Here is a 144179-nt window from a genome sequence, read left to right as displayed (position 1 = left end):
CAGCAAGAGATAAGGGGACAGTCACCTACAAAGGAGTTCCCATCAGACTGTCAGCAGATTTCTCAAAAGAGACCTTACAGGCAAGAAGGGGCTGGAAAGAAGTATTCCAAGTCATGAAAGGCAAGGACCTACATCCAAGATTGCTCTATCCAGCAAAGCTTTCATTAAGAATGGAAGGACAGATAAAGTGCTTCTCAGATAAGGTCAAATTCAAGGAGTTCATCATCATCAAGGCCTTATTATATGAAATGTTAAAGGGACTTATCTAAGAAAAAGAAGATAAAAAAAAGATGAACAGTGAAAGGACACCAAACTCCCAGTTATTAACGATCACACCTAAAATAAAAGCAAACTAAGAGGACAGCTAGATCAGGAGAAGAACCATAGAAATGGAGATCACATGGAGGGTTAGCAACAGGGGAGTGGGAGGAGGAGAAGGGGGGAGAAGGTACAGAGAATAAGTAGCATAGAAGGTAGGTAGAAAATAGGGGGGAGGGCAAGAATAGTATGGGAAATATAAAATCTACAGAACCTGTGACACATGGACATAAAGGAAAGTGGGGGGGGGAATGGTGAGGGAGGGGGTTTGCAGGGTGGAAGGGAATGAAGGGGGGAAATGGGACAACTGTAATGGCATAATCAATAAAATATATTAAAAAGAAAAGAAAAAAAGAAACCCAGAGTCAGACCCCATAGTCATACTCCGAACCACTGTACTTTCCTCAATAGTAAAGAGAATGCAGTGTAACTAGTTGGGGAGATGGTTTTACTTACATTTATGTATGTAGGTATGTGTATGTGTGTTGGGTCATAATGCAAGGTATATTTCACTAAAATTTGAAAGCCACTACTCGAAGGGGTTTGAATAGAGTAATAAGACCAATTTTCATTTTAGAAGGAGCAAAGAATCTTGTCAAGATTCCAGGCCTGGAAGTCAAGAAGGATAAACTCTCTTTAATGAACAAGTTCAAAAGCCTCATTCTTTGGTGGGTGTGATGATAGGATTTCTGTTAGGTAGATGGTGCTCGACAGGAGTATCACCTAATGGTGTGGAGGTCCAGGGGGTAATTATATGGGGCACTGTGATACCGTGCAGCGTACAGCATGCATGGCTGTTCTTGCTGGTCTTAGGACAGGATTAGAGATGTTCATTGTGGAAGAATATAGGCAGAGGAGGAAGCGCCTCTACCAGACACCCTTCCCAAGAATGTGCTTCAAAAATATTTTCTTTTCTACAGATCCTTAAAGATAACATATTGGTACTCCAGGTATAAAGTCTATAATGAACTGGCATCTAAGGGAGCTACACTGGCAGAGCCAGGTGTTAGAATGTAGGCTCCTCTAGAAGTTTGGCTCCCTCACCAGAATGTGACTCCATGAGGACACGAACTTCACATGTGACACTCCTGACCCCCAGAACTAGAATATATACCCAGCAGGTGCTTCATGACTACTAGTCATGAAGGAATATTGAAGGAAACCTAGTGAGAATATGAATGAAGGTTGGTGAAACCATGGTTATTTTAAAGTCCTTGTTCCCCCATCGGCCCCCGCTACCCACTACAGCACCCGCCCTCTCCACACTGGCCTCTGGCTGCACATCTCTTCCCATGTCCTTTCCACCTCTGACACCACAATCCCATGTCCTTCTCTCCTATTCAATACATGACCAGAAAAAAATGAATGCTGGTGGCAAGGTGTGTGGCCTCTGCTGAATCCTATTCCTTCTGACAATGAACTGAACACTATTAACAGCTCCAAGTCAGCTGCAGAGGTGCATGTGACATTTGTGGATGCCCTGAGCCCAGCTCCACGGAAAGGGATTACAGCAGTGTGCACAAATCCTTGTCTGCCAAGAGCACAGTGCTGTCTCAGAGTGACTGACAGACTTAAACATGGTCTAGACTGATGTGAAGTCCAAGAGGGATTTATAACTCAATATAAAAAAAATGGAAATTTTGTTCTCATTCAAACCATTCCTATGCCCCCGTTATTATTTTTTCTAGGTGTCAGTATTAATTCAGCCTTTTGCATTAGGAAGTTAACTCAATCCCAGGCAGCTCCCTGCCTAGCGAGGCTCTGAGTGACCAAATCTCATTGCTTCTTGGTATGATCTCTGATAGGAGCTTGTGGCTCACAAATGTGTCATAATGAACCCGCTGTCACCTGAGTTCTGTTCTGAGTGAGATTTTTCCTGCCCATTTAAGGTGACCAACTCTCCTGGTTTGCATGGAACTTGCCCAGTTTTAGCACTGACAGTGCAGTGTCCAAGGAAACCTCTTGGCCCCGGGCACAAAGGGACAGCGGGTCATAGAGCACATCACGCTCGAATAGGACCAGAAGCTTGTGCCTGCTTGTCAGCCCAACCAAATTGGCTCATGCCAACTGTTCCAAGGGCCTCCCAAAATTAGGAATGTTTGTTGTCTTTGATAAATCATGTTTTTTTAAAATTTCAATGAAATGGAAATGCAAGACACCCAGAAACAGAGAGTAGACACAATGGGTTTCCTTTTCTCCCTAAATGGGTGATAAGCAAAAACTCCAGACTGCCCACATTTGACTTCTAATATAATCATTTTACTACAAGCTATTAAACCTCTCTGTGCCTCAGTTTCTCATCTATAGAATGGCAATAATGAATGTATCTGTCTTGTGGGGTCTTTGTAATGATTAGAAGAGAGAATATGTAATAGTCTTTCAACTGTAACTAGCCAGAGTAGGTGCTCAGAAAATGTAATTATTATGTCACATCTCCCTCTGCAGAAATGGGGTTCTTCCATTTTCCGGAGCTAGCCTTGCTTCCTTGGTGAAGGGTGTGGGGCTGTGGGGTAGAGGGACTCCCACAGCTACAGGAGAGCATGACTAGGGACAGTCCCAGTGGGAAGATGTCACCTCTCCCCCACCCCTTTTCAAGAAGGTGTTATATTCACCCTCTCATGTTGAATATAACACAAACACAGAAAATAGCATAAAACAGGTGTACAGCTTCACAAATTACTAATTAGTAAACACTCTTCTAATCAGTACCTTTGTGGGAAGGTAGAATCTTGCCATCCATCTGAGGAGCCCTCCACTGCCCTGTCCAAACTCTACCCCCAGCCCCTTCCTTTGTTAAGAGTACCCTAATATGTACTGTGTCGAGAAATGATCCTTTTCTTCTTCCTCCTTTTTTTCCCCTCAGGGTGAAACAAAGAAACAAAAAAAATGGCATGTGTGCTATCCAAAAGAGAAGGGCCTGGGTTCCCTCTTATTAATTGGGGGTGTGGGGGAGGATATAAAAGAACAAAGAAGCCATGGTTTCTAAAAGAGAGGGTTTAAGTAGGAATTTGAAAATTCTACCTTCCTTTTTCTGACTATGCATCACATCTCCTGGAAGGGGCATCTGGATCTCAGTGTATGTTGCTTAAAGAAAATAGACAACTGCCACAGTTCATTAAAATCCCATCTGCTTCCTGTAAAATGGAAAAGTCATTCCTGGCCGAGTCAGGGGGTCTAGGCTCGCATGGAGGAAAAGATCACTTACACGTTCTCCCCTTGAAAGTCTGCAGCTTGCACAGGGCAGAGCCACCCCTTGTTTTCTAGCAGGCAGTGCTTGTTACATTAAACTATGCTTCTCCTCAGACAGGTGTTAGAGTAAAGCATTCCTAATACTATTGTGAATGGTGTTGACAAGAATACGGGACCCAGATGTGTGGTTCTGGTATCAGTCACCGGATTTAGAATGGGAGAGGCTGCGTGGATGTGGAGGAGGTTACTAGGACTTAGGACTTGAGTCAGACACGGAGGGAACATGCTTCCCAGGGGAATGGGGTGTGGAAGGGAAACAGGGCTTAATGGGGGAAATTATTCATTGATGGGACAGGCAGTTAGAAATTAAGACCAGGAAGCACACTTTGAAATATGGCTTGGAGATCTGTTAGGACTAGTTTTGTCTTCACAGAATGGAAAACCCCAATAAACATGGTTTAAATACAATAAAGAATAATTTACTTATACAGTCCATAGAGAGTATGTTGGTTCCATGATCGGTAGGAACCTATATCTTCCTGTGTTGTCATCCTTCGTAAGTGATATCCACCCTCAAGGACCTCAAGGTCCAAGATGGCTGCAGAAACTCCAGCCATCACCTCTAAGTTTTAGCCAGGAGGAAGCAGGAAATGTCAACAAGGTTTGTCTTGCAGCAGAGTAGCCTTTTGAGTAGTGTGCCCAAAAGCCACACCCAGCAACTTCTGCTTACATTTTATTGATTGTGACAGGCTGAAAGGGAGGCTTCAGAAATATGGTCTTGACTTTCTAGAATAAAAGATTATTCCGGATACATAGATACAGAGAATCACTGGGAGGGTGAATCGACCAGCAATCTTTTCTAAATAGGATGAAGCAGTAAATCCTCATGGTTTAGCATGAAACCTCTGTACTACTTGGGTTAACATCTGAAATCAGGGCTCCAGCACCTTACTAGCTGTATAATCAACAAGATACCTAACATTTCTAAGACAATTTTCTCACCTGTAAAATGAAAAAAAGTAATCAAATCTCTCCCAAAGGTTTTCTTTTGTGAGTGTGAGTCAGATTAAAAAACATTATTCTAAATGGTTCAGGGTAGTGCTTGGCACACGGAAAGCACTCCAAAGTGGCAGCTAGTAGTATGACTATGATTTAAGAGGCTATAAAAGCAACATTTTGACATACGTTTACATAAGATAAACCCCACCGAAATAAACGTGTCATCCAAAGAACATGATTGAGGTGTCTGCAAGCCCTTGTTGATAGCTCCTTTTAAGTGCGATCCCCACAGGGCTAAATGATTTGCAGTGCCTGAATTCCCACGTGAAGGAGTTAGGCTACTTAAGAATACATAGGTTCCCGTGCATACTTAAGGGTATGTAGGTTTTCCCTGATCCCATTGCTGCTGGCCTGGTAGAGATGGAAGGGCAGATGCCGTAATGACCATACTCAAAAGGGCCAGACTGCTTTGGGGAGGTCTGCAGCTGGACCGTCTTGTTCTGTCCTTGCTCCGGGAGTAAGCCCCTTCCTGTGCTGCTCTTTTCTGGGCTTCAGACCAGCCTTCTTAGATCTTCAGCTCCCTTCTTCCCCTCCCTAGAAAGCTCTTATTTCTACCTGTTGGTGGCTCTGATCTCTCGTTGGGCCATAGGACACTATTCCATTATCAAATATGAGTGAGAAATATTATGTACTCTAGCCTCCCTTTGGGAAGTCACAATGCACATAACTAAATGCACATGACATAAAGGCTCTAAGAAGGCCTGCAGAGAAATGTTAACACCATTTAGTTCAACATTTCCCACTTGACTAAAAACCCTTAGCTTACAGGTAAGCTTTGGGAGCCTGTGTCCTGTATTTGTTACATTTACTATAATTTCCGATCAAATATACTTTTTTTCAAATGTCCAGTTTTCTTATTCCTAGGAGACCTACTACATTTTTCAGGTTTTATTTATTTATTTTTAGAGAGAGGGGAAAGGAGAGATAAAGGGAGAGAAACATCTACGTATGTGAGAAACATCCATCAGTTGCTTCTTGTACGTGCCTGGCTTGGGGACTTAACCTGCATCTCAGGCATGTACCCTGACGGAATCAAACCAGTGACTTTTTGCTTCGCAGGATGATGCCCAAACAAATGAGCCACACTGGTCAGGGCCCTAAGGGACCTCCTAATAAGTCTCTCTTTTCAACCAACGATATATATCTGGTATGAAGCCCACTTACAGATCTGAGATGATCACCACTTTTTTTCTGAAACCAATAAATGATGCATCCCTTTCTGATGCCACTTATAAACTCTCCCTACCTCTTTATAGTCTCTGAAATGAGAAATGAGATCATGTGTGTGAAAAGTGCTTTATAAGCCATTAAATGCTATATAGATGTTAGTTGTTACTATTAGGAAGACCCACTCCAGTGCTCTGATCCCCTTCTCCCAGGGAAGTGGCATTTTCAGAATTACAGCTTCATAATATAAAAACAACTGAAAACTACACATATAGTAATAGCCATTTCTACAAGAGAGTTCTTTTTGTTAGTGAGTACAAAGCTGATGGTAGAGTATGCAACCAGTTCTTCCCAGAATGGAAAAAGGAAGTATAGGCATCACCCCTTTGAATCTTCAGGTTACTCTCAGACACACAAGAAACCATCCCACCAACACATCCAGTCCCCCAGAGCTGCCTCTTGCCTCTCTGGCCCCAAATTTCCCAGGTCAGATTCTCTAGTTACCCATAGACTGCAATGGCAAGAAATCTGAAATCATCAGATTTCACAGGGAATGCCTTCTTGGGATCCATTTTAAAAAGGACCAGGAAATTCCAGGCAAGTGCTTGATTCGCATAAGCCCCCAAACAATGGACCCTTCCTTGTTTGTTTTTCGAGAGGTTCTCTGGGGCTCCTCCTTTCCTCAATACCGCAGCGGTTTCCAGAGGCGCGCCCAGCCAGAGAGCACAGCCAGGGTTGGCAGTGGCTCAAGGGCAAGGTTTATGCTCATTTTGCTGACTTCTTTCCCAACTCTACTCCAGAGTAAACAGAAAAGAAATCCAGGCCTCAAAAACCTAAGTAAATCAGCCACAACTAAAAATATTTGGCTAAGCCAGACACAAAAGGACAAAAATTATATGATTCCACTACCTAGAACAGGCAAGTTCACAGAGACAGAAAGTAGGAGAGGTCACCATGGGCTGGGGGAAGGGAGGAACAGAGAGTTACTATTTAATAGGTATGGAGTTTTTTTTTTGTTAAGAATTACAAAAAAAAAAGGTGCTAGAAATGGACGGTGGTGAGGTTGCCCAGCTTTGTGAATAAACTTAATGCTAGCACTGAACCTACACTTAAAAATGGATAACATGGCAAATTGTGTTATGTATGTTTTACCACAATAAAACTAAACAAGCAGCAATGACACCAATAAAAATATTTGATATAAAGTTCCCCTAACATGGCACCCATCCCTGGGGACACATGCCCATGCTGTGTGCTGTGTGCTACAGATGTGACCCCAGGAGGCAGGATAAGATGGACTAGGTCTTCAGTCCTGGCCATTGCACCCCACGCAGAAAAGCCCAGCCAGACAGCAGCTCAGAGTATCTATTTCATGGCCCCGGGAGAACCCCTGTAGTTTTGGGACATAAGCAGGAAGTCTCACCTTATCTTTTCAAAGCATCTTTCTTAAGTCTTAAGACAGCCTGAAAAGTTCTTTTCCTCTGACAGGGACAGAGGCTAGGACATGTTGAAAAGACTTCCTGGTGGAGCAGGCCTCCCTCAGGCTGAGGGCTCTGTGACAGAGGGTTTGGGATCACAGAGAGACAATTTTGAGGAGGCAGAAACAGAATGGAGTCTACTTAGCACAGACAGGTTTTTTGAAGCCTTTTGTTTGACAAGAAAGAGAAAAAGAATGAGAGGACAGGTTGGTGGGGGGAACTGAGGCTGCATTTAAGACAGTAGTCTCTAGGTGGCACACACAGCATAATAAATAAGAGATGAGGCGATTTCATTTGCAAATTGATCTTCAAGGCTCATTCAAAAGCAGGGAGCTTTTATAAATAAGCTTCCCCACCAACTTCAGCTGAAATACAACCCCCAGATCCAAACCCTCTGGATCCAATTTAAAGATGGCAGAGCTTTGACCATCTTGATGACAATTTGGGGAAGACATCTCACTATCTGAGGATCACGGAGCTGTGAGGAGAGAGAGGTAACATGTGCCCATGGAAATGTTCAGCTCTGAGAAGAACATTATTACTCCTGAGAAAGTGTCAGCGGTGGCATTTGGTTTCCTGAATATAATAGTAGAAGGGATGATTCTTTCAGCCATCAAACTGAAAGTCTTGCTCAGCTCCAAGAGTGGTGGTTTTTTTCCCCCTCCACTTTTCAAATGTGTATCATCCCAGCAAGTTTCCAAATGAGCAGAAGACCAGGATAGAGGCCATGAACTTGGAAGGCAGGGCCAGGAGTCAGGAAGATGAGGAGGAGGCCATTTTTATTTACACAAACAATTAACAGGCACACATGCAAACCCAGGCAGGGACAGACTTGATAATGACCTGGATAATGAAGCAAAACATTGCTGCAGAGAATATAGCAAGCAGCACTTCATTCTCGGTGCCCAGGGATAATTCCATTTTTCTTCATTATATCACACAGCTGTGAAGGGTCAGTAATTTCACCTTCACTGAAGAGTGCTATTCATGAGTGCAAACTGCAATTGCTTAGTCAATCAGTCATATGCAGTTATGGAGGGGCCTCCAAAGGCCCCACACCTGACTCAAGGCTATGGCAAAATATGGAAAGAGCAGAAACTTCTGTATCAGCCTTCAGGAAGCTATAGCCTAGGGCTGCATTATCCATCTATTACAAAATAGCCACTAGCCATATATGGCCATTTAAATTGAAGGTACAGAAAATAAGTAGCATAGACAGTAGATAGAAAATAGATGGGGGGGCAAGAATAGCATGGGAAATATAGAATCTAAAGGAATTGAGACACATGGTCATAAACTAAAGAGGGGGTAATGGTGAGGATGGGGGGTAGGGTGGAGGGGAATGAAGGGGGGAACAGAACAACTGTAACAGCATAATCAATAAAAAAATTTAAAAAATTCCATGTATGATTGCAAACACATGCATCTTCATGACTGAAAATGCTGGCATAAAACACTATTAAATAAAACTTATTTTAGCTTAGAAAAAAAATTCATCCTCTCTAAGTCATGCTGGCCACACTTCAGTTGCTCAATAGTCCCATGTGGCCAGTAACCACCATACTGGACAGCACAGAAAACACTTCTGTCATTGCAGAGGGTTCTACTGGACAGTACGGTGGCATTTTAGACACCCCCGGGAACAAAGGTAGGAGTTAACTAGGAGCCAATTAATGGGAGGAAATAAAGGCTTAGACAGGCTGTGTCTCTCAGCCAGTAAATGGTCTTGTGATTACTCCAGAGGATAGAAGTGTCTGGATGGTGGCCCTTTTAAAAATTTTATTTTTAATTTTTAACTTTGCAATTACAGTTTATATTCAGTATTTTTCTGTATTAGTTTTGGATGTACAGCATAGTGGTTAGACAACCATGTACTTATACAGAGTGGTCTCCCTGATATTTCAAGTACTCACCTGGTCCCATACATACTTATCAGAATGTAATTAACTATATTCCATAATTTACATCTCTGTCACTATTTTGTAACTACTAGTTTGTACTTCTTAATCCCTTCATTATTTACAAGGCTACCCACTCCTTGTCAACCATCGGTCTGTTCTCTGTATCTGTGAGCCTGTCTCTGTTTTGTTTGTTCCTGCACACGTTCTTGGATCTGTCCTTCTGGAGGATGGTCTTAACACTCATACACTACATGCTTGTGTTTGGGGAGTGCGGCTGGTGTGGTGGTTTAGTTATTTGAATAGCATTTCAACTAATTTAGAAGCATGTTCTCTAACCTGTAACCCCAGATATGTGAATGATTCATTTCTGGTTTCCCTTCATCTGTGGTATTTTCCCTTACCTGTCACTGTGAGAGACTCTAAAATTTTACTGTGCCAGGGCTAAGGGCTCTCACACATCTCATTTAACCATCACAATCTCCTTGGAATTGGTGTTTTTATTGGAACTGCTGCCTACCGAAGCATCATCATTCCACCCTCTCCTCCAGACCCTTGGCATTCTCAGTAGGCAGATGCCACTCCTGCCTCTGGCTCCAGCTCCAGTTCCAGCAGTGGGCCTGTTTGATCCAAGGGGGCCTGTTTGCCTGTTTGCCATCAATAGGTTGGGGAGTCCAGCTCTTGGCCACTCAGAGTATGTATTACATTCTCATTGCTAATGCAATTAGTTTAGAAATGGCATGTGACTTCTTTGGGACAATAGGAAACAAGAGGACTTCTGGAAAAGCAATAAGCTTTCCCTTAAGAGATAGCTCCTGGAGAGAGTCTCTCTTTCTCCTGACCTTATATGTGCATATAAGGCCTGGAACTGCTGCAGCCATTTCTCCTCTGCTCAGCATGTAACAGAGTGGATAACCCAGGTACAGAGAAAGTGATCAGCCCAGATTGAGCTGTTTTTGATCCTCAGTGATATTAGCCACTTGATCCCTGGATTGTTTGAGCATTAGGAGTTAGACTTCCCATGACCTCAACTAATAATCCCAATCTGCATATAATGAAACTCGGGCTAAGATAACTTTAATAACCTGCCCGGTCACTTAGCTAGTAAAAGGCAGAGCCAGGGCACAAATATAGATGGATGCTCTTGACTCCAGAAAACGTACTTTCCTGTTTTCATCATGCTGTTTCTTCCCTACATGAACTATGTGCATATTTCAAAGGATCTGGGGGAGAAACTGACAAGAACCAGGAAATGACATCTTTAGGGCCATAAGAATAATATTTTACCTTGGATATTACCTAAGCATGCTCTGGTGGCCTGGTGTCTGTAGGCCCTTGCAAACCACATGCAGACTTTTAAACTCACCAGCAGCTAAACTCGGTGGTCCTTTTTATTTACTGTTCTTTCCAAGCATCCATAGAAAACTCTTTTGGGATCTTGGCTTTTTTTTTTAAAAAGAGTGAGTAGGAAACTCCCAGACAGAGCTGTTGGAGCCCATGCCTTTTAGCAGCTGAATTAAATTAAGTATCTTGGCTCCTCCTGAGGGCTCAGCAAACTGAGCTCCAAGGGAGCCAGGACTCACTTGACCCTTTGCTTTCATTTATGAGTGTATGGGGCACTTGCTGGTGAACCAGCAGGCGACTCAGCATCCTTCAATGTTGGGAAGCTGTGGTCATTTCCAAAGAGACATTTCAATTTTTCTGGATTCATTCAATACTTGGATTGGGGCTGGGGTGGGGGTGGTAATGGCGGTGAGGGGATGGTGGTGGGAGGTTTGCTCTGTTTTCCTCCTCTCTATCTCCTCATCATTCCTATGGTGTCTCTCGGCTTCCTCCTTCAATGGTGCACTTGACCTTACCATTTCATGAAGGTCATCCTCCTGGTAAAGATGAGATTAAACATATCAGAAATGGATCAACTGAGAGATGCCCCAGCAGAAAGGCATCATTTTCCCCAGCTCCGCTCAGCAGTGGCTCTGGAGAGGTCTGGAGGAGGCAGAGACGCACACTCACACACACGCATCGAAACATACCAGCCTAGCATCCGCACACTCCTGCTGTTGCACTAAACAGGGGCACTAACTCCAACAATGCTGCCATCAAGGACTTGCAGCTTTGCTCTGGCAGAAGGGGCAGTTCACATCCAGAGCCATCAACCTAGAAATATGGCTTCTTTTGATGATTAGTCCTAATGGTTGGGTTTTTAGACATCTAAAGTTGCAAGGAGCTTTCCTCTCTTATCCCCACTCTCCTCTGTGTTTGCTGTCTTGGAAACAGTTTCTGATTATTGAAGAACCACATGGGTTTGATTTTTCTCCAAATGGAAGACCAGGGGTTACCAACCATGATAGGTTACCAGGATGGCCCTGGTCAGGATGAACTGTCCCTAATCACCCGAGGTGTGGTGCATTCCTGGTGACCTCCACTTCCCCTGTTGGCACCTCCTTGCGCTCCAGCCCCACACACCTGCCCCTTCCTTATTCTCAGCCAAGGTCCTTACTTACAGCCCAAACTCAGCCCTCCAGTTTTTTGGCTGAGCTGGGGACAAACCTTATTCCAAAGACATGCAAAGAAGGAACAGTTTGGGCCTGAGGGGAGCAGAATATGTGACTCCAAAATATGCCACTTTGGTATGTGGACTATTTTGAGCTGAAGAGAATCAAGGCCCAAAAGACTCAGGAAGGGCTTTTTACCTGTCCCTTAATTGTTTTAAAATTTAGATAGAGGGTCTGGTCCAGGGGGAAGAAAAAAACTATCACTAGAGACAACTCCAAGGGGTATGGGCCAGATATGGTAAACTGGGGAGAGCTCAGAAGGGAACTTGTTCAGAGTCCTCTCTGTGTCTCATTGTCTCCGTATGCCATGACAGACATTTCCTTACCAAACAGTGGCTTTTCCCATCTTTCTGTGAATTGTCTTCCTCCTCTTTGAAGCCTCAGATCCTCAACCCCTTCTCCTTAGCTCAGGATGGCATATAAGCATCAATTACCTGTCTTTGAACCTCTCATGTCTATATGAGACTCTAGTAAATATGAAATTAAAGTTATTTTTTTCTTATTACTCTGTCTTATGTAAATTTAATTAATAGGCCTGCCAAAAGAACCTAAAAGGGGAGAGGAAAATCTTTCCTCCCCTACAATCTCCAGCAATGTAGAGATCTTCTATGTAGCTCCAGGGAAGTCAGGAATGAGTGAGGCCCAGGCTTTGGATGTGTCCAGGTTGAACTGAAGCACCGGACAGGATAAGAGCAGTGATGGGCAGGGTAGAAGAAGTGAGGAACAGGGTGTAAGCACCGGCTCCCGATCAGACAGACCTGGGTTTAAAACCTGGCTCAGCCAACTTACTATGGTACATATGTGACTTGGGCAAGTTACTGGATTTCTCAGAGCCTTAGTTTTCTCATCCTCACAAAGCTGATCTGAAAGAATGCAGGTTCCACAGAGACATAAAGTAGATTAGGGGTTGGAGAAATGAGGAATGATTGCTAAAGGGCACCGGGTTTCTTTTTAGGGTAATAGAAATATTCCAGAGTTAGATTGTGATGATAGTTGAAAAACCTTGTGAATATAGTAAAAACCATTGGATTACATAATTCAAAAAGGTGAATATTAAGGTATGTGAATAACCTCACAAAAGGTGGAATAAAAGGAATACATATAAAACAGTACAGTGTCCAGTATGAAAATTTACTGTCAATAAATGGTAGTGAAAGATGTTACTATTATTCCATTTATGGTGGTAACTGACAGGACCCACTCTTAAGTCCTATGGCTGGGAAGAAGAATGAACAGCAGGTATTTCCCTAGGGAGTCCATTTAATTTGAAGACTTATGGGGGAAGGTTATTATTTAACTTGTAAGTAATTAAAACATTATTTTTATGTTAAATAAATATGGAGAACACATAATGTGCATGAAGTAGGAAGACCTATGACTTTAATAGCTTCCCATCTTGAGAAGGACCCTGGGGTACATATTTACACTCATCTGCCGTTAGGGTTACTTCTTTGAACAAGTTTGGGTGGAGCCTACAAAGGGGGTTTTGCATTAATTGCTGAGAATCTGAGGCTCCAGGGAAATATGACCCTGAGCATTGTGACATCCATCCCCAACAGTCTCAGCGAGATTTCTCAGACCACGCGCTCAGAAGGCTGGTCTGCAGACAGCCTTGGCCACCCCTAATGCTACTGCTGCCTTCTTCCTCATCTCAGACTCTGAAGGCCTGAATGGAGAGGACTTGCATGCAGAGACTGACACACCCAAGCTTTGGGCAACAGCAACTCAGAGATCCAGGAGTTAGGTGTTTGGGAGAACACAGTCTGTCTCAAACACTAGGTATTCTCTATACCCAACCACCACAGGAGAAAAGTTAGCAGAGTATAAGATGGGGTCTGCCAGTCACAGAGACCCAAGGCTTGCATGCCTTCCTGTGATTGTTGGACCAATACTATTGGACTGATGTGGTTTTCATTTGCTCTTCACGAATACCCAAAGTACCTGCCCTGCCCCCAGCAGAGATTCCACTCTGCAAATATACCTGCAGTGGCCTCGCTCTCTCTCTCACTATAAAGCAGCTCTGATGTATATGAAGGAGAGAATATGAAAGAAGAATTGTGCTAGACCTAAAATAATGAGATTCTAACTAAAATTGATGTGTTAAGTAATGATAAATAAAAGGCAGGTTATGAGTTTGGTTCTAAACCACGTTATCATGCACCCTTTCTACTTAAGAATTTTTAAAACATTTTATTTATTTATTTTTAAAGAGAGGAGAAGAGAAGGAGAAAGAAAGGAGGAGAAACACCGATGTGAGAGACGCACTGACTGGTTGCCTGCAGCACACCACCAACTGGGGGCGGGGCCCACAACCCAGGCATGTGCCCTGAGTGGGGATCAAACCAGCCACCCTTTGGTTTGCAGGCCGGTGCTCAATCCACTGAGCCACAGCAGCCAGGTCTCTACTTAAGAATTTATTGATCTTCTGGGATTGCAATTGAGCCATGTCTCCCTCCCAGATAGAATTACTGAGTCTACTATGATTTGGGGGTGATTTGGGTGGTGTCCCACAGGTTCCCTCAGGCACTGAAGAATCATTTGAGATGCTGTCTGGCTTTGTGTTTCTGTCTGTCAGCTGGAAATTCATCACACCAGCATTCACTGGAAAATGGAATTTAGAACGAGAAGGCCTCACTGGACTTGATCCTGGGGATGTAGCCACTGCAGTTCTAAAGCCCCGGGAAACCTGAAGTTCTTATGACCGCGGCAGAGTTACAGAAGATGGCTGCAGGAATGCGTCACAGCCTGATCCCTGTGCGTGTGAAGAAAAAATGCTCTGCTGGCTGCCCGTAGACCCTCACCGTAGAAGTTGTACTGAGACTAGGGACCTCTCTGTCAAGCCTTAATTTGAAATGGAGCTTTAGAAATGTTGCCTTCTATTTTTTGTTTACCTCCTCTTCCTCAGCGAATGCCAGTTCAGGTGTGTTTGCCTCTGAGGGCCAGTCCCCATGCAGATTAGCGGTTTAAACTGCAGGGTAAAATGGACTACTTCATCTACCCCAGGACACAGCTCTTCCTGGGACTTCTGTCACCTAGTTCTGGATTCCTTGCTTAGTTGATCCAGTCCAATTATTTCCATCTCAGGTCCTTCTTGCCCTGCTTCCTAAGAAGTTCCTGTTCCCCCCCTCCACTCTGCGGCATGCTGCAGGCCAGGCTGCCTTCTTAACAATGCCCCATGGCCGCCGGAGGGAGCGGTTGTGAACCCACCTGTGCAGCCTCTGCCCCCACTCTCCACAGCACACTCTTTTAACTCTGCCTTTCTACTCTCTCTGCTCCCAGCCATCCTCTGCTCCACCCATATGCCTTTGCTCTTTTGTTCCAGCAGAACCATTCAGAGTCTCCTGCTCACCCACTCGGTGTGGCAGAAGCAGTGACTCCTAACGATGCACTCAGCTTATTTTTCTCCTGAAGGTCTGCAGGGGAGGATCTCAGGGGCAGACACCCAGGAAGACAGGCTAGATGGCTGATGAATTACACACAGAGACAATGTCAGCTAGAGTCCTATGAGGCAAGCTCTGTTTGATTCTCCTCTGTGGCTCCAAAGCCTGGTACAGACCCCTGCAGGTGGACAGCTGACTGAGGAGACAGAAGAGAGGGAGCTGTGAGTCCTTAGGACCATAGCAGTCTCCGCAGATAGGGCCCTAAATTGGTGGACCAGGGTGTGCTGCTTGGAGTTTGGTTGTTTTCTCTCCCCTGATATGGGAACTTGTGCCTGGGGAAAGCAGAAGCTGGAGTTCCCCAGCCCTTTGGGTGTCAGCACTCCTTCTGCTTCAACAGCTTCACCCTGTCTAGAACACTCTGATGAAGTCTTTTTGTCACCCAATTGCTTATCTATGGTATTAGTCACAAAAACCTTGACCCTAAGTGCCTAGACCACGCCAACACAGCGATTCTGTTAGGAGATGATGCCTTTATCACCACCTCCCTCTGGATCTGATGGGTCCCTGAATGCTGACCGGACAGAGTTACAGACCCACCTAGTGCCCCAGCCTGTCCTCTATGGAGAGTTCTGGAGGCAGAGTGGCCAGGTTCGCATGCTTGCTCCTCTATTCACTTGCCATGTGCTCTCAGACAAGTTACTCCAACTCTCCATGCCTCAGTTCTCTATCAAGTGGGATTTTAGTGCCTACCTGATAAAGCCATAATGGGGATTAACAAACTGGTAACATGATATGTTTAGAACAGGAGTTAGAAAGTGCCAGCTGTTATTACGCACAGTAGAAGCAGCACTACGGCTGCACGTGTCCCAGCACAGCTGCAGACAGCGCCTACCACGAATGACCTCCTAGAGCAGACATGGTCACCTCTTGCTTGGAGCCAGCTAGGCCAAGGGTGCAGTATGATCCTTACCATGAATAAACACATAGCTTGCTTCCTGTTGAACTGTGGCCACCTGTTCCCAAAGACATCTCCCCTGTCTCTGTCCTCATCAGGACTGAGAATGGCTTCCCTTTAGGACAGTTGAGTCCCTCTGGCTTTGGGGTGGCTGCTGCTGGCCAACCTTCCTCTGAGGTCCTGGCTGAGGGTCTGGATGCTTGGCTCCCTGACCACGAGGTGCACTTGAAGGACTCCAGGGGTTGCCTTTATTCCCTGGGTGGCAAAAACTTGGCTCTCCAAGAGACAAATTATGAGAAGATTCCCATCTAGTGATTCCTGATGCCTAGTGATGTTTTTCCAGTGAAGGAAAAATAAAGAAGGTGGGAGAAGCGCTGATCACGTGCCACATTCAGCTCTGCAGCATGTGACACCTGCGGTCCACTGTCTGGTGAAACTGTCTTCCTTGTCAATTGAGGTCCCCTCTCAAGTTTCCTCCTATCTTTCCTTTATGTCTATGAAATTCAAGGCCCTGGGGGTAAGGAAACATGTAACAATCCTATCCTATCACTGAACTCACACCTCCACAGGTGGAGGCCAATCTCCCTCCCTGATTCTGAGGCACTTTTCTTCTGAAAGGCCATGAAATTTGTGGGAATAATGGGGACTGGGGCCAGATGGTCATTTATTATTTTTTAAAGAGTTTCTTTACATTTTAGAGAGAGGGGAAGGGATGGAGAAAGGCATCGGTGCAAGAGAGAAACATCAATCAGCTGCCTCTTACAAGCACCCCAACTGGAGACCAAACCCACAAACTAGGCATGTGCCTTGATCAGAATCAAACTTTTCTGGGCAACACTCAAGCCACTGAGCCACACTGGTCAGGGTCAGATGGTAATTTAGTAGAGTTGACCTTTTAACAACTAGGGGTGCTGACTGCCCATGTAGTCTAAAATCTACAAATAACTTAAGTTGGCCCTCTGCGTATACAGATTCCAAACTGCCAGTCAACCCTTGAACAACATGGGTTTAAATGGTAGGTCAATTGAACTAAGCGAGTCAATTGAAAAAAATCTGGGTATAAGTGGACCTGTATAGCTAACAGGTTCTGTCCAAAAGCAGGCAAAACCCAGCATTTTCTGTCCCACTTCTACTTTTCTGAGAACTCTATGAGGAAGTCAACAATTGGATCTAGAGGAAAACTGTGTTCCCATTTTTACTGGCTGGATTTGGACTCCATGCTGCGTAGCTTCCCAGCCCCCCTTCTGCAGGGCCATATGCTGAGATGGGTGCCGCCACCCACGCGGGGGTCTTTGAGTGTCTAGGTTAAGGTGTGCCCTAGTCTGAATGGCAGAGCAGGCTGTAGCTGGGAAGGAACCCACTGGCCTGCCTGGCAGGCAAAGCTGGAGCCACATTAGGTCACATTACCAGGCCCAGGAGAGGTCCCTGGTGGGCTGTTGAACATGTTGCCATGGATGAGTGGAGACAGCTCTGTGGGTCCCAGCCCTAGGAGCCCCAGGGCTTGGCAGAGAAGCCTGCAGCCTGCAATACACAGCTCACTGGATGCTGTTTAACAGCCTCGGGCATATGTGAGAACAGAAGGCTGAAGTGTTTCCCTGCAGGCTCCTTCCTGAGAACAGCCACCCAGGCAATCAGTAGGCTGCTGCTGGGAAGGCTCAAGGCCCAGGAGTTTGGTGGGCTCAGGATCCGCACAGAATGAGCCCACCTCCGATAATGAAGTTCTTACTGGGCAGCCCAGCAAAACCGCCTCCAGGGGTTCCATGGGAGAGGAGCCTGCGAAGGCTGAGGTCCACACGTCTGTGACTCTTTAAAATACGGACTTTCATAATCTTATACACTATTGGTGAATGGGTGGGGACAAAGAGGCAGTGAGGATTACACATCTGTGAGGTGCCTTGGTACTTCACCAGACAAATCAGAGGCCTGTGCTGCTAATCCCAGACTCAGCCAGTTATGTCAGCTGACAAGGGTGGACACTCGTTGGCTTCTAAGCCTGGAGAACATCTGTTGCCATTGTTTTGACTCGTCTCCTCTAGACTTGCTGCAGAAATGGTTTGTAATAGTTATTTGCAAAAGCAGGCAAAGTGCTTTGAAGAAAAGTGTGGTATATACAGGTGAATTTAAGCACCAAGTTGCTCTACTTTGAGGCTAATCTGACCCCACCCAGCTCCATCTGGTATCAGCCAGCTACTGCCTTCCCCAGGGAATGGACTTTGAGGCAGCTGGAGGGAGAGTACCCAACATGGCACTGAGGTCAGAAGACCTGAAGTTGAGCCCTTATCTGACTGTACAACCTTGGCTAAGTCACTCAACATTTTTTTCCCTCAGCCTATTTTGTCATCTGTGGAATGTGGGTCACCATGTTTTGCCCCCTTGGTCTTTCCTCCCCTGGGTTGGTCCTGTTCTCAGATCTGTCTGGCAGCTTTGGCACCAGTGTCAGACTATTACAACACCTAGGGCAGCAGGGAAAATCATGCACTCACGCTCAGCATCCAGGTGGGGTCCTGAGTTTCACTCTGTCTAGGCCAGAACAAACCAGTGTGACCAGGCCACTGGATGAATGATTGCCTCGTTCACTTTCTTGTCACTCACCCGGTATTTATTGAGTGCCTAATATGTGCTAGGCTTTACTGTTTATTCTGGGACGTTGCAGAGACAAGGGCTTACTTACTAGTAGATGAGACAGAAAACAAACCAGTATGTACCTTGTATAAAATGATACAAGATAAAAAAATGATAAAAACTATTAAAAAAAGAAAGCATATTAAGAGGGTAGAGAGTGACGTGGGTTAGTGTGAAGTGGTGGTTAGGGAAGTGCTCTCTTAGAGGATAACATCTGAGTGGAGACCAGAATAAAATGAAAACATAGGTTGGATAAAGATATAGATGAACATTCTGGGCAGAGGGAGCAAATGCAAAGCCTCTGAGGCAGGCTTCTTAAACAAGAGCCACAAAGGCCAGAGTGGCCAGAGCAGCACGGACAGGGCAGAGCCAGGTGGTGTTGAACTCTGCAGGCCAAGCGAGGGATAAATAATTTTATTCAGATAGTGATGGAGAGTCTGGAGACTTTTCAAAAGGGAAGAGATACAATATGAGTTGTTTGAAAAAGATCTTCACATATGACTGGAAAATACACACAGGAAAAGGGGCTCAACATCACTAATCACCATGGAAATGCCCATCAAAACCAGAGTGAGATATCACCTCACACCTGTCAGAATGGCTATTATTAAAAAGATGGGAAATTAACATTGGTGACGACATAGAGAAAAGGGAATCTTCCTATACTGTTAGTGGAAGTGAAACTTGGTACAGCTGCTATGAAAAACAGTATGAGGCTCCTCAAAAAATTAAAAATTTAACTACCATATGATTCAACAATCCCACTCCTGAGTATTTATCTGAAGGAAATTAATTCACTATATATTTTGTAAGACTAGAGAAAGGGGAAGGGAGAGAGAAAGAGAGGAAGAGAAATATTGATTGGTTGCCTCTCACACACCCTCATGTGGAGACCTGGCCTGCAACCCAGGCATGCGTCCTGACTGGTGATTGAAACCATGACCTTTTGGTCTGTGGGATGATGCCCAACCCACTGAGCTACACCAGTCAGAGCATGAAATCGCTGTCTTGAAAGGATACATGCTCAATGCATGTGTGCATTCTTAAATGCACAATATTCACAATATTGTATTATTTACAATAGCCAATATAGGGAAACAAACCAAGAAGTGTCCATCAACAGATGAATGAAAATGTGGTATATGCATTCAATGGAATATTACTTGGCCATGAGAAAGAAGGACATCCTGTCATTTGTGACAAGAGAGCTTGTCCTTTAAGGCATTATTATAAGTGAGATAAGACAGAGAAAGACAAATATTGGTGTATTACTCATTTGTGGAATCTAAAAAACTGAACTTGTAAGAAGAGAGAACAGAATGACAGTTACCAGGGCTTGGGGGGAACGGACTGCCGAGGTATTGTTTAGGGTATAAATTTACCACAGATAGTGAGTTTTGGACATCTAACACACAAAATAGTGGTTACATTGTATTATAAATCTCGAAGTTGCTAAGGCACTAGCTATGAACTGTTCTCAATGCCAAAATAAATGACAAATAGGTGACACGATAAAAGTGTTAGTTAATGCTACTGTAACAACATTGCAATATATAAATGTATCAAGCCAAAATGCTGTCCACCTTACATTTACACAGTGGTATATGTCAATTTAAAGAGAAATACATATAAAACAGGTAAAAACAACAAAAAGATCTCTTTGCTGCTGTGTGGAGAGGGCTGGGGGAAGCAGGAACAGACCACAGTGGCCAAGATAAGGGGTGGTGGCAGAGCTGGTGAGAAGGGGCTGGACTCAGGATATATTTTAGCTATAGGTTCCATATCTGGAAGCAGAACCTCGTGATCAAAGGAAATGGAAATTGGAGGCTTTTGTCAGAAGTGGTAGTGAGGGCCCTGAGTGGCTCAGTTGGTTGGAGCATTGGGTGGGCGGGTGGGCACCAAAAGGGTGCAAGTTTGATCCCGTCAGGGCGCGTACAGGAGGCAACTGATCTATGTGTTTCTCTCTCTCTCTCTCTCCCACTCTCTCTAGAATCAATAAACGTATCCTCGGATGAGGATTAAAGAAAAAAAAAAACTGGTGGTGACAGACTGTGGTGGACAAAAAGCAGGAACTTCCCGCCACTTTTACCACTTGTGGTTTCACACAGCTTTTTATTTTGGACTTTTATTTTTACCATCAGTTGCTTTTGAGAGGTTAGGGACTGTGTTTCCAATCTCGTTTCTTTTCTCTAGAATTACTGTGAGGGAGTTTGGAGATAACACAGTCCAACCCAAATCTCTTTACAGATGAGAATCCTGAGGCTTCAAAAAATTCTCGGGTCCTGCACAGTCCCCCCTCATTAGGGCAGAATAGGCCGCAGCTCTGCTCATTGTAGTGCTGGCTTCCTTCACTGAACAGGGGCTCCATATAAGTTGCTGTCAAGGTATTGTGGGGGTGACGGGTGTGGGTTTAACCCTCCTGCAGCCTCCATCAGCACCTTCCAAATAACCAGTGTGCTGAATAAACACCCCACTGCCACCTCTAAGGTCCCTATACAGAAATCCTGGAGCTGCCATTATGCTCTGTCACCAGCTTTTGGTCAGCAACTCTGATGAGAGACAAGTGTCCAGGCCATAAAAGGCAGGCACACAGATGGGAAACACCAGGGTAGTGCCTTATTTTTATTTTAATTTTAGAGGAAACTTCGATTGAAGTGCAGGCTTTCTGTTCCTGCTGGGAGAGCTGCCAGGGGACAGTTCATTGCTCCTGAGCCAGAGGGACACACATTAGCCTTTGAGGCGGAGCTGGAGTTGTGTAGTCTATAAAGCAAGATGCACTTGGCATCTCTGCAGGATGGACAGCAGGGAGAGAAGGCCTGAAATCCTCTCCCAGACACTCAGAGTGCGCTGGCCCGCCTCCCTGTGGGAGAGGGAGGCGGGGCAACTAGCTTTTGTACTCGGGGCCCGGCATGGTGCCTGGCACTCAGGAGGAATGGATATATACTGGCTGAGCTGGCAGCCATGCCCCCAAGACACGCACACTTACTGGGCAATAGCATGTGTCCTCTGGGTGTCTCCTGGATGGCTGGGAGTGCCAGACATCTCGAGAGCAGAGATGGATTAAGCAATCTGTGGCTCCTGCCAACAGCTCTGCAGTGGAGGGCTCCCTCTTTCTCTTTCTCTGTGTGGTTTTAACTTCCTTTCAAAAAAAAATAATCCAGCTCTTCTTCAATCAGTAACTACTATGGTAAGGAGAAGCCGTCACAGAGCTAATGGGCCTGGTTAGTAGGTTTAAGCATGAGAATGGCCAGGCTGTCCTCTCTGCAGAGGGCAGGGAAGCCTTCCTCACCAGCTGGCTGCTGGCTGTGTGTGTGTGTGGCGCTGAGGGGGCAGGCAGGGAGCATGAATAATCGGTATGAGATCCATGCAAGCACAGGGAGACATGATAGAAGCTCTTCCAAGATGATACAGGCAAGAAGAGCAGTATCTCTAGTGTGAAACAGAGAAGTGGAGAGAGCAGCCTGTGGATTCAGAGAGAGGGAGGCCCGACTGACCTCCCTGGACCAAAGACATTCTTCCTGCAGGCAGGCTGATGTCAGACAGCAAAACAAAACAAACGTTGCACTGGAGCGGGGTGCTCACGGTGGAGGCGGCAGGGGAGGCTGCGGTGGTTTGATTGGAGGGAAACATGGGTGAGGGGAGCCTGCTGTCCTGACTCTCTAGTTCTGACTTTAGCAAAGAAGGGATGGTGTCCCACACACACATACCAATTTCCTGCTCTGATCTTAAACAGGGGCGTGGGACTGGCCCTGTAAGCTGGTGCGGGTAATGGGCTTCAGAATAATGCTCTTCATGGCTGCTGGCAATGGGGAAAGTGTTCTTGCCATAAAGGGGGGACAGGGCACGGGTAAGTCACAAAGAGAGCACAGGAGGCCTTACCAATGTACCCTCCAGAGGTGGCCGGCTGGAGGGCATACAGTCCTGTTCTGACCTTTCAACTTTGTCATCCTGCCACAATAGTCCAGTCCCTCCAAGGTGCTCAGCCACCTGCCTAGTGCCCTTGCCCAGCCAGAAACGACCTGGTTCCTGGGCCTCGCCCCCAACACTATGTACAGCCTCCACAGCTACCAAGGACGTCCCCCCGCACTTCTTGTGTCTGCTCCTATGCTCCCCCTTTAATTTTTTCCTCTCTTCTTCTCTAGGTGGCAAACATGGCCAGGGGAAGAGCTGGCTCACATCTCTTCTCCCTGCCTGACCCCTGCGCCCAGGGAAACTCTGTTTGAAGCAGCACACCTCCTGCTCTGCGAGGCCCACGGTTCTGAAAGAGGCTGCCCACCTTTCTTTATATACAAACTGTCCACACACGCAGGGAACAGGCGGATTTTCCTAACCATGCTGTACTCAGCATTCTCTTTTACTCAAAATTTCAGCCAATTTTTGCCCACTTTAAAAACAAATCATCTCTAATATCTCTGCTTGCATCACCACGAAACCTAATAGGCAGCATATTGAAGTCTTACTCTAAGAGATGTTAAGCTTTCCAAAGGTTTTTTGGAGAGCAGACTGAGATGTGTGGAGGTAATGGGACCCCAGATCCAAGCACAAAAGGCATCTCTCCTGAAGGAAATCACTTGGTATCACTTGCATTCCATGAATGCAACATAGAAATGCCAATTGTGTTTCTCTGGTAACTGCTCACATCAGAGGTACCTCTGTGGCCATTCCCTCACAGATCAATTTAATTACAGGCATGAATACCCACTGAAGGGTAAACTGGAAGCCTTGGGTTTCAATAAAGTCCAAGCTGCTTTGAAATCCAAATACAGCTAACCCTCAATTATTCACGCTAAGGAGAGGAAGCATGGATAATCCTGAATATCATATGATTAAAAATCATTTATTTTGACTTTGGGAGGTAGCATATGCTACTTGCAACAGAGCGGCAAAATTTCCTCTCTAGTTGTGTTTTGCTCAGATTAACATTGCAGTGAACTTGCATTTTCCCTCGTGCACAAGCAGATAGCAGAAGGGGTAAGACAGAGGAGTCTGCAGAAGCGAGCTGAGTGGCAGGGGAAGCCACATGAAAGGAAGGAGGGATGTGGGCTGAAGTACTGATAGAAAATCAAAGGCTCTGGCCTGCTCTCTTCTAACTTTAAAAGAGAATAGAATAAATGTAGGAGAAGGAGAAAGAGAAGAAGAAAAAGAAAGATTTTAAAAACTCTGAGTGGAGAAAACAGATACAAACACTCCTGAAGCATCACCTTACTCCCATCACCCTTTCCAAGCATATGATTCTATGACATGAACACCTCCTTAGAATACCTGATCTATTTATTCTGTTTATGAAAGTGACTAGTGCTCTCTGCCTTTTTACCTTTGCTTATTCTGTACCATCTGCCCCCAAATACCCTTATCCTCTCCTGTTCTATTCCAATTCCATCCACCTTTCAAGACCCAGCACATTTCCTACCTTTTCATAAAGCCTTTTCCAATCATAACCACAAGAAGCAACATTCTTCTCTTCACTCACCTTCTGAATGCCCAGAGCAGAGTATTCTCTCTCTTCATCTAGTGGAAGTGTAAGCTCTGTGAGGACAGAGAAAGATGTTGTGGCAGACCACCTGATGTTCCCTTTAACACCTGGCATGGTGTTTTTGGTATGTGGTAGGTGCTCCCTACCTGGAAACTGATGGACTAAATCCTGTGTTAAGGTGCGAAGACCCTAAACCCTTGAGTGGTACTGGGCTCTCTCTCCTGGAGGACTAGGTGAAAGAGTTTCCCAGGACTGGCTCCCAGAGATGCTGCTTCAATAGGTTGGGTGAATTCAGTGTCAGTCATTTTCTACAAGTGATTCTGACCACTGAGAAGTCAGCTGTAAACACATATCACCAACTCTCACACTGAAAAACTTCCATCCTATATTCCATTTACAAAACTGAAGCCAAATGGTTAAAAAATAGAGACACTGAGAAATTCAGGGATTATTACTGTTATCTCTCCTACTTCCTAATGCAGACTTCAACATTTTTTAAGCAGAAAAACAAATGGAAAGAGAAGAGAGATAAAATAGGACACAGGTTAATAGCAGATACCAAAATTTATCTTGGGACAAAACTGTGGCTCTTTGCACTTTTTAGCATCTTTGACATTGGGGTGCAGCTGATAATTGATGGTACATTACAACCGGCATTAGGGTGCAGCAGTGACTATATCCTTCCTCTCTACTCAGCCATTACGTCAATGAATTATGTGGATCGCTGAAGCTTCATATGTTGATCTTCGTTGCCATTTATGTGACTTCAAAAAGAGATTACACACTAATTTGGCATTGAAATGAAAAATTGTGTATGTAGCAGAGCATGACAATAGCACCAGGGCATACATTTGATGCCAGCGAGACGAGCACTTCCTTATATAACATTTTCTTACAAAAAAAAAAGCAACCAATCTAACCAACTCCTTTATCACTTTATGACTCAAACTGTGGCACGAGAACCAGTGGTGTTGGCCTCACCTGGGGGCATGTGAGAGCTGCAGAATCTAGGCTCTAGCCCAGATCTATTTTGTATCTGCTTTTTAGCAAGACCCGCCAGTAACTTGTGTGAACATGAAAGTGTGAGAAGCATAGCTTTATGGGAAGGGAAAATATCCATAAGCAGATAAAGTTGAGTTATGTTTAGTTACTGAGACATACACAAAAGGATCGTCTATTATATGCTATGGAAAAAAAACCCGAAAAGATGGCAGTGACTTAGAAGAAAGTATGAGAAATCATAAGAGTGTATCACCGATTCACCTGAAATCCCAGAGGACATTACTGTGGTGCACTAACATGGGCATCACTGACTGAAAGTGATTCGGAAGAGTTAAACTGAACATGAACAAGTTTTGTGGATCGCCTTGATCTATTTATTTCACTGTCTTTTTTTCAGTATGTGTAAGAGTGACACAGGGTAACCATAGATGTTTGAATTAATCTAAAAGGGCTCTTTTCAATAAGGAAAATATATGAGGAAAGAAAGCACTGTCCTAGTTTAATTAGGAACATTCTTTTCCCTTAATGATACATAAAATGACAGTATATGTTACAACCAAAGACATCACAGATTTAGTGGAATATAAAAGTCCCACGCACTTCACCACGATTGGTTTTTATGTTACAGTTTATAGTTCAATAACCATTGTTTCACTCTGATGATCCTTAAGTCAAGATATTTGAAGTAAAAAACTAAGTTTTGAGTGTTTTGATTCTGTATTTTAAGTTTTACTCTTTTTAAGTCCAACAACTCCATGCCATTAATCTCCTACTATAAAAAAAGTTTGCTCTATCCACCATGTTTTTGAAAGTTAAGAAGGAGGAAAATATCAGGCAAGAGATGGAAATGAGGTGGAGAAACATTGATCCAAACCGATTCTAACAGCTATTGTATTCCCTTTTCCTATTTCAAACAATGGCAATCCAAAAAACATATAAAAAAACCCCTATTAGCTGTTCTTACAGTATTGCTGTATTTAACCCCGAGAAACCCGTCAAATAGGTATTATCCTCTTTTCCACAAATGAGGAGGTGAGGTTGGAGAAATAAAATAACTCACCCAAGAAGAGCAGGGTGGTCAGTGGTGGGACCGGAATTCGAAGGAGGCGTCCACACAGCCCTCCTGAGCCAGCATCGTGTGCACTGGAACCTGCAGCCCTGTTTTAAAATCATTCTTCAGTGTTAATGAATAATCCATATCCTGTTGTTCATGGATTTGAGGGCCTTCAGCGGAGTTGGTGTCCTGACACTGCCCTCTGTTTAACAAGACCCTAGGGTGCCAGAGCCCCTCGGCTTTGAACATGGTGCCGGCTGCCATGTTTCTTGACTGCACTGAGTCCTCCATGACTACAGGTTTTCTTCCCATGTAAAATGCTTCCACTCTTGCTGTTTCTTGGAGCTCCCTTTTTAAAAGAAGATTAAGTTCAGTTCATTTCACTCAGCTATCATTTAAGAGCCTACTATGTGACTGACCTTATGCCTAACCCAGGGACGCCGTCTCACTGCTAACCTCTGACCCTGCCTCACGGCCTCACCACAACAGCCTTCTTCCTGGATTCTCACTCCTTTCTAAATAACTCAAAATGCTATTCTGAAAGGGATCCCTCTTGCTTTCTTTTAGTGGTTTTCCATCTTTGCTGACATTAAAATCACCTGTAGAGCTTTAAAAACCCTCCAGTCTCAGGCCATGCTTCCCACCAACAAAATCAGAATCTCTAGAGGCGGGATCCAGATCAGTACTTTTTAAGCCTTGCCAGTCATCCCAATAGTTAACCAAGTTCGTAAGGCAGTGAATCACGTTACTCATCTCCTTCAGCTGTCCATTAGCTCTGTTATTACCCTTTCCCATTAAACTCTTCACGTTCAGTTAAAAGCCCTTTAGTAATCTTTCCTCACTCACTAACCACTTCTGAAAAATAGCTTTGTTTTTATTACAAAAATAACATATTCATTGTGCAATCTTTAGCTTTGAAAATACAAAGATAAGAAAATATAAATCACTAGTAATTTCACTACAAAGCAACAACTACTGCTAATGTGCTCATGTACACAGAGCCAGTGTCTTTTCCTGCTATAAAGCCTGTGCATGTGTGTGCTTTTGTAGCCTGCTCTGCTTATCTGAGCATCTTTTCACTGGCCTTTCGCCTCTCTGTCCTGACCTCCATCACTCTAATAAATCAATCTTTCTTGGGGCTTTCTGCAGTGAATTCTGAAGCTTCCTTTTGTCCTAATGGGTGATTCAGTTCAGAAGCACTTAACGTGTTCCCTTTGGAGTCACTGTCTTTCCAAATGGCTCTACCATCTGGCTTGCCAACTGCTCAAGCCAGACGTACCCGAGGTCATCCTAGATTTCTTGGACAACTCACACTTCATTTCTCACTAATTATTAAACACACCCATTGTGCCTTTGAATAGTTTTTGAATCTGTACACACCCCTCCATCCCTGCTTCTTTCCATTGAGCCCACTGCCGTCTTTGCCATGGCCTCCTAACTGGTCTTTTTATCCCATTGCTTCTCTCTGGTCCACTCCCACACTGTCTGGGTGACTTTACAAAGTCATTCTCATTGCCTTTAAAATAAAGTCCATGCTCCTTACTAAGGCTTTCAAAAGCCTTAGTGACCCAGTACCTATTTAAGTCAGGCCTCCTCCCCACTCCTCCTACAGCCCAACACACACCTGGTCAACAGTGCTTTCAGGAACACTGAACTCCTTCCCTGTTCATTCAGCTTAAAACATGGCTTTCCTTTCTTCTTCTGGTGGATGCCTACTCATCTTGCACATCTCAGGTGGTTCCTCACTTCCCTGTAGAAGTCTCCTCCAACCCCCCACATCTGGATTAGATGCCCTCTTTGTTCTCCCATAATATCCTGTATCCACCCTATCGAAGCACATATCTCACTGATTTGCAACCATCTCTTGGCTTGTCCGTATGCCCTTTCAGACTGATATGATGTTTGCTCATCATTTGTCTGTAGCATCTAGCAACAAATACTTGGAACATTTACTGGATGAACAATGAATGACTTAATCCCTTCACCACCTTTCAGCACAGGAGAAGGTCTTTTCTGGACTGTGACCTCAGTTACTACTTAGAGCATTAGCAGGGGCTCAGGGGCTCAGCTCCATGCTACAAGGGGGCCCCATGAAAGGGGATGGCTTTCTCCTGTCCTATAGACCAGTCTGCCGATCTTCCCTGCTTCACAGACTTCTCTACTTCTTTCTGCCTCCTCTTCCTGGCTTCCTCCTGCTCTGCAACCTTCAAATCAAATTAGCCCAGTTTTGCATGAGCTTAGTTTTGTTTTTCACAGTGGCAGCTACTCATCTCTTCATTAGTAAGAAACACCATTATAACCCAAAGCTTTGTAGCTTTTCAAGTCGAATCACGTAAATGAATATCTGGTGTTAGCTTGCTGTGGCTACCAACATCTCCAATACTTAAGTGGTGGGAGAAAAAAGGAGTTGGCAAAAGTAGAGATAAGAATGTATGGTTTCCAGTCTTCTTAAGAAGTTTGGGTTCCTTCTTCAAGATGTTGTGAAGCTGAATTAAATCTGAATTTAACGACTCTGAATTAGCAACATGACACCACCTGCGGTTAGATGAGGTTTTGTAGAGTCTTAGGAATTTGTAATCTGGGGGTCTTTTTAAAGTAAAAGATAAAATTTTAGGTTGAGGGCACTGTAAATCAGCCATCATTAGGTAAATCTGTTCTCCTTTTATCTTAATTTTTATAATTAGAGAAACAGAGGCCCAGAGTAATAAGTCCATTTGTGATTTGGCTTGAGGACTAACAGCTGACCTAACCATTCCTTCTGGAGGACCTGCTGCTCATTATGGAGTTACATAAATCCTCAGTTCCACATTTCATTTATACAGGCCAAGACAGAAGGGTAAAAACATAGGTAAAAAAAGTTTTTAATGAATTCAGGCTCTGGAAGAGCTATGAGCTTCTTGGTCTGGTGGGAAGAGCTGTACGCTGGGAGTTGGGAGGGGCAGTTCTGTGGGAGCTTGTTCATAACTATTAAGCACCTACAAAACTGACCTATTTATGCCAATTTTGAAACAAATTAATCTTGAGTCAGTTGACATGCTTCTATTCCACATTAGTAGGAAAAAAGCAGGTTCTAAACCTGAGGTTGAGCAATGTAGACAGCTATCCAGTTTTGTAAGAACAGGAAGCAAGAGCCACCATTCCACTTAAGTGGTGGAAGGCCCCTTCTCAGGCCCCACCTTCCAGCCTCGAAGCTGTCGGAGGTCTTGTGCCTGGTTTCCCTCTGTGTGCCCCACTTCTTTACAGACACCTGGATCAGTCTGTGCCTGTGTGTGACCACTGTTGCTTCCTGACCCTCTCCTGTCATCTGCAAACAGGAATGATAATGTTACTGGGGTCACACAATTTAAAAATTCATTCCCAGCTGTGTGCCTTGAAGGACATCCTTGCTCCAGGTCTAGAGCTAATTTATAGAGCTAAGAGCTGTGCTTCATACTTTTGAAGGCCCTTTGAAGCTCCACAGTCTGCAGATGCTAAGTAAAGTTATAATAAAAAAAAAGGACATTCACTTATGTGTCATGCGTGGGTTTATTTATTTATTTATTTATTTATTTATTTATTTAGCTACTCCTGTCATAGAGCCAGTCCACATGGGTCACACTGCTATGCCTGCAGCACTTTCTACGTTAAAGGAGGATTTCAATGAAAAGAAAGGCTGTTGCTGCCATGAGGGCTGGGCATGAGCCCTGGTGCCAGCATGCACTGGCTGTTTATACTTGGGCAAGGCCTGTGATAAAAAAAAAAACAAAACTGTGCTTGGCAGTGAACCAACGAGGCACTGGCTAAGTACAGTGGGAACGGACTTGTCACACTGTGCTCTCTGAAGGGCTGGAGGGAGAGGCCAGTTATGTGGACTCAGGGCAGGAACTAGAGATGCCAGGTAGGAACAGGTAGGTCTGGCACTGAGGGTAAGGGGTTAGTTTGGGAAAAACTCACTGAGACCTTGGGGAAGAACCATAGAGCATTTTCATATGCTCTTCTGGGATGGGATAGACAGGATTTGGTGCACAATGGTACTCAATAAAGGGCAGATTCCCTCCTGACTGGGTGTCAGGTGTGCCTAGACTGCGGCTCATGGGAGTCAGCGCCATCCTATTGCTCACCCACAGCTAGGCCCTGGGTGCCTAGGGCAGCTCAGTCATGTACACAGTGGTTTTCCTTGGGGAACCCTGGGCTACATCGCCTCCAGACTCAATGTTAGACTATTGTTAGGTCAGTTGTATTTGCTAAAATAACTTGTTATTGCCTTAAAACAACTTGTACAATCATGGGCCTCTCCTGCAACTGGATTCACAGCTCTGAAAGGGGTTCTTGTGCAGACAACCTCCCCCTGGAAAGTCCCCAAAGCAGGAGGCAATGGGGTCACCTCCTGCTTTTCCCAGTCTGAGTGCCAGCCCTGTGGTTGTAGGGCTGCCACTGGGGGTGAGGCTGGGCCTGCTGAAGTCCCTGAGTAAGCTGAACACCTCAGTCCTTGAAGCCCATCAAGACCACGTAGGCAGTAGTGGTGAACAAACGGGCATTTATCAGGCTTTTCTGCTCTGCTTTGCTGAGGGTTAAGAATGGATTTGCTGGGGAGGCAGAAGGGCAGAGCTGGAAGAGTCCAGTTGCTGCAAACCCAGATGCTCTTCTCTTTAGAAAGGCCTGTCCTAAACAGGTCAGCTCTGGGACTGCATGCTTGCTTCCGGCCCTCCTGCCGGCCAGGGGAGGAAGGAGCCACGCTGGGGCAGGCCCTGCTCTCTGTACGTGGGCAGGGCTGGGAATCTTAATATTGGTTATCTGGGCATTTATGTGCCAAGCACCACACTCAACACTATTTATTTTAATAACAGTGGAACCCATGGGTAGATACTTCCTGTAGCAGTACTCCCAGTTCAGAGAAAAGAAAGCAGGTGCAGAGAGGTTGTGTCCAAGACCACATGGCCAGTAGGTACAGAGCCAGGATATGAAGCCAGGTCTGTCCAACTTGAATTGGAGCCCTTTGCCTCAAGAGAACTCAGAAGATGGATGTGCTATGTAATTACAAGCAAATCACTTCGCTTTCCTGAACTACAGGTGCCTCATCTGTAAAACCGGGGCTAATATACCCCTCTCCTAGGGCCGAGGTGAGGATTAGATGAGCTTACGTATGGAGAGAACCTGGCTCTGTGCTTGGCACACAAGAGCTAAACTTGGTTCTTTGTTGTTCCTTCAGATCTGGGTTGCTCCAGGGTGGGCATGAGAAGGGTTGTGGTCACTGCCTGCTTCCCTGCAGCCCCAGAGTATGTGATGCTGGGAGTGCCTGGGTACCTGCTAGGGCAGCCATGGAGGATCTATGAGTCTGGATAATGACCTTAGCCTCTGGCTGAATCCCAGCCACCCTTCCTTGACAAGGGATCCATCTTGAACTGCCCCTCCCCCAGGGTTGGGCCAGCGCCTCAACACCAGGAAGCTAGACAGTGGTGGTGCCCTCACTCGTCCAAGATGCCAGTCATTCCCCTGGACCTGCTTTCCATTTGACCAAAATCTCAGTTCTTGACCCTCTTTCTTCCCCCCCTCATCATACCCTCATTCCCTAGAATTTTGACAAATAGTGTAATAGGCTGAGAAATGGCCTATGATTAAGCCACACCTTAATCCCTGGAAATTGTAAATGTTATTTTGTAAGGCAGAAAAGGACTTTATAGATGTAATTAAGTTAAGGATCTGAAGATGAAAAGATTATCTGAGTGGGCCCTAAATATATAATCACAGGAATCCTTACTTACAGGAGAGAGGTGGAGGGAGATTTCAAAGAGAAGAGGAGAAGGAAATATGAAGATGGAAGTCAGGAGTCAGGTGATGTGATTGCAAGCCAAGCCTGCTGGCAGGCACCAGAAGCTGGAAGAATCGAGGAACAGATTCTGCCGAGAGCTCTGGGAAGAGTGTGGCCCTGCCCACACATTGATTGCAACGCAGCGATACTGAGTTTCAACTTCTGGCCTCTGAATTTGTGAGGGAATAAATATCTGCATTTTTTTAGCTTCTTGACATTCTGTTAAAATATACATAGTATAACATTTACTATTTTAACTACGGTTAAGTGTACAATTCTGTGGCACTTAAGTACATTCACATTGTTGTGCAACCGTCATCACTCTCCACCTCCAGACTGTTTCATACCCCAAACTGAAACTCTGTAGCAATCAAACACTAACTTCCACTGCCCACTTCCCACTGCCCCCTGGCAAACAACCTTCTACTTTCTCAAATGTATTACTCTTAAGTGCTTCATGGAAGTGAAATCATGTAATATTTATTTTGTGTGTGTGTTTGGTTTATGTCACTTAGTATAATGTATTCAAAGTTCATCCATGTCATAGCATGCATGAGCATTTCCTTCCTTTTTAAGGTGGAATCGTCCTCCATTTTATGTATATATTATACTTTGTTTATCCATTCATCCATCCACAGACAGTTGGATTGTTCCCACCTTTTGACTATTGTGATTACTGTTGCAAATTTCTGTTGTTTTAAGCCACCAACTTAGTGGTGACTTGTGACAGCAGCTATAGGAAAATAAGCAGATGGTTATTTGATCCAGGGATGTCCAATTTCCTCTCCATAGGTCAAACAGAAAAGCAGAATTTGTTTGTTTGTTTGTTTTAAAGATTTATTTATTTTTCAAATGAGGGGAAGGGAGGGAATAAAACATCTATGTATGAGAGAAACATTGATCAGTTGCCTCTCGCACACACCCCGACTGCAGAGCAGCCTGAAACCCAGCATGTGCCCTTACTGGGAATTGAACTTGTGACCTTTTGCTTTGTTGGATGACACGCAACTGAGTCATGCCAGTCAAGGTGAAAAGCAATGTTTTTCAAGGTGTGATTCTGTCTCAGAATCATCTGAGGGAGAGGTGGAGGTGGGGCATTTTTTAAACACACAGGTTTAACTCAGATCTCTAGTATCAGACTCAGGATAGGACCAGGGAAACTGTATTTTTAACCTGTGCACCAAAAGATTTTTACACACACTAAAATTTGAGAACTTCTAACTTAATAACTTCTTCTAAATAAAATGTTGATTATATGTGTCTTCTGGATCTAATCCCTTCACCTGAAGAAATGACTTTTTTGGTGGGGGTTTCAGACATGGAGGTGAGGCACAGCTCTCTGAGCTTTTAAATCATATGGCAGACAGAATGGACAGATGACAGAAAGCACCTGCTATTTTAGGAGTTGAGTGCAATTTTTCCTTGTTGGTCTAGGAGGAAGAATTGTTGTTAAGTGGGATAGCTGCAGTTTTGGTCAGGAAACAACTATAGGGGCATCTATAAGGATGAGAAAGGAGACCTCTGGGCCTGAGCTGGATGGGTAAGGATGCAACAAAAGAAAACTAAATAGCTCTGGGAAATAAGACATGTTGAAGTTGGGTGGGCACCCAGGAGAGAAGAGATGAGTGGCTAGAAGCTCAGACCATCACGGAGATGGCTCAGTGGTCCAGAAGGATGTATGAGAAGAGCCTGGGACATGGTACTATGGCACAGGCTGGAGCACAGAGATGACAGCCAGAGAGAAAGCCCTGAGGAACAGTGAATTAGGAACCAAATTAGGAACAGTGATGTCTGTCTGACAGTGAATGTACTTTCTGCCTTGTGCTGTAGTTACCCTCTTTGGCCACAAAACCTTCAGTAAAATCTGTTACATGAGGCTGTGATAGAAAACTTTGCAGGAAAGAAGGAAATGAGGTTTTGAGCTGTGCCAGGACATCTTAAGAAAGGAGAGAGGTGAGCACTGCTGGAACTGAGGTGACAGTGAGGAAGCAGCTGGTCACAGGAACTGGCCAGAAGAAAGTGAGCCCCTGCCTCTGCAAATGCGTAGGTGCAATGGGGAACGCCAGCCTCCCTGCATGCAGTAGGTGGAATGGGAACTTCGCCAATCCATTGTATCTGGTATTGGTGAAAGTTTCCCTGAAGAAGTTTTGTGAGTCTTTTTGTATAGGTAACATGTTTTATTAAATTACTGAAAGGCTAATAAAAGATGTTTGAGAGGTACATATTAATTTTAAAAAAACACCAACTTCTCTTTTTGATATTTTTCCTTCTTCCTCCTAAGCCAAATGTTCAAGTATGTAAAATTTAAATAATTGTTTTTAAGTCTAATCAATTTTAGAACAGAGAGACTTACAGGTTTATAGACTCCCTGGGTCGTCAGTGATTGCTGATTAATGATGCTGGATTCTGTAATTATACTGCTGTCAAGAGGCTGAGTGTCCTCAGTAAATCCAGGCTCCTTTGCCTTCCCAAGACACCAAGAGAGGAGTATCTTGATTTATCCCCCAATTGGCACATGTTCTCTTTACTGTACCTTAGAGAACGCTGGACTACTTAATGGTATGAGAGGTCATTTTCATCTTGCTCCTATTGAGCAACCTAGAATTTGTGTCCTTACCCATGGCTGTGAGGGCATAAATTGAACTTTTCTTCTTATTGCCTTTCTGATTCATTTTTTCCTCCCTAACTACCTCTTCCATTCAGAAATCTGGGTGTGGTATACTGCAAAAGTGGTGATAACTTCCCATGTCTCTCTGAATCCATGCCCTTTAAAATGAGACATCTCCTTATTAAGAGATGGAACAATGGAGTCTATTTTGCTGTCCTTTGAATCTGAGCAGGCCTCAGGGCTTGCTTTGGCCAATAGAATGTGGCAGAAGTGACAATCTGCCAATTTCAAGTTTGGTCCTCAAGAGGCCTTTCATCTTCCTTTCTGAGAACCCTGACTGCTAGCTGCCATGTGAGCAGACCACGTTCAGCTGCTGATTGGTGATGGACCGCATGGCCCCTGGGGCCTACTCGGGGGCCACTGGGTCCATCATCCTGCCCCATACTCCCCGGTGCTCAGGTCAGAGCCTACATGACCTACAGCCCATACCAGAACCACCCAGCTGAGCCTGGCTTAAACAGCCTAACTACAGAATCATAAGCTAAACAATGATTGTTTTAAGTTTGGTTTGCTATGCAGCATCACTGTGGCAATAAATAACTGATATGCTGGGTATCTACTATGTACTACCATTGTTCTGAAGTCTGGGGATACAGAGAATAAGTGATTTAGAGAAGAATAAGACATAGTTCTTACCTATGAGGAGCTCACTGCCTAGAGGGGCAGATAGGCTGACAAACATGATTGCAATAGGAAGTGGCAAGAGGAATATTTTTAAAGCATCAGCTGTATGGCAGGTATGATGATAGAAGTTGTATCTACATTATCACCTCATTTAGTCTTGCTGCAAGCCTATGAGGCTGATACTATTAGCCTATATCAGAGATGAAGGATAGTGAGACTCACAGAAATTAAGTCATGCCCTGCCTGACACCAAAGCCCACGCTTTTTCTTCCAGCTCTTATGCTCCTTCACAGTATGGATGAGTCTTGAATTACAGGAAGGGGCAACTGACACTAAGGGGTAGGAGGGAAAGCCTCAATGGGGCCCAGCTGATGAAGCAGACTGGGAGCCTGGGGTCGCAGGTCACCAAATCAGCCAGGGATGAGCTGTTGGTGTGATGAGGTGGAGAAGCAGACAGCATGCACTCAGGCCAGGGATGTGCTGGGAAGCTTGGAAAGGTCTTTAGTTCATTTTGCAGGGAGTTTCAAGAAAGCAGGACATAACCCAGGGGAGGCAGGGATGCATGGGGATGGGGGCATTTTGTTAGCTCTCTGTATTGAGAAGCATGTCTGCATTTTTTTGCTGCAGAGTAGTCAGCTCCAGACAATGCCTGATTGGAAAGCTCTGCATGGAATGAACTTTTTAGAAAACCCACATTATTAATAAGAAATTCAGTTTTTCCCTACGTTGCTTTTCCTGCAATGTTATTTTCAGATGCCTATTTTTAAATGGATTGTCCAGTTTCCTTCTGAGGATTCCTTCAGCTAAAGGGATTGTACACGGTAACATCACACAGTGTGCAATGCACCAGTTCTGGGTGACTCCTTAACTTCTCTTTGCTCTACCCAGCATTTCCTTCCCTCTACAAAATGTACAACAGAGGGGCATGGGACAGATGCAAAGGGGGTCCAATATTTGCCGGGGCTGACTCCTTGCAGGTAGCACTCAGGTCTGCTATATTTGTGTTCTATTATTGTAAGTGGACGTCCACAGTAAAACTGCTAGCGTGTATTAGACACTATATATCAGGCATTGCTGTGTATATGTTAATTCATAGTAACACATACTATTATTGTCCTAGTTTTACAGATGAAGAAAAAGAAGCAGGAGAGGACTGCTATGTTCAAGCCCTGGAACTGGGAAGGAAGAAAGAATGGATTTGAAGCAGGCAATGTGGTTCTGGAGCCCATGGTCTTAGGCAATCTGCTCCACCTGTGAAAAAATGAAATCCCAGGGGCAAGGACCTCGGGAAAGTGGGGCAGGGGAGGTGGACAGGGTCTTGTCCTTTTTACTTTATACACTTTTGTAATTTGTTACAGCAAATATATAGTAACAAAAATGCAAATCGGGAGAAAAGTAAAAATACCCCAAAATACTTAAAAAAAAATCATGGACTATTAAAGCTAAACGTGACTTTGAAGATGATCTAGCCCAAGGAGGAGGTTGTACTGAAGGGGTAGCAACTGCCCCAGGCCACACAGTCAGGTGGTGGTGACAGAATCTGGAGGCCCACCCTCGTGCCTGTCCTTGCTCCTTCCTCTCCACCTGCAGGACTGTACTTACACCAGGGCCCAGGTTGTGGGGTTCAAAGCAGGTTTGCTGTGTTCTTTCACCTGAGTTTTTATATCCCTCTCTCCCTCTCACCACTGGGGTGTGGCCTCAAGAGCCTGGGGCCCTCATGGTGGCCCCAGGCTGACCATAGTGGCTTTTTTAGTCCACTTTTGGGCCTAGCATTTGAACATGCTCTGTTTTTCTGACTTCCCTTTCAGTTAAATCTGCTTCATGGCCATGTCTGATTCCTTGAGCCTATCTGGTTAAGCTGGAAAAACTAATCTGGTCTGAAGAATAAACAATAGACACTATTTCTCCCCTAACAGATTATAGCTGGATTTTAACAGCAGCCGTCAATGACTTAGGTAGGCAAGCAAAGGAAGCCTGTAGCCATCGCAGCAGCTGGGTCTGATCAGTGGGGGAACAATTTAAGAATTTAATGCATTAGTTACTGTGCTTAGTAGCAAGAATTGCTAAGTAGGAAGGAAGAACTAATTGTAGGCAACAGTAAACTCCATTCTCTGGAAGGCCGGTCAGACAAGTGATGTGAACCACAAAATCCCTGTTTGTCCTCTCATCTCTTCCCCTACTAAAGAACTGTCCTCCTTTGTGACCATTAGCAGAGAAAAGGGGGGGGCTGTGACATTATCACCAAGGAAGATAAACACCTAGGGCTTCAAAGAGAGCTCTTTTCTGGGACACATATTTAGTTTTCACAGCATCATCCAGTGTCTCACTTTATTCAGTGATTTTGTCCTCATGCTGAACCTTCTTCAAAATAAGAGCGTGCTCATTTCCTTCTCCTGATTCCCTGAAGGCAATGTGGCAGACAAGTCGCTATTGTATTAGTTTCGGAGCAGGAGGCATGCCACTTGGATGTTATGTTTACGGGGAACATTTCTTCACAGTTAAAATGCTTTCTGAAGTCCTGGCCATTTCCTCTCTCCAGTCACACAGTGGGCTGTGGTGGCCAAAGAGGAAGTGAGGGTCAGGGAGCAATTTTGATCCTCATCCTCTATTATTCTAACTTCCCCTCCCTTCCCCAGAGGTTCAGTTCTGGAAAACAGCACTTGTTTTCCATGGAACAATGATTTCTGGAAAGCAGGAAGACAATTCTAGCAGCGCACTGTGTGGGGCAGGGGTAAGGTTCTAGAAGCCCCATGGATGTGCTTCTGCAAGGGAGGCCCAGCTAGGATTCAGGGCCCCAGAGGGCAGAACCCCAGAGGGCAGGCCCAGGAAGTCAGATGACATCTGTGTCTGGCAGAACAGGGCTGTGGTCAGGACTTGCAGAGACTCAGGAATTATGAAGGGTTTGTAGTCTAAAGGCTCACATCTAGATCTGTCTGACTCTTGTAGGAACATACTTTCATTTGTTTGGACCTATTTGTCAACTGCAAAATGGGGAGAGTAATACTTTCCCTTCTTACCATGTAGAGGTAGTGTATAGATAAAAATGAAAAAAGCAAAAGGAAGTAAAAGCACAGAGATTCCTAGAGTGGGGAAAATGCAACGGATTACTATGTCTCCTCCAGCTACTATGTATGTTCCATCAAGACAGACGGTCCACCCTTCCCGAGACCTGGGAGGACAATTCACACAGATGCCAGTCCCCTCCCTTTCAAAGCCTGTGTCCTGAGATGACTCCTCTGGATTATGGGTATGGCTCAATATTTCCAAAGTGGACACTATCACAGGATGTTATTAGATGTTCTGGGATAACACGTCTCAGTAATTTGGGAGTCACTGGATTAAAAGTTAATCACATTCTTTACTGCAGATCTTCTCAGAGCCTTTAATAAACTAATTGCATTGCCAATCCCAAAGTGGGGTGGGGGGAAGGGACATAAAATGCACCCTTTCTCAGAAGTTTTTGATCACAGAGAAATTCATTTTCATGGCACACTGTTCATGTGTCTTAGAACAGTGTGGTAAATGCTGATGTTCATTCTTATGCCTTTGGCTATACAAAATATCTATAGTCTTTATTGATTTTTAGCTGAAAAAGATTATGCTATTCTTGATATTAGCTTCATTTTTGAAAAATCCACTGCTAAAAACAATTCTCTCAGACTCCTACTTCTGGGAAGATGGAGTAGACATTCTTTTCTCTATTCTTTCTTCTAACAACAACTGAAAACCATGGACATTATTTTAAAAGCAAACATAAGAAGAACTTGAAAGGCTAAAAAAAGAAGGCAAACTGGCTAGAGAACTTGGACCTGAGGAATAACACAGTATCTTGGTTTTCTTTTTTGCCTCATGTATCCAAGATTCAGAAATGAAGAAGCTGGAAACAGCAACCAGCACAGACAAAATAAAAATCTCTCACAAAAGCCTGTTTCCTTCAGCCAAAGGACCAGGAAAGGGGCTAACCAGATAGAAATCTTTCAGACAGTAATATCTCCACTCCCACCACACATTACAGAAAAAATGGTGACCCCTACATTCACCTCCACTAGCAAAGGCCAAGTAAGGAGTCTAGACTTCCATCCACACCAGGCTATACTGAGGAGCCCCAACACTGCCACCAAAGTGGTATCAGAGAAGGTCTTTATCCCTGTTTGTGGATAAAGATGCACCACCATGGTGTTAATGGAAACCACACAGGGAGCTTGGACTTCCACCCCCATCCAAGAATAATGATTCATTTTCTCTGCACCGGGTCTCTGCACAGTGTCCTCTGCACACTGTCCCTGGCTGGAGCAGTGCCATGGAAGACCTGATGAAGACTCAGGGCTTTCCCCATTGCCCAGAAGTAATCAGGCCACCCACATGGAGATGTCAGTGAAGATCCTGTTGGGAACCAGAACTCCCACCCAGAATAACCAGGAGCCCCCTTAGCCCTGGGTGTTAATGGAGGATGAATGGGGAACCTAGAATTCTACCTTCACCTAGTAAAAGTGAGGCAGCATGTCCCCTCTTCCCCTGCTTCTGCAGTGTCAAAGAAAGCCAGCTAAAACAGAAAACAATATTAAAATGGTCAAGCTTCAACTGGAGATCACTCATCATACTCCAAAACAAGGAGATCTAGAACTGACTGCAACTAGAAAATTGGTAAATGCTGTTACTGAAGTAAAAGAGATTTTGGAATTATCTGATGATTATTTTGAAGCAACAAAAACAGACATCCGTCAGAGCTGAGGAAGTCTGGAGGGTGAAAAAGGTGAAGGGATTAAGAAAGCGAAGCAAAACAAGACAAAACACACAGACGTAGTCAACAGTGTGGTGATTCCCAGGAGGAAAGGAGAGAGGGGAGAGGCAGAAGAGAGTTAAAAGGGAATAAATAGTGGTAGAAAGAAACTTGATTTTGGGTGGTGAACACAGTACAATATACAGATGATGGATGTATTATAGAATCATACACTTAAAACCTATATAATTTTATTAACCAATGTCACCCCTGAAAATTCAATAAAAATTAAAAAATGCTTCAATGAGCCATTAACATCCTTGAAATAAATGCAAAACAAAAATAAAAAATATCAGCAATATAACAGACAATATAAAAACATAAAATTTTAGAACTGAAAAACACAATAATCAAAATTAAAAAAAATAAAACAAACTCTCAATTGATGGGCTCAAGAGCAGAACACAGATAACAGAAAAGATTCAGTGAGCTGGAAGATAGAATAATAGAGATTACTCAATCTAAACAACAGAGAGAGAATATATGGAAACAAATAAACAGAGCTACAGGTACCTGTAGGACTAATATTTGTATCATTGGAGTCCCAGAAAGAGAGAGAAAGGCAAAAAGAATAAAAAAGTATTTGAAGAAATAACCACTGAAAACTTCTCCAATTTAGCAAGAGATATAAAACTACAAATTCTAGAAACTGAGTGTAATGCAAATAGAAAAACCCAAATAAATCTATATCAAGACATATAATAATTAAATATTTAAATACTAAAGACAAATTAAAAACCTTGAAATAAACCAGAGAAAAACAATACCATATCTATAGGTAAAAACAAATTTGAATGAGTGTACTTCTCATGAGAAACCATGGAGGCCAGAAGTTATCAGCATAATTATTTTAAATAGTGGAAAGCAAGGAATGGTTAGCATCCTACTGCCTATTGTAAAACTATTCTGCACAAATAAGGAGTAAATCAAGACATTCTGAGATGTAGGAAAGCTAAGGAAATTTGTGCAAGCAGACCTACCCTCAAAGAATGGCTAAAGAAAACTCTCTAAACAGAAAGGAAATTTTAAAGAGGGACTTTGGAATATCAGGAAGAAAGAAAGAACATGGAAAGTAAAAATATTAATAACTACAATAGGCCTTATATCTCATCTTGAATTTTCTAAATTATTTTTGATGTTTGAAGTAAAAAATTACAATATGATGTAATGTGTTTCTAAACATATGTAGAGGAAATACTCAAGGAAGCAATATTATAAACAGAGGAGAATAAAGAGTTATAAAAGGAACTGAGGTTTCTATATTCATTCAAACTGGTAAAATAACAATACCATTAGACTATAAAAAATTATGTATATGTAATATTATACTCATATCAACTAAAAAGTTCTGTAAAAAGATGTACTAAAAATTATAGATATACCCCAAAGTAAAAATTATTCATAAATCCAAATGTTCAAGTAATCCACTGGAAGCCAGAAAAAAGAAAAATTAATAAGAGAATACAAACACAAACAAAAATAAAATGGCAGACTTAAGCCTTAATGTATTGTTAGTTAAAAATTTCTTAAATGTAAATGTTTTAAAAACATTAATTAGAAGGAAGAGATTGGCAGAGTGGATAAAAAACATGCTGTTATAAGAAACTCACTTCAAATATAATGATAAAGGCAGGTAAAAAGTAAAAGAATAGAACCACTTCACATCCATTAGTATAGCTATTATTAAAATAAATAAAATAAGACTTCTGGTCAAGAAGGCAGCCTAGGTAAACACAACACCTCAAAGCACAACCACATCAAAATTACAATGAAAATACAGAACAACCATCACTCAGAACTGTTAGAAACTGAATTGAATGGAAGTCTGACAACTACAGAATTCACATCCATTTAGACTGTTAAGAGGGGTGAGATGTGGAATGGGCTGGTTCTACATCCACTGATGGCGATAAAAATTTGGGAGGGATATCTCAGGAGTGTATAGTCCCCTGCCCCACACCAGGCCCCCCAGCCCACGGTACCAATGCCAGTGCCAGGAAGATAAGTCCCTGTAACTTCTGGCTGCAAAACCCAGCAGGTATTGAGTCGGTGGAAGAAACTGACAGAATTCCAAGCAGTTCCTCTTACAGCACCCACACACCGATATACTCAGAGTCACTCCCTCTGAGCTCCAGCACTGGGGTAGCAGTGGCATACAGGGAGAAACTGAAGTGTATAGCATCCAGGCGAGAGCTGGGGGACAGCTTTTTCTCACACAGAAACAAGGGCAGAGGCCATTGTCCCTTTTCTGAACTCTCCCCCGACAAAGCCACAGAGCTGGTGGGCTGGTGCCATATCTGAGATTACATCAACCTAGGTAACACTGTCCCACCATGGGAATCCCCAGAGAGTCTGTCCCACCCAACTTAAGGGGCCACCCAAGCTGCTTTTCACATGGCTGTCTTGGCTCATACTTCACAAATTCCTAAATCCTATCAAACAAGCTACAGCCAGCCTCAGTTAGCCCCCACCCCTAAACTTCTTGCTAAGTGGCTCTAGGCTGAGCACTAGCAGCAGCCAGCCTAGATTCACAGCTTGGCTTTCCCTGGCAATCTCCAAGTCGTACACAAGTAGCAAATATCTCAGATTGTTTTATAGCTCAGGCAGGGTGGCCCCAGGCAGAACACAGGTGACCTTGTGCGCTGACCTTGGCCTGTACCTCCAGGGAAACCCCAGAAACCTGTGCACCCAGTGGACAGCTACAGACCACATCAGAGCACCACCATCCTGCTTCCACATAGCTGATCCTCCACAGAGGACAGAGGTTGGTGGTCAGTAGTCATAACCAGTCCTTGCAGCTGACTGGCCTCCGTAAATCTCTCCCATTGACCTGCCAACAGTAATCAGTGCTCAACTACAAGAGGAGAGTATACTCAGCCCATACATAGGGCACACCTTGAGTCCTAAACTTGGGTGACAGGGAAGTCTGTGCCCTGGACCCTACAGGACACCTCCTACATTAGGCCATGCTATCAAGACATCGAGTCAAAGCAGCTCTACTTAATACATAGAAACAAACATTGGGAGGCTGCCAAAATGAGGGGAGGGGACAATGAAACATGGCCCAAATGAAAGAACGATCAAAACTCCAGAAAAACAACTAAACAAAATGGAGGTAAACAATCTATCAGATGCAGAGTTTGAGACACTGTTTATAAGGGCACTCAAGGAACTTAGTGAGGACCTCAAAAGCATAAAAAAGAGCCAGTCAAAAATTGAGGATACACTAATTGAAATAAAGAACAATTTATAGGGAAACAATAGTACAGTAGATAAAGCCAAAAATCAAATCAGTGATTTGGAACATAAGGAAGGAAAAAAACAATGAATCAGAACAACAACAACAAAAAAAGAATTAAAAAAAAGAGGACAGTATAAGCAGCCTCTGGGAAAACTTAAAGAGGTCTAACATCACATGATAGGGGTACCAGAAAGAAGAGAAAGAACAAGAAATTGGAAACGTATTTGAAAGAAAGAATGTATTTGTATAATGAAAGAAAACTTCCCTAACTTGGTGAAGAAAATAGACATGCAAGTCCAGGAAGCACAGAGAATCCCAAATAAGATGGATGTAAAGAGGCCTACTCTAAGATACAACATAATTAAAATGCCAAAGGTTAAAAATAGGGATCTTAAATGCAGCAAGAGAAAAGCAGTAAGTTACCTACAGGGGAGTTCCCATAAGACTGGCAGCTGATGTCTCAAAAGAAACTTTGCAGGCTAGGAGGGACTGGCAAGAAATATTCAAAATCATGAAGAGCAGAATCTACAGCCGAGATTACTCTACCCAGCAAAGGTATCATTTAGAACTGAAGGGCTGATAAAGAACTTCCCAGACAAGCAAAAAACTAAAGGAGTTCATCATCACCAAACAATTATATGAAATTTTAAAAGGACTTATTTATGAAAAAGAAAAAGATCAAAATTATGAACAATAAAATGACAATAAATACATATCTATCAACAATTGAATCTAAAAAACAAACTTAGCAAACAAGGAAAACAGAGACAGAATCATGGATATGGAGGGCATTTTGATGGTTGCCAGATGGGAGGGAGGTATGGGGGAATGGGTGTAGAGCTGAGGAGATTAAGAAGTACAAACAGGTAGTTACAGAATAGCCATGGGGATGTAAAGTACAGTATAGGGGATGGAGCAGCCAAATAACCTATTCACACGGTCCATGGCATGAACAATGATGTGGGGATTGCCTGAGGGAATAGGGGGATCTGGATAGAGGAGGACAAGGGGGGGGCGGAAATTGGGACAACTGTAATAACACAATCCATAAAATATAATTTAAAATAAAATAAAACAAATAGAAAATAACAAATGTTGGTAATGATGTGGAGAAATTAAAACTGGTGCATTGCCGATAGGAATGTAAAATGGTATAGCCACTATGGAAGACAGGATGGTGGTTCCTTGAAAAATTTAACAGAGTTAATTACTATATAATCCAGCAATTCCACTTCTAGGTATATACTAAAAGAAACAAAAGCGGATACTTGAATAGATATTTGTACATAAGTGTTTATAGCAGCATTTATTCACAATAGCCAAAAGGTGAAATCAGTCCAAGTATCTATTGATGAATGAGTAAAAAATGTAGCCTATACATACAATTGAATAGTATTCAGTCTTAAAAAGGAAGGAAATTCTGATATATGCTGAGACTTGGATGAACCTTAAAGACATTGTGCTGAGTGAAATAAGCCAGTCACAAAAAAGACATACTGTATGACTCCACTTAAATGAGGTACCTAGAGTACTCGAATTCATAGAGGCAGAAAGTAGAATGGTGGTTTCCAGGGGCTGGCAGGAAGAGGGCAATAGCAAGTTTGGTTTAATGGGAATGAAGGTTCAGCTGGGATCGTGACTAAGTTCTGGCTATGAAGAGTGGTGATAGTCACACAACAATGTGAATGCGCCTAGTGCCACTGAACTATACACTTAAAAATGGTTAAAATGGTGAAAAAAGTAAAAGGATAGAAAAGGATGCATCATAAAAATATTAGTCAAACGTAAGCAGGAGCCTTGGCCCATGTGGCTGAGTTGGTTGGAGCATTGTCGCACACACCAAAAGGTTGCAGGTTTGATTCCCGGTCAGGGAACATACCTAGGTTGTGGGTTTGATCCCCATCAGGGTGCGTTTGGGAGACAACCAATTGATGTTTCTCTGTCACATTGATGTTTTTCTCTCCCTTCCTCTCTCTCTAAAATCAATAAATTTATTTTTAAAAAAGAAAAGCAAGAGTGGCTAAATTAATGTTAAAGTACATGTCAGAGCAAAGAAAATTACCAGACACAGAGCAGGACATTATATCATGATAAAAGGATAAATTCACCAAGAAAACCAACATAGTAATATTCAATGTTTATCCACCAAACAACTGAGCTGCAAACTATATGAAGCAAAAAACAAGTGGAATAGAAAGGAGAAACAGACAAATCCACAATTACATTTGATATAAACAACATCTCTGCTCTATCTGAGTCTGGTTCTGATATTTTGTCTCTTCAAACTGTGGGGGGGTTGCCTTTTAGTTTGCTTGGTAATTTTTTGTTGAGTGCCAGACATCATGTACTGGGTAAAAGGAACAAAGGTAAACAGGTCTTAAGTGTTATAGTGTTAAGGTATAAAGGGCACTGGGGTATGCTATAAGCCTGCGATTAGGTCTTAGTCTTTTACTGATCCTATGCCCCTTGGCTGTGACCTTTACAGGTGCTTCTGTTTTTCTCCCACCTTAGGTTGAGGGAGTTGGGGTTGGGTGGGTATTTACCTTTCCCTAGGCTGTTTAGGATCAGGTTTAAAACCCCAGCAGGTAAGGCTCTGGTAAAAATAGTTTCTCTGCAGGGCAGGCCTTGTTAAGAACAGAATGCTCTGGCCTATTTTAAATGACTATCTTTCCCCTCTTCCTGCAGGAAGTACAAGGGGATCTGCCAGAACCTGATAGGGCTCTGGGGGTTGAACTCACAGTAGTGTGAGGTCCCCTACCCTCAAGAGTGGAGTGCCCTGGAGTTTTTAACTCAGAGGTGAGATTAATGAATTATCAAGCCTCTACCAATTTGCCAATTACAGTTTAGGTTTTCCGACATCAGTACTCGTTCCCACAGAGGTTTCTGCTCTGCTAGAAGCAGTTCATGCTTTTACCTCAATTCTCTGGCCAATCTGAGGAGGGTTGTTTTTCAGTTTGTTCAGCTTTTTCTTGATGTTAGGATGCAGTGGTGATTTCCAAACTCCTTACATGCTGGACCAGAAACTGCAAATCTAAAGGGTTGTTTAATTTAAATTAATATAAAGTTTCTTTAATTTTCAATTTTACAGGTCACAGGTAAACAAGCTACTTTCCTTTTCCTTTCAGGCAAACTGATTTCAGGGGACATGAGGAGAAAACACCAAGAAAACAGGACTCTGTCCCTTGCAAGTTTTCACTGTCAAGAAGAATGTTTTCTATGAGCTTAAAAGAAAACATCCACACAAGGGAGCCAAATAAACATTAGTTGTGCCATCTTGAGGCAAAACATGCCCAGGAATATTTTGATTCAATTAATCCTAACTGAGATGCTGTTTCAACAGTGCCCTGATTCAGTTTTTTTTAAGAACATAAGCTTCCAGAAAATTAAGTTGCCTCTAGAGTGTGTAGCTACCACTGCAGATATGCTGTGCTCCGAAGCAAGACGATGTAGAGGTTAGGAGCAAGGGCTTCAGATAAGCCCAGACACACAGAATTCCTTTTCAAAGGCTCAGTATTATCCCATTGTAAGTATATGCCACATTTTGTTTATTCACTTATCCATCAGTGGACATTTGGGTTGTTTCCACCTCTTGGCTCTTATGAATAGTGCTGCTATGAACATTAATGTGCAAAGTCCAATTTGAGATCTGACTTTCAATCCTCTTAGATATATATTCAAAAGTGGGCTGCTGGGTCATTTGGTAATTCTATCTTTAATTTTTTTTGAGAAATCTTCATACTGTTTTCCATTGAAGCTACACTATTATCCTACAAATAATGCACAAGAGTTCCAATTTCTCCAAACCCTTATCGATGTTTGTTATTTTCTGTTTTTTTTTTGTTTTTTGATAGTAGCCTTCCTAGTGATTTTGATATGCATTTCTCTAGTGATTAGAGATGTTGAGCATTTTTTATATGTTTGCATTTGTATATCACCTTTGGAGAAATAACTATTCAAGTCCTTTGCCCATTTTCTAATTGGGTTATTAGATTTTTTGTTGTTATTGTCTTTTTAAGTTCTGATGTGTTGTTTCCACAGTAGTCAGTAACTAGCAGTGTATTCACAATAGTTGCACATGGTAATGGAGGAGCTTTTGCAGCATTAATTCATGTTACTTTAAATATATATATATGTATATATATATATAATGGTCTAGAGGTAACATGCATAAAGCATAATAGTGCTTACTATGGTAACTAGGTGGACACACATGCTGGAATTGTAAAACATTTCCTTTTTATCAAAATAACTAAGAAGATTGAATCAAAATCAAAAGTTAAATTAATGTCAATTTTATTAAAAATTTTAGATTTAAAATTTTATATTCATGAATTAGAATTTATATTTGCCTTTTATCATTTGAACATTTAAATAAAAATAATATTTTTGAAACAAACATTTTATGTTTTTGATTTTTACATGTGCTTTAGGTTACATTTTGATAAAAATATATTCCTGCACTCTGAATATACTGCACTTTAAATACAATTACATTTCATTAAAAAATTTTAATATCAGTGGAACACAAATTATTTCAAACTATTGACTATAACTGCATTTGATTTTGTTACAATGAAGACAAGAAAGTATTATATGAAATAAGTATAATGAGAAATTATATTTATATTTATTACTTATCCAAATCATTTAACCCCCAGATTTGTGTAATAATAATTAAACTGAGTAAGATTTGACACTTTGAAAACTTTTTGTCATATGAAAATCATACCTTAAGGCATGTTTTAAATTGTTTGATTTTATAAAGAAATACTTGTCAAGATAAATATATGAAACATTATAGGACTTCCAGACAAGATGAAAGCATAGGTAGGCACACTGTGCCTCCTTGCACAACTAAAAGAAGGACAACAATTTAAAAACAAAAAACAACCAGAAAACTGAACTGTATGGAAGTCTGACAACCAAGGAGTTAATGAAAACACATTCATCCAGACCGGTAAGAGGAGTGGAGACCAGCAGCTGGGCAGAGAGGATTTGTGGCAAGGTGGCGGCTGGCGGACCCAGCAAAGCAGTGGTTGTAGAGTGGGATGCGCAAGGCTGCAGCTGGCCAGTAAGGCAGCAGCTAGTGGACCTGGCTAGGCGGTGGATTTTGGACTGGGTGGTTCCACATCGGAGCACACATAAATCGGGAGAAACAACTGGGGAGCCGGACAGACTGCACAACCCAGTGCCCCAGTGCTGGGAAATAAAGCCTCAAAGCTCTGATTGAAAACACCTGTAGGGGTTGAGGTGCCAGGAGAAACTCCCAGATTCACAGGAGAGTTCCTTGGAGAGACCCACAGGGTCCTAGAATGCACACAAGCCCACCCACCCAGGAACCAGCACCAGAAGGGGCCAATTTGCTTGTGGGAAGCAGGGGAAGTGACTGAAATCTGGCGGAGAGCGGAGCAAGCGCCATCATTCCCTCTCTGACTCCATCCCCACACACATACAGGGTCACAACCCAGTCACGGGGGTTGCCCCGCCCTGTCCAACACCTAACTCTCTGCCCTTCACTACGTAAGAGGTGCAACCTGACCAAAAAAAATGGCTCAAATGGAAGAACAGATCAAAGCCCCAGAGTCAATACATCTAAGTGACCAAGAGATAGCCAACCTATGAGATGCACAGTTCAAAGCACTGGTGATCAGGATGCTCACAGAATTGGCTGATTTTAGTCACAAATTAGATGAAAAAATGAAGGCTACACTAAGTGAAATGAAGGAAAATGCACAGGGAACCAACAGTGACGGGAAGAAAACTGGGAAATCAATGGAGTGGACCAAAAGGAAGAAAGAAACATCCAAACAGAAAAGAATGAAGAAACAAGAATTCAAAAAAATGAGGAGAGGCTCAGGAACCTCCAGGACATCTTTAAACGTTCCAACATCCTAATTATAGGGGTACCAGAAGGGAAAGAGGAACAGCAACAAGTGGAAAACTTAATTTGAACAAATAATAAAGGAGAACTTCCCCAATCTGGCAAAGAAAATAGACTTCCAGAAAGTCCAGGAAGCTCAGAGAGTCCCAAAGAAGGTGGACCCAAGGAGGAACACACCAAGGCACATCATAATTACATTAGCCAAGATTAAAATGAAGGAGAGAATCCTAGAAGCAGCAAGAGATAGGGGGACAGTCACCTACAAAGGAGTTCCCATCAGACTGTCAGCTGATTTCTCAAAAGAGACCTTCAGGCAAGAGGGTCTGGAAAGAAGTATTCCAAATCATGAAGGGCAAGGACCTACATCCAAGATTGCTCTATCCAGCAAAGCTTTCATTTAGAATGGAAGGACAGATAAAGCACTTCTCCGATAAGGTCAAATTCAAGAAGTTCATCATCACCAAGGCCTTATCATAGGAAATGTTAAAGGGACTTATCTAAGAAAAAGAAGATAAAAAATATGAACAGTAAAATGACAGAAAACTCAGAATTATTAACAACCACACCTAAAACAAAAACAAACTAAGCAAACAACTAGAAGAGGAATAGAACCACAGAAATGGAGATCACATGGAAGGTTATCAACAGGAGAGTGGGAGAGAGGGGGAAAAGGTACGGAGCATAAGTAGCATAGATGGTAGGTAGAAAATAGACAGGGGGAGGGCAAGAATAGTATAGGAAATGTAGAAGCCAAAGAACTTATGTGTATGACCCATGGACATGACCTAAAGGCGGGGAATGTGGGTGGGAGAGGGTGTGCAGGGGTAGGGGAGTGAAGGGGGAAAATGGGACAACTGTAATGGCATAATCAACGAAATATATTTAAAAAATATATGAAACACCTGGCTGGTGTAGCTCAGAGGATTGAGCGTGGGCTGCAAACCAAAGGGTTGCAGGTTCAATTCCCAGTCAGGGCACATGCCTGGGTTGTGGGTCAGGTTTCCAGTGGGGGCCATGTGAGAGGCAACCACACACTGATGTTCTTCTCTCTCCCTCCCTTCCCTTCTCTAAAAATAAATAAAGAAAATCTTTTTAAAAAGTATTTGGAAAAAAGAATTTTAAAAATATGCAACATTATATAAGAGTTTATTAGGATATTTATATATTTTTACATATCTATGTATCTAGATGGTATTCCGTCTTCCATTTATATTCTCCATGCTCTGAAAATGTTTAAAGTGGGCCTGCACTTTTGTGTCCCTAATCGTGTTAGAAGGTGAGCTACAGTGCAAAATAATGGCTAGCATTTATGGAATGTTAATTGTAGGCCAGACATTGTGCTATGTGCTTACACACACAATTTCAGCAAACCCCACAATAACCCATTTTATATATGACTAAACTAAAACTCACATGGGCCATGTGCTTTGCCCAGGTCACCCTGCTAGTTAGTTAGTGTGTGAACGGGGACTATGTCCTATCCACCCAACTCCAAAACCAGAACTTTTCTGGAGTCTCATAAATACAGGTTCTTACAGAAGGAAAAAGGGTGTAACTACTGCTATGGTATGATGCAGGATCCTCAGGGTTTCATTTTCTCTCATTTCTGCCTAAGATAGAAAAGTTGTTAGCTGTACTTGATTGTTCACCTGGAGATGCCACAGAACAAGGACCCACCCAGGTCCTACTCATCTAGACCCATCTCTCACTAGGTTTTAGGGGGTTGGCCCAAGGCAAGGGCTCCTGTGGTAGGGAGCACTTCATTTTTATGCTCAGATCTACCAAAGCTGGTGTCTTTCTTTACTTCTATTTCCTTTGTGTCTGGGTTTCAAATCTCCCCAGGGCCAAGATGAAACACTGTTTCATTCTCTAGGAATGTGTGAACACGAATAAAAGATAGCTTTTCTTGGCTCATTCACATCATAGGCCCACTCAAACCCGGCAGGAGAACAGGGCATGGATTATAGATAAAGCTTAAATCCATTTTTGCAGGAATTAAGCAGCTTACAAATGAAGGCAATATCTGTGTTTGGACAATGGCTACCTTGGGGCCCTTATGGCCTTAATGAAACTCTATACATCAAAGCTCTTCAAAAATCTCTGAGACAAAACATGCAAACCAACCCCCTATCCACTGGGCTACAGAAACCACAGTGAGAGGTGGTGGGTGGAGAAGAGAAACAAGCATCTGCTAGCCTGGGCAATACTGGTTGATGGATGCAGGTGACCTCTAGGTAGTCCTACCCCAGAAAACTAGGGTTCCCTGACAGGCAGATCTCCCTGGTCATGGATGTGTTAATCCCAGGACCAGGGAGACGCATCATCCCTCCACCCCTCTAGGTGTACACAGCGTAAGAAGGAACTGGGCTGATTATCTGAAGCAGTATTTCTCAATGTGTGGCATCGGATCCTGGGGTCCTAGTAAATAACACCTTTAGTGTGTCCACAAAGTAAAATCTATTATCATCACAATACTAATATGGAACTTTTTATTTTCACAGTTATGAAGACTACATGACATATGATATTGAAACATTATGAAGACTAGATAACATGTGATATTGAAACATTACATGTAGAGGCAGATATAAAAATCCTGTTGTCTTTTATTAAGCCAGACATTAAAGAGATTTGTAGAAATGTAAAACAATGCTATTGTTTCTATTGATTTTTTTCCAGAAAATGATAGCTATTTTTGGTAAAATGTGTGATATATGTTAGCATGTAAAATTTATTTTTTAATGAATTATTATTTTAAAATTTCTGAGTTTAATTTTAATTTCATAAATATCAATAGCTATAATGCACATAAACAAAAGTTCCCTGAGGTTCTCAATATTTTTTAAGAATATAAAGGGGTCCTGAGACCAAAAGGTTTGGGAACTACTTGAAGACCCTGAGGATGCAGAACACCCCAATATCGTTTAGTGTTAGTGCCTCTAGGCCACATTATATGCTTGCCCCTACCTCTTCAGAATAAATAAATGAATCCAGGTTCTACTTAGGCTTTCTTGAATTTAAGGAGAATTTACAGTCTAAGAAGATATATTTTAATTACAAAGTATAGACTGAAAGAAAAAGAATCTTCATCTATGAGTGAAGAAAAAGAGCTTTTTTTTCTACTTTGCACAAAGCCAGTTCCTCTGAATACCTGCTTCTGAAGGAGGTGCCCCTCCAACCCCCAGCCCTCAAAGTGTTTCCGGGTCACATAAACTTGAGAAATACTGGACTTCTGAATTCGGTGTTTACTGTAGGTCTCACAGCCTTCAACACGAGCATTAAAGGTATCACGAACTTCTGAGACACACGCCACTGCGTTTTCCACACTTACCTGACCATGAAACTCTTCCGGGGACGACCCGTAGAGCCAGTCTCCCAAGGAACACGGGGAACTGCTTTACTCAGCGAGAAGAGGACTCGGTCTCCTGAGTGCTGAGAGTCGCTTAGCAGCCTGAAACCCGCCGGCCTGCACCAGTGAGGACAGTTAGGGCTGGCAGCACGCTTACTCCGAGGCTGGCAGCTGTGGGTTTGGTTGGGGTGGTGTCGGCGAGGGAGCATTCCGCCCAACCTGAGGTGAATGGTGTGGCAGTAGGTAGGGATAGAGAGGTGATCTGGAAGCCCAGGGCAGCAGGCCTTCCAGAGCTGGCGGAGGACCAAATCCTGCGGACAGGAGAGCAGAGCCCCCCAGAGCGGGCACAGTGAGACAGCGAGAGCTGGGCAGCCCAGGACACGCAGGTCCTACCTGCCTTACCCTTCAAGTCAGAGGACAGGACGTTGGAATGAATTTCTGCCTTGGCCCGTAAGGAAAGCGACGTCCGTGCTCACTCCCCAGAGCACCACGGCCACTGAGAGGAGCTCTTGCCCCTCCTGCCCTGCCTGCCCCGGCAGAAGGACCAGGTGCTCATCTGAGAGGTGAGAGCCTGTTGTCCTTTTGGGGAGGTGGCTCTCGAGGCTGACACAGCCAATATCACTGGGGTGAGTTTCTTAACCTCCCTCTCCCGGGCTTCCTCATCTGCAGAATGGAGTGATGCACCTTCCTCACAACTTCCCAGTGAAATAATCCGCGCGAAGGGCTCCGCTCTGTGCCTGAGGTGCAGCATGCATGACCTGGCGTCATCATTGCTGTGCCACTTTGACCCAGGGGTGGCAGGACGGCTCGCCGTCGGTGTTTCGTTCCAGGACGTGAGAGCGCTCGCCCCAGTGGGACGCCCTGCGTCCACGCTCCCTCTGGTCTCCTTTTGGACTTGTGACGGGAATGCACAGTTAGCTTTGAACAGCCCTAGGGCCCTGAGTGTCCAAAATCGCACGCGGGGAGGGGAGCGGGGGGAGCGGGAAATCCAGCGTCAACTTTGGGCCCAGCGGCCTTCTCCAGAGAGCTGACCGGAAGCTTCGTCCCTGGAGCCACTGCGCTTGCCCAGGGCCGGAGGGCGGGACATCCGCTGCCCGGCGCTGTCGCCTCAGGCGCTGAACACAAGCGCTCTTGTCCATGCCCAGGGAGGGGGCCTGCTTTACATCTTGAGATTCAGTCTGGTCTCTGTGTACTAAGGAGGCAGTCCACAGGTCTCCATGTGCCTGGCATACCCCTCTTCTCTCTGAGGTGAGAATCGTGGAGGAATACGCGCGGGGACTGCATGTATTGAAATGCCCTTATCAGCGTTCACAATTGGGAAGGCGGACCTATGGATTGAAACAGCAAAAATAGGCTTCTATGGCCACCTGGACGAACTGAACTCACCTGCGCTTCAGGGCCCCTGAGCGCAGAGCCGGCCCGAGGAGAGGTCGGATGCCCCTGCTTTCACCCCGGCAGATGACCTCCTACCTTCCTAGTCCCCTGAGATGGTCCCTCCTCTGCGCTCCAAAGGGCAGTGAGTGTAGAACGCCGAGAAAGATAAAAGGTTTCTTTCAACATCTTCCCAAATGTCCATAGTTCCCTTTTTTTTTTTAAAGATTTTATTTATTTATGTTTAGAGGGGAAGGGAAGGAGAGAGGGAGAGAAACATCAATGTGTGGCTGCCTCTCATGTGTCCCCTGCTGGGACCTGGCCTGCAACCCAGGCATGCGCCCTGACCGGGAATCGAACCGTGGATGTTTGGTTCAGAGGCCTGTGCTCAATCCACTGAGCTACACCAGCCAGGGCCATAGTTCCCTTTTTATAGACATGCAAGGTTGTGAGTGAGCCATTATTTGGGGATGGTCTTTCCTCACAAAAACTAGGGCAGGGTGTCAGGCCCTTCTCTCCTTTGAGGCTTGCAGCCCCTTTCCAGGATGAACTGCCCCGCCCACTGCTCCTCCTCTTGCCTAGGCCTCAAATGTTCCCTTCTGGCTGCACTGGTGGCAGTGGCCTGGCCCTAGATGGGAAGGTGCTCTCTTGGGTTCACTTGATTCTGTAAGGTCTGTCAGGACTCATCATAGTTTTCAAACAGGCCACTTCAGAGCCTTCCTTCCTTCCTTGCTTCGTTCGTTCCTTCCTCTCTATCTCCCTCCTGTCCTTTCCTTACCTGAAGATATATTTATTGATTTTTAGAGAGAGAGAGAGAGAAAAAGACATTGATCAGTTGCCTCCCATATGTACCCCCACTGGGGGGTCCCCACTGGGGACTGAACCAACAACCTTGGTACGTGCCTTGACCAGGAATTGAACCTGCAACCTTTTGGAGTATCGGACAGCGTTCCAACCAATTGAACCACTCAGCCAGGGCTAGAGTTTTCTTTTTTAAGAAATCAACTTTGATTTGAACCATTAGGGTATTTTTCCTATATCTTTGCTAAGGCAAACATTAAAACTAGTTTGCATTCTTGAAGCCTAATTGGGCGGGGAAGCTAGTAGGAAGCTACAGAGAGATTCCTGGCTGGGAGAGAGGTTGTCACATGGGCTTACCTTGGCATAAACATAGATTATGTGGAAGCTGGAGGCGACTGCTGTGCTCCTCCAGGAGCACTCCTGGTCTAGGTCTCCTAGTGCTAATGGGGGCTCTGGAATCCAACAGATCCTGGTTACAATCTCTGATTGCTGTGACCTTGGGCTACTCGCTCCCATTTCTGAGGACAATTTTCTCTTCTCTTATATATTGAGTTAGGACTGTTGTGAAAATGAAGTGAATAATATGGGTAGAGCACTTTGCACAGTCCTTGACACCTACTATCCTAGTAAACACTCAGCAAAGGATTAGTATGAGGAGGTTTGTCTTCTCCAAAAACCAGACAGAGAAACTCACTGTTGTTTCCTTCCTGCCCCTCCCCCTTGACCTCCTTTCAGTACTTGGGTTGAACCAGTTTTCTCCTAAGCCCCCTGCTGTTCTCATTTATTTTGAGGTGTCTTTGCTTAGAATTAACCTGAAGTAAATTAAATGGAGGCTAAGTCCTTTTCACTCTAGGAGGCTTTCCTTGACAGCTGAACCCAGATCTGATGGCTGCTACCTGCTCCAACAAGCTCAGAGGGACTCCATGTTCCTACAGTGAAGGCAGCTTCATCAGCTTCCAGGATTACCCACAATGCCTAATACTGTAGGGGGATGCTCCTCACATGCACAGTGAACTGAATTATCTCTTGCTTGGATAGCTGAGGGACACTGCTGCTACCGTAACTCCATCAGGTTTGGTGGTCAGGAGCAACTCTTGGTCACAAAATGGCCAGCATTACTTTTCCTTTATTTTTAGTTGTAGAAACTTTGCTAAAATAATCTTACATGGGAATGTCATATAGAAAGCTATTCGAGGTGGGCTATTCTTGGTGCAGTGGAGTAAAGGGCCCAGAGTCTCTCCCCTTGACTCTTGAGGAGAATTAGGGGACTGCCGTATCTCTGCCCCTTGGAGATTAGAAGGCCACCAAGGGAGCAGGGGTTCTGACTACAGAATACTAATGGTAATTGGCTATCCATGGTTAACCTGTGAGCTATGAGATGGAGTAGTACATCAGACCTGACCTGCTGGGGAGTCTAGCTCCTGGGACTACCTGAGCTTGAGAAATTTCATTCAGCTTTGGGAGGGATGGGTACTGTGGCTTCTAACCAAGTATGGGATTAATACAATACAACCCCCTGGCTTGGAGGCTACATTAATAGAAACCCAAGTAATGGAAATGTAGGGTCACCTCATAGCATCATCTGTAGCCTGGGCAGAGACAGATAATGCCTTCTCCTCATTTGCCTTGTTAACAGAACCTCTATAGCAGAGGTGTCAATGAGCACAGATAAAAACTACTTTTCCAAGGAGATATTTAGGCAAGAATTCCAGGAAAGCTCTTTTAAGAGGCTGCTTCAGTTGGCAGGTTCCACTTTCCAACTTTCCTCCTTGTTGAGGAATGAGGAGGATGTGATGGTGGGAGCTCCAGCAGCCACCTGGGAAATCATGAGGATGAGGGCCATGTCCAGAGATTAGGATGGAGCCTGCGTCCATCAGGACATTGTAGAACCACCAAACTAGCAGTGGTCTGCTTTACTCTATTCATTTAAGAATGTGAGGGAGAAAAAAAGTCTCTATAACTCATGTTGTTGAAACTACAACACGGGAACTTTATCAGCCAAATATAATTCCTTAATGATGATACATGACTGCTAGAACCCAGTGATGTGTCCTTGGAGGACAATATTAGCAGCTGCAGGTGGTGTTGGACCAGCTTTTCTCCAATTAAGATGTTATGTGGTGACTGGCTTGATGAGTTTCAATGCCCCCTCACCTTTTCTCTGATACCTTTTCTCCATAGAAGTGTTATAAAAAAAGTGATTAAACAATAGAATACATGCAATAAAAATGGGGGGGGCACCTGATTATTTGCAAATGGAATAAGCACACCATTATCTTTTGACCACAATTTAGAGATAAGGAGGAGAGTTCTGGTCACTGGGGTCTTCCATGATTTTAGTGATGTTGATCAACATGTAAATATTTAAATTATTGAGCTATAGAATGTACTTCCTGGTTTATTTTTATGAATTTTTTTTTGCAAAGGCTAAACTGCATTCTTTATAAATGCCAGATCCCCCTCCTGTGATGGTAATTTCCAATCTGGAGCCCATCTGGACTGAATCCTTTCCTTAGCCCCCAGGAAGCCGAGAACACCTCACTGTATTCATTCTCACACCTGGAAAGGAGAGAGCTCCCTAGGTCTGGGCTGGGATGGCCACTGACTCTGAAGAACCCTGAAGAGAGACCCTAGAGGGGTATCATCCTCCCTGAAGTCATGTTATTGGATTAGTACTCAGCAGACAGCAGCTCATCAAGGCACTGAAATATGTTACATTTCATCTCCAGTAAATAAAGGCCAATTTCAGGGGTGTTGCTTTTGGGGAGTAAATGAACAGTTTACAGGAGGTTTCTGAGGAACAAGTGGATATTTCCGCACTTGATCTCAGAATTACACCTTTGACTCAAGACTAGTTGTATCTAATTTTATATTACAAGACAATGCATTGGTCAACTCTGTAATCATGGGGATGTGAATGGAGGGTGAAATTGCCCATCACGTCAGGAAGTCTTTATCAAAATTCCCCCAACTGTTGGATGGGGCTTTAATAATGAAACTACTAGTTATGGCCCATGCAAATGGTTATAATAGCACAAAATGCTTTTTAGTGATTTCTAGTTAGAATTTGGCAATAGCAATAGGCACAAACAGCCACTTAGGGGACATGCCAGCTACTTCCAGTGAAGCTGCTAACACAAAGGCAGGGGAAGGCACTAAAAGAGATAAAATTCAAGTCATAATTTGCTTGCTAATAATTTCTTTTTTTGTGTTTGCAGCCTTGAAGGATTGTCCTAAATTAGTGTATTCATAAAGACAAGCGGTTAAGTCATCACGTAAGTGAATAACAGCAAACTGCTATCACAAGGGTGAGTAAGCCTGGAGACAGAAGTCAAGATCTTCTAAATCAAGGCAAAATTGACAAGTACCAGCTGAAAAGCGTTACTCTCTGTGGGTGGCAGCTCAGGCTGCACATGGTCTTTGAGGCCCAATGCAGCCTCTGGCATAGGCCAGCAAAGGGCAGCTGTCCATCATGGTAGAAACTGCCCTATGAAATTCCAGCAGGGCTTGTGCCCTTTGCTCTCTCCTCCAACTTCTTTCGCAGTTGCAGACCAATTAAGAATAAGACTGTTCACTTTCTCTCCTGGAAGTATTTCCTTGACCTACAGCAAATATCCTCTGTGAATTCAAATTCTGCCATGTATTTATTTGTAGTGTTAAAAAAATCCCATTAGTTGCCTGGTTTCATTGATGGTTTTTCTGCTACCCTCTCTGACTGAAAAGTGCTCTTCATCCACACTCATCCTCACCTGCAGGGAGGTGGGTGAGGTGTTTATTTATACATCCCTTTGGATCCTTCCATGAAAAGAGTGACACACTTCTCTCGCTTGGCAACATGTTTAAACATGAGCCCGTGTTTTTACTTCTCAACTTACTTTCTTGTCAATACATGTAAACTGTACAATCATAGCTCAGGGACACTTCCTTATAGTGTTTTTCAAATACATATTTTTTAAGGTTCTGTTTAAATTTAACTTTGGTAAGCTGTAAGCTTTTAAATAGACTTCTGTGTATAACTATGAGGAATCTTGTGCTAAAATCTTCTGTGGGAGAAGCCACTCTAAGTAAATGTTTTCTAAGGTTGGGAATATATAAATTGGATTTGTTTTCAATTCAGGGGAGACTAGTAATCATAGCTTTGATTCTAGGTCATAAAATTAAATCTTAGACAATGTCACCACCAATTTTTAAAGTATATTTTATTGATTATGCTATTACAATTGTTCCATTTTTTCCTTCCCTTTATTCCCCTCTGCCCTGCACCCTCCCTCCCACCAGCATCCCTCCCTCGCCAATCTTAGTTCATATCCATGGCTAATACATATATGTTCTTTGGGTTCTCCATTTCCTACATTATTCTTAATCTCCCCATTTATTTTGTACCTACCAATTATGCTTATTCTCTGTACCTCTTTCCCCATTCTCTCCCCTCCCTCTCCTAGCTGATAACCCTCCATGTGATCTCCATTTCTGTGATTCTGTTCCTGTTCTAGTTGTTTGCTTAATTTGTTTTTGCTTTTGTTTTGTATTGTTTTTAGGTCCAGTTGGTGATAGTTGTGAGGTTTTTTGCCATTTTACTGTTCATAGTTTTGATCTTTTTCTTAGATAAGTCTGTTTTACATTTCATATAATAAGGGCTTGGTGATGATGAACTCCTTTAACTTGACCTTATCTGGGAAGCACTTCTGCCCTGGACTTCCTGAAAGTCTATTTCCTTTGTCAGATTAGGGAAGTTTTCCTTCCTTATTTGTTTAAATAAGTTTTCACTATCTTGTTTTTCTTCTTTGCCTTCTGGCACCCCTATGATTTGGATGTTGGAATGTTGAAAGTTGTCTCAGAGGTTCCCAAGCCTCTCCTCATTTTTTTGGTTTCTTGTTTTCTTCATTCTGTTCTGGTTGAACATTTATTTCTTCCTTCTGGTCCAAACCATTGGTTTGAGTCAAAGTTTCGTCCCCTTCACTGTGGGTTCCCTGTATATTTTTCTTTATTTCACTTTTCATAGCCTTTGCTTCTTCCTCTATTTTGTGACCTTATTCAACCATTTCTGTGAGAATCCTGATTACCAGTGTTTTGAACTGTGCATCTGATTGGTTATCTCTTCAGTGCTTAGTTCTATTTTTTGGAACTTTGATCTATTATTTCATTGGGGTCATATTTCTTTGTTTCTCGAACCTGTTATTTAGTGAGGGATGGAGTCTTAGGTATTTGCCAGGACTGGGCAACACAGTTTGCTGAATTGTGGCGCTGTATGTGGGGGAATGGTCTGAGAGGAAACAAAGCTGCTTGCTCTACTCTTAGATGGCTTTTAGTCACTTCCCCCACTACCCACAAGCAAATAGGGCCCTTCTGATGCTTATTCCTGGGTGGGTGGGCTTATGTACATTCTAGGATCCTGTGGGTGTCTCCAACAAACTCTTCTGTGAATCTGTTTCTCCTGCTAACACAACCCCCACAGGTATTTACAGCCAGAGGCTTTGACACTTTATTTCCCCACACTGGCACCCTGGGTTGTGCAGTCCCTTTTGCTCCCCTGTAGTTCCTCCCAATTTATCCACACACAAATGTGGGACTGTCCCATCTGCCAGCTGCTACCTTGCTGCACATCCTCTTTTTCTCGGCCACCTGTCTCCAGCCTTCCAACCAGCCTGGATGAATGTTTCTTCTTTCAATCCTTGGTTGTCAAACTTCCATACAGTTCGATTTTCTGGCAGTTCTGATTTTTTTTTAATTTGTTGTCCTTCTTTGATTGTGTGAGGAGGCAAAGTGTATCTATCCATGCCTCTATCTTGGCTGAAAATCTCCCAATTATTTTAGTGACTTTTGAAGTATTAGCATTTTTTATTGGAGTAAATTTTACACAGTATGGCAAAGCACCAACCTTATTTGCACATTTTCATGTTTTGATAAATATATACATCTAAGTCACCCCAGTCAAGATATAGCATCATCTCCAAAAGTTCTCCAGTCAATACCCCTCCCCATAGGCAACAATGGTTCTGATTTTCTACCACTATCAAGAGTTTTGACTGTTCTTGAATCCTGTGTGTGTATACTCTTCTGTGTCTATTTTCTTTCATGTTTTTGACCTGTTATTTGATGAAATGCTTTTATTCATGGTATTGTATCTGTGGTTCATGCTTTTTTATTGCTATTATTACATCTATATATCACAATTTATCTTTTATTTTGGAAATTTGGGTTGTTTCTAGCTTTTGACTATTATGAATAATGGTGCTATAAACAACTAAAAAATCTAATAAGTGAAAAGCAATGGTGAGGTTTCCAAAATTTTTATGACTGGATGATCATGAAAATAAAACTGCCATTCAGGGGATTTATGTGTTCCTCCAAATGTATCGCTGAGGCCCCAAAATGAGAGGGTCACCTAGTGGCAGATTTTGTTTTAATGGGTCTTTCATAGACATGACTTACGATGGTGTTTTAAGGGGAGTTCTCAGGCCAACCAAATCGCCACACATGTCAAAATGATCTGGGCCAATTCCTCAAAACGAGGTTCATGTGACATCAGTGCTGGAAGACAAGATGAATTTTGGTGTTGCAGGGACATAAATATTCATTTTTATGGTTACCTTGTGTTTATGGCAAGTAATGATGGTTTTTCCTTTAGAGTATCGATAGAAGTTCACTTGGCAAATTTAAGACAATGATGAAAAATTTTCAGGAAATAAATTTGAGTTGGAACTCAAATTAGTCAAGTTTCAAAACAATGGCATTATAGTTTAGACTGTAGAGCTAACTCACCCTGCCTCAGCTACTTATTCACTGTGTCATCTTTAGCAAGTTACTCTCCAAGTTTGCCTCAGGAGCTTTAAAATGGGATATTAATATAGATCATACACTGCTGTGAGGATTAAGTGATAATGTATGTGATACTCATAGCACACAGTAAATGCTTGATAAACTATTCACTTCAGGAATCAGCAATCACATGGACAACCAAACATCAACCAGGCTAGAACAGTTATGGGTCTGCGAGGTCATCATTTCTGACACTCATGAAATATCCATGAGCTTCAAAGGACATAACTTTGAAAGGTATGCATCAGCAAAAGATACTCTGACAAGAAAAAAAAAAAAACTTCATCTCTAACATTCAAAAATTAAGATCTCAATAACAACACTGCAAATCTCTATCACTCTTTTCCAGGCAAACTCCACACTCCAAATCCAAACACTAAATTTTCAGGTCACAAGGGAGGAAGGAGTGAGGGAATGTAGTGCAGGCCAAGTGGTTCTACCCTGACTGAGCACTGCAGTCACCCAGGGAGATTTCAAGAACACTGATGCCTGGATTTACCTGTTGTGCTTTTGACTGGTCAGGGTGGGGCCCTCTCAGTTGTGAAAACTGCTCATGTGATTCTGATATGGGACTGAGCTCACCAACATTGGCTCGGTTCACTTTCAAGCAGCAGGGTTGGGGAGAAGCGTTTTAAAGGCTGACTACTACCCCAGACTTCTTCCCTAGGAGTGAATTCTGCAGGCTACTTGCGGAGATTAGAGTAGCAATAAAAAAATCAACTTTGTTTTAGTAGACCTTGTTTATTCCTACAATTTAGAGGGAAGAATGGGCTCAATTTTTTGATCAATGGTACAGTTTTGCATTTTTCATGCTCCTTTTGCAGTTTTTCTCTGGTCACAAGAGAGGAACACTTGAGTGCATCTGATTTGCTCATTACCCACCCACAAGCCTCTTTCCTGACCCCACTTGGTCTTGCTCAAGGCAGAAGCAGTTCTTTGCATCCCAAATTTGGATCAGTTTTTGAAATTCTGTCAGTGGTGGACCTGGGTCCACTAAACTACCCCAAAGACTAACAAGGTCACGAAAAGCAAGTTAGTTATTGTCAATCACCTCAGGCCAGCTGCAGCTTTCCCTGTATTCTTGATTCCCCAAGCAAGGACCTTGAACCCCATCGCAAAATACCAGGTTCAGGGAGGTCAGTGATTCAAAGCTCAAGGGGTACCAGCTATCTAAGTCGTGATGCCAATTCCTTGGGGGAAATCTGACAGCCTCTGCCATTTAGATGGCTGCTTTCTGAGCTTACCCAGGGGCAGTTGGGTGGTCTGACTGTGGGAAATGGCTCAGGTGTCATTTCAGAAAGCTTGCACATCAGAAAGACCCCCAACTTGCAGACTTTAGGAAATTTCTTGCTTATGCTTCATTTCCATTTCACTTTGCTTCCTGATCTTGGGTTGTAGTCCATTTAGGAAGCAAGCACTTTTCTTTTGGATCTCTTTCCATATACTCACACACATAAGCATGTACATTTTAATCTATGATTTGTATCATGTTTGCAGAATGTACTAAGTCAACACCTTTGGATTTGATTTGTCATATGGGTTGTTTTCCAAGTAAGATCCAAGGTAGAAACTGTGATTTGGGAAGGCCTCAGACATTAGGCCTCTTGGGGCTGGTCCCCCTCATTGTCTCCACTGATGAAGAAAAGCTTACAAGTAATGCTGCTTGGGTATTGAGACTCCTGCCTACCCTTGCCCTGTCTCTAACCCTGAAATTGTGTCTCCTGGAGTTACTCAGCAAAATCATCATTTAGAATCTGTTTAGGTTCACTGCATTGGTATGAACCAGTAAGTGCTCAACCACTGTTTTTATGTAGTTATTGGTTCTTAAAAATGATGTCAAAAAGAGTGTATTGATTTAGTTAGGGCCAGGATGCCAGATAAAAGTGAATAGTTGTTAAACACATAGCAGCTTGGAAAAAAAAGATAAAATAGCAAGGTGCATTAGATTCAGAACAAATCCCAAGAAACAAAAATACTAAGACAAAGAGGAGGAGAGTCCATAGCTTCAATCTTTTGTAGCATCCATCTTACAGAGTCTATTAACTGTATAAAACTAGGAAAAGTCCAAAATAGTTGGATATATTTAAGCTGTTTCCAACATGTAATTAGAATTGCATATTAAATCTGCTTTTCTGTATTACCCACAGAAACTAAAAAAAGAACAGGAAACAAATTGCCAAGGATGAAATCTCCACATTTATTTCTCTTTCATGTGCATAGAAAATGGCAGTGAAGTGTCTTATGAAAGAGGCGGGGAATGGCCATGGCGCTGCTATACCAGACTGGACTTTGTGCTTCAAAAGTACACTACTCATTTTTAAAAACAAAAGATGTAATTTGTTTTTAATTGCTAACAATTCATTGGATTCCCCATTTGTTTTCTCAGTTGTCAGTCTCTTCAAATCTCTTTTCAAATGACACACTGCATTACAAATGATGGCACTTAACCAATGTGGCATTTCCATATTTACACCAACAAAAGAAATTTACAAGACATAATAGCATACAATCTTAACATTTAGTTATAGCAATAAAACATGAAGGGCATCCATTTAATTTCATTTTCTGTACAAACTATCAGAACATAACTTTATTCACATTAAAAAAATCATTTTTAATTTGATTTGACCTACACATACCCCTTCTCCTTTCACCCATTTCCCAAATCTCTCATCACATCGCCCACACCTTCACCAAACTATGGAGTCTACAAGTAATTAGATCTAACACCTAAATTAGAGCTTAGAAAGTTCTCTCTCTCAAATGTTTCCTCACTTCCCTGATAATTCTTCAAAAAAGAAAAAAAAAAGCTCTTCACTCATTCCTTCCATATCACTTTCACATTTCATCAGCAAATCAGCACAACGGAATTTTCATTTCAATCCAAACAAAGGTAGAAAGAAAGAGTTCCTCTACTGAGCATCTTAATGCTACACCCACGAGTCTGGGGACCCTGGGTACTGTTCTGCTCTATAAGAAGGTCGTTTAGTGGAATAGAAGTCTACGTAATTTGTGGTCGATTTCAGTCCATACTGTGTTGAATAATCAGTAGAAGCTGGAAAGTGAACTCGGTCATCAAAATAGGGATCTTCATAACGATGAGGAGACTGCAAATACAATCTGTATGCATCAAAGTTCTTTCTCTGTGTGTCATCTTGACTGTAATAGAGTTGTTGATGCTGTTGACAAAATGAAAAAGCAAATAAATCAAAGCAATTTTTGGGAATACATGTTAAAGGAAAATTAATGTGGGCTTCCTGCTTCATATTTTTAGAGTGATATTCAAATTTTTTGTGAACTTACGGTAGTTCAAAGTTGTTTCTGGTACACACTGTATGTTTACTAATAGACTTAAAGTATTTTTGAATTACAGTTATAGTTGGGCTTACAGTTTGGTCAAGTCCTGTCCTATAACCTCCAGAAATTGATGCCTCAGGAGAGCCCAAGATAACCCCAGGCTAGCTTCCTCCTCCACCTGAGAGGCTCAGTTTGCGCCCTGGGCATGCCCAGGGAAAGGATGGCCTTGATTATTGCTTTGACACAGGGGAACCATTAACATGTGATAGATTAAGTTGGGGGGTTGGATTTTGGGGCTTTGGATAGTTGTACAATTGTAGAACCATCTTTTACTTTAATTTTTTTGTAAAACCATCTTTTAAAACAGGTACCTAAGAGATGAAGGTTGAGTCTATACCTCACTTTTAGAGAAATATGTAGTCTGGTGAACAACAGTTAACACTTTGGACACCCTGCTGTACTACTAAAAGAATAAGCAATCTCCAGGCATAAGAGCAATAAAATTAGAAAAGACACACGAGTAAATCCAATTCTAAATGAAAATTCTTCCCCAAGCCAAGGCTAATAAATTTGTTATTAAGGGAGCAAGGTGAACCATAAGTGGGCACCCACACAGGGCACCTGCTGCCATTGCCTTTTGTGGTGTCTTTATCTCTGATCTCATGTCAGTTTCTCCAAATATATTTGGAGAAAAACTGTCATGTCTTCCTAATGTCTGTGTTTCCTCTTGATCTTGCCCAAATTCCCTAAGTAAAATCTGACAAATTTACACACAGATTATCAACATCATATTCTGGAACTAAATGTATTCTAACGTTAAATGAATTTCAGAACTAAATTCTCTTTGTAAGTTAAGAGTTATGATTCTGAGAATATTTCTCCTGACTAAAAAACTACAGTATGAATTACGAGTAACTTGAGAAGTTCCTTTCCTTCCATCTACAAAGAAAAGCTGATGAAATAGAGGTTTTGGAGAATCCTTATCTGAAAGATGGGATATGGGCTTGCTCATGAAACCCCACTTGCTCATGTGTTACTGGAAAGTAAGAGGAGACAGCAAATGACCCAGGCGGACATGGCATCAGGAAGGACAACCCTGAATTTTTGGCCACCCATGAAAGCAGAGTGAATGGTACAGTCTGTGGGAGAGTAGGGTTCCCTCCAGCAGGGGCGAGGCCACTTTCACTTCTGAGACTAAGGGAGACCTGGCCATGGACTCAAGTGTCTTCAAACCATGGGAGCCTCAGTGGGAGGGAGTCATGAAGATAGAGAATGAAGAGAACCATGAGATGAGAAAATGGAGTGTGCTTACCAACCCTTCCCCACCCAGAGGACAGAGGAGATTTTAGAGATTAACAGGGAAAATGACAGTGTGGAAAGGAAATTGTTGGACAAAGAATACAAGTCAAAGACTTCACAGCAGGTTCCCATCAGTGGCATGGTGGTCTCAGCAGCACCAATTTGGTTATTTGAGGATATGAGGCTATTGTGCAAGTGATTTGCTTAAACCATGATGAGCTTCCAAGGAGTGAAGACCCCAGAGAAAGCTACTCAGCCCCTGCCGTACTGGCCCAGCTCTGGTAGGTCACCGGCGCGGACCCCTTACTGTGTTGATGCCTGCTAATCGGCCTTCTGTAAAAATGGTATTGCAAATTCACCTGTAGCCGTCTATTTTGTTCTCTTGCTGGTGAGGAATAGGAACTGATGTAAATTGGTGAAGGTTTGCTGGAGCCTGAAAGAAAATATTTTATGAAATTAAAACTAGAGCTCATTATTCTGGTCCATCAAGCTGCATAGGCTCCCTTCACTAGCACTGACATGGCCTGCCTCCCTGGGGCCAGCAGACTAGGACAGCTTGGGCTCTCTGGACCTGGCCTGGCTGCTGCCTACCCTGGGGCTGTTAGGAGCTAATGAATAGGCTGTGTGTGCTTCACCAAAAAGCAATGCCAGTGCACAGCTCATGCAAAAAGGGTTCCTCTCAACCCCTGGTCATCCTAGAGACTGGTCACACCTCAAAATCTCCCTGGTATGACTGTGGCTCTAAACAGCAGCCTTACTCCTTTAGGCTGAGAAATATCACTTTTCCAAAGCTATGAGCTAGAACACTGGGGTCAGAGGGGGAAAGGGAAACATTAGAGCAAGCTCCATGCCTTTAAAATAGCTTTGATTCCAAACCCCAAGTCCTAGAAAGAGCAGGCACAGGTGTGTTCTAAGCAGTCTGGCCACATGGAGGCATATTGTGTTTGCCATATTACTACTTTTTACTTTTTAAAATGAAAAGAACCTAGTGATTAGGTATCTTCAAGAGTCCACAGTAGACTCCTGATGTTGATGATACCATAGGTTGTTACCCTTCCATTATTGTTAAGGGTAGCAAAGATTTTTACTTGTTTTTTTTTTTAATGAGGAAAATGAAACATACTTGAGGCAAATTAGTTTATTGAAGCAAGCAAAGATACAGAAGGGTGTGCATGCTAAGGAGGCAATCTTAAAATAAAGCAGGCTGCTGAAAATCTGAAGTAACAATGCATTTCCGTTTGAATGTGCAGTTCTTTTGCAAAGAGCTTGATGTTGGAAATGTAGCATATGCAATTTTCTGAGCTATTAATTGCCATAGTAACAACAGTCGATTAGTAAACAGTCCTGTGAAATCACAATTTCAAAGACAACAGCACAACTGAGACTGCTCCCCCAGCAGTTAAGTTGCCATCAGCTTTTATTTCTTTTTAATAAATAGGTCTTTTGAGAAAAGAGTACTTTTTTCTGATAGGTCACAGTGCCCTATTTGAAACCTCTAAAGTAGTTACAATATGCAAGATAATTAAGAAATGGGCATAATATGAAATCTTGGTAACCCTTTGGGTTGGCATTCTTTCAATCAAGTACATGCACAGCTTTCAGAATAGGACGCAAAATAGTAATACTAATAACAATATTTTTGTTATTCTTAAAAAATAATCACTGAGGAGAATCACATTAGACATTTTGTTATTCATTCAAACTTCCATTCGCAGGCTAGCCTAGGAGATATGGCCCTGTAAAGTGGCAGAGCTGGGGTTCTCATACGCTGGGACATACAAGGAGAGACCACACTTGAGCAGGGGAGCCAGAAATCTTCTCATTTGGATGCAGTGCTCTATACCTCAGCTTATTTAACTTATAACAAGCAGAAATGGCAACAGCCCCTTGAAGCAGGAAACGGAGAGACTGGAATGTGGTTTGCTGCTGGGGGACCATCTCAGTGTAGGCACAGGTGATTTCCCAGGCTGCCGGCCGAGTGCCGGGGAACACACAGCTTTTCGAGATACTCTATCACACACCCAACTGGCATCTTACCAGGGTACAGGCCTTTCTGTGTGGCATCCCCTTGGTTATTGTAATACTGCATAGGTGGCTGGGTCCTATCGTATTCAGAGCGAGGGTCTCTGATTCCTAACAGTGCTGGTGAGGAAGAGGTGCTGCCGACTGAAGGGAGAGGCAAAAGCAGGAGGGAGAGAGAAAAGAGGAGAAGAAATAGAAGTCAGACTGTCAGTGCCCCTGGAAAATCCTCTCTGGAAAAACAAAGGTCAGTAATTAGAAGTGCCATGCAGCTGGTGCTAAAAAGCCGGCTCTGAGCAGCACTGTGAGTTGCACAGCAGTCAGCCCTCAGTAACTGGAAGGTGGCCTGCAGGACTGCCACTGGGAAGCACTGTCAAAACCTGAGCTCACGGGCTGCCCAGCTGGGAAGGCACAGCACAGAGGTCAGGCAGGGTTCCCCAAGAGTGGCCTTGGCCTCGGTGCCTCCATCAGGCCCCTGACAGTGAGCGAGAACGACTAGCCACACCAGTTACATTTCCTGCTATATGGGCTCAGTTCATCTGCCTGGAAAACACCCATCTGTTACGCTTTATGTATAGCTCTTCAGTAAATAAATAGATGTTTTTTGGATATTTTGATTTCTAATTGTTTCAAAAATATCTGCATCTTCAAATGTGTTTGCATAAGAGTACCCAGCCCATAAACTTTACAATTCTTTTTATGGTGACTGGCTCTGGTGATCAGGGAAAGTATGTAAAATCAGTAAGCCCAGCTTATCCAGAATCTCATGGTGCTGAGAAGACTGGCTCACAAAGGCCCAGATTTTTTATCCCAGCCTGAGCCAAACACTTTATGGCTACATAGGTCTCCTCTCAGACATTTTTTCGTGAAGGGAAAACAGTGCATATCCTTTTTCTTCTCATTAAAAAATCATCTTGCTTGCACTACAGTTAATTATAAAAGAGAGGTCACTCAGTCACCTGATCGATTTGAAAGCAGCAGCACCCGGACCCTGCCACCAGCAGTGGGTTTGCATGCACCGATGCTTTCAGAGAAAAACTGACATTGAAATTTTTTCCTTAAAATGTCACTTCACTGACACAGGGTTGCTCCATGTTAAACAAGGGTGAGCATCCATGGGCAGTGAGCATTAATGGGCAGTGTCCATGTGCAAATCACCTTGCTTACTTTCTAGAAGGTACTAGGACAGACAGCAGACCCACCTGCCTCCCATAAGTACATTATAGCAAGACATCAGAGGTGCCCACCAACAGCTTCCACACTAGTGTTCAGGGCAATCAGTCCTTAGAGTAACTGGAGAAACTGTGAGTTGCATTCTACCTCTGAACAGACCCCACAGAGGTACCTAGGAACTGGATGGGGGCTCAGCAACACTGTCCAGTGTGTATAATCAAAACAAGTTCATTGTTTAGTACCTATCTTTATCTGTCTGAAATTATTCTTTTGTCTGTATACATGCCTTTTTTTATGCAGCCAAGCCTCTTACTTCCCCTTGTATCCCTAACTCTGAGTCCCTGACTCTAAAATAATTCTCAGCATTTTAATAAAAGAAGACAGCCTCAGGCAACACCTGGGAGCTAGGCAAGGATGTCAAACAGCAGGCACAGGTCTCTTTGAAGAGATCAACTCATAATTTAAAACTAAGATATAAATATACACCATACACAGTAAACACAGATAATTGTTAAAAATTCCTAGTACAAGTGGAGACATCCATCCAGTTCCATGACAAAAACCACTGGTCACATATTAGTCTTCTTGGACACATATGTCCACATGAGCAATAATACTGCCAGTAATAGCACAGTCAAATACAACTGATAATATTTACATGTCAGAATGAGAGATTTACAGTCAAACATAAAATATTACTCTTTCCCTGTTTCATTTAGTTAAGAATTAAATTTATAGGACTGACTTGATTTGGTAGTAATAGTCTGTCCTCACACGTAAAAAAAATTAGTTTGAATCTCAAAACATGCTGTCTACCAAATTAAACTCAACCAGTAAGTAGGTAGCAAATCAAAGGGAATCCCTGTAAACCTACCTGTGGGGCCTGCTCCCATCAGTTGTGGAGGCTGCGGGTCTGGGGCGCAGCCGGGGGTGCAGGATTAACTGGTGAGGAAGGTACAGGAGACCACAGTTCTCCCGGGCTGTGGGAATCAAGGTTCTGTCTAAAGGACCTTGTATGAAAGAGTTTTTACCCAGAAAATTCAAGATCATGTTGGAGGAGATTCCAAACTTACAGCCAGCAGGCAGGCACAGCAACGGTTTTCGGGCACAAGCATGGGGTTCTCAAACTGTGCTCCTAGCTCTCCTGCACCTGCATCCCAGGGCAGTTTGTCAGATGCAATAGCTGGGCCCCTTCATAAACCTAGTGAAGCAGAATCTTGGGGGAGGGGTTGGGATAGAGGGCCCTGGAATACTTGTATGCATTGCAGTAGGTGTAAATTTGCATAAGCCTTTAAAATGAAAGGATTCGTAAAGTGAGTTTGTTGCTTACAGTGGCACATGACTCCCAGAGACTGGGAGAACAGTGTTTGAATATGACAGGCTTAATCAGCTTATGTTCAATCTTATCTGGGTGAGAAACAAAGCCTGTCACACAAACATTCTCACCAAAAGAAGCAGAGGATATCCACTGACCTGACTGAATGATGGGTGACATCTGTTGGTTGGTGGTAGACAAGGAAGGATGTGATTTGAAACGGTCTCGCTCTAACGTTGACACAGGTGTAATAAAATGGTTCTGATTCCACCCATCCTGCGGAGTTAAAGAAAGAAAAAGAAACCTCTCAAAATGAATAATGACATTTCATTACAATAAATGATTATGGATGTGTGCTCTGATGAATGCTAATTATGCCAGAGCTATTCTTGTAAGTTACCTTTTTATAAATGCTCCGGAGGTCCCGATATTGCCATAATGTATTCAAGACCTGGGCTGCTGCCTTCACCACTTTCAGAGACCTAGGGAGACAGTGGATGTTAATGACTGTGGGCGACATAGCCTCAGGCTCCTAAAAGATTCAGGCTGCAAACCAGTGGCTAAGAAGCTGTCTCTCCAAGGACCAGAGGGCAAGGAAGCCACTGCTAGAAAACACCACCAAAGAAGCAGGTGTACCTGGGAGTCAGTTAAGTTCAGGCCTGGCCAGGGCTGGCCAGGCCTGGCGAGAACCGAAGTGAGGCTCCCAGGCAGTCAGATTGGCAGTGAGAATCTAGGGTTGGCATGAGGCTGTGACCTCTAAGTTGAGAGCCTCTTTTAGCCTTCCCATTAGAGGGGCCCCCAGCCACTCCCCTCCATGTCTACCAAGGCGCTGACTTTGCTGGGGCTTTGGGATTAATGCAACCATGACCACACAACCTGAGTGTCTGAGGACCCTCTTAATTTAGTATGTCTCTCCCCATTATTAGGCCTTGATAAAACACCTTCATTGCCTTATCTTTTATACTTCTATGTAAACAAATGTACATATGTGCTCTAATGTTTGATTTAGAAAACCTGGTCAGTTATTACTGCCCTTCTGGTGCTGAATCCAAGTACTCTGTGTAAGCCCTGTTACCCAGAGTTACTGCATCTTATCCTCCAGCCACTTCTGTAAACCAGTGGCCTCACCAGAAAGTAAAGAGGAATGTGCAGCGTTCAGGGAGTCAGGCGTAAGGATGGCTACCTTTCTTCAGGATTCATTTCAACATTGAAAATTGACTTTAAATATGCAACCTGGATTCAAAATCTGATTTCCTTGTTTACTCCTTATCTTCCCAATTAAACTTTTCTGAATACAGGAAGAGAGGTGAACAGGCGGTAAACACTGTCTCCACCCCTCATAATAGGCTATCTGGGTTGCTATTGATTCTGAGGTCTTAGGTGAGGTCAGAGGAAAGGGAAATTCAGGGCTTCACCCACTCTGTTCCTGGAGGTAGGGCATTTTTGGATTTCTCCACCTCTCCTCCCACCAAGACTCCCTCTTCTCAGTGTTCCTGACAAGTCAAGGGCAGAACCAGGTTAAACCAACCCACTCAAAGCCTTTCTAAATTATATGTTTTCAAAATTGACCACAGAGCAAGGAGATACTTCAAAGAAATGAAGGGGAATGAAATTTCAGACCCCCATGGTGGACTCACAGGCATCTCAGCCATCTCTAATGCCTCCCGGCCATCTCGTTCTCAGGGTCCTGACTTTCCTGCTACTGCTCATCTCCCTGTCTTTAACTGCTAGGCAGCAGGGACAGAGGCAGAGAGGCAGACCCTGTGCCCAGGTCCAAGGGCTACCTGAAACACTCGACAAAGCAGGGGCATGCTGGGTACACACCTAGACACAAACAGCTAGGCTAAGGTATTTTTAGAGACAAATTCTATGAGCAGAAACATGACTGAGAAAAGCAAGGGAGTTTCTGTTCCCCTTTGCAGCACAACTCCTGGAAAGAGTTATGTATTCTTAACTCCAATTTCTCTTACCTTACCTTCTTTTAAACCTATGATCTCAATATTATTCCGCTGGAGTCTCAACCCTCGTCCCTACTGAACTGAGCAGGAGCACATGGCATGTGCTCACCTTTGAAACACTTCCTTCACTTGGCTTCTGGGATACCATGTGCTCCTGGTTTTCTTCTGAATAATCTGGCTACTTGTTACTGGGTTCATTTGCTGGCTCATCTCTTTGGCCTCTAACTAGGAGGGACATCAGCCCTTGAGCCTCTTCTGTATCTACATCTACTTCCTTATTGCTCTCGGCCACTTCTCTGAACATGCCATTTATACACTGATGCCTCCCAATTTGTATTTCTAGCCAGGACCTCTATGCTGAACTTCCGCATGTTCTCCTGCTGAGCAGACACTCAGGTGGATGTCTAAAAAACACCTGAAATGTAACATGTCCAAAATAAATTCCTGGTCTTCCCCAAAACCTGCTCCTCCTGTAGGCTCCCCTATGTAGCTATGGGGTAATTCGATCCTATAGTACCTTTTGCCAAAGGCCTTGGAATCCTCCTTTGACAGCTCCTCTCACAGTGCTCATGTAACCCTTTAGCAAATTCCGCTACCCTACCTTTCAACTGTGTCAGAACCAACTCCTACTTCACCACCCCAACTGCTGCTGCCACAAGTCTCCAGCTGTGGGGACGGTCCGTCACTAGGATACCTTTAAGGAATGTCAGATCCTACCCTTTCTCTGCTAACACTCCCAATGGCTTCCAGTTTTACTCAGAGTAAAAGTCCAAGCCCTTATGCTGACTTTTCTCTCCCCTTCTTTCCCTTTCATTTGCTCTGTTCTGGTCTCACTGGCTTCATCACATGAGACACTCTCCATCTCAGGGCCCTTCTCTCGTAGTTCTCTCTGCCCGACAGGCTCTTCCCTCATAGACCGCGCCACTCCCTGCCTCCCCTCTCCTAGGTCTGTGTTCAAAAAACAGTCTCCCTGAGGCCTCTCTGACTGACCCGTCTAAAGTTGTGATCTCTTCTCTCAACCCCAACACGCCCTGTCACCTGATTTTATTATTCACCCCACTGCTCACCACCATCCCACAGGCTAAGTGTGTTTCTCCCTCAGGTGATGCCCCGCCTCGCTCACCCATGGAACACAAGCTGGCAGAGGCTGCTGTGTGCCCTGCTCACCGCTGCAGCACACAGCGGGTAGGCAACATGAACTTGGGGAGTATGTGATGAGGGAAGGGAAGTGTGGGTTCAGCAGATAACTTGATTTGATGCAGGACTTTCTGAATCTCTTTGGGAAAAAAAGACTCAATTTGATGACAATTTTTTTTTACTACACAAAGTTTTGGCATTGGTTTGGGATTTCTCCAGCTTCTTTGTCTGCTTTTTGCAAATGAAGGCTATAACAAAATTTATATAAGGACTGTAAGAGCACGAAAAGTGATTATGGTACCTCTCCAGGGGAGGGGACTTGGAGGGGGAGCTAATGGACTGAATCTTAGCTTTATCTGTAACGTTTCATTTCCTTTAACATAAAAATGAGAGTGTGTCTTTTTATTACTAATGAAATAAAAATATACATAAGGACTGAAAAGAAATATGGTTAATGTTGATAGGTGTAGTTTCTGGAGGAAGAATAAATTTTGTAACATAATTCTTGTATTTTAGAAATTCCTTCAAAAGTATAAACTAAATGATAAGACATAGTAAGTTCTAGAATTAACTGTCACTCAGCCAATTAATAATTATTTACTGAGCACCTGTTAGGGGCCAGGCTTTGTTCTAGATGCAGAGGATGCAGCAGTGAACAAAAAGACAAAGTCCCTGCTACTGAGGAGTCAGAAGCCAGAGAAAGCCACGATACCTTACAGGGCGAAAGCCGTGCTGTGAAGAACAGAGCGGGGGTCGGGGTGGAGAGTAGGGAGCGAGGGCCCCTTTTACTAGGATGGTATGGCTGCTGTCCTAGGGTGTTGTATAGGCACCAAGCAGCCTTACTTTCCACTTCCTCCGAAGGAATCTCTGAGTTGATACTAAGACAAATTCATAGTTATGCTATAGCTCTAGGACAACCACCTTCTATTTTTGCCATTGATTCTCTGACCCCTGCTTTTCTTGCTTCATCAATTAGGTATCACCCAGAAGCAGTTAAACAGAGGATGCAAACTCAGGGCACATCCTGAGGCCACGCAGCGGGCTCTGCTACAGAGTGGTGATTTTAGTATTTTCTGGGCAGCTGCAGAGGAATAAGTCCCTCTACAGAGGACTGAAGGTGTTCTCACAGAGCAGGCCTGGAGCCAGAGCCAAAGGTGCAAGGGAAATGGGGCTCCCAGATTTTTCTTAGCATGGCATTTCTGATTCTTCCAGGGTTGGCACAACCAAATGTGACTTTAGAGACAAAAATGAATGTAGAAGCCCTGGCTGGTGTAGCACAGTGGATTGAGAACGGGCCTGCGAAGCAAAGGATCGCGGTTCAATTCCCAGTTAGGGCACATGCCTGGGTTGCAAGCCAGTTCCTGGCAGGGGACACACGAGAGGCAACCATACACTGATATCCCTCTCCTTCTTCTCTCCTTCCCTTCCCCTCTAAAGATAAATAAATAAAATCTTTAAAAAAATGAATGTAGAGGTGTTATAATAAAGTAAAAACCAGAAAAAGGGCCATATGACTGTGAATGTCCGTCCCAGCAAATTCACTGGAAATGGTTAGCTTGTTGGCATATAAAAAAATGCAGAAATACATCCTTTCTGATAGGAAACATATCCTTGACAAAGGCCCTTCTCACAGGACCATCCCAGGAATTAGAGGCTTGTGATCTCATCTCCTTGCAGCAGACTTGCCTGTCTCCTCTGCCCTTGGTTATGTTCACCAGCTTTTCTATGCCCCCGGAGTCGGCCAGGGCTTTGGCGTTCTCCATGTTTTTGCTGGTGACCTCATGCAGAGCACAGCAGATGGCCGCCATGGTCTCATCAGACAGCACGCTGGGGCCGGTGCCTCCGGGGAGCCGGTTCACCAGGTCTCGCATGGCGTATTTACCTGCCGAATGCAAAAGATTTCATTCTACTTTCAGAAGGTTTTTGTTATTGTTCTTGAAGGACTGTGACTGCGTAGTCTCTTAATACCAAACCTCAAAAGAGAATATAACAGGAAAAGAAGCTACGGCACAGAATAAAATGACGAATATTAACTGTAAGGGGAAAGGTAACATTTATTGCAATGTCACTCGAAAAAGTGACTGGTTTATAAAACATTACTGTAAATAGCTGAAATAACATGTAAATCAGTGTATAAAGTCAAGTTGCTTTAGTTCAACTATTTTCATTACAGAAAGAAATAAAGGAATTATGATAGTAAATTTAATTCTTGATTCAATGCTTATGCATAAAAAAATACCTTAGTTTCCTTTTATAGCTTTTGAGAACTTTTTGTTGAATAAGCTTTAAAGGTGCACAAAGTAAGACACCAAATAATACTTATCACTAAATCTTTCTCAATCTTACCATTCGAACTATGCAGTTACATATTTTTATTAAGTTGAGAGTGTGTATCAGCTGTTCTGACACCAGCAGTGATGACAAAATGTTAGTTTCTTTTAAAGAAGACATAAGTAAAATTTTGGTATTATAATTATGGATACATTGCTTTCCAGGAGTAATTCAGTAATAATAATAATAATTAAAAAAATAATAAACTTCTTGATAGGACAGGCTGGGAATCCGCTAGCTACTGAAGTATTTCTTTAAGAAATTGATACTCAATTTCTCTTACTCCTCTCTAAAAAGGGATTATCTCTTGCTTTTTCAATTTCAATTACCAAGTGACAAACTGGAATAATTGCACTACAAATGAAAGAAATTAACTACAGCCCAAGTAAATATTTTCTTAGTTTTTTTTCTTTCCTCAGCTAATACATGGGCTTTTACTAAAGATCTATTTATACACACTGGTGAGGAGCAGAAGACAGGCCCTGACCGCACGCTGCGTAAGTCACAATGCGTCACAGGGAAGGCCAGTGTCCTCCCAGTGCACACTGTTATGAAGGGTGGAAAAACTGCCCTGACGCTGTAAGCCAGAAGATAAATGTGGTTTCTAAGAACAGATGGTAAGTTAGCACTGGTGATAAGGAATACTCACAAAGGTCCGAAAGGCCCATGACGTGTAATTTATCATTTTGCTAAGGTGTAACTTTTAATTGTACTTCTGACTCGTGGGATAAGGCAGCTCACTGGGCCAGTAACTGAGCCCAGCGACTACCTCAGAGCCTATAGCTCCAGACAGCTCAGTTGGTTGGAATACACAGTAACTTTTGTGAAGTGACAAAACTTTGTTTACTTGTGAAAGATGGCTCTGAAGAGAAAATCCATTGCTAGTGGTGGTAGTGGACGTGAGGAGAGATTCAAGGGGTCAGCGAAGTGGTGAGTCACATTCTGATTCCAGGAGGGGATCAGACCTCTTGGGAAGGAAGGAATCTTTAAAGAGAAACTAGAAAAAGTAATTCATGAAACTGGGCAAGAGTGCTCCAGGTGGGTAAAAAAATACTGGACAGTGGAGAGGGAAAAATCTCATGGACGTTTAAAAGGGAGTGGGGTGTTCAGAGACAACTCAGGGATGCACCAAGAGAAGGCTGACACTCTGCTGTTCATTTTCCCCAAAGATTTGGGGCTCCGGAGTACTGGCCCTGCACCTTCTGCTCTCCTGTGTCTCCTCCCTTAAGATTTATGTTTGTCAATCCTTTATTTTTTAGCATTAAGAACTCTCAAACTACATGTGCTCTTTTTATAAGGAATTCTAATAAAGATTTAACAAAAATAACTTAAAAATATCTTTTTAGGGACCTGGAGGATTTCTTACAAGGAAATGTAGGGACTGAGAGTCCGACACATCTGCTGGAATCAGGCACGCACTGGCTGTATGAACAGGGCGGGAAAGCTCCTTTCCTCTCCACGGGGGATGGTTGACTCAAAGAAATGGTGTGTTAAGAGTAGGTTAACCCAGGCGATAATTTAAAATAGCAAGTGTGCCAGCCCCTATGTGAGGGGTTTTTCTGTAACTTGCCAGTGAATCCTCACGGCAACTCTTTAAGATAAACATTACTGCCCTATTGTCTCCTTCCCTCTCCTGCTATCTTCATTTTTGGCTCCCTCCCTCTCTAATGACAGGTATATTTTAATGAGTTCAATATGCATATATTCACTAATTCACACAAGGTGTTACGAAATTTCCCCTCCCTCTCCCCTGACCCGCCACAGCTGTGGGGCTGGCTGGGAACTTGGCAGTTGGTAAGCAGCTGCCTCTCCCACTCACTTCATTTACACAGCACACCCATGGAAGGATGAGGACTGCAGGCTTCGTCAGCCCCCTTCCACAGACGGCCTGAGAGCTTTGCTACTTAGATGAAGGAACTGAGCCCACTGGGCTCAATACAGGACCATACCCCCCTCACCCCCGCAGGTTCCACAACCAGTGAGCAGCAGATCCAAGATTTAACCTGAGGTGTTCTGGACCATCTCTGGTCTTTTCCTCACTCCATACTCTCTGCTTGAAATGTGGCAATGCTCTGGAGGCAAGCAAGCTAAGCCTCCCAGGGTGCAAAACTTGAGGAGGCACCTGTTCTCAGGTTCATGCAAGTGCCAACCCTATGTCTGGGTGGATCCCAGGGTAAATGCCTCCTAAAATTTTGTATCCTGTGTGCCTCACCTGCCCAACCCCAGTCCCTAGTCCCGACCCTAGGATGGAAGTGGCCTGGGGACAGTGAGTCTACTCTGCCTAGGGTTGAGCAATTACACGAACCTGAGAGGGAAAAGCTACAAACCTTTCGTGTGGTTTCTTTTTCTTTAAATTTAGAACATTGTTGTGTTGGAAGTATCAGTCTCAAGAGTCAGAAATCAAATAACATTTTTTTGTTTCTCTAGAAATGAATCTCTCTCAGGAAATGGAGACTTCACATCTCTTAAGTAGTGTCATAATGTATAAATGAAATTGCTAACTTTTCTGAAAATGTACCTTCCTTAATCAAGATTTAATTAATGAGTCTGCCTTTTGATGAAAAGGACTAGTCATAAAGAACAGACAGCAGGGGCACCCAAATATGCAGACAAAACAGGACCAAGACTCAGTTGTGAATAATTTTAAATGTCATATTTTTATAAATCAAAAGAAGAGTTTTACAAATGTAGTTAGTCCTAGTCTCTCCTTACAGCTCACCTGGTCACCAGAACATACCTATGAGCTCCTTGTTGCGAACGTCTAGTGCCATATTCCTCAAGGCGGTTGCCACAGAAGAAACCACTCTATCGTTATCCATTCTCAGAAGTTCCACGAGGATGGGGAGCCCTTTTTCTTTGCGGACAGCTGCCCGGATGTATGCTGCAAACTAGTGAGCAAAGAGCAAAACAAGACAGTAAGTAATACGGAACAGAGTTCAACTCTCATATGTCAATGTTCCCTAAAAATGATGTCTCCAAAAGATGAACTAATAGAATAAATGTCTTCTTTCCAATTGGAGATTAAATCTGTGGTATCAGTAAAGAAAAAAATCATAGTTTGGGATACAGATAGGCTAGGATGACTGGTTAAAAAAAAATCCCAAAGCCTGAAAATCTCAAACCACCATCTGCCAGATATTTCTGTGCAGAAAAGAGAAGACAGTGACTACTTTCTACCTCAAATACATTAACACGATTAAGGAAGAATCTTGTGTCTTTGCAGCTGGACCCATGCCAGGTCCAGAGGCTATAAATAGGATGGCGGTAACCAATCAGCGCACATTAAAAGGGAACCTGTCTCCATCAAGTCATTCTTTCCCAACTTCTCTGCAACAATATATATAATTCAAAACCTTTCAAAGATATTCCTTGGAAATATCCCTTGTCCCAGAAGAAAATGAATTCTCCAGAAACCCGGAGCAACATAACTCATGCACGCTGGTGAAAAACTAAGTATATTTCTGTGTAAAAATGCTCTCTCAGTCAAGATTAGTTAGCTGCTTCTGCTGCTTTTTTAAATCCGTAGTTAAGAAAGTCTTTTGTGATTATGAGGCAAGTCTGTACAATGAGTCAGTGTGTGTACTGTATGAACTAGAAACGAATGCTAAGTCACCAGGGAGACACCGACAGAATTAGAAAAAAGGTAACATTTGAAAATGGGTCTTTAATCTTGTTTTGAGCTTTCACTGACATTTTTACCATGGTAAATTGTCTTTCAAAATTTAGGATAATTACAAAATGTTGCTCATTAAACATCTAATCCTTACCTGCTGTGGTCAAGACATGAGGACAAGCATCTACTAGACCTCGGTATTATTTTGAACATTAAAATATGTGATTTACTGCTTAGATTCTTGAATACTGAAAGAATAGATTATTTTAATAATACAAATAAGAGGAAAAGATGCATTTCAAAGATCCTATTAATAGTCTTCAGATGACATAGATACTCCTATTTCCCAAATCAAATGAAATCTATAGGAGGGAAATAGAATATATGACTGCTGTACGGCAGGCAACTGTATCACCTCCTCTGTCCCAGAAACCCACAGTGCCCCGCTTCCAGAGCACTGCAGTTGCCGATGCTCCCCAGACAGCTTCTGGATCACAGCTGTGGCCGTGATTATCTTGTTTTCTTAACAAGGGTCTGATATTTTGATTTACTATTTTAGATACTGTTCATATTGTGAGTGACCTTACCATCTAATTTTCATTCACTGGGTGATCCTGGAAATGAAATTCCAGATAACTCAAATCACATCTCTTTTAACTACTGTCTTTTTTATTATCATCAAATGACCCTCAAGTCATAACCTGGAGGTGAATGCTGAGTCATCAGCAAAAATATTACAAATACTTATAATATGCACACTTATGAGAACTTATGTGCTGGGCACTGTCCCAGGTTCCCCACGTTTATTATGTCCTTAATCCTCACAACCACATCATGATGTAGGTATTATTTCCATTTTACAGATTAAGAAACTAAGTACAGAGATATCCGAGGCCCTAGTTAGTAAATGGAGGGGCCAGGATTCAAAGCCAAGGGTTCTGACTCCAGAGACAGCACTTACATGCTAAGCTATTAGCACTTTAATTAAAAAGAACAATAACAAAATGACCACACTGGCTTAGCACTAGCCCATAACTGTCTGTATATATCCATTAACAGCAGCTGGCTGCATGAAATAAACCATGGCCAGGCTTAGCAATGTTTTTTGCTCTCATGGACAGCACAGTGGCCAAAAGATTCTCATTTTGGATAGCAGTGGAGGAGGCAGCCCAAAACAAGCATTATAATAATTCTACTAAAATGCACTTGTCAGGAACTTCTTAGAGGCTGAAATCTTTCAGACAAGGATTGTCTGGGAAGTTGCTAAATGACATTTAAGTTTTGAGAATATGCTTAAAATGGTAACAGTAGGAAACCACCTTCAATTTTCTACAAGAAGTCACACACCTTCAAGGAAATATGGAAACTTGTACCATGTGTATGTTCTGTAAGCATTTGAGAGGAGCAGTGAGTGAACCCTCTCCTTCCCTACGTCACTGCCCAACCCAAGCTCCAACTCAGGCCCTTGGCATCTCTCACCTGGCTTCTCAGGGAAATCCCAGCCTCTACTTTCCTCTTCTTTGAATTTACCTTCTGTACTGCCATATCCAATAGGGTGCAACATCAGCCTGTGTCATTTGTTTGCTTAAACCTTTCAGTGATGCCTCTGGTCTGTACTGTAGGTCAGGTCCCAGGTCCTGAAGCTTGGCCATTGGACCAGCTCATGATGGTCCAATGCGGGCTGCCTCTTGCCCTGCCCTCAAATGATCTAGCAACCAGCCTGTAGTCTGTCCGCACATTAAGGCCTTCCTTCTCTTGTCCCTTTCCCTGAACCCCTCCCTCTACACACTGAACCTCCGACTGTGCTGGCTTAATTCTGCACATTCTTAAATAGTCCATTTGGGCAGCACCACCCCTCCAGGAAACCTTGCCTACCTCTTGGCTCTCCCCTTTACTTGCCTTTCTCTTACATGCTGAGCTGGAATAGATGTGTCTTCTCTCAAGACCTCACAGCATACACATCCTGTGTGTCTGCACTGTAGTGACTTGAGCTGTCTGTTTTTTCTCACTACATTTCAGGTGCTCACAGTGAGGGCTATGTCACATTTATCTCTGGATCCCCTGAGCCAACTACTATCTCCCCCTTTCCACTCTAAACAACCATGTTTCTTTTACCACCACTGCTGGTGTGAATGCACAGATGACAGATGGAAAGAAGTGTGGACAAGTGGAAGGCATCCTACCTTCCAGTTTCCAGCAGAGAGGTTCTGGAGAGATCCGGCAGAGCCTTCCAAGGTGGCTGGGTTAGAACTTTCTGCTAGAAGAGTCAGATATGGTTTTACCACTGACGGATGCCACAGCATCTCAACCCCTTTGGGGGACTTTGACAGCCCCGGGATAGGACCAACTCCATCCCACTGAAAGGCAAAGAGCACACATTGAATGGAAGCAAATGAACATAATCTCCAACATCCGAAAACACCCCTCTATAATGGACTCAGGTGTAGCTATGTAGAAAAGTTGTATCATGAGAATGGTTCTTTTCTTGCAAATATGTGATTTCTTACTCCCAGAAGAATGAAACTTAAGTTTCATGTCAAATAAAATACTAACTTGATCCTCTTGTGGTGTTTTCTTTTTCTTTTTCTTCTTCTTTCCCCAGCAGCTTGGCTCTGAATCTTTGCTGGGAGACTCTTTTCCTAGTAAGTCATCCAATTCGTTCAGCCCCAGCAGCCGGGCCTGAGGGACCTCCAGTTCCAGCCGATAGGACAGGTTCCTCAGGGTACACACGCAGTTCTCCACGGTCTGAAACCCAACACAGCATATAATTAAAACCATTGTAGCACATTCATGCAAAATGCGTCTGTACTGAATGCCAGTAAGATGAAATAAATGTAGAATATGAAAGAATTGCCTTCTCTCATGGGAGCCTGAAACAATCTAAAAAAAATTATGACTCTAGAACTTTTATGGAATACCCGAATGAGAGAGTGCAGAGCCACTCTTGGTATGTTGAGGATCTGATTTTACGCTAACTAAAATGTGCAAGGCCCTGGAAGAAAAAATGCCCAGTGCTTCTGCCTCAGGACAGCTGCAGTGGCAGAAATGCAGCCAGCTGCCAGAACCTCACTCCTCACCAGAAATCCTCACCACGAAAACAGGTGCAATCAACACCACCCTCTGTAACCCTGGGGACTGTCCATCCCCTCAAGCCCCATCTTTGTCTCCTTCTTCCATCTCTCAACTCTCCCCTCCCTCTGTGCAAAGTTCCATGATCTCTTTTCTCTGCTGACATTTTACCTTCTGGACATGGTCTTTTGCTCCTAAAAGTCTATTTCATACCTAATTGGGAAGCAAAATGTCACTTCGCTAAGAGCATCTAAAGTCAAGTTCAGCTTTTGCTCAGCAAGCTCCTCTTTCAGCTTGCTTACTGACTGCTCTCAATTGCATTTGAAGTTCTTTTGGTCCAATAAGGCTGAAATAAAAACATGGCCGCCACCCCGAACCCCTTCCTGTCTTTTCTCAGAGCCTACCACTCACCATTCTTCTTTTCTCTCTCAGACCCCTATTTACGATCCAAGGACTTCTTATGGCCTCTTCTGGTCCAGCCCATGGTGAACACCGAGTACCCTGCCCACCATTAACTCCTGTTATGTTTAGTCCCTCCTTCCTCAGGCCCTTCTCCTTGGATAATCCTGGATGGCTGTCACGGCTGAAAACTGGAGTAGATTGCCCCTCTGTCCAAGGCAGGGACTGGGACAGAGAAAAGAGGTGGGAGGAGAAGGAGCTCATGCTGGTAACAGACCAGCATGACAACAGAAGGAGGGGAAGGGCCGAAACTGGGGATGTAAAAAGAGGCATTTAAAGCTGGTGCTGGGGTCAGGGCTGGGGACTGTCAGGGATTTCGGTGTCTGGACTAGGAACTTTTATCCAGTAGATATGCAAATACAGACGGATCTGATTCTGGCAGGAGGAAATACAGAACTAGAAAGAAGAGCAGCAGGGTCAACCACCTGGACAAGGGGTCCAGGAGAGCCACAGAGAAAGTCAGGACCCTGCCGCCCTGCTAGGTCAGACTCACTCAGTTTTCATGGTTCTAAGGCTGTTTTCTTAAGTTGTCATGTCCCTGTGAACTTCCAATTTTTAGAGACAGTCCCTTTAATCTGGGGTGTAGCCTAATGAAGGGAAGAGGCTCAAGAATTCCAGAATCAATGGCATGCAAATAGTGGTGACAGGCAGCTGCTGTCATTTGTCATTGTGCCTCCTTTCACACAGCCAGGCAGGCACTGACCTTACTGTCATAATCGGATGTGTTCACACATGTGTGGATCACGTACAGCAGCGAGTCCACCAGCCCTTCACAGGATCGCATTTGTTTCCGGGCTTCCTCCCCTGCGGAGCTGAGGTTCCTAAATGGGCAGAGACATGTGGGAGCTGCTGAGATCAACAATTCACTTGTTAGCCATGGAGCCTCACCTTAATGATCTGAGAAAACAGACAAGACAGCAGCCATGCAGGTCTGCTCGGAGCAAGCATTCAGGGGCTTACACTACAACATCCAGAGAGCTCACAAGAGCTGACGCCCCATTCTATAAACAAACAGAATGCAGCAAGAGCGGTTCAGCTTTGTATCTCTTCCACGACACTCCACTTTCCAACCTCCTAAAGGAATGATTTTGGGGCCCATCCTCCTCAGTTTCCTCATATGTAACATGCAGAATAATAGTAACTACCTCATAGGGTTGTTGAAAGTGATGAGTGGCTGCATCATATACGGCAACCAGAAAAGTGCATGCTACATAAAAGTCATCTGTTCGACACACTTGTTCATTTTAGACATGCTCTACCCACCTTATATGGGAACCTTAATGTTTGCATGTAGTGGGTGGTCATAAATGCTTCTCAAGCAAATACAAGAAACATTGTTTCTTGTATAAACATTTAAGTTAAATATGGAAATTTACTTATGCTGCAATTTTTAACATTTTTTCAATTATTAAAACCCTGAAAATTGTTTTTGGTCTCATCCACATTGAAATTTTTCATATCAGTTTGCCTTCATGAACTGGTATCAAACTATAAGGATCTATTTTATGTCCCATTAACAACATTCTAGGCTGAGATTTTTCAAATGTTAAGTTTTTTTCCATCTTTACTTTTCTGGGCCAGAGAATGTCACCTGCGGCCCCTCCTTTGTTCTTTTCTTGTGTCTCCTCTTAACAGCACTCCACAGTTGCCCTCCCCATTACTCCGTGAGCCCCTCGGCCCCTTGCTCCTCTGGGTTTTCCTCCCACTTTGCTGCTTTTCCATCTCAGCCTCTTCTGCTTCTGGGTCCCCCTGGAGTGTCCAGGGCTCACTGGTCCATGCTTTATCTTTGCATTCTCCTAGGTGGCCTTTCTTTCTGCTTCTTGGCTTTAATACAACCTATGAACCCTTAACTCCCAAATGCACGTATTTTGCCTGACCTCTCTCCAGAACTTCAGACTCATTTCTCCAATTGTTTCTGTGATATAACCACATGAATAGCTAATCAGACATCTCAAAAGGGATATGGTCAACACTCAAAACTGCTTACCCCTCCCCCATTTGTCCCCCTGACTTCATCCACAGCATTTCTGTGCTCCCAGTTGCTCCAGCCAAAAATCTAGATGTTATCATTCTTTTCCCCCTTCCCCTCGACCCTGATATTCAGCCCACTAGCAAACTCTCCCCACTTCACCTGCCTACCTGTGTCTCTAGTGCCTGGTCTAGGCTCTGCCCTCCTGTCTGGATCACTCGCTGCAGCAGCCTCGTCTTCTCTCTCTACCGTCACCCGTACTCAGTTTTCCACATTGCAGCCAGAACCCAGTGCCATCACTCCATGATCAAAACCCTCTCTCTGATGGTTTCCCATGGCACTTGGAAAAAAATGCAGACTCCTTTGATTTATAAACTCCTACCTAATATGATTCTACTCTGAGCCTTGACCTTTCAACTCCAGCTGCAAGCTCATTTCTGCCCCAGAGCCTTTATGCTTCCCATCACCGCTACAGAGAACTCACCTCTTCCTCACACCCACCCTCAAATGAGTAGCTCCTATGGTATTTCAGATCTATGGTTTAAATTTCACTTCCTATGAGAGATGACCTGATCATCAAAATAATCAGCTAATAACTCTTTACATCACCCTATATTTTTAATGGCACCTACTATTATTTTCTTATTTGTCTGTCTTCCTCAACAGAACAAGAGCAAGGACCTAGTCTGTATTGTTCATCACTGATTTCACAAGGAAGGCATTCACCACGTGTTTGCAGTCATGAATCATGGGGGAGCATGAGCGTGTGTCCTGCCTCTGGGCTTTCCTGGAAGCCTGGCAGGCTGGCTGAAGAGTAATCACAGCCTCGCTGGATCCAGGTTTGGGGAGAGAATGAGATGCTGCTTCCACAAATGATCAGTAGGCAATACGAGCTGCCCTGCCATACAAGCATCCGAGCTGGGAGCTGGTCTGTTTTCCAGAATCCCGACTCCCTCGCCCTGTCCTCGGGGCTGACAGTCACTTCTCACAACAGTGGAAGGCTTCAGAGCAGCAGCCCAGGCTCCTCCCTCCCCGTCTTCCAAGCTCTATGTTATAGAGACATTTATACGTCAAATAGCACTCACTATTCTTAGTGTGTCAGACACACACTTAGATACAACACTAAGCACTTTTTACGAGGTGATTCTACATAGCGCTGAGGTGGTACTAATATCCCTATTCTAAAGATGAGGAAACTGAGGCTCAGAATGGGGTGGGAAGCCAGGCTGTCTGAGGCCAGAGCCCACTCTCATCGTCACTATGCTTCTTTGTCCCAAGACTTCTGTTTCTAGTTCCAGGGCATCTGAGCCTGGGAAATGGGATAGAAACTGAGCTGATGAGTACTAATGGCAAATAATGAAAAATACTATGTACACTTAGGGGAAGCTTTATAGTTTCTACATGCTAAAGATAATGACTGAAAATACTACTTAGGCTCACTTTCATTTATTTATAAAACCCAAACCCAATGACTGTTTGAACCACACACCTCTTTGCACTCTTAATAAAAGCAAAAATATTTTAACCTTCACATTTTGAACTTAAACAAAAACGAGGCTCCAAGCACATCAGCAATCAGAATGTGATAACCATAACAATGCTGTTCAAGTGGAAAACGCAGGAATCTTGGCAGAGTTTCAGACCAAAGGGTCTTTTGACTAAATCACAGAAGAGTCATCTATATGGTAATGTCTTTCAGGGCACTAGTCTGAGCTCATGATGTTTTCTTCACGGATAACAAAGTCCAGTGGCCTCAATTCTGAAGCAAACTTGGAAATTGAGGTGGGTGTTAATAAAACGAAGTAAAACCACCCAGGATCAGCTTTGCTATGACATATTATTGAAGCACAGAATTAATTAGAAAGAAGAGATAAAGGATTTACCTCAGACAACCTGTTGTATTACGCAGAACGAGTGAAGTCTGAAATTTGATTTTATGATCATCATCAAAGGAAGCGTTATTCCATCCAGAATGTGGAACAATCACAGTGTTTGTTAGGGTTGAGAGAGCATCACGAATGATTGTCATCTTTACAGCATCACATGAGGATAAATTCCAAAGAACTCCTAAAAATGAGATTTTAAACAGCAAATCATCAATGAAAGATCCTGCAGCTTCAGTAATAAAACATATTAGCGCTAATTGATGTGAACTCAGTCTGTTTCAAACCTGACCTACTGCAACCAGGCTGGGCTGGACCTCTGATAAATGTTGAGTGAACATATGTAAGCTTCTGGAAGTATTACAAAGCTGTAACAGTCCTTCGCTTTAAGTTTTAGAGCCTAGGTATCTGTCAAGCAAGGCAGCTATGGCTTTTGCAAAACAAATTAGTTACTATCTGAGGGTAACAGGTCATAATACAATGCATCTATGATTGCTGTAGATTCTGTAAAGCCATCATTCATTGCATTATCCCTGAAATTCAATGTTCTATGAGACTAACAATTTTCAGAATTTGGAAAATTTCTCTTTCTCAAAAGACTGACAAGCCTCTCCTCTTCTCCCTTTTGCTACTGGGAAGCTCAAGCTTAATACTGGCAGTAACTTTGCTGGCACAGAGGGTGGTTACAATTGCTTTATCTTTATTTAGATGAGGTTTAGATATTTCTACTTCCCCTTTGAGAGTTTTATTACTATGTTTTAGAAGAAGTGCAAATTACTGCCACCCCTCCTTCTGGATACAGGTGAAACTCACAATAAATTAAAAGACACTTGCACATTACATTATTTTCATTTCTGTGTCAACTATCAGGTGGGTTATTGTTACAGTACACATGTTCTAATAATTATTCTTTTAGAAATTACAGCAAATTCGATATTATACCTACTCTAATGTCATTTTGACATCAATTATTTTCCTAAGTAAGAGGGAAAGAGGTGTTAGAGAGATGCTGCAGTTTCTCTGCGTCTCAGGTCTCTCGGAGCCCTGCTTGCCTGACGCCTCCTGGGCAAGCTGCTTAGAAGTCTGTATAGTGCTCTTAGAACTGCCGACACACAGAAACATTTTTTGGAGGAGGAGTCGACAGACCTGCCCCGGTCCACGGGAGCAGGTCAAGCTTGTGAACCTGAGTAAGAGTGCTGGGCCAGAGACAAGGAGGTGCATGCTGACCCAGGAGCTGGCATGGAAATTGCTTAGCCTTCTCAGGGCCTGGAGAAAGTACAAGGCCCTTCATGAAGGACAGTGGTTAAGAGAGCTCAAGGAGCTTTTACTCTTTTTGGAGGAAGGGGAGGTAGAACAGAACGTAGTAAAAGGGCTAGAACAGAACGTAGTAAAAGAATGCTCTGATGATAAACTAAGAGAGGACCACCCCTTGCCCGAAAGCCTGCCTTGCTCCATCCACATGTTGCGGAGGGACTCATGGATACTGGGGGCTGATGCTTGGGCTCCATCCTGGGAAGGTGTCTCAGTGCTGTGTTCTCCACACTGTGCCTGCTCCTTTCCTCTTTCACTTGGCTTTGACATCGGCACCTTGGTGACTGGCCTTCCCTTGTTCCCTAATGACTTTCACCTTTCTCTGCTGGGGCAGAAGGACGCCCAACACAACCCCAGCTTTTCAGGACCTGGGGCTCAGCAGCAACCCATCCAGTCAGGCCTGGACAGGGAGGGTGATTCAGACAGTTCTAAAGACCTTGCTTTGTCTCTGAAAGCTTGTTCTTTCTGCCATGACAGATCATTGCTTATATTAACTGTGGCTCCATGCTTATCTATTTTCAAACTGGGCTTCAGTGTGTGTTTGTCTGAAAAAGGGTTTTGTGCCCAAGCCATTTGAAAAGCACTGTCTTAGTGGAAAAGTATGAGAGGACTAGTGACCACAGAAGGAACCTAGGAGCTAAGTATGAGTCTCTGGAGGTCTGTCCTGACCCAAATAACAAAAGGTGGGAGACAAGACAGAAGAAAAAAATGGGCCCTGGCCAGAATGTTGCAGTAAACCAAATGTTCTCCTGTAAACCAAAAGGTGTGGGTTAAATCCCTGGTCAGGGCACATGTAAGAGGCAACTGATCAATGTTTCTTTCCCACATTGATGTTTCTCTCCCTTTTTCTCTCCTACCCTTCCCTTCTCTTTAAAGTCAGGGAGCATGTCCTCTGGTGAGGGCACAAAAAAAAAAAGAAAAAATAAAAGAAGAAAGAATGGAATAAGGCACTGAAGGGTACTGTGGATAAGGCTTTAATATTTCCTGCTAACAAGGCCAACCACACTCATCCCAGGGCACCAGTGGGACCTGCTGGAACATGAGCCAGCCGCAGGGGCGGCAGTGGCTCAGAGCCCGTGGTGTGGAAGGGTCAGTTCATAATCATCTCTGCTGACAATTTTATAACATGTGATTCCTAATGCCATCGGGAGCAAGTTATCTTCCTGTCAAAGTGAGGAATTTAAAATTCCTCACTCCACAACATTCATCACATAAGGGAAAACTAGGGTTTCTAACACACAGAATAAATTCATTCCAGCAAAATTAATAGTAAGACAAGGTTTATGGAAAGCAATACCTATCACAATATAGGCTACACGTGTAAAATTAGATAGCTCTCTAGACAAAATTTAACAGTGCGAGTCACAAACTTCAGGTGAAAACATGACTAAGAAGAGGGCGGTTGTTCAGCACACTGGGTCTTGGCGATGATGTGGAGAAGTTCTTTGACTGTTGGCAGAAAAGCTTGTTTTTCATGGTCCCTGCCTCCACTCCTGGCTACTACTGAGACCTACTTTTGGTACGAGGATATCTCCCAGATCTGCAAATTTCCTTGATTTTCTGTGTAGGTACTAGAATTTTATACTGCTCTGTAGTTTTCTTACTAGGCATTTAAAATGACCAGTGGAATTACAGGGTGGGACAGAGTAGCTTTACAGTTTTGAGTACATGAGCTTATTCTTGTATAATTTATTTATTGTAATAACCATAACATGCATGTGTTTTTCCAAACAAACAGCTGTAAATCTACTTTTGTCCATTCCTATACAGATCATCTTACAACTTACTATTGCCTTTACATCTACATGGGAATGAACAGGTAAATGTACATAAATTGATAGAAACAAGAGCAACATGAACATTTACTGTGGTTTTACTCTGTCCCAAGAATTGTGTGCTTTATACATAATACCTTAAAAGAGTCAAGCTGCACAAAATCAATTAACTTCCCATTTAAGTATTCTGTATGCTTGAAATTTTACATGTTGATATTTTAAAGCATGATGACCATTTGCATTGCTAGATTTAAATATAATTTACATTTTATTAGCAAATACATTGAGGAACAAAATTTTATCACCATCTTTTTATGTCTTGTTACACACATGTAAGAAACATAATAGGAATTCAAAAATATTTGCTGACCAATCCCACTTAATAGCTGCTACTTGTTTCTGGATTGCCCTTTTATTTCCTTGACTGCCAGGCTTAGTTCTTCAGTATTACCTCCCTTTCATGCCATTTCTTAAGACTCAGTACTAGGAAGTGTCTTTAGGGCCTGTAACCATGGGGAGAGGGTTAGAACAATATTCTGGAACTGTGAAGAAATTTGCCAGCATAGTTACTCCTGCCTTTCACTTGAAGACCAAACAGATGGTTGTTGAAACTATTATGCTATGGGGATAGAAGAATCCCATTGCTGCTCCATGTCCTGAAAACAACACACCCGCATTCCCATTCCTCTAACTGCAAACAGAAAGGAGCAGTGTTGTCTAACTGTAAAATGTTAAATTATTAAAAATATTTAAATCCTATAGGCTCCACTGAAAAAAATACTCGACATAATAAGTGAATTTGGCAAAATAGTGGGACACAAAGTCAATATTCAGGAACTGAAGGCATTTTTTTTAAAAGATTTTATTTATTTATCTTTAGAGGGTAAGGGAAGGAGAGAGGGAGAGAAACATCAATGTATGGTTGCCTTTCATGCATCCCCTGCTGGGAACTGGCCTGCAGGGAACCGGCCTGCAACCTTGGTATGTGCCCTGACTGGGAATCGAACTGCGATACTCTGGTTCACAGGCCCGTGCTCAATCCACTGAGCTACACCAGCCAGGGCTGAAGGCATTTTTGTATACCAACAATGAACTGTCAGAAACAGAAATTGGGGGAAAAAATCCCACTTACTACAGAAGCAAGAAAAATAAAGTACCTAGGAATAAACCTAACCAAGGAGGCAAAAGACCTGTACTTGGAAAACTATGGAACACTGAAGAAAGAAACTAAGGCAGGTACAAATGAAAGCATGTTCCATATTCATGGACTGCAAGAATTAACATCATTAAAATGTCCATACTATCCCCAGAGCAATCTACAGATTCAATGAAATCGCTATTAAAATACCAATGACATATTTCACAGATTTAGAACAATTTATAAATAACAATTTATTTAAAAAATTTATATGGAACCAAAATGACCCTAAATAACTGCAGCAATCTTGAGAAAGAAGAACAAAGTATGAGGGATCACAATACCTGATATCAAACTAAATTACAAGGCCACTATAATCAAAACAGTCTGGTATACTGGCATAAGAATAGATGCATAGATCAGTGGAACAGAACAGAGAGCCCAGAAATAAACCCATGTCTCTACAGTCAATTAATACTTGAAAAAGGGGACAGAAGCATAATGGTGCGAGAGCTCTGGCACAGTACATGCAAAAAAAAATGAAACTAGACCACCAACTTATACCATACACCAGAATAAACTCGAAATGAATAAAAGACTTAAACATAAGCCACAACACCATAAAAGTCCTAAAGGAAATCATAGGCAGTAAAATTTCAGATACCCCACACAGCAATATTTTTGCTGATACATCCCCTAGGGCAAGGGAAATAAAGGAAAAAATAAACAAATGGGACGACTTAAAACTAAAAAGCTTCTGCACAGCTAAAGAAAACATCATGAAAATAAAAAGGCAACCAACTGTATGGGAAAACATATTTTCCAATAACTCAGACAAGGGTTTGATCTCCAAAATATATAAAGAACTCATAAGACTCAATGCCAGAAAGACAAACAATCCAATTAAAAAATGGGCAAAAGACCTGAGCAAACACTTCTCCAAGGAGGACATACAGAGGGCCCAGAGAAATATGAAAGGATGCTCAACATCACTAGCCATCAGAGAGATGCAAATTAAAACCACAGTGAGACACCACTGCACATTGGTTAGAATGGCCATCATTAACAAATCAATAAATGAGTGCTTGTGAAGAAAAGGGAGAAAAGGGAACCCTAGTGCACTGTTGGTGGAAATGCAGACTGGTGGAAAAACAGTATGGAATTTCCTCAGAAAACTAAAAATGGAACTGCCTTTTGACCCAGCTATTCCACTGCAGGGACTATACCCTAAGAGCCCCAAAACACCAGTCCAAAAAAACCTATGCACCCCAATGTTCACAGCAGCACAATTTACAATAGCTGAGTACTGGAAGTAACCTAAGTACCCATCAGTCAATGAATAGATAAAAAAAACTGTGGTACATTTACATAATAGAATACTATGCAGCAGAAAGAAGGATATCCTCCGCTTTGCAACAGCATGGATGAAACTAGAGAGCATTATGCTAAGTGAAATAAGACAGGCAGTGAAAGAAAAATACCATATGATCTCACTTATAAGTGGAACCTAATGAACAAAACAGACAATGACCAAAATAGAACCACAGGAGTGGAAACAAGAAACAGACTGACAGGGACCAGTGGGGAGGGGGATAAGGGAGGAAAGAAGGGGAACAGACTAGTTAAAGAACAAGCATAAATGATCCATGGGCATGGACAACGGGGTGGGGCAGGGAGAGCAATTGGGGTAGGGATTGGGAGATCTATAGTACAGCCACAATTTAAAAAAGAAAAAAAGAAGAAAAATACCCTTCTTAGATAAGCTGACCATGCTACCTTTTGGTCAACTGAGTTGACTTACTGATTACAAAACCAGTCTTACAGTATAGAAATACAGCCTTTCATTTCTGCAACTTCGAAAAATTTCAAAATTATTCTTGACCAGAAAAAAGGGGGAGATTCTATTTTTACTAAGTCTGAGGCATTCAAGGGACCCACACAAAGGTAGCTTTATCATCTGCACTGTAAGTTATAATATCCCACCAATCCCAAACTTTATTGTGTAACACAAAGAGTGACAACATTTGGTGTGGATTTAACTGGCCATTTCAAACATCAAAGCAAGTCTCCAGATAGTGGCTTTTCTTTCTCACTTTCTATTTCAAAAATAAGGTTATGGGAAGCCAAAACAACCTGTTTTGATCAACCAATATTGAATGAAGAAGGTTCAATTAAACTTAAAAGCTTTAGCTATGGAATGATTAATTTGGCTTTTCAACTGAAAGTAAAAAGCACCATTCTTAAGGGCAGCTAACAATACCTGTGTGCATTCCACCTCACTAAAGTAGTAATAAAACAATGTGCTTTCCACTTAGTCTGTCTAGGGCTTCATTTAATGGGTCAGGAAGAATGTTGCTAGAGCAGTACATAATGAATAGAAACTACACTAACTCCCAGATGTAGCAAGACTGATGAGAAAATACAAAGGTATAGGATTAGCATTTTCCATTAACATGATAAAACTCTAGCTCCAACATCCTAACACAAAATTTGCTTAAAAAATAGTTTGCAGCACACTCCACTATCTCCTGGTTCCCAAAGAGAAAGTTAAAAATAAATTATATTTGGTTTAGAAGGCTTGAGGTTGTTATTTAATTTAAAGCAATTAGGTATTTGTTTCAAGGACTAAGAATATACATATACAAACTAATTTAGAAAATATTAGGAAGCTTTATGTATGAGAAAATGCTACTTATTCTCTACCATAGGAAAAAGTACACACTATTATAAGTAACAATAATCACAATAAAATACTGCCATGAGAGATGAAAGTTCATTTTCCCCACAAAGTATGAATAGAATAATTAAAATACCATTTCACATAATTCCTACACTGCAGAATTTTCAAAGAGCTTACATTTAAACCTAGTTTTATGGCTTATTCTAAAAGGCAACTGATAATTTTTTAGTCAAATTAGAAACTGATTTTACTGATTAATTAAAATAATAACGTGATTTAAAAAATGTGTTCTTTAAAGTACATTAAACACCAAACAAAGAACATTTGGAAATGTGATTTCTCTGGTAGGATACATATTTAACACTTTATACAACTATTTCTCTTCTGATATAAATCTAAAACCATTAATTTTTACATAGGGCTACATTTACTCCTTGTTTCCTAATTATTAAAAAACCATACAAGTGTTCATTGACATTGCAAAAAGAGAAATAAAATAACCCAAATCCTTAGTGCACTTCAAATATCACCACTGCACGTGCCCCTGCATTTCCATCCATAAGTTACCCTCAATTCTCAGTGTCTGTTCTCGACGTTCCTGTCTCAGTCGTGCTCTTTCACACGATGTCCGTGAGGTCAGTTAAACGACCTCAGGCTTAGGGATGTGGAGAGTATGTATTCAGAGAACAGATGAATAGGTCTTGTCCTCACTGTTCCTGGCAGAGAGGGAGCATCACGACACGTCATAACTATGTTGAGCTCCCTGAGATGCATCATGCCTCCTGGCATCTACGAGCTCTTTGGAACAGACCGGGGACATGGACACCCAACCCTGCAAGCATTCTTGATAAATGGGGGTAGAAATATTAGACTACATGTAAGACATCAAGGCTGCAGATTGCGCCTGAGGGTCAGGGTGTCTGCGTGTCTTGTAAATTCACAGTCTGTGGATAACAAAACAGGACCGCAGGCCTTTGAACCAAGGGCCCTGCCTGATCCTAGCACCTGCCTCCAACGTATTCCCTAGAAGTCCCTGGCTGAAACCCAGGATCTAGAAAATTTTTGGCATTTCTCTGAAGCTCTTCCCTAATTCCAGTGTGGTTTTTATAAACTTCTGAAACTTTTTTGGGGGAAGCAAGTAATGTCAAGATACTAGGGCAACTACATGCTGTCACAACATGGTCACCCCATCCCTGTCTGTTAAAGCCATGCACCTCATGCCTCTTAGAAAAACATTAATTTTTCCCAGGACAGTCCAGATCTGCACTATGCAATATAGTAGCTGTTTGCCACATGTGGCTGCTGAACAACTGAAGTGTGGCTAGTCCAAATAGAGATGTGCTGTGTATAAAGACCTGGTACACACAAAAGATTGTAGAACACCTCAATAATTTTTACATTGCTTATAAGGTAATTTAAAATTACTGGATTAAAAAATTACATCATTAACATAAATAACCCCTGTTTCTTTGATATGGCTACTAGGAAGTTCAGAATTATGCCTCCTGCATTATACTTCAATTGGAAAGTGCTGACAAAGATGCTATTCATTTTATGCCGGGCTGACTCTAAGGGAGAAACATAGGCAGAGTCCTTGGAAGGCCTTGTCACAATTAACACAAGGCACCAGGAACAAAGCACCTGAGCACAGGAAAAGCAACAGTACAGCTCTTGCATCGTTTGTGCCAGGCAGCAGGGGCCGTTTCTCACCAGGAAGCTGGTACTGGGAGAGGTGATTTGCCTGGGGCCACAGAACTGCAAGGAAACATATGGCTCTAATTATGGCTCACACTTACTTATTCCCTGACACTTGCTGCCTCTCCCTGAATGTTTTTTCTGAGCACGGGAACCTCTGTGTGGTAGGACTGGAGACTACTACATCTGGTCTGGAGTGTGAAGGGCAGAAGTGAGGCAGAAGTAAGTAGAACCTGCCAGGTGGACCAGCCCTAGGAGAGGAGCCCTAGGAGTAGGGGAGCCTCGAGGCAGTGAGCTGGCCTAGAAGGTGAGCAGAGGGAATGCAGGGTTGACTGACAGGTGGGGAAGAGTGGAATACAGGGACAGGTGTCATCCCAGGGATGACAGTGAGGCTGATGGAGCAGCAGCAGCAGAGCCTATGTCTCACAACAGCAGTTTAGGGGGAATATGATGAGGACCTGAAGGAGGGAGGAGGGGATGGGAAGGCAGAGGGTGAGAGTCAAAGATGAGCCAAGAGTTCAGCATGTGTGAGAATATGGTGCCGGAACAGGAATGAGGCAATCAAGGGGAAGTGGGGAGAGAGTAGTGCAATAAAAATGCCTGGCCTTTGTGGCTTCAGGCAAACCACTCAAGCTTCCACCAGTACTGGAATGCTGTGAACAAATAATGAAACTGAAACGGAATTGAAATTATGCAAAGCAATTATTATGAGAGTGAGACAAAGTATTGTGTTCAGGGATAGGAAAGCCTGGCTATGGATACATTCTGAGGAAAACAAGTCATGGTGGTGTATAATCATTCCCAGGGTCCTAAGACGCTACCCTCTTAGCAGAGGTTCCTGAAATTTGCGCAGTGACCCTCACAGCAGTGAACGTGCAGGCCTGGTCCTGGCTCACAGACATGTTAGGCTTCCTTCTTCTTGCCCCTGCTGTCAGGACAGGCCTGCTCGCTGCATCCCCTGTTGGCTGGCGTAGCCAGCCTCCTTCTTGGAGGAAAGCTCAGCCCAGTGGGCCCTGCCTTGTTCACCTGGTTGCTTCCAGATATTTCCTACACACAGCTAATGCATATTCCACGTCAGACATGGGACAGCTAACTCAGTTCCAGCTGTGGTCATACGGGTCACTATCTCTGGTTTCAGAAGAGGTAGTGAATGGATCCTTAGGTTACCTGAGGGAAGGAAGCTTCCCAGGGGCTGGTTGTCTGGAAGTGAAGGCCTGTGCTGGCCATGAACGCTACCCCTAGTGGGGCCCCAGCCTACATACTCCATTTGAAGGGGATTATCCCTGCTGTTTAAATTTCTCCTCAGTTAAAGGACAGGAGTAACAGATCTTTAGTCTTTAAAGAACATAAATAAGGATTACTCTGTTTCTGTGATTTTTCAGGTACAAAGGTGGATCACAGCATCTTTGAAAAGATCTTATCAATTTGTAGAGATTTCCTTATTGACGCACATTTGCATTTCAACGTATTCTTCTTTATTCCAGGTAATTTTCCAACTTCATGGGCAGGCTGAGAGCATTAATGATATAATGTAGCCCTACATGCCCTGAAAATGCATTTCTACTGAAAATAAATCAGCTTACAGTTCTGAAATGCTTAGACTGCCCATCAGGGACATAAAGGACAGTTCTGTCTGTTAGGGAGTGTTTGTAAAAGTGAACAGGTCACAGGAGGGGAAATTCTGAGATCGGTCTGATGCAGAAGTAGCACAGAGGGCAGCGACCAGGCCACTCAGATTGTTCTTGAGGACACAGAAGGTCATTTATACTGTCAGACATATACAGACACCAAGTCACTGAAGTTGCATGTTCCACAGCTGACTTTTACCTGTTCCAGGAATGTGCCTATTCATTTGTAATCGCACTAAATCTTTAACCTAGTTGTTCGGTACCTGCAGAACCTTAGAGACAAAAGTGCCTCCAGTCCCAAGCCTTGGGAAATTACAGACTAAGAAGCTGCAATGAATCTGAGGGACCTGAATTAGGATTTCTTGAGCATCTTTTTAGATTTTTGTTAGGTGCCCACATCTTTCTAGCATTTACTGGCTTTCTGGTCTACTGAGGGAGTGTGCCATTACGGGATTATTCTTGTGCTGAGAAAATCTACTCTGACCAATGGCTGACCACCTGAGTTCTGTAGGGCTTCTGTGCCGCACCCCCCTCCCCAGCTGCCTCATTTTGCTCAGCATTCAGAAGCCTATACACAGACAGCCATTCTCCACTTATAAGTTTGAATCTTTTCATACTCAGACTATAAATCTTGCACTAGTCACAAACTATAAAATCACCATTTCATGTGCTTCCTAAGCAACCTGAAACTTTGATCATACCTGATCACTAGTCTGCTGTGACTGTGCTAGTGGCCAAGCAAAACAACACTCCTTTACATTCCCGGGTAAAATTCAGAGAGTGCAGGAGATACTGTGGGATATTTTTTTCTTTTACCTTTTTGGTGAAAATTTAAAAGAACAAGGGAAACAACGCTTGCACTAGATCTAAGGCAGTTGCACTTAGATCCTGTGCCTGCTCAGCACTTCTTGGTGGCTGTGGTTGGGCCACGGCGGCAGGGACGGAAGGAAGAGCCCCGCCTGCATGCCAGGAACCCGCCTTCAGACTCAGTTTCCTTGGACCCCCGTTTCTCATCTCAGGTATGGGTAGTATGGAGGCAGAACAGAGAATTTATTCGTGGTCCTTTCCAGTTCAAAGTTCTGTGACTGTGCATTAAGAGTTATCCCATTTATAATAAACTGTTTTTCTCATTACTATCAAATTTTTGTCATTTTATTTCTTGTCAATTTTTTGATGGCTTGAAGTGTTCAGTAAATAAGAGTACACATTTCTATTGCTATTAGTTTACAAAGTGGGCCAAGTAGTAATATCCTACTGACTTGGGCTACGAAGTGAGAGGGATGTTACTTAATTTGTGAAAACTACCCATGCAGCTCCTGACAGCTCTAGTGACCCACAACAAGCAGGGCAGAAACTAACAGGCCAACTCCTCTCTGAACCACAGAATAAATGACTCTTATAAAGGCATATCAATTAGGCCAAGGGGCCATGTTCAGTAAATTATTTCATCCTGAAATGGCATGTAACAGTCCAAAAGGCTAAATGCATGTCCACTGAGCTCCAGCTCTTTACGAAACATCCTGCTGTCTGAACTTTAGCCTGGCCCACCTGCTGTTCCTTAGTGCACAACTATCATTTCCTTATGAATTTACTGTCTAATTAGAAATACGAAGTCCACAACCAGGAAGAGAAAATGTCTCATTTCTATATAGTGTCTGGAATTCATTGCTGGCATCCAAAAATTTTTAAAGGGATGTATAGAAATATTTTACTTAGCCATATGGATGAATAATCACTTGCTAAATTGAAAGAAATGTGAACAGAACTGTCACCAAAACAAAATCTATTATTATTAAAAAACAAAGGCTACTTTTGGTTTTTTGACACCAGTGATAATGAAGGTAATAGACATTTGATAGTTTGGGGACACCTGGTACATTACCAGGTAAGCCTCTAGATTCTGTGCAATATCTTCAATTTCTATAGTCTTAAAAATGATGCTTTTAAGATGCTCAAAAACTTGAAACTCATACTTCCTATCATAGAAACACTACCTAATTACCTTGAACAAATGAGTTCTTTTGTTCAATTAAGAACAAGTGAGTTCTTTTTTTCTTTCCTACTTTCTATCCACAATTTGTTGCCCAGCAGACATTCATCATATAACCCAACAGGAAAGCTGCACTTCATCCCACTTTCAAGTGCCTTTGTTTTCTTTTTCTTCTTTTAAAGAAAGCAACCTTACTTGAAGCACCTACGTATATCAGTATTACTAAAAAAAATTTCATTAGGTTTCAATCTGGACAATGGTCAACACAATGAAGAAAACACAAGAATCAAATTACATGTTGGAGAACTATTTTAATTAACAATGACAGCCCAACTGTCTTTTATTTCCCTGCACAAAGATGTGGCCAAAAATGAAGGCCCTGGACAGTTATTAAATTTAAAGCAAAGGCAAGGTATCTTTAAAAAAATAGCTAAAATTTCTTCATTTAAGTACATTAAAATGCCAAATTGAAACAAAGGGGATTAAGAAAAAAGGCACTGAATTAATAACTATGTAGAATTACCTGATGTTAAGGATAACAGAATACCTAGCTTCAACGGGATAGTGATTTCTTCCAATAATAACGTTTTGAACACATCAGTTCTTTGTGCTTTTAGTTCATTACCCCAAGGTGAGTGTGATTGCACTGAAGAACTCTTAGGCTGCGCCTACAAAGTCTGAGCCTCATATAAGGCTGGTCAGGGCCACAGTAATTTGTAGGTGATGTTGGAAGCACACTGACATTTGGAAGGGTAATGGTCTGTGTTCAGAGGGGATTTTATAGAGATGGGTAGCTGATAGGGAACACGGGGTGACATGGTCACACAGCGCCCTGCTATCCATTTTGAAACAGACATACTTTAACGAGGATGGTTTAGATGGGGACATACTTTCCTGTTTAGGAGAGAGATGGGAGGCTGGATTTAGGGCTAACACCTCTTCTGTAGGGCTCCTGCTAGCAAAATGAGCTTCTTAGGGCTCATCTCCCTGGCCTTCTCAAGTCATACTTAATGTTTCCTTGTTGCTTTTGAATAACCCTGCTGCTCTGACTTAATTCCATGAAGTGTTGAGCTCCTTGTCCCTGTAGGTCCAAGCACATGATGGGCAGTGACTCTGTGTGAAAGCTGTACAGGCGACCCAGGGCTAATTGAGAAAAATGAATTCTGAGGTCCTCTCCAACCCTGTGATTCTACAATTTAAAGATAGCTTGTGAGAATGTGGCTTGAGGAAGAGTTAATGAAAAAAGCTCAAGGATCTTTTAAAGTCATGCTTTAAAACATATCAGGGATTAGTCACTCTTAAAATATTACTGAATATTAAGGTTGGTTCCACTAAATTTTGGGACTAGGAAATGTGAGTAATTTTTCTGGACTCCATTAATCTCAGCATATATGTGTATATATTCAACACACCTATATGCAACTATGCTAGATTTAACTGTGACTCAGTAGTTTCATATCAGCTAGATGATGTTTAATACCAGTTAAACCTGCCTGACATTTAGCGTTTTGAACCGGAAATCACTTCTGAAGTCCTCTGGTCCAGTTCCTTAACATGTGGCAATTGAGTATTTACACACTGACCACACTCATTTCAAAGTAAAGACTACTTTTTGAAGAGAACACTTCATAAGCGAACAGTCCACATATCAGACTAAATTATTAAGGGTAGAAGTATCTAGTTAAAAAGCTATCTGTAATTTCCCCATACCCTACAAGTATGGCCAAAAAATACTTCTTAAAGCCTAAAAGCTATTGGCAGCTGTTTACAAAAAAGGAAGCAGGAAGTTGTTGCTAGTTTTACTTTGGAAGTGATACACTCTATTCGGGGACATAGCTCTTTTGGAATTAGGAAACACTAATACCCTCCTTTCAAGGCTAGGGTCCATGTCTTAAAACATCTGTGCTTAGTAACTGGTACTGTAGCCACACAGAAATGATAAAATATGGAGGGAAGAATCTAAATTAGATTTAGATTTTGTTTATACTCACATCCAGAGTATAAACTAGGTAAATTAGTACATAAAAGCCCTTAGTAGTGAAGTCTGGCTGTACTTCAAATAAATTTGATTTATTCTCAAATGAAAAAGAAATCACCAAACTTTTCACACACTTTTCTTCTTGTTTACCACTACATCTCACATTTTCCTAGAGCTCAGCTCAGAAGTCACTGCATCAATTTTTCCCCAAGAAAAAACCTCAGGAACAAAACTCCAGCAGGGACTTACTCCTATGAGAAACGATGACAGAAAAAGAGAAAAAAGCTGGGCATTACGAATATAAGGATGAAGTCATGATTAACCTAATTAATCGAAAGAGAATCACCATGAGCATGAAGCTATGCCTCTAAAACCAAGTGGTCTCCTGGATCACTGTCGGCCCCTTAGGGAGATCCCATGCACCATTCTTCAGCCGTTTCGGCTGCACAGGTGTGTTACTGAGAGAAGATAACACGGCAAGTTGAAAGTGATGAAAAAGAAATGCCAAAAAAGAAAGAAGGCACCAGTGACCACAGTGACACTGTCTTTTCTATGCTTCCCTAACAGGGAGCACAGGTTAACTCTGCAGGTATTATCACAGGGATTATGTTGACTTCTAGAATGGATATCCTTAATTCTACTTAGCTTCTTCTAATTTTCATTTTATATACATACATCTGTAGGCATGTGTAAATACAGTAATTTATTTTTTGGTGTGAGAGGGTGACATATCTCAAAGTACTTTAGAAATGGAGAGTACATACTAATAAATCAGTATGTAATTTAGTTGTGTTAAAACATTAACACTCAAACTGTATTAAGGTAGGCAGTCCAATCCAGAGTCTAAAGATTACACATAAAATATGTTCTACATAATATAGGTAGAGTATATAGTCTCAAAGTTTATTTGGAGTACAGGGTACTATATTTTGAAAACTAATACTTCATGAGAAAGTTGGAGGGGCAGAGATGGGCAGCCAGGCCAGAGAGGACGTGTGGTAACAGCTGGAGGACCCAGCAGTTGAGGCAGCAGCTGGCAGACCAGGTGGACCCACACTTGCATGTGGATAAACTGGGAGGAAGAATTGGGGAGTGAGAAAGCTGCGCAACCCAGGGTTCCTGTGTGGAAAAAGAAAGTCTCAAAATCTCTGGCTGTAAAAATCTGAGGGGATTGCAATGGCGGAAGAAACTCCCAGCCTCACAGGAGAGTTCACTGGAGAGACGCACAGGGTCACAGAATGCACACAAAACCACCCACCTGGGAATCAGCACCAGAAGGGTCCAATTTGCTTGTGGGTAGTGGAGGAAGTGACCAGAAGCCAACACAGAGCCAAGCAGGCAGCATTGTTCCCTCTTGGATCCCTCTCCCACATATAGCGCCACAATACAGCTACATGGGTGGCTCCACCCCAACTACTTAACAGGTGGGCTGAGACAAAAAATATGGCCCAAATGAAAGAACAGCTCAAAACTCCAAAAATAGAACTAAGCAATGACAGCCAACCTATCAGATGCAGAGTTCAAAACACTGGTAATCAGGATGCTCACACAAATAGTTGAGTATGGTAGCAAAACAGAAGAAAAGTGAAGGTTATGACAAGTGAAATAAAGAAAATGTACAGAGAATCAACTGTGATGGGAAGGAAACTGGGACTCACATCAACGGTTTGGACCAGAAGGAAGAAAGAAACATTCAACCAGAACAGAATGAAGAAACAAAAATTAAAAAACATGAGGAGGGGTTTAGGAACCTCTGGGACAACTTTAAATGTTCCAACATTTGAATCATAGGGATGCCAGAAGGAGAAGAGGAAGAGCAAGATATAGAAAACTTATATGAACAAGTAATGAAGAAAAACCTCCCCAATCTGGCAAAGGAAATAGATTTCAGGAAGTCCAGGAAACCCAGAGAGTTCCAAATAAATTGGACCTGAGGAGGAGAGCATCAAGACACATCATAATTACACTAGCCAATTTAAAGATAAGGAGAGAATTTTAAACGCAGCAAGAGAAAAGGACAGTTATCTACAAAGAAGTTCCCATAAGACAATCAGCTGATTTCTCAGAAGAAACCTTGCAGGCAAAAAGGGGCTGGAAAAAAGTATTCAAAATCATGATAGGTAAGGACCTACATTCAAGATTACTCTATCCAGCAAAGCTTTCATTTGGAATGGAAGGGCAGATAAAGCGCTTCCAAGGTATGGTCAAGTTAAAGGAGTTCATCATCACCAAACCCTTATCATATAAAATGTTAAAGGAATTTATCTAAGAAAAAGAAGATGATCAAAACTATAAACTAAAATGACGACAAACTCATAACTATAAAAAACTAAACCTAACCCCCCCCAAACTAAAACAAACTAAGCAAACAACTAGAACAGGAACACAATCACAGAAATGGAGATCACATGGAGGGTTATCACGGTGGGGGGGCAGGAATAGGGGGAAAGGTACAGAGAATAAGAAGCATAAATGGTAGGTACAAAATGGACAGAGGGAGGGTAAGAATAGTAAAGGAAACGTAGAAGCCAAAGCACTTATATGCATGACCACGGACATGAACTAAGGGGAAGGGATTGCAGGTGGGAGGGGGTGCAGGGTGGAGAGGCATAAAGGAGGATGGGAATGGAACAACTGTAATAGCATAATCAATAAAATATGTTTTTAAAAATAAATTTTAAAAAAGGAAAGTTTCTTCCCTTTAATATTAGATTCATGATAGTTTGCTATATTCCCAAATGTTACTAAATTGTATCTGACAGAATCTGCCGCTCTGATTTCACAGTGGAAACCAGTGGGAAAAGGATTAATTTTGGAAAAAAAAGTTGTTAAAATATTTAAATTAAATATTTCAAGCATGAAAAATTGCACAGCAATCATAACTGGTTGTTTTGCACAGAAAACCAGTTATTCACAATTCAGCTTTGTTAAAATTAACACTGTCTTGTTTCAGATTATTTTTCTTTTAAAGAAACAGAACTGGAGTATACCCCCCAATCCCAGTTTGTCCACGCCACACATCCAAGATAACCACTATCATGAATCTATTATCATGCTAATAAAAAATCTTAACTTTATGCATGTGCATATATTAAGAAATAATTTAAAGCCTCAACCTGCACATTTAAAAACTTTAAAAAAATAGTATCATATTCCACTTAATGTGCAAAGACTTCTGGGTATTTACCTATGTTTTTAAATATTCAGGTAGCTCTACAGATAGCTCTAATGCACTTATTTTCATCCTTGTATATCCTTTCACTGTGTGAACATACTGTCATTTAATTATTTGCCTACCAATGAATACTCTTTATTTCCCACTTCTCTATCAGTAATAACACTGTCATATTTGCCCTCTGGCAGAATCATTCTTTCGTCTTGACCTCAGGCGCTCTTGATCCTACCTGATGGTGTTGCAATGTCCAGTTCCTTGGACAAACTGCTCAGTTCCTCCTGGTCTCTCACTTTTTACCCCAGACCACCATGTCTTGACCATGAATATTTCTCCAGTTGCTCCCTCTTTCCACTGCCCAACTATTCTTTCTATTATTGACAGAGCTCGAGTGTTATCTTTAGATGGCTGACCTCCTCATAGCCCTCTCAGATGCCAAGCTAATCTCCTTTCAATCAATCCTCCACCCTGCTGCTAGCCGGAAGAATGTATTTAAAAACCCAAACTGGCCATGCCATACCTCAGTGTCACTCCCACTGCATGCAGGACACAAGTTCCTCACTTAAGTTCCTCAAACCAGGCCTGCAATTCTCTCTTGCTTGGTCTTCCTTCAGTGTCCTCTTCTGACTGGTACCTCTGACCCTGTATCCATCCTATGCTGACTCTGAGCCTATACTTATGACTGGAAATACTTCCCCATTTACCCAGCGAGAGCCTCCTCATCCTTTAGGACAACTTCAGTTTCACATCAAATAGGCAACTTCTCTACCCATTGATCCTCTGTGCTCCCAACACAACATTTAATGATTCCCAATACTTCCCATTTTTCACTGATATTCCCAGAACTCTTGTGTTCCTCCTGAGTCTGAGTGCTACCTGACAGCAGGGACTGAGTTTTAGTCATCTTTGCATCCCTAGGTCCTAGGAAAGCACCTGAGACACTAACAGGCATTCAGACATGGGCTGAGCTGAAGGGGAAGGTAGACAGCCCATTAAGTGTGTTTCATTGTCACAATAAGGGAGAGCCAGTCTGCTTAAAACAAGTAGATTTATTATGGAAGACATAATAAGAATGGCATCCAGCCCTCTATGAACAAGACATCTGCCAGCTGACCCTTTTGCACAGGTAAGTATAACTGATCTCAGTAGCACTGCAAATGCCTTTGGAATCATTAGATTAAATGACACTCAGCCTTTGTCACAGTGTGAGCACTGCACCATCTGCTATCTAGAACTTCCAACTCCTTCACAATGCACCATAAAGGGACATAGTCTAAACAGTTTTCAACATTTCCTCCAAGACAAGATCACATTCTTTACCCACCTGTAACAAGCTCCCTTACTTCAGCATCAACAGATTTTCTCAACAGTCTCAACAAGGCAGGTATCCCACCAACATTCTTCATTGCTATTTTATTTTCATCTGTAGACTTGCCAAAAACCAGATTTCGGAGGGCACCACAAGCATTCTTCTGAACTTCCAAAACTCTGTGGTCCAAAAGGTCAACCAGATGCTTGATTCCCCCTAACCTACATACCTGGAATGAAAAATATTAAGTACCAGGCCTAAGTGACATGTGATTCAGCAGTGATCAAACTAAAGTCTGTTATAAAAAGATCATGGGAAATGGACAATTCCAGATCATTTCCAAAGGTTACTTTTCATTCTACATAACACATCGTTTATAAATTTTAAGGACAATATCCAAGATGAAGCTCTTTTCCTGGGTTCACAGCTTAGAAAAAGGGAAGAAGACCAAGGTGAACGAATGTCACATGTAGGCAACACGGTCCTACTCTGACCCTCAGAACACACACAGGGATGTACTTCCACTCTCACATGGAATGAACAAATACTCAATACAATAAAGCTGTTTGTAGGGTTGGAGATCAAACAGAAAAAAATTTTTGATGAGTCATTTGGTTTCTACAATTGTTTCTCTAAGCTACTTTCTCTAAAATTATTTCCACTTGTCAATTCACTGTTACACTATATGCATATTTCTAGGGTTTTTTTTTTAACTGCATACACCTTTGGTCTGTAACTGATATTTTGTTTTGCATATTAAATTGATGAGAAATACTTATACTCTATAGTAAATTTTAGGGGGAAAATGGCCTAAAATGTTAAAAGAAAGAATCTGTATAGTATAGGACACTAGCCAATAACCAATGACTCACTGTGTTTCTGTAAATGCCAAAAAACTTAAAAATGTGAAATAAAATATTCCTATATGTTCAGTATTAGTAATGGTTTTAAATCCTCTATAACTTTACTTAATTGGATGTTGGCATATATCTTCACCAGAATTTCAGAAAATACATGAGCTCACTCATTTCAAAAATACTATAATTTTTATGCAACAAATTTTTGTAAAATACCTTAAAAATTCAGGTTACATTAATTACATTAATTTTTCTTCATGTTTTCTATTTTTACAAGTAACCGAATGAGTGGACACATAATTTGAAAATGCTAAAAGCACTCCAAGAAATATACTCATCCTAGCTTTCCTTGAGAAATAGTGAAATGCAGAGCTATGTGGTATATGAGTATCTGATACCAAAACATCCCTCTTAAAGGGCATCTGATAATTTCCGAATGGAAAGGCCCTGGGTCTTGTACCTCCAGCTTCACTTTGTTGTCGCCGAAGCACAGGTGCTGCAGGTAGGCCGCCGCGTTGGCCTGGACCGAGGGGAACTGGTGCTGCAGCATGTGAATCACTTCAGGCAACTCGGGATCACGCCAGGCGAACTCCCTGCACGAGAAACAGACGGCTTCAAAAAGGAAGGCCCATGTTTTAACAATACATTGAACGAAACATTTGGCATAAGAAAAAAGCTCAGCTGAGACCAGAATTGGAAGTTACAAAAATCCTAAAATACACACATATATATAAATAATTTCTTCCCCTGATGAACACACGCAGAGTCCAGATGCTTATGATTTTAAAGAACTCATGATGCACAGATGCACAGAAGTGATTCAAAGGAACAAAGAAGTTATTAACGTGAATAACTTTTTCATTTTCTTTTTGCTCGTCTTGATTCCAATTCTATGCCTTTTTACCTATGTAAGAAACTTGCAGGCGCAGGCTCAGGTGAACAAGTGCACTTGGGCTAGGTGAGCTGCCACGTGACCAAAGGGAAGGGCGGCCTCGAACAACAGATCTGATGCCAGCCCAGAAACCGCAGATGTTGCGGGCCTCATGATTTTCAAGAAACATCATATTTGCAGTTGCTCTTGGTTATAAGCAGGAAACATAGAAAAGTATTTAAAAATTTTTTATCACTAATCTTTTGTGCAGACAAAAAAGACTGTTAATGTTTCCTGCTGGTCTTTTTTTCTTTTAATCCTTAACAGAGGATTAATATGTTTCTTAAATTGATTTTGGAGAAAGAGAAAGGAAGAGAAAGAGAGAGAGAGAGAGAGAGAGAGAGATCAAATGGTTACCTCCTGTATGTACCCCAACTGGGGCCTGACCAGGGTTAGAAACCACTACCTAGGTATGTGCCCTGACTGGGAATTGAACCCTCACCTGTTGGTGTCTGAGACAATGCTTCAAATAACTGAACTACCCAGCTGGGTCCTGCTGGTCTTTTTTAAAACATGTGTGCAAATGTGCACATATATACGTACACATTGTGTTCCTAAAGAACTGGATTATTATTAAATAGCACTTAAAATTTCACGAGTACGTATTCTGTGTCAGGCACTATTCTAAGCATTTTATCCATGTTAATTCATTTATTCTTACAGCAACCTTATAGATTTGGAGATTGAGGCAGAAAGGCTGAGCAACTTGTCCAAAGTCACTCAGCTAGCCAACAGCAGGGCAGCATTTGAACTCAGGCAGTCTGTCTTCACATTTCTTGTGTATTTCTTGCTACCCTATTTTTGTATAACAAGTATACAATCAAACTAAGCATATATACTTTTATAGTTACTCATATGAAAAGTAATATAATAATTAATAATAACACAATAAACTATTTTCAACACTCACAACTGTAAACTTACTTTTGGCCCATCCTGTCTTACCATAAGGAATGGAAAACTAATGGATTTTTTGAAGCAGAGGAGTAACAGAATGGAACATGGCCACATTTAAAAGGAAGATAACTCCATGGCCAAGTAGAGAATGTACTAGAATCAAAAAACACTGGTAATAAGGAGACTATCCACCATTCACATATTTGTCTGAAACAAGATACAGTCCTCCTTGATGTTTCTCTTTTCCTTATCCTTGTGATTCAATCCATCAGCCAGCTCTGTTGACTAACTCCAAAATATTTAACATAAGCCAAACCCACCCATTCTGTCCATCAAGCTGGGACTGCTCTAACAGACTCCTACATGCTCTCTCTCCTTCAAATGCTACTCCCTCCCCTGATCTACTCTCTGCACAGCACCCAGATATCTCCTGAAAACTGAAGTCAGCAGAGATATCTGGCTTGGGGGACAGACTGGATGATCATGGCATTAATAGACACTAAGAATACCACAACTGCCAAGAGGCAGGTAACCCATCAGAAAAAGAACAGAATTTAGAGTAAGATTGCCTATGTTGAAGTTCCAGGTCCTTCGTTTACTATATGATGTTGAAAACCAGTTAATTATTTGGAGCTTCAAATTCCCCATTTAGAAAATAGATATGATAAAACTATCATTTCTACCTTTTTCTTAATTTGGCTGTGATAATTAAATTGTGATGATGTATATTAAAATATTTCATATACTTCAAATTATGATACAGACATTTTATTAATGTTCATCATCCCTGAAAAATCATTATAAATAGGGGCATTCTCTGCAATAATAGATGTTCTTTCATGCACTGAAACTATGTTAACTATTTGATGAAAATCTATCTAAGACCATTATATAAATCTATGCTGTAATTAACAGAGTGCAAGGACTGTGATTTAATCTTTTCTTGAGGACTTACAATTATTATTACAATTACAAATTTTCATCCCTTCTAAATGGCACAGGGGTAGCCAAAATTCCCTGGCATTCTTGGGTGCCACAAGAGCCAGACAACACAAAGAGAGGCTCTAGCCAGAGATGGGCAGTTAGACTTGGTTGGCATCAATTCCAACCTTGATTTTCAGCAGAAATTTACCCTAGAAAGACTGCCATCAGTTCATGGTCTGGCTAAATGGCATCAGTGCCTGCCAGGATCTGCTTCACTGAAACCTAAGCCATGGTGGAGTGATGTACTGAGCTTTACCTTTCTACAGTAAATAACTATAAAACCAGACTAAATGTATGAGGGCTCTGTGCCACAGTGGACTTCTAAATGTATGAAAACACTGTTTCCAGGCCCTGAACAACAGGCACCAAGACTGTAATCTTTGAGAGAAGGGAACTACTGGAGGTGCCTCATGTTCGCATGGCTTTTTGCCTGAGGGCACTTTTGGGAGCAAGGCACAAAAAGTAAAGCAATGACCGACCGGCTTAGTGAGCTGAGAGAGAGAGACTGGCATTTGGAGATGTCAAAGTGGTTAGAACTTGTGGGCAGGGTACCGGAGAAAATGGAGCTATGCAGAGGAGATTCTCTTAAGGCAAGGATGTGGGAGGATTACTTACACGTTTTTAGTTAAGTGCTGGGCTGTGCATGTATGTGGTACATGTACAGGTCTGGTGGACAGTGGCTGCTGCAAGCTGACAGCTAAGCAGGTGCATGCTTTGGCAGCACATACACTGAAATTGAGGCTGAACTTATTCCAGGTGATGGTGGACGTCCATCTCAGTCGGTACAGACCTCACCGAGCACCTCAGCATTAGAATCGACAAAGGCCATGTAGAACCATGCTGCAGAGTAAGTAAGGGCCATGTGCTGGGAGTAAAACAAATCGGATGCAGACCCACTCTAACAAATTTAAAAAAACCAATCTCAACAGAATCAAAAGCACCTCTTGGTAATTTAGTCGTCTGCCACAAAAAACTCAGAACCCTAATGGGAGACAACATAGTCCAGAGTCCCTACAATGTATCATCCATAAGAGTTCACACACAATTTAACTGCTAGGTATAAGAAGAAACTAAAAAATGTGATTTACAAAGATATTTAAAAAACCCAAACAATAGAAACAGACCAGAGAAAACCCAGTTGTTGAAATGATTGCAGGAGGACTTCAAAATGGTTATCATAAATGTACTCAAAGATTTAAAGAAAAAGATGTATATAAGAATTTAATAGATGAGGAATATCACCAAAGACATGGAAACTATGTAAAGTAACAAATGCAAGTATCTGAAATAGAAAAAATTCACTGGATGAGCTTAACAACAGATTGGATACTGCAGATGAAAAGACAGTAAATTTGAAGACAAATCAACTTAAAAATCTAATCTGAAGAATATAAAGAGATTAATACCATGAAGAGCTTTGCAGTAACCTGTGAAATAATGCCACGTTATCTCAGAAAAGGAGAGTGAATTGGGAGTGGAAAAAATTTAAAGAAATAATAGTGAAAAACATCCTCGTTTTGGTAAAAATCATCAATGGACATTTAAATAATCTTAGTCAATCCCAAGCAAGTTAAATGTAAAGAAAACTATACCTAGGCCTTTCAGTGTAGAACTGCTTACAGTCAAAGAGAAGAAGAAAAATCTCAAAGGCAGCCAGAGAGAAGATACATTACATAATGAAAAAGATGATATAAATGATGTCTGACTTCTCATAAAAAACATTGAAGATCAAAGACAATAAATGACATCTTTTAAAACTACCTCCCAAAATTATACCTGTTAGTCCTGAAATTTATATCTAGTAAAACTATCTTTTAAAAATGAGTGAAATAAAAACATTTTCAGATTTAAGGCTGAGAGAATTTCCTGCCAGCAGATTTGCAACACAAGGAAGGTTAAACTCACTTCCCTTTTTAGACTAAAGGGAAATGAGTTGAGATGGAAAACTGAGTTTATGGGAAGACAGGAAGAGAACTATAAATAGTGAATATGTAGATGAATATAAAGACCATCTTTTTTACTTCTGCTACTTTCTTTAAAAGACAATGGACTTTTTACAGTAAAAATAGTAATACTTGATGTGTTTGTATTAATAAATCTTGCTTCCAAACTAGCCAACAATAAAAAAAAACCTCATAAATTTCCTTTTATATAGAAAACATAAATAACTTCTTTAGCCTTCAGGAATTTTTCAGGTTTAGTATAATGTAACATTAATGATGAAGTAGGTTTAGCAATAAATAAAAATATTACTTAAAGCTGCTATTTTCAAAACTGAAAGTTAAATAATTATCATGAGCTTTTTATTTTGCTTTGAATACTTAAACTTCAAACTCTTCTGGATTCTAGTTTCAGCTAGGATAAATATACCTATTATTATAATAATTTATCTTACAAAACGAATTATCAGTAAAGTTTCACGTAATCAAAGATAGATATAACAGTTTTATACATTAGACTATGGGATTATCATGCTTTGAATTGTTGAAATATATACATAATTATACATGAAATTTTTGTTTATAGTCAATCAACTCTTATCAGAGGTCAAAACTGAATTCTTCAGGGACACATATTAAACTCAAAGCTCTAATCATACTTCATGGACTTTCTGGGTAGCTATTCTTTTCTTTGCAGGTTTAGCAGAAGCTTGGTGTAAATTACCTATCATTCAAAGCCCTTCTGGGGATTTCTGCATGTTTTAGGGTACCTGCGTCTTTGTCATTTTCAGGTTTTCAAATAAAATCATGTAAAAGTATTTCTGAATTATATTAGATGTGCTATTAAACAAATTTTTTTTAAAAATCCTTAAAAAAGGACAAAAAGGAGGCAAGGAGAACAGCAGAACCAAATGCACGTATAAACGACAAAGAATTTTACACAAAAGAGTGAATAGGTGGGCTGGTTTTAGTGAAGCACATGGGTTTCCCATTTGTCTCAAAATTACCTTTAGTTATTTTCTTTTAATGACCAAAGAACCTCACTCATGCTTTTAATTTACTCATTAGAATTTGTTGGTAGGTTGCTAGAGATGAGTTGCTAACCACAACAATTTTCCAGTGAAATGACTATTTGTGGGCAAAAAATGAATTCTTGATAATATATATGCCTTAATATAGTACTCAAGCTGTTTAAAAGTTATTTTCACTCTTACAGAAATTTAAAGTTCTCCTTTAGTTTCTAACTATGTTTATTTCCTGAGTATTTTAAGTGACTTTCATTAAAGAGGAGGCCAGTTTTTCAGAACCAAGCAAATATTAAAGGACTCACACTTATCTTAATAAAACATGTTTTCTACATGGCCAAATAAAATTCATAAGTGGAAACATTTATTATTTGCCAAATATTTTTTGCTTCTGAGATGAGAATTTTTTGTAAATGAATTTTTTCTTAAATGATAGGAAGCTTTTTGAAGGACCAACAAAAGGGGACTACATGGTAACAGAAAAAATATAATAAAGATTATATATTTTTAAAGAAGCACAAGAGCACTGACCAATATTATTCATAATGTACAGCACTGGTCTTTTCCAGTGCTGTAACCATGTACATTTTCTGAAGTCCTCAAGTAGTCAGCCAGAAAAAAAGAAACAGTGGTAAAATGACCTTCTAAAAATCCATGTGAATAAGACACAGAAGAGGATGTGCCATGTTGTTGCTGTGATGAAGTATTTCAATGATGAATGCTGCAGATGTTCACACAGACTTGTGCATTCTCCAAATTATTATTTAAGCATTAAAAGAAGGAATCCATCATCCTTCTTTAAATGAATTATTTAAAATGAAGTTAACCTCAATGACCTACATGCTGCAATGCAACTGGAAATATTAAAGATAAGAAGTTACTGATATTATAACAGCATAATCTTGGCAACTTGAGTAAAAGTGAGGATGAAGGAACCGACTGACTTCTGGGACACTGCAGCATCCTGAACACACACAAACAATACTTGCCTGGGGTCCTTCTGAATGCTGTCTATTGATGGGGATCTTGTGGTGCCATCATCAGCTGGTGCCGTGTGCTGCAGCCTGCTATAATTGCACTCTTGCACTCGGTATTGTATTGGCCTGTAGGGATCCGCATAGGTAGCTGTTGTGTTCAGGGCATAATTATTTCTTTGGTATGTAAGGGTACTTCGCTGGCTGGATGTCCTTTGCAGGTTTCCAACGCCTACTAGAAAGTCAACATTTTAAAAAAGGTTAGTGTGTTCTCTACGAGGTGATACTTACCAAAGTCAAAATGTTTTTAAATTTCAATTATAGTTTTTAACAACTATGTAACTTGCTTACCTTTAGATTTTAACAATCTAGCTCATTAGTGCTAAAAAACATTTAAGTTTTAAATATACACTAACAATAAAAAGCTAACAATATTTTGTTTTTCTTAGCAGAAAAGAGCAAAAATGTAATTATAAATCTGATTCGTAATAGGTCTCAATATGTTTATTAAGATTCAGTAATAAAACCACAACAGAAACAGGGAAACAATCTTAGAAATAACAAAATTTTATAATTTCACTTTAGCAATAAAAAACAAGATATGTCAAATCTGTAGAAAATTAAAACTACCAAACTTTTAATGCTTAGTGTATACAGGTTATTCACTTTGATGTACATTTCATTTACAGATCTGTGGATTTTGATAACTTGGAAAATTCATTTCACAAGAAAGAAGACTGATATATGAAATTCTTCTACAGCTACTCCCTTAAATTATTGTGTGATGCTAAGTGTAAAGGTACTAAACACTGTATTTAACACTTTTTTCCTAATTATTGCAGTAGGCCATTTCTCCAATGATTGTATATATACTACTCCTGCAATTAAAATGTTTTAATAACATTATCTGAAAAGATAATAATTAAAGAAAATAATATGCAGAACATAAGTGAAATATTTCTGCAGTAATATCATTAGAAATTGGTATGTTCTACTAGAAAAAAATCTTGTAGTGGAACAAATTGTCAGTTTTGACAAAGAACCAATTCAAATACATTTTCACCCTCCCTGTGTTCTGGGAGTTATATCTCCTGGAGTTGTGCTTTCAGGGGGTTATCACTGCTACCTGCAGTTCATTTGTGGACATGTTAATAAACCTGTACTATTTTATACTGTTTTTTTTTTCTTTTATAAAGAAGGGGCCACTGGAGATTCTGTGAGCCAGGCTGGGAGCGCAATCTGGCAGCTTACACGGCCATGGACTGCAGCTCTGCTCTGTCAGCCGCTACGGTGCGGCCCAGATGCCAGGCTCGGGGGCTGTTAAGGCTGGGACGCACTAGCTATTTTTATAAACGCCTTTATTGCATTCTGTCCCAGGTTTAGCCTATCATAAGGAATATTTATTTCCCATTTTACACTTAAGCATTCAAAGGAAATCCATTATATAAAAAGAATAACACCAAATACACTTGGACTACACCCGTGGTCAAAGATAGCCAAAAACTCATGTACGGATTTTCTAAATATACATTCCAGGCAACAAAAAAGACAAATATTCCCACAGAGGCTTTCCTTTGTATATCTGATATGGTTCTAAACCCAAGGGCAGTCAGATTTATAGCTTTACAAACTTATGTGGGCATTCACAGTACACTCACTACATTGATTAGATTGCACCAAGGTAAAAATATATCACCTAAAAGAGGTACAAAATGAACTTTTGTTTTACTGTTAGCTGATCTGCTGTCACAACTACTTTTTTGACAACCGAATGGGCAACGGAATTTCGGCGGATGCCCACCCGAGCCTGTGCGATACAACGCCGTCTGCGATCCCTGGAGCTCCACGGTCCCGTGGTTTGGGCTGCGGTACACTGGGCTGTAATAGGTCCTCCCCTCATATATAGGAGTGATGTGCAAGTCGGGAGACACAGCTGAACGAAGTTCTTGTCCAAGCTGGCTGTGCTGACTGGCATAGGAGCTCCGTAAGCCTAGAGGCCGGAAAATGATATCATTAAGAAATTACGAAAATGGTGGTGAGGTCAAAAGCTCTAAGAAAGTCCTAACCAATATGACCAAATGTTAAGTCAAAACACCAAACCTAGTGAGTTTTACAAAGGAAGGATGCCAGATATGAAAAGGACACCACATACATTTTTAGAATAAAATTCTCTTTTGGCAGCAAAGTAAATTTTCTAAGAAAAAAAAAAAGACCTTATTAAATGGTTTGGTTTTCTGAAATTTATTCCTCCAACTGTAATCCATTTTTATTATGCCGACCAAAAAGAGAACATCCTCTTCTACCATTATATGATTTTCATAGTTAAAAATACATACAAATAATGGCTCATGCCAGTCTCTTTTCCTGCCCTGCAGAACTGCCTCATCTCCCCGAGTGGACAGTCAGCTCCTGGGGGCTGGGCTCAACACCTATATCACAGTGCTTAGTGAAGGCTGATTGTCAAGAACTGTTTTGAAACGTCTTTCAATTCATTTCATGATTTTTACAGAAAAACAAATTATGGTATAAAATTTGGAATATTAGCAATGAATTCATACCATTTATTAAGTATTATAAAGTATTATTTCACTATTTATCCCTGCATTTTTCATTTAAAAAAAATTGTTTTTATAGAAACCCACATACCAGATTCTTGTTTACCTTCTTTCCAGTGTAAAAAAAAATACAAAGTTAGTACATGAATATAAAATCATTTGAAATGTTCTTTCATTCAAATTGCTAATAACTAATGTTTACACATGGGACTCATGATTAAAAAGTACTTCAAACACAAACATTTTATTTTGTTAATAAAAGTGAACTAGTGTATTCTTTATTATGATGTTCAAAGTTTGTGATTCATCCTCAATTTCACAGTAAGTAGAATCTGTCACTTGGTAAGAATACCAACTACAGTTATATGAACAAGAGAAAGCACAAACATATAGGAAATCAGCATACATCTCCTTTTTAAAAGATCGCAAATAACACAGTAACTAATTACAAAAAGACAGCACCAGTCACATCCTGTTATCTCATTTAATCATATCACAACTAAAATCAAAAGGGCCTGAATTGGAGTGGTAGTTTTATGTTGCTTACTGAGAGGTAGCAAGAAAGTTAATACACAAAACTTCTAAAATGAATGATTATTACCTACCCTGGACAGCAACATGACATGGAAAGAAACTAAATGCCTCAATGTGTGTTTTAGCTATTGGCTACCCACTTGCTAAAATGAAGATCATAGGTTTAAACAATCTTACAACTAGGGGGTTATAGAGCCAAACCCTTTCATTTCAAAACCAAGGGAAATGACAACCCAAAAGAAAATGTGACTTATCCCCTATTATCATCAGAGGTACTTTCTGGTAGGGCTGAGAGGAAAGCTCAGGTCAGTGTTGTAACATTCCACACTCAGCACTGGACATGGCTAAGCATGAAGAGTCAATGAGAAGTGGTGGGAGAAACTGAACTCCACAGGGCCCTCTGCAAACAAAACTAAAGAGCAAGAGCAAGGTTAGCTCAGCAGGGGTCCACGAAAGGCAATGTTATCTAAAGATGATATTATAATTGTTATCTGAAAGCTCTTACTTTAGGATTTGAGCTTTTTATTCACTGGCAGATTTCTCATTTTTCTTAGCAAACAGAGTATAAGCTCCATTTCTATATGGAAGTCCTTGAGTATCTTGAACAAAAGTGCAGGCATTGTTTTTCGTTAATGGTGACATAAAAACAGCACGTAAATATAGCCAGTCCTTAGGAATCTTATCAATACAAGATGCTATGTTAACACTCAGCAGAGCCTCAGAACATCACTCACACTTGGGCAGAGACAAGCCAAGCCCAATGGTGGCCCCACCACCCCATGGTGATGTGAGATAAGAACAAAACATTCTGTACCATTATCAAATGTTATGTGCTCATGGTGCATGGAATTGGCCAGACCCTTCACTGGAATCCAAAACTACTGTAAACATTTATTATAATTTCATGGGAAAGGTAGCAATATGCTCTTCCTCAGAACTATTAAAAGTACCCAGTAAATACTTGTAGGACTAGTACTGAAATTACCATACATGACAGATTATAACGGGAAACAAAAGGCAGAATTATATTGAGATGTAGTAGTTTCTTGATGTTATAAATCTTTGTGAATAACCTAACAGTGACTGTTAACTTTTTTTGTTTATGTTCATGCATGAAAAAAAGTAAAAGAGTCCTACAGGTTAATATTAAAAAATACAAAATTATATAGTCCCTACAAATTAAGTAGGGACTATACAAATGACTATGTATAGAAAATGCACTAAATTTACTATTTTAAGGTGGAAGATAATTATGTTCTATACTTGTTATTAAAAATAATTTTTCCGGAAGAATTTCCACAGATCAATTTTAATCTCCCCCTCCAAATAATGCAAAACACCTATCTTCCACAGTAATTTTATTTACTCTATAGTTTCTGTCTGCACCACATGTACATATTAGTTTACCTATTACAATGGTTTATTACCTGTGATTTAAAACCTCTATATTTAAGACATTGGATTAGTATAAACTTATGTTCAAAATAAAGATTCTTTGTATTATGCAACCTTTTCTTGACCTAATTAAACTGATGTGAGTATTTTAGGACAGAAGTATTTTCCTGTGGTAGGTATTAATTTATGCACATATTTTATCATCATTTGTGATCAGGGAGTATCTGAATCTGTTATAAAATATTTCTTCAGGCTTATCAAATAGGTTATTAATCCTTTGAAATCAAGAGCCATAGCAAATATAATCACAATACTTTCTGAAGAATACAGCAGGGAATTCACAAAATAGAATCCACATTCAGGGTAAGCAGGTAGGCAGATGATGGGAAACATTTTGCTTCTTCTGAAGATTGTAGCAGGGGGAAAAAATCTGCGATAGGCCAGGTATAATCTTTTCCCCATTGGAACATAAAGTCTAATTTTACCTGCATTGTCAGAGAAGCATACTCTTTGTTTTTCAGGGCAGAAATATATTATTTTTGTTATTTTAAAATATGTTTTATTGATTATGTTATTAGAGTTGTCTCAATTATTTCCCCTCTGACCCCCTCTGCCCAGGACCTCCATCTCATCAGCATTCCCTGCCCCTGCCTTAGTTCATGTCCATGGGTCGTACATGTAAGTTCTTTGGCTTCTCCATTTTTCACATTGTTCTTAACCTCCCCCTGTCTATTTTGTACCTACCAGTTATGCTTCTTATTCAATGTACCTTTCCTCCATTCTCCCCCATCCCCCACCCCTCCTTGCTGATAACCGTCCATGTGATTTCTATTTCCATAACTTTGAATATTTCTTTCTAGTCCCTTCTTGCCCACAAGATTTCTTTTGAGAAATCAGCTGATAGCCTTATGGGGAACTCCTTTGCAGGTAACGGTTTCCTTTTCTCTTGCTGCTTTTAAGATGCTCGCTTTAGCTTTAACCTTTGACATTTTAACGATGTCTCAGAGTGGGCCTCTTCGCATCCATCTTGTTTGGGACTCTCCATGCTTCCTGGCCTTGTATCTCTATTTTCTTAGCCAAATTAGGAAAGTTTCCTTTCATTATTTTTTTCAAATAAGTTTTCAATTTCTTGTTTTTCCTCCTCTTCTGGCATCCCTGTGATTCAGATGTTGGTACTTTTGGGGATGTCCCAGAGTTTTATTCTCTCCTCATTTTTTGAAATTCTTGTTTCTTCATTCTGTAGATTCTGAGTATTTCTCCCTTATGTTCTGAATTGTTGGTTTGAACCCTGGCTTCTTTCCCTTCACTATTGGTTCCCTGTGGATTTTACTTTATTTCACTTAGTGTAGTCTTCATTTCTTTCCTTATGTGTTTGTCATACTCAGTAAGTTCATTCTCTCAGCATATTTATCACCAGTGTTTTGAACTCTGCATCTTACAGGTTGGCTATTTCCATTTTGTGTAGTTCTTTACTTGGAGTTTTGACCTGTTTTTTCATTTGGGCCATATCTCCTCAATTTGGCAGCCTTCTGTGTTGGTTTGTGTATGAGGTATAGCTGCTTTGACTCCCTGTCTTGTTGCTCCTGCTATGTGTAAGGGGAGGAGCCTTAGGCATTCACTGGGGTAGGGCAACCCTCTTCACACTTCGTGGCACTTATGTGGGTGAGGATTCAGAGAGGGAACAATAATACCACTTGCTCACTCTTGCCCTATTTCCAGTCATTTCCCCCAGTTCCTGTATGTAACTAGTGCCTTTCTAATTGCTGCCCCGTTGCTGAACCCAAGGATGTGTGGGTTTGCTTACATTCCAGGACTGAGAGGGTCCTTTAAATGGACTCTTCTGGAGACTGGCAGTTTCTTTGGCTGCCCAACCCCCACTGGTTTTAACAACAAGAAGTTATGAGGCTTTATTTTCCCAGTGCTGGAACCCTGGGCTGTGCGGTCTGATTGCTCACTCAAGTGACCCTCTCAGTTTGTTTCCACCACATGTGAATGTGGGGTAACCTGTTCCACTGGCTGCCACCTTGCTGCTGCTACCTCACTGCCACCACTGTGTTCTCTCCATCCCAACTCCCTCTCTACCCCTCCTACTCATCTGGATTAATATTTCTTCTTTAAATGCTTGGTTATCACACCTCCATGCGGTTTGACTTTCTGCCAGTTCTTGTTTTTAGTTTTGAAGTTACTCGTATGAAAAAGTGAAGTATGTCTACATATGTCTCCATCTTGGCCGGAAGTCAGAGAAGCAAACTTTTTAAACCAAAGGGTTAATATGGTGACAATGTTTGTGTGCTTGCTGCCTTCCCTGGCTTCTACTTCACTCTTCACAAACACAGTTACTGCAGAGCCATTCTACACATACACATGAGGAACAGAAAAATCCTCACAACTATTTATCTTTTAAGGTTTCCTTGGGAGACAGAATTTCATAAATGATTTCTACCTCACATTTATGCATACTTTTCAGAGGCATGCCAGAAAATATCTAAGCCAAGTACATTTACTTCTTTGATGGCTGAATGAAAAAGAGGGGGTTTCTCCACTAGGAATTTCTTTGAGCTCAAAATGAAGTTCAGTATTAATTCTTCATGCAAAAACATTCAATTAGAAAACCTCAAAAAGGCTTTACATTTCCCAGAGGCCATAAAGAAAGGATATTAATTTTACTACACAAAAATATTAAAAACTTCTGTAAATACACCAAAAGCAAAATAAAAAGACAAACTATAAAATGAGAAAAATATTTGAGAAGTATATTAAAAGAGACTAATTTATTTCAAGTATAAAAAGCTATTACTTACAAAAACAGACAAAAGACCTAATTTATATTTTACAGAAAAGAAATAAAATGGCTGATAAACATGAAACCTCCAACCTTCAGCTTAACTCAGTAAAGGCCATTTACAACAGTAAGGTACAGCTTTGCTTACTACATTGGCAAAAAATAAAACATTTTGACAATGTGCATTACTAGTGAAGGTATGGGGACATCAGGCACACTCAAAACATTGGTGGAAATATACATCTGTACTATCTTCCTGGAGGGCAGATGTATTTGACAATATTTCTTTAACAACAAATAATAAGCCAGCAATTCTATTTCAAGAAGTGGATTCCAGTTATCTTTATGTCTAAGTGTAAATATGCAGGAAAAGCAGTATACAGGGGTGGGCAAACAGGTTTAGAGTTGTTCGTATGAAAAAAGATAGGTTATAATGACTACAGTAGCTCTACTAACTCAAAAGAATGTCATAATGCAACTGTAAACCTTTTTGCACATGCCTTTATATTGCATCGTTGTCTCTAATTGCCAAAAATGGAAAAGAACCTAAACATCTATTGATAGGGAAGTGATTAAATAAATTATATCTATAAAAACGAGGTCCTAGGCATCTATTGAGAGAATGAAGTAAAGCTCTCAAATCAATTAAAAAAGGATTCATATTATAGAACCCCAACAGTATAACACAATGTGCCTATTTGTATGGAGTGTATATACTGAGCTACTTAAGTAAACATTCTGGAGGATACATAGAGTGGTGAGTGGGAGTGAGTGAGGAAAAAGAGGAGCGTGAGACATTCATTTCCTACTTCATTGTATAGTTTCAATTTTTTTGAAACTATATATTAGTGTATACATTACATTAAAAATATAATTTAAAACACTATTTTAGCAAGGAACCATGTCTATGTATTATGTGGGAAGCCCTTCACGAAAATAGCTTGAAGGACATGGCTACACTATCAGGAACCTGGCTGATGTCTTTCTGATTTGATCTAAGTGGCATATGAAGGTAATTCATTACAGCTTTGTGTTTTTCCCATTGGGTGCTCAAATCAATGTATTTGGTGAGAAAATCCACATTCTAGTCTATACTATGAAAGCACTTAAAAATTAGTATTTAATCAGTTATTTTTATACCACTTTTTAACATAAGTTATCTGTTTGAGTATGGGTAGGCTAGCTGAAAAACCTTTCAGTAAAAAAAATAACTAAGTAATAACAAACAGCTTAGAATTCCAACCATTCTTCTAAAATGCAAAAAAAAAAAAAAAAAACCACCTTTATGTCCTAGTATTGTAAAAGGGAAAGTGTATTCACTTTAGAAGAGTTCTGGTGACATGAACTACAGAGCCTGGAGTCTGCAGTGTGAGTCCTGAGAGGAGCACACGAGCCCACTCATGCTATCATGCTGTTTCAGCCAAGGCTGCAGGAAGCTTCCCTCACTGGACATTATGGAGTACTGTCACCTAGTACTCACCTGTCAGGCTGTCTGGCCGAGGTGGAACCATCCTCTCGTAAATGTCATACTGCTGCTGTCCGAATTGTTCTATGTCATGAACAGTCCTTTGCAGTGAAGGTCCCAGATGCTGTGGAACGGCGGTCATCCCTGAGCGTTTGGGGGATGACGACCCCACCTGGCCTTGGGTTGGGGAAGCTACTCGAGTCTGTGCATCCGTGAGGGTCAGTGGAGACCCAACTCTGGTGGTGGTTTGGTACTGAGGGGTTGGTCCGTTGGGATTGGAGGTCTGCCGGGAGGTGACGGACCCAATCCTACGTACAGCTGCTGGGGAGGCGGGTCTCTGTGCAGAGTACGGAGATGCTGCCCGCTGAGCAGGTAATGTGGTGGAGGAATATACACTGGGGTTCAGTGGTCGGGAGTCGGTCACTGATGGAGAGCCAAATCCACTACCCAGAGAAGTTCTCAGTGACCCCCTTGAAGGAGACACGCCTGTGCTGATAACATAAGAAGGAGACTGTGCTCTAGATGGAACTGAACTAACTCTTCTCATGGCCCGATTGGCTACTGATGGCTGATGAAAGGGGGAAAAAAGAGAATGGGTTTAACCAGAGTTTTATGTCCCATGTCATTACAGAAAAAAATTGCACATAGCTCACTACAATGTGATTATGTTAGGCATCCACATTTTTTTTTCTTTTTATGGTTTAGAATTGGATCTTAATATTTCCTTATTCTACATTGTTTTGGTATCATAATCTCCATCTTTCCTCTCAGAATACTAAAATCAACCAGTAATGAGAGATGTACAGGTATTTAATATTCTTTTTTTCTTTACATTTTTCCCCTCTTGCTTATGCATTTCCCACAACACATAAAATGTATTGAAAGTATGAAGTGTCATTGGAGTAATGAACTTATTTTACGCCCTGTCAGTCAAAATTTGGCCAAGGTAAGGCATTTCTGTAAATCAAAAAAATTTTTTTGAACACATCAATCTAATGTAGCTAGAAGAGCATCTATAACTGTTTAGTATTTATGGATTAGCCTCGTTAAAAAAGGAATGTGTTCTTTCAGTGCAGAATAAATGGGTGTTTGGCTAGAGCCTGGGATCCAACCCTCTCTTCTCTGAATTGACTCTCAAGGGACAGCTTGTTTGGACAGGTGCTACAGCCTAATCTGTGTCTTCTTTTAGCTCTAGTGTGGCTTCTAGTAATTCTAGTCATTTCTACCTCCTTTAATATGTAAACTCTTTTCTTTAGCTAGTGGATTTAAAGACATACAAATAAAGACACCCCAAATCTATCCCTATAGGAGGGATGTCAAAGTCTCTGGTGGGTCCTTGGCCTAGCCAGCTGGAAAAGACCAGAAGGAGAAGTGAGAAACATTTCTGCCCAGGCTGGTGGTCCTTCTGTGAATCTGTAGATTCCTGCAGACACTAAGTCTCAGATCCTTTTCTTGAAGTAGTACAACGATGAAGAATACTGGCTGGACTGGGGAATTGGCCTGAGGGCAACAGGGATGGGAAACAGACACTAGGGCACTGGGTTACTAGCCCAGGACCAGGCTTCTCTGTATCTCCTTAGTGACTGTTGGAATACAGCTGCCATCAACCCCTGTCACTTTTAGTTGGGGCAGTAAGGGAAGAAAACAGGGATAAGATAAGGACTCTGTACACTAGCAGATGTAATAAGAGTAAGCAGGCTTAGTCTCCAGGTGTCACAAGCTACTGAGCTGGCTGAAACACCTGCTCTGAGACCCCAGGTGTGCCCAAACTCAATTCTGGGACGGCAATAGCCATCGAGAGTAGAGGATCTGAGGAGGGAAGAAAATTGTAAATAAGCAACAAGGCAAGAAAGAGGGGGTTTCAAAATTAGTAGACAGGTAGAAAATTAAAATCTGTGCATGGGGTTTATTAATAGTGCTAAAAATTAGAAAATCCCACAGACTAGCCCTTTACTACCAAAATGGGATAATTCTTGGATAGCTAGAAAATGTATTTTCCAAACTACATGTAAATTAACTTTTAGAGACCCCTTTCCCAACTTAATTCTTCAGCTCTAGGAACAAAATCAACTTACAGTAATTTTAGAAAAAGTAACAACCTTTTAGAGAAAAAGAGACTTTATTTCTGTAGTTAAGATAATTATTTGAAAGTGTGACCTCTAATGCACCTGACACAGAAATTCACCTAAGCAGATGAATTCCTGCAAGCACTTAATCCAAAGTGTCTCAAACTTTTCCATCAGAAAAATCCTAATAGCAAAGGAAAAAAATCTATAATCTGAGGCCTGGGGTGTAGCTTGAAGCTGATTGCTATAGACATAAGATCTCCTGTTTTAGTTTAAATTTTGATGTACTATATTTCTGTTTAATATGTAAATGTTCTTCATTTATATATTAAACTTAAATAAATTTATATGCTTATACTTAAAAACTTCCATTAAATAGTTGAGCCGAAGCTGTATTGTTTCTCCTTTGGCACTGGGAACTCTGGCCGGCTGCTGTGGTACCTTCAGGGCTTCCTATATTGCATTATGGGAGGACTAGTGTTTGCCTAACTTCTTTGACCATCTTGCCATTTTTCAGCTCCAGAAAAATCACTAAGGAACTTGGACAGATAGTTATCCTCACTGATTACTGATACGAATAAAGTGGTAATGACTCAGGAGTTAAGAAGTTTTTATAAACACATATGCAATATTATTATTTTGATTATCAAACTAGAAAACCCTATCTTAACAGAATTGATATGTTTCTATAAAACGACTTTCTATAGGCAGGAATATCTTCTATATTCTAACAAATGAAAGAAAGGTGTTTTCAGGGAACAATGCTAATAATGGAAAAAAGTTCGGTTAGAATAGGCCGTTCCCCTCTTGTGCAGGTGTAGAAATAGTGCTCTGCCCTCTTGGGCTCCACAGCATATTTTAGCTGTAGCATTTTTTGGAACTCATAACTCATCAGGGATAACATTCTGCCCAGTTCTCTCTCATTCTTGCTGCACTTCTCCCTTTATGCCAAACTTGCTGCTTTCAAAAGAATTACTTTCCTGTGTCTGAAATTTATCAGAATTCATTAATGGGAGATAATGAAAAGAAAAGAATACATAGGTTTTATGGCTAAAAATTCCTTAACACCATAGACTTGCACACTGCAAAATGAATCTATTAATTTATCCATTCAATAAATTCAAAATTGAACATGCTGGTTTTACCTGGGAAAAAAAAACCCCAAAACAAAAAACCTTACAACAGATACTCAGTTAGGAGGAAAAAATATTTCTTTCCAAGGCTCTCGATGTATTTGGTTTACCTGGCCCAGTGTTTGTCCTTCAGCTCTTGAATTCCTCACCAAATGGTTATTAGTTGATCCTATGAATGAATGCTGTGGTCTGTGATCTGCCTTACTCAAGTTCTGGCTGTTGTGGAAACTTCCGGTTTCCTGGTATCCACTGTCAGAATAAGAATTCATTTGTGTTGAACTTCTTGAGTTACCCAGTGATCCTGGAGGAATGAAACCAGCAGGAAATATCTTTATTTACACTTCTGATGCTCATTTTCAAAAATAAAATATTAAAAGAAAATTTAATATGTAAAAGATAATACAACAGACCCTCACTTTCATGGAGAGATGTCTGTTCTGGTGAATAGAGGGTTCCTTGTTCTGGCTCTGCCCTGATGAGATAGTGGTTGGGATGGACAGCGTCAGAAACTCTAGGTTTGTTTACACCAGTATTTGGCACATCTGTAAGAAGATGAGTTTAATTAGCTAAATCTAAGGACAATATTACATAAAAACTGGCTGAAAAGATTCAGGTATTTATCAGTAATACATTATAATCTTTATGTTAATAGAAAACTTTTTCACTTAAACTGTACAATTATTTTTGACTCTTTTCTATATGAAAGTGTTCCATACACACAGCTTATTAACATATTTTGCTAAATTTCATGAATGTTGTTCATGAAATCAATTTATACATTGTATGGAATTAAAATCTGAAAACTGACCTTGTTTTCCCTTGGAAAACTCACCTCTCAGGTGACTTTTCCCAAGAGGATTATCAGACTCTGAGTGACAATGGTACTAAGTATTTAAAAAACCCCCCTCATACCTCCAACTTTTGAAATGAAAACTTACATGGTGTTCACATTATTGATTGGTGATAAAAAACGCTCTGAAAATTGGGTTATATTTCATATCAAAAATCAACAGAACTCTGTGTAGTTTTCAGAGTTACAAAAATAGAAACTATTTCAGATTACAAAGGAAACTTTAATTTCTTATCCATTTTTTCCTTTTAGTCTTTTTCAAAATGAACATAGACAAATGTAACCTGATCATTGTCTCCTCTAGCTAAATCTGTTTCTCCCATTATCTTGTTTTATTGTCAAATTTAGCTTTCTGCCATCTTGTCCTTACAATTTATCTCCTTTCCCCCTATTCCAACTTCTGTTTTTTTAGGCTGTAAATCTAGGTAATGTAGATTATATTGCCTTTTCCTAATTTCATTCAAGTATGTCCTCTTTTCTCTAGTATCTCCAAAATATATTTTGCCCATGTTGTGATTATCTTCAGTCTTTCTTTCCTCAAATTTAATTCTCATGCTGCTATCAAACATTTTCCCCACAAATGCTGTTTCACTCTCACTTCATAGATTTAAATTAAGTTTGTAACACATTCTGAGCTCAACACAGAATCTGAATGATTTCAATGTCTTCATTTCTCTTTGCTTTCTAACTTAAAAAAAGATTATTTTAGAGAGAGGGGAAGGGATAGAGAAATAGAGGGAGAGAGAAACATTAATTGGTTGTCTCTCGTACTCCTCCAATGGCCACAACCCAGGCACAGGGCCCAACAGGGAATTGAACCAAAGAACCCCTCTGCTCATAGGCCAGCACTCAACCCACTGAGCACACCAGCCAGGACCTGACTTTTTTTAACTATTTATTAAGGCCCTATTATATGGCAGTCCCTAGGAATGCAGTTATGAGAAAAGATAGGGGGTGTGTGTATATAGGAGAGGAAGAAGGGGGGGACAGGAAATAGATGACTAACAGTATCTGGGGGAAAGCAGCTTAGAAAAAAATTTCCTAAAGGAAGTAAGAGGTAAGCAGTATGCACTTATCACAGAAGGCCGGCTTGTCCCTTCTTTATAGCAATTATAAGCACCGCTCTCCACTAGAACATAAGCTCAATGTGCACAGGAACTTTTGTTTGCATACTGTTGTTGTATATCAGTGCCCAGGATAGGTGCATAACAGTCAGCAGGTGCCCAGTAAGTATTTGTTGATCAAATTTCCAGTAAGACTAACAGCTTCTTTGAGTGCTGAGGCTTTACCTTGCTGTGGTCAATAAAATTTGTCTATGTGAAGGGAAGTACAACTTTTAGGCAGTGCCGATCAAGCTAGTTTGGAAAGTGAATACAGGCTTTATGGGAGAACTTGGAAATCTCTCCATACTCTAACCCTTCAACTTGATGTCAAATTATCCAAGGTTTTGTTTCCTAGACTCTAGAAATATCCACTGATACTTAATAGAGGTTTTTAACAACCTATCTCCTGATTTATTACTTGATGCTGTGTCAGTTCTGAATTCTTACCTTGAGATTTCAATAAAAATTACAGATTGTACTATAGTTTCCCTGGTACATGTTGAAACATGATCTAAATATTTATCAGGTTGATGGAGTAATCTGCTTCATTCGAAGTCTTCTCCCATGAGATTCTGGAGTTCTAAAATTTCTTACATAGCAATTCCTGAAGGGGTTTTATTAAGGATTAGGTAAAATACTTAGTTTGCTAGGCTAGAAGACTTTTACAGGGGATTGGAGTGCCTGAGGAGAGCCACACAAGAGAGGGCCTGAAATCAGAGCTATGCAGTAGTTCACCTTTGTTATTTCCAGGAATGTGACAATGGAAAATCAAATATAAAACTGTAACAAACTACAGATAGAGAAGGGCCAATGTGGTAGCTTCAATAGTTGTCATACATGGAAAAATATACTGTTATTTTAAAAAGAAAACAATGGTTAGCTAGTTCTTAGCTTCAGGTTTAGTACAAGATAAAATCTGAGACACCAGTACATCAGAACTTTTGGCTTGGAAACACTAGGTGGCATGCAGTGTCAGGATCTGAAAAATGATCACCATGGAAACCAGAAACCATTAGAGAGTGTGTATGCCTCCATCTTTTATTTTTAAACTATAGGGAGCTATTATTTAAATACAGAAAGAGAAAGAAGCACCCTAAAAATCAGCAATTCTGTCTCCTCATCCAATGGAACATTTTCTCAAAACCATGTGACAAACAATTGTGCTCATTTAAACTCTTCTTTATGAAAAGCTGTTTAAGGTAATCATAAACAGAAAGCACAAACTGACATTCATGACTCTATACTGGTCATCCTAATAAAACTTCACAGAATTAGTGCTGCAAAAAAATACAAAAACAAACAGATCATCCACCAAATAATATAATCATGTGCCCTCTAGATGTTAGTACCTGCTTCTCAGATTTTTAAATGCAATGCCTCAGTAAATAAAATAAAGAAAAGGACACTGAGATGGTCAATGAGGACGGTTAATTCCCATGCCCCCCAAATCCAATTTGAAGATTTAAATAGCTGGGCTTAAAGAACAGGCATAGATTTTGTGCTTTATTTATGAATAGCATGTTTTGCTGTGTATAATGTGTACCCACGTTTTTGGCCGAAAGTTTCAGGAAAAAAATCTTTCATTTTAATTTTTTAATTCAATTGTTAATTTACTTATATTTGGAAAGAAAACTGATTATTGTACTCCAGGGTATTATTTTCCATATGATATTGCCATTGCTTTCTAGTTACACTTTTAATGCATAAACATAAATAAAAGAATTTAAATATTTATATAGATATGGAATTAGCTCTACCCATATATGATGTGTACCCTTATTTTTCCCTCAAAAATTTGTGCAAAAAGTGTGCATTATACACAGCAAAATATGTTAAATATAAAAGTTTTAAAAAGTTGATACAAGAGATTTATTTAATGAAACAGCTGAATTCTATACTATGAATGAGGTCTTCAGTCAGTTTTCTACCTCTGTAGTGGAGCCCAATGATAATGTGTATCTGCAAAGACAAAAAGATCCTGAAGTCTCCTGTGCATCATTAAAACTAAGTTAAGCTGTTTCCAAAATAGTTTTAACTATTATTTACTGTTTCTTTGAAAACTTATAATTCACGAATTCTATACACACACATAAATGTATGCACACCCAATCACCATACCTCAGATAAACAGAAGGCTAATTTCCTATTTATCAAATAAATAGGAAATTATTTATCAAATCAAGTGCTCCTTGCTGTAGTATGGTAAACTCACAATTAATAGTAGTATGGCAAGGCTCACAATTATTAACGATGCATTATTTATGCAATTTTACTTTAAAATAAATGTCTTTTAAAAGCATCTGTATGTGGGATGCAAGAAGACACTAGCTGAATTTACTAGAGAGACTACAGATAGAATGGTGTTAATCACTTTGCAATCAATGCTGTAACCATGATAGCTAGCATGTTATAGCACAATCAGAACATGAAATTGAGAGACATTTTTATGAGTAAAAATGACAAACATAATATGAATGCTACTTCTTTGATCTATATACTGAAGAACATGTGTTCCTTCTTTAAGAAAATCACAAACATGTTTTCTGGAACACCAGAAATATACTACGGGGCATTTTCAAACATCAAATTAGCATCTTCCAAGAAAACGCATGTCTAAAAATACAGAACTTGAACAAGCTTCAAGGTTCAATAAAATAATCTCCATCTGTGTTTAAGACCAGAAGATTATTGGAAGCACAGCCCTTCTTGTCTGTTTGCCCCAACATTAAAAAAAAAAAAGGCAATTAGGAAAAGTAGAAGGTTGCAGCTAACAAAAATATTAGTGGACAAGGAACAATAATGAGTATCTGGTATGTACCTCCTAAATATATATACCAAGTCTGAATAAAAAATACTTGTAAAAAGTCTAAAGCCTCTCTAAAGAACTTAAATTACATAAAATTATAGAGGTCTGTACTGTGTTTAGAGTCACCATGGAAACAGGAACCTAGAGATTACTAAGGAGAGTTTTAGTATATACTACTCTGTAGCCAGTCTTTCACAGCCCAGATACTGTGACCTTATGTGAGATTCTCTCATTGAGTTGCTGTCCTCATCCTGTCCTGAGTTGCTATGCTGTTTAAAGAATTGCCCTTACATAAAAGACAGTGTAGTGTGAGCTTTGGCAGACTCTTGGGATGGTCATAGCATGTAATATAAAGGCAAACAGAGAGTCTTGTTGACAGTTAACTCATGAAGCAGTCTGCTTTCCACGGAGCTGTGGAAATACTACAGTGCATTTTACGACTAAGGAGGGGTAAGAGCTGTGCCAAACCATGAAAGGGGACCTGGAAGATGACTCTGAGAAAATGCCTCTTCAGTAACATCTCTGATATACAAGACTCAGGTAACCTACAGCAGGTAATTTTTTACTGGAGGGAATGAAATTATTGGAAAAATACTGTTTCAGAGTGAAAATGTATCTTTGGTGATGGAAACATAAAGCATAAGAACATTCTTTGGTATATAAAAGATGTAGACAGATGTTGACTGATACTTTAAGAATATTATAGATAACTGGAGATGTTGGATCATATATAAACTACTTACAAACATCTGATACCCTTGCAATGTTGAGTTTTAATAGAAATAAAGGTAAGAAGCAGAAAACCGTATTTCCTGCAATGATTTCTAGTCTGGTTCTCTTGAGTATATCTAGGTTCCTCGGTTTTATACATGTTTATACTATCTTTTTTTTTTCTTCACGATTTTATTTATTTATTTTTAGAGGTGAAGGGAGAGAGAAAGAGAGGGAAACACAGGAACATCAATGTGCAGCTGGCTCTCGTGTGCCCCTACAGGGGACCTAACTTGAAACCCACACATGTGCCCTGACTGGGAATCAAACCAGCGATGCTCTGGTTCACAGGCAGGCACTCAATCCATGAGCCATAGCAGTCAGGGTTGTTTATACTATATTTTAAAATTAAGATGATGGCTCTAAAATTTACTCATGGAGAAAATGTTATATAAAAAACCTAGCAAAATAGAAACCATTAATGAAGTATATTTTAGTTCACTTGAAACACTGCTTTAAACATCAATTAGTCTGCCTTGAAATCCACTGTAAAAGCTCATCTATCTGGATTCAATTTCATAGTTTAAGCAAACTTTCCAACTATAAAAACTGGTATAAAGTATTTTATTTGATTTCTAACAATGACAAATCTGAGAAGAATTTTAGTTGTATATATTACCACAAAGACCTCCTGGTCATAAATATTTTAAAATTCCTGAGTTCTGTTAAGGGATACAAAATGATTAAAAATAATTTTTAGGAAGAAATAGTACTTTTCACAAATGGTCATGTTAAGATGAATTTTTATGAAGTATTTTTAGTCTGGATACTAATTAAAATGTAGTATCACACATACTTTAAAAATTTTGAGATTTCTGGCCAAGATGGAGGTGTAGGTGGAAACACTGTGCCTCCTCCCACAATCAAAATTAAGGACAACAAAGATTTAGAAACAAAAACACAAGCAGAACAGACAGAAAATTGAACTGTATGGAAATCCGACAACCATTCAACCAGACCAGTAAGAAGGGCAGAGTCAGTGGCCTGCAGAGAGGGATGCACGTGGATAAACTAGGCAAAAACAGGCAGCAAGACAGACTGCGCAAACCAGGGCCCCAGCGATGGGAAATAAAGCCTAAAAGCACTGACTGAAAGGGGCCATCTTGTGGGAAGCAGCAGAAGAGACTGAAATCCAAGAGAGAGAGGAACAAGCACCATCGTTTCCTCTCTGACCCCGCCCCCATATACAGCATCACAACCCAGTAAATGGGTTGCCCTGTGCTGGTGCACACCTAAGGCTCCACCACTCATATGTAACAGGCGTGACCTGACCAAAAATGGCTCAATCAGAGGAACAAATCAAAGCCCCAGAGCCAACACTTTTAAGCAACCAAGAGATAGCCAACCTATCAGATGCACAGTTCAAAACACTGGTGATCAGGATACTCACAGAACTGGTTAATTTTGGTGGCATATTAGATGAAAAAATGAAGGCACTAAGTGAGATGAAGAAAAATACACAGGGAACCAATAGGGAAGAAAACTGTGATTCAAGTCAATGGAGTGCACCAGAATAAAGACAGAAACAACCAAACAGAAAAAAATGAAGAAACAAGAATTCAAAAAAGGGAGGAGAGGCTTAGGAACCTCCAGGACATCTTTAAACATTCTAACATCCTAATTATAGGGGTACCAGAGGGGAAGAGGAAGAACAACCAGTGGAAAACTTATTTGAGCAAACAATAAAGGAGAACTTCCCCAATTTTGCAAAGGCAATAGACTTCCAGAAAGTCCAGGAAGCTCAGAGAGTCCCAAGGAAGTTGGACCCAAGAAGGAACATACCAAGGCACATCATAATTACATTAGCCAAGATTAAAATAAAGCAGAGAATTCTAGAAGTAGCAAGAGATAAGGGGACAGGCACCTACAAAGGACTTCCCATCAGACAGTCAGCGGATTTCTCAAGAGACCTTACAGGCAAGAAGGGGCTGGAAAGAAGTATTCCAAATCATGAAATCCAAAGACCTACAACCAAGATTGATCTATCCAGCAAAGCTTTCATTTAGAATGGGAGGACAGATAAAGTGCTTTTCAGATAAGATCAAATTCAAGGAGTTCATCATCACCAAGTCCTTATTATATGAAATGTTAAAGGGACTTATCTAAGAAAAAAAGATAAAAAAGATGAACAGTGAAAGGACAGCAAACTCACAGTTATTAACAGCCACGCCTAAAACAAAAGCAAATTAAGTGGACAGCTAGATCAGGAGTGGAGCCACAGAAATGAAGATCACATGGAAGATTAGCAACAGGGAAGTGGAAGGAGAAGGGGGGAGAAGGTACAGAGTATAAGTAGCATAGATGGTAGGTAGAAAATAGGGGGAGGGCAATAGTGTGGAAAATGTAGAAGCTAAAGAACTTATGATACCTGGACATGAACTAAAGGTGGGGAATGGTGGGGCTGGAGGGTGCAGGGTGGAGGGGAATGAAGGGGGGGAATGGGACAACTGTAATGGCATAATCAATAAAATATATTTAAAAATAAAATAAAGTTTATATTCTCTATATGTAAAAGAAAAACTAAAAAAACCAAGGAGTTCAAAAGTCATTGCTCTATGGAAAATAAGTGCTGAAAAATCACTCTAAAATATTCTTTTCAAAGATATATTTTATTCCTTTTAGGAGAAATATGTTACAAAATATAGAAACAGGAATATTTGATGGTAGGAGATACAAGACAGATTCCTTCTGTTAAAGAAATGAAAACCTTTAAAAAAATCTCATACATATTTACCATCAAAAGAAATAGATGATCTTCTGAAACTAGGTTTCTCTATAATTTTCTACTGAATCATCTATTTTGGTAAAGATCATCGAGCCTAAAGCTAAATGCAGTCTAACTCTGGCATAATAAAATGTGGAGTTATAGATGGTTGGCGTTCTGATATTCCCCAAAGGAACAATCTTAAACTGAGGGAGTGTGGCTCGGTGTGTTGAGAAGGTGGTAATAGAAAAAGGGGAGCTTTCTGACTTGACAATTTGTTTTATTTTCAGATAGTTAATAGAATATTTCTTCACATATCACTAAAAGCATGAGAAATTTTAAATATTTGACATGTTTGTATCAAACATAAAATGTTAAAAGCTAAAACTAGGTATTTGATTTTCATAAAGCACTAACCCATTGAAGCTTTTGGGGATGTGTTGGCACATCATATTTAAATGGCTTAGAAACATTCAGACACGTGTTTACTAAAGCAAAATGCTAGTATTCTTATTTGGTAGCTGCCACCTATGCACAAACCCAGTGATAAATGTAGAGTTCTAAACCACCAGGAAGGCTGATGCCCAGCGCATTGCAGATAATTTTGTTCTGCAAGGATTTATTTAACAAGATCCAACTATGTGAAAATACAAATTAAATTAACATCCACTAGCTGGGAAACTTATGTCATCTATCTAATAGCTGGCCTCATTTTGTTAGGGCTAAAATTCACAGTAGTTTGCTGGCTTTAACACATGTCACTCTGGTGTACTATTTTAACCCCAATAATTTGAACAAACTCTTTGTTTAAAGAGTTTGTACTTAAAATTTTTAAAGTTTTCAAACATATATACAAGAGAAAAGTAAAATTAACTCTTTCCCCAGACAGAATGATTACAATATTATGCCACTTTTTATATTTCATTTATCTTTTTCTCTTCTGTTACAGAGTTTTAAAGCAGATCTCTCACATCATATCACCTAAACTCTACATACTTCTGTATGTAACTCTGTAATATAAGCAGTTCACAAAAATACAATATTCCATAATGAGTTCATACCAAATCTTCTTGATGTTTCAAAAATGTCTTTTTTTCCCTTGGCTTATACTCGTCAGGCTGAAATGAGGTGCGATGACTGTTTGAATGTGATTGTTACTTAAGTCCTAAATCTAAAAATATTCCCTTATTTTAATTTTCTTGGCTCACTGAAGAGATCACAATAATAAACTTACACAGGGTGCTCTGTATTCTGAATTTGTGTGATAGGTTTCTCATGGAGGCATTTATACATCCTCCAACTTTAATATTTCTTGTAAGCAGAAAGTTTGAGCTAATAGCTCTCCGGTAAAAGTTTTGTAATAAGATACTTTATGGATGATACCGTGTACTTCATATCATGTCATATCATAACTTTTACAGTTGCCAAGATTAAATAGCCAATTCAAGTGGAGGCAGCCTGGTCTTTCTCTTTTAAGTTTGCCATCAACCTTTCTTCTAGAGCAATGGTTCTCAGCCTTCATTACACCCTGCAGTCATCTTGGCTCAGGGTTGAGAAACTGCTGCTGACCGAGTCCAAGCCCAGACAGTCCAATTCAACCAACCTAAACTGTAGTCTGAATATGAGAAATTTAAAAAGCTCCCAAGGGGATTCTCATGTGCAGCTAGGAGGGGAGAAATAGAGGTTTCTGCATACATTGACAATCTTCGCTTGAATCAATTGTTTCATTAGGGAATGCAAATTGTAATTTTTTTTCTAATTTTACTGCTCTTTCTATATTTATCCCAGGAATTCTTTTGGCAATCTTTATGCAGCTAGTAATGACTAGGATTATTTGGTTATCCTGAAATATAATCTGTATAGGATAGATTAATTAAACAGTTAACTCTTCTCTTTAATTACCCGCAATTAAATTAATTTAATTATGAATAAGGTAGTGGTGCTCACACTGCTGAGTGAAATCACTGGGGGATCTGTAAAGACTACTGATGCTTGGAGCAAGTCTCAGACTCTTGAACTGTGTAGGAAAAGCCTGAACATCAAAATTTTAACAGCTCTACAGGCAATTCTAATGTGCAGCAAAGTTTGGGAACCTCTGGAGATGTTTGTATTCAAATTATATCCACTGGTGATAAGTTTGGTTTTTGACAGGTGTGAAATGGTACCTCATCATCAATAAGTCAACAAACAAGTACAGTGGAGAAAGGGGAATCCTTTTGCACTGTTGGTGGAAATGCAGATTGGTGCAGCCACTGTGGAAAATAGTATGGAGATACCTCAAAAATCTAAAAATGGATCTGTCTTTTGACCCAGTGATCCTACTTCTGGGAATATATCCAAAGAAACCCAAAACACTAATTCAAAAAAACACAAGCACTCCTATGTTCATTGCAGTGTTATTTACAATTGCCAAGATATGGAAACAGCCCAAGTGTCCATCAGTAGATGAGTGGATAAAACAACTATGGGACATTTACACAATGACTACTACTCAGCCGTAAAAAAGAAAATGTTACTCTTTCCAACAGTATGGATGGACCTGGAGAACATTATATTAAGTGAAATAAGCCAGTCATAGAAAGAAAAATATCATATGATTTCACTCATATACGAAATCTAATGAGCAGAATGAACTAATAAGGAAAATGGGGACAGACTCAGACATGGAGAGCAGGATGATCACCACTGGAGGGGCTGTGTGTGGAGGGTGGGGGTGGAGGGATGGAGCAAAAAGGAAAAAAGACTCATGGGCATGGACAAGTGTGGTGATTACTGTGGGGAGGGGAGTATAAGAGGATTAAATGGTAATGGAAAAATGCAATAAAGGTAAAAAATTATCTTTTGCTTGTTTGGGCAGTGGTTGTTGCATTTTTTCCAACAGAAAATGTATCTGATCATTTTGAGCCAGATATTAAAAGAGAAAAAAGCAAAACTGACAGGACACAAGAAAATTTTTTTAAACTCCAAGATCAGGGTGATTTCCAATTTCCATAAGAACTAGTCAAATAATATAATTATCACTGGTAATGAATGCTGAAGCCTCTGTGGAATGTTCTTATTTAATAAACATTCAATAACTATTTCTTTAAATAGTTTTACTCTGTTTTATCTGTCCAAGATTTAGAAGGAAATTTGAAACAAATGGTTTTTAAAGCCTAATAACTTATTAAAATTTAAAATATTCACAAAGATTTATACTCCTATACCCTGGTAACATAGTAAGCACAGCTAGGTGTAGACTGGAATATATACTTGTGGGAACCCATTTGAACTCAAGAGAGTTGGCATGAAGATCATTTTAAACTGAAAACATCTGAAACTCAACATATGCCTTCCTGGAGCATTCCTTACTCCTTTTTCTTTTTTACTTTTATTTTTCAACCACAGTCTACATTCAATACCATTCCACGCCAGTGGCTAAAATTAGGGGCTAATGTAATAAGGTGGGAGGAGGAGAAAAGGCATCTATAGGAAGAACAAATTGTTTCTAGGGCACAAACAGGAGATAAGCTGGTTTGTGATAATGTCTGTTTATGCAGGTGGTCTTTTCCACTTTTTTCTTTGTTTCATCAGGTCATAAAACTCCTCTAGACGGATCCATGGCAGCCTCACTCTCAGCGTGTGGTGCAGTGGCCATGGGATGAGGAGATGTGGCAACAGAAGACATTTTTACCTTTACTTCAAATGTTTTAGACTTACTATTATTTCTGAAAAATAAGAAGCATGTCTTACTTTTGTAACAGAACATTAAAAAGTTAAGAGACTCTTCAGAGTGGTGATCAGGAAGCTACATTACTGCAGCTGTGGTGAGACAACTACCGTGACTATGTGACTAAAAAGGCCTAAATATACGGGAGGATAAACTTGGACTGTAAGGATAATTTAACAGAAGTTTGTTTTTCTCCTGGTATTTAGAAGAGAAACTCTGAGGAATCTATAGTAAAATTTTGTCATCTATACGATTTATAGCTATAATAAAAAATCCAAAATCCTCAATAAGACTTTATACATAACTGCTAATCTAATAGTCTATTTATAAACATGTATAACTTCTTCTTGTAGCTATTGTATAAATTCAGTACATTTCAACTGAGGCATAAAAAGTTCCCATTTAAGCTGGAGATATGTTGATGCTTTTTTGTGCTGTAAATTACTCGTTCCAGATGGAGGAAAAACAGACCAATAAATTGACTTGGGGCTAGTCTCTCATTTATCATTTATGTTTAGCATTAGTATTTTTTAAACCCACCTCAGTGGAACAAACTTATGTCTACACATTTTAGAAACAAAATTTAAATACATAAACAAAATACAAAACCTAACTCCTATATAGTATTAGTATATGTTAACTACTGTCAGTATGTATCACAAAATCATGGTTTAAATGTAAAGTAAATTAAAATTACGGCACTTCCAATACATATTCTACAATAAACAAATATGGCACTGTGAAATTAAATAATCTCATCAGTTTAAAATTGCTATTTCAGTATAATCCTTTCTCATCTTTCTTCCCTTTCATATTTATTTTTGAACATCAAATATCCTAATTGCATGTCATTGTTAAAATTTTCTCTCCTATGCACTACATATCCTAAAATACCCAACTAAATCTATTGATCCTTTCATGCCTTCTGGGTCAACCAGAAACTTCCTCATTTATGCTCCCGTGTCTTTTGATAACTCACTGCTTTATTAGATACTGTCATCTTTTGACCTCTTCAATTTCTTATCTATGAGTAGTAATTCCCAATTACTTAAGTTACATTAATTTCTGCTCTTGCAACTGTTTCCTGAACAGTCTCTTCAAGTGAAAGTGGGCTCTCTCCGGCCTGGTGGGAACAGACAGTGGTCAGCGCTGCAGGCTGCTCTTCCTCCTCATCTATGTGGAAAGGAGGGGGGAGGGGCAGATTCTCAGGCTGATGCCACTTTCCTCCCCTTATTCTATATATAAGCCGGCAAACTGCTTGGGCTCTAGTAATTTTTTTCCTGGAACAAAAATACTGTGAAATTGTGGCAAAATTCACTTTAGGGTGTGGCTGGAGCATTTAAGCAACAACCAATGACAACTTTGACAAAAGGATTCAATTTATGGTTTCAACAGCTTCTTTCTGGTGGGTAGCACATACTGTGTATGGTTATTTTTATGACTACACTTGTATGCTTTTTCTTAAAGAGAGGTAAGTCCAAGGTTCTTTCTTTAAAAGATATTCTGCACGATGTTTTCCATCATGAAGAAGTATAATTACATGTGCATATATTTGCATTCTCATTTTCTTCAAGACCTATTATTATAATATGTATAATAACAGGTCTTGATGTATGTATATGTTTGATTCTGGTGTTTATTTTTCTTTTTTATTATATGTCTTCTTAAAAGTTACCTCAAACTTTGGTGGAACATAAGAGATTGTACACATACATACATTGTTGAGATATAAAGATATGAACATGGGAAAATGACACACCAATTAAGAGGGGAAAAAAGAAAAATATCTCAGCGTTTCCACTGAGACAGCGTTCCCACTTCACCCCCTTTTAGAAAATATACATAAAAACACAAAAATGCAAGTTTATAAAACAATGCAAGGCTAAGGAAAGACAAACCCAAAACAAAAAATGACAATCTTCTTCATAAAAGACAAAAAGATGTGCGTGTATGCTTTCAGAGAGTACGTACGCAATGCTGATAAGCTAGCTACACAATGCAGACTAATGAAGAGAGAAGGCCACAGGAAGGCAAGGTAACAGCAGAGAATAAATGGGTCAAAACAACTTTATTGCTTCTAAGGAAGCTTCTCCTTAAGTCTCCTTCCTGATTAGCCTAGGAAAATAAAATGTTTGTAAAATGAAAAGTTCTTTCCCACGATTTGGGAAGTTATGTTTTTGCGCATCCACACTTAAAAAGCTTTGGCTTTTTTACTTTCCAACAGCTTCCTATTCCCAGTACAGGTTAAAAACCAACCAACCAACCAACCAGAAAAAAACAAACCATCTGATTCTGTTGAACTGAATCAGAAAGAAATGAAAATCTTTTCTGCTTAGGGCAGCCTGAGCTTTTAGAAAATGACTCAAAGGGAAGTTAGGTCTTTAAAAAAAAATTCCAGCAGGTGGTTTCAGTCTCTGGCATTTCAACGGAATATGACACCCTGAAAACACCTGAGTAGGTAGGGCGCTCTCCCAGGTGGTGAGTGATCAAACCACTGCCCTGTTAACAATTCACCTTACTGCAGACAAGCTTTAAAGTGCTAAGCTTTTCAAGACAAAATTGTAGTAAAAAAGGTAGAAAATTGCCTACATATAAATGTGCGAAATATTGAAGAAAAATAAGGAACAGTAACAGACATTCAATCCTAAGTCCTTTTGTGCAATCTTTTCTTATTTAGGAAATCAAGAAAAGTGGATAATGATTCTTTTGTCAAAACCCAGCCAAAGACAAAGTGGGCCGAAGACCTTTTCAGTATATATTTTTTACATTTAAGTCACCCTGCTTCAGACGGCCAAATTCTAAGAAGGAGATGACTTTCATATTGTATTCAGTATCTCTGCATGAAAAGTGGTAATGAGAAGACAAGGGTGAAACTTGACAATAAAAGAAGCAGCAAATCAGTCTTTTTTTTTTTTTTTAACTTAGTCAAACTTCTAAAAAGCACCTATTACTACTTAAAAAAACATGAAACAACTTAGATTTTATTTTTGTTCACACAATCACATTTCAATTTTCTACCCTCATAATCATAGCTTATTGCCATGGCTGAAAAGGCAAATCTAACAATAATGACAAGGAACAATTAATAGTCAAAATAGTAAAAGGTGCAATAAAGATTGGTTGCGATTGTTGCGTCTGAAGGCTAATACACTTCCACCAACCTCTCAAAAGAAAGAAAGCATAAGTAGATGTAATACCTCCCCGGTCTGAACAGGAGTTTCAGACTGAACTGGGCAGAGTATACTCTCATGAAAGGCACGAAGCACAGTTAATAGGTGTGAATTACAAATGTAGCTGTGGTGCGGACAGATGAATTATTGGAGCTGTATTTCCCTAATATGAACATATTTCGGAAGCTGTTTATACACACACAGATACATGTAATTTATATTTACATACATAACATTTTATATATATTTACTACATTAGTAATTAGGGAAATGGTGGTCAAATGAATGAAGCTGAGTAAATGTAGTGGAGGAAAGAGAAGACAGAAAGAATGCCAAGTGCCCAGACATTTGATTGCCTATCATGTGTCTTCATATTCTAAGATCATTCTCTCTATGTAAATCAACACAATTCCGCACTGTGCCTCCTGGCTTTTCTGGTAGTTGAAAATCTGTAACTGCCCATTCCAGCTCAGTTCAGCCTGGGCAGACTGGTGTGGGCTAGGAGGAGGACTACACAAAAAGCCAGGATGTTTCTGCAGCTCCGCCCAGCACTTCGTGGTTCCAGCTGATCCTGGAACTGCCCCTGCCCCATCTCCAAAAGCACCCAGTCTTTGGCCCCAGGAATAGAAATGTTATGAGCTTTCTGTCATGATTAATCTTCTGGGTGCTTTATCATGCTGTTTAATTCTCCCAAACCTTTCAACCCACACCCTTAACTGTAACTACTCCACATCAAATCCCTCATATTCAGCTGCCTGGCATGGGTGCAGTTTTCCTGACAGAGCCCCAAATGATACAGCTAGTACTCTTGGCCTACAAAGAACTCTTACCTATCAAACACTAACCCTCCAATACAATGAGACAATACAGAGGTACTTTAATATTTTGTACATAGTTAGAAATATGAATGATGTCACTAATGGGGGAACATGAGAGGATCAACCTCATATCACCTAAGGAGAGAGAATCAACACAATCTTTTCAGGAATGAAACTTGGTTACATATATTAAAAGCCTTAACAATGTTCCATATATATTACATAATTTTCTTCTGAAAATCTAGCTTACAGTGCAGATACAATTTTACACATATGGAAGTTTGCCACAGTGTTGAGACAATGAAAAATTAGAAGCACCCTACAACTTGTATATAACTTGTTTTCTTTAGAGCATCCCCATGGACCCTAAGTTTTAAGTGTACACAGTTATACTTTCACTAGACCCGAAGCACCAAAGAGGACAAGGACAATTGTTTTGAACATTGACAACTGAGTGAGTGCTAGACAATTATTAAAAGCTCTCAGGTAATTCTGGAATAAGTCAATGATACTGTATGAAAGATGAACTTAGAGAAGAATTTTATATTAAATGGTAAATCTTGCGACAGCCAAATAACAAATGCATTATGGTGTACTCAGCATTTTTCTTTAAACTAATTTTTCAAACCACTTTTTAATAGCTCATAGCTCTGCTATTTCTCCCGAGGAATGTTTAAATCCCATGACTTTTTACTCAAAAGAATTTCAGTGGCTCTCTAAAACCTGCAGGAGGGGTGGTCAAAGTCCCTGATATGTGTAGATCTCTATAATTTGACTCATTGTGGCTGCCTAGCTTTTGCACATCTTATCATCTCCCAAACCAGTTTTAAATTTTCCCATGTGACATTTCTGTGGTCTCTTCTGCTGCCTAATGACAACACCCTCACCACCAGTCAAGCCCTAGATTCCAGCACGTCTTCTCTCTAAAGCTACCTCAGAAGCAGGCTGTACATTTATAAACATGTTTCCTCATATAACACTTATTTGTCAATTAACCACACATTACTAATTCATGGCATGCCCTGCATTGAACTGTTCTTCGCATGCCTCATTAGGTAGCTTTTCATATGTCTCTGCCTAATCAATGGCTTGAGTAAATACTACAGTTCTTGGGAATACTTTCTTTATAAACAGAAGAGTACCTTGTATGCACTATAAATAACCCAAGACTCCTGGTACCAGGTTCAGGCAAACTCAGAGATGAGGCATTTGGGGATCTGAGTTTTACTCAAGTTAAGCCTTGTTTAAAAATTGCCAAAGTATTCAGATATCAAAGCCTATTCTATCTAGCATTTATACATTGTTGGCCACATCCTTTACACTATAAGCTCCACAGGAGGCGATGGGGCCATATGTTGTTGAGCCTATCACTACCTGACAAGCAAGGTGTGCAGTACTGGGTCCATGATGTGTCCTGCTCAGCAAACACTCTCCCTTAATTTGTCCTTTATGGAAGGTGAATTTAGGGGAAAAAGGAAAAATAGGAAGAAGCTTCCAGACTATATTAGAAACTACCAGATAGGCTACATAAAGAAAATGAACATTTCAGGTAACTTCTGAGTATTAGAAATATTGAAAGAAAAGACCTTGACTTATATAAGTGATTAGCCAACTTTCCTAGGTTATTTGATAACCTTTGTGGGGGAATCTCATGTGTTTCCTTATGATACAGAATTTTCTGATATTGGGTAGATGTTAATAGTGCTGATGTCCAATGCTTTACCTTTTTTTACTATTGAAGTATACAAATCTATTTAATTATTAAAAAATTAAGCATATTAAAGACTACTTCTTCAAAGCAAAATAGCTCAATACTGTCATCATTAGAGGCTTTGCTTGCTTAACTTATTTTTACCAAGAGGTAGGAAATTCAAAAAGCAGTCTATGAAGCTACTTTGTGAGTGTATGTGTAAAATATACTAAAGATTTTTATGTGAGGAGGATGCTGGGAAGATGGCGACGGAGTAAGATGGAGCGGATACTAGCTCCTGTACTCATGGGTGAAAATCCTGGCAGATCTATGGAGAAACAGCACAATAAACCATCGGTTACCCAGCATTTATGAAATTAAAAGACCAGAGATTGTGACCGATGCTGAAACACCAGACGGCGGCAGAGTCAGCTACCGGAACTGGGTCTCACGCAGCCCCTGTACTGCCGCCAGAGCAACAAGCCTGGGAGCCGGGGCCTCAGGTACGGAAGCCAGACACTCCAAGCCCCTGTGACGGTCCTGGGAGACAGAGGAGTCAGGAACCAGAGCGGGGACACCCTTGTGCCGATGCCATAGCTACTAGCCTGGGCAACGGAAGGGTCAGTTGCAGGAGCTGGGACACCAAAGGCCCCTATGACGCCGCCATAGAGACAGGCCTGGACCCTGAGGAGCCAGCTACCGGAGCCGGGAAGCTCTCAAATCCTGTGTCGCTGCCATAGCGTCGAGACTGGACGCCGGGGAGCCAGGTACGGAAGCCCGGACACTCCAAACCCCTGTGACGCAGCTGAGGAGCCAGCTACGGGAGCCGGGAAGCTCTCAAATCCTGGGCCGCTGCCATAGCGACGGGACTGGACGTCGGGGAGTCAGGTACGGAAGCCTGGACACTCCAAACCCCTGAGACAGCCCGGGGTGGCAGAGGATCCCTCTACGGGAACTGGGAGGGTCACAACCCCTGTGCTGCTGCCATAGCGAGGGGATTGGACACTGGGGAATCAGGTACGGGAGTTGGGACTTTCTAAGCCTCTGTGCCACTGCCATAGAGACAGGACTAGATGCCGGGGAGTCAGGTACAGAAACCAGGACACTCCAAGCCCCTGTGACGGCCCTGGGCGACAGAGAGAGCCAGATACGGGAGCCAGGACATTCCCAGCCTCTGTGCCACTGCCCTAGTAACGGGCCTGGGTGCTTGAGGAGGCGGCTACTAGAGCCGGGACATTCAGCAGTGGTAGGCGACCAACGCAGAGACCAGTGCGAGGACCAGCGTGAGTGTAGGTGGAGACGAAGAACATCAAGAAACTTCAAGGAGTCTGTACCACTGAACTTCACAAG

The 144179-nt window shown here is 41.2% G+C and overlaps 1 protein-coding gene across 1 annotated transcript; it reads right to left on the bottom strand.

The window, feature by feature from the left end:
* Positions 1 to 63645: 63645 nt before the first annotated feature.
* On the bottom strand, positions 63646 to 125766 carry PKP4 (plakophilin 4; the record flags this gene model as incomplete). The annotated part of the gene is made up of 18 exons (XM_053655129.1): positions 63646 to 64651; positions 66428 to 66501; positions 68106 to 68234; positions 70734 to 70851; positions 70976 to 71057; positions 75357 to 75552; positions 78739 to 78889; positions 81798 to 81971; positions 82168 to 82359; positions 83846 to 83963; positions 86995 to 87178; positions 105686 to 105899; positions 106988 to 107116; positions 113290 to 113510; positions 115080 to 115268; positions 122025 to 122577; positions 125319 to 125509; positions 125625 to 125766. Coding segments are annotated over 18 exons (3306 nt in total), but the record flags the coding sequence as incomplete, so codon positions are not given.
* Positions 125767 to 144179: the final 18413 nt, after the last annotated feature.

The sequence above is a fragment of the Artibeus jamaicensis genome, unplaced genomic scaffold (genome assembly GCF_021234435.1).
Source record: "Artibeus jamaicensis isolate MK-2021 breed Jamaican fruit bat unplaced genomic scaffold, CSHL_Jam_final contig_936, whole genome shotgun sequence".
In the NCBI taxonomy this organism is placed as follows: Eukaryota; Metazoa; Chordata; class Mammalia; order Chiroptera; family Phyllostomidae; genus Artibeus; species Artibeus jamaicensis.
This window is presented reverse-complemented; position numbering and strand designations above follow the sequence as displayed.